This window comes from Atheta coriaria, unplaced genomic scaffold (genome assembly GCF_025399875.1).
Source record: "Atheta coriaria isolate IRGN ID8LTWV9N9 unplaced genomic scaffold, Caltech_Dcor_3.1 hic_scaffold_4_pilon, whole genome shotgun sequence".
Classification (NCBI taxonomy): Eukaryota; Metazoa; Arthropoda; class Insecta; order Coleoptera; family Staphylinidae; genus Dalotia; species Dalotia coriaria.
Window position 1 is genome coordinate 7,130,823 of NW_027045446.1, and position 144,179 is coordinate 7,275,001.

At 39.7% G+C, this 144,179-nt stretch overlaps 3 protein-coding genes across 3 annotated transcripts; all 3 read right to left on the reverse strand.

Annotated features, from left to right (window-relative positions):
* Positions 1-2,966: 2,966 nt before the first annotated feature.
* LOC135790366 (forkhead box protein O-like) lies at positions 2,967-57,837 on the reverse strand. Its single transcript, XM_065300573.1, is given in 7 exon segments — positions 2,967-5,199; positions 11,381-11,831; positions 11,893-12,073; positions 12,340-12,550; positions 12,553-12,572; positions 12,652-12,932; positions 56,851-57,837. Coding segments are annotated over 6 exon segments (1,539 nt in total). The 5' UTR covers positions 57,271-57,837; the 3' UTR covers positions 2,967-5,199; positions 11,381-11,405.
* A 4,607-nt stretch (positions 57,838-62,444) lies between these two features.
* Positions 62,445-63,586, reverse strand: LOC135790917 (large ribosomal subunit protein uL2m-like). The gene is made up of 2 exons (XM_065301201.1): positions 63,013-63,586; positions 62,445-62,939 (listed from the first exon to the last, which is right to left on the reverse strand). Exons 1-2 carry the CDS (start codon positions 63,470-63,472, stop codon positions 62,503-62,505), a joined length of 897 nt encoding a protein of 298 aa, XP_065157273.1. The 5' UTR covers positions 63,473-63,586; the 3' UTR covers positions 62,445-62,502.
* A 1,588-nt stretch (positions 63,587-65,174) lies between these two features.
* Positions 65,175-82,909, reverse strand: LOC135791265 (oocyte zinc finger protein XlCOF8.4-like). Its single transcript, XM_065301614.1, has 5 exons — positions 82,173-82,909; positions 80,524-81,014; positions 79,938-80,252; positions 78,678-78,797; positions 65,175-71,297 (listed from the first exon to the last, which is right to left on the reverse strand). Exons 2-5 carry the CDS (start codon positions 80,995-80,997, stop codon positions 70,158-70,160), a joined length of 2,049 nt encoding a protein of 682 aa, XP_065157686.1. The 5' UTR covers positions 80,998-81,014; positions 82,173-82,909; the 3' UTR covers positions 65,175-70,157.
* Between the last annotated feature and the right edge of the window lie 61,270 nt (positions 82,910-144,179).

Below are 144,179 nucleotides of genomic sequence, written 5' to 3' on the forward strand. Positions count from 1 at the left end.
TACGCGCATACGTTAGCCGTCCGCCTCGACGAGCATAGAAAACATAGAAAAGTTGAGATATTCGGCAGATGGATGGATTGCTGCCGCTGTGCGAATAGATGGATAGCGGCAAGATGAGATGGATCTTCGATGGGGTTGTGAAGTTGTAAATGAGCTTGCTTCTAAAAAGAGAATTCGGCAATGCATAAAAAAGAAATTTTAAAATTAAAAGATTGTATTCCTGATTTTATTGCCTTTCAGATGTTTAACATCAATTTTTAGATTTCTATAATTTGCGTATGTGGTGTGTAATAAAATATAGGATTAATAACCCAGCGAAAAATGACTCGGCGCGCATTTTCCATACTCGAATCTGTTGATGAAACAGATTAAAGACAATAAAATTTCATTTGTAATAACAGAAATTCCGCAAAGCATGTTCCATGATTTTTATCTGGACTATAAATCGGAGCAAACGGATGCGCTTTGCCACGCGCTGATCCTGGTTTTCTCCTATCCGCACCACACCTCCGCTTGCCATCCATAAAGTTCTTACGACTTCGGACGGTTTACAGTTGTGTGGTCCTCTTCCAGGACCCCGCGTAATAGAAATATAGTAATAGATGTGAGTGGCCGCATATACCGCACCATGAGGGTAGAAGTGAGCAATTTGTGTTGCCTGTCGACTTCTGCCGAAGTAGTTTTCATTTCTTACATATGATAAAATGCACTTAAAACGCAAGCAATATTTCCAACTTTCTGCTGTTACCAAAGTTTAGAGGCGACCGCTTTACCTATTTGTTTTACAATCGTTAACAAGTTTCATTGCGTCCGTAGCTGGTCAATAAAATTTCTTCTGAATTTTTCATTCACATCTTGTAAGTAAAAAAAATCTGTAAAATTGTTCAATTGAAAGTTAAAATAAACTAATAACACTATAGAATAGAAAAGCTTTTATTAATGCTCTTTTAAAATTATTTTTCACTAAGTTGCACCAAATATTCCCAGCAGAAGGCTTTAAGTGAAATGTGTTCTTCCAGGGCTACTTAATATTCAATTACCTTGGTCGTTAATGGAGATAAATAAATACCGAATACATTATTATGCTCAGTATCCAATTCTTAATTAAATAATATTTTAAAAATTTCAAATAGAACATGTGCTTAAAACATTTTCCGACACGACTTTTTTCGGAAACTAATAGTTAAAGAAGAACTTTCATTTTGTTCATGCCGTGATAAGTATCTCTAAAAGGGCAATTTTTTTTAAATTTTTGAGATCAATTAAAAACCACTCGAAATCAGTCAAGGAGTTACAATTGACTATTTTTTCAGTCCAAAATTATTTTTTACGCTAGGAGAAAATGAAAAACGAGAATCGATATAGTACTTTTCAATAGCTTCGGAAAGTAGGTGGTAAAATAAAAACGGATCAAGTAAAACCACATCTAGGATTTTCACTAAACTTTCTAAACTGATTTAAAACAATGCCTGGCATTCAGTAAACCAAATTTGATTGCAATATCTTAATTTGATTTCAAGATATTGACCCTTTTCATTTATTACATAATTGTTAAAAACTGAAATTTTTAAAGTGCTATATAATGTATAATTCTACCCTAAATACAAACCTGAAAACCATTTTCTTCTATTTTTAATCGTTTGTAAGAAAAGTGCTAAAAAACTGTATTGTAGGTTTTCTCCATCAATTCATGGACAATAAATTAAAATTTGAAATTTGTACTTTTTCTTGTAGAAGAAGGGAGATAATGTAATAACCTTAGTAATTTTTTGCTTTAACTTCACATATATGAGCCCAATTGACAATTTAAATCAGCTTAACCAATAGTTCTCATCTGGCTACATACGAGTATTGTTATTACACTTTTCAAACCCGCAATAACAGGCGCCCACACCTAAAAGAATTATCGTAATAAGCCATATAAAAACTAACTCCAATATCAAATAATTCTTGAACAATTTTAATGAATTCTTGGTATTGTGCAGTTGGCATTGTCACCTGAACTTTCTAAAGCAACTTTATTTTGAACTCGTAGACAGTGGGTAAAAAAGTAATTTTTAATTTGCACGTTGAAAAGTTTGCATTTCAAGACACGAAGAGGAAAAGTTTTCTCATCATTCGCGTGCTTATGAAATGTGTGCGGTTGAATATTAAAGTTTGACTTGGACTCTTCATAATACCTGAGAATCTAATATTTCTATTTGACAAGAGCAGAAAAAATAAATGTAGTTGTTAATTAAGTCACAGAAATAATAATTAGATGGCATTCGTCAAATTTCTAAAAAAAAAATTAGCATGGGATGTTGAAGGGTCAAGAAAACCCGAAATATAGATAGACCAGCGGCTATTTGTTTATTTTACTCAAAAATCACATTTCATCGCTTGTGTTGCATATATATTTATACATTATACATAATATCGTACATTAATTTATATGTACACATAAGGATCGTAAATAAATAATGCAACGCTGTTAACAACAATACGCAACAGCAGAAAAAACCATGCGAGAAGAAGCACACGTCCATTTTATTTATACAGGTAAACATACATTTTCCAAGATTCGCATTTCCCCTTCACTTTCGTTATTTTCGATTTTTTAAAGTATTAGAAAGAAATTTATGGCAATGCATTCAAAAATATTCGCCCACAACAACTTCCAATTTCAACGTATATTCCTGAGTAATTATATTCATGGACGATTTTCATTGACTTAAAATCGAAATAAAATTGAAACCATTTAAAATTCGCATTAACAACGTAACCGAGTACATTTTCGGTTTGGTTTCCCATTGGATTACATCATTATATCATAACAATTGACATGTAGCGGGTTTTCACATCATTTTCTAGTAACATGATAACAATCATTATTAGCGATAAAGTGGTACGATTTCCAAAACAAAATTTCAAACTAAGGAATACACTATGTCACACAAAGGATCAAAGAAATAAAAAAACGAAACTAAATAGACAATGGTTCATTATTTCAATCATTAACAAAAAAATCATCAATTACATAATTACAATATTAATTAATAGAGCTATACATTCTATACATATCGTTAATGTGCATTACGTCGTTTTACCCGTCGTTTTTTTAATCGACCAGGTAACAAAAATGAAAACCAATCGATCAGCTCTGCACAAAGAAGTCGCTAGCTTAATTACTTAATCATACGCGTAATTACAATCGCCATCGATTGTCGACAACATTATTAAAAATATAAAAACAACATAAATAAAAATCGGGAAGAGACGTTTCGCCGCCCCCGTGCACGCAGAGGTAATCGCAATCAATTGCCAATTGGCTTAATTAATAATTCAACATGTTTATTTCTTTACAGGTGTACATTCATCCTAAAATTTTCCAGCATCATATATAATATATAATTTACATTTAAAGTTATAGTGTACAGTTAATTTCTTGCGCATGTGTGTTTTGTGTGTGAGTGTGTGGGTATGTACTGAGTTGCATGTGCGTATGTTGCAGTTTTGACTTACAAAGAAACATGTAAACAATTCAGAAGTCAAAGGTCGTAAATCACATGCGGTTTTAGGTACGTATCCATTGTTTGCTCAGCTACATCGTCGTAATAATGTTTATAATGTTCTATTATTTTTACAAATACAACTAGGCGGTCCACATACCAAATGACGCTGGTTGCGCCATCTGTCGTGCAATAGACGTGAAATAACTTGATGACCAGTACCGTAATGACAAGAATGTTTGTTTTCTTCAACATAATCATATAAAATGAAATAAACGAAAATTTGTATCAACTAAAAAACGAAATTAATAAAAAAACAAAAACATTCTTAGGCAAAATGAAGTTATGACGAATTAAGAACTAAATTCTACGTATTGTATTTTCATACAAGTAAAAACTTAAACTAATTTAAATCTTAATATGGTACAACAATTTTTACAAGTTACTTATTCAAAGAAAAATTAAGTGAATTTATAAATATGTTTTAAATTATGTATGCAACTATAGAAAAATGAACTTATCGCTTTCGCAGCACGTTTATTAACTAAATTATAATTGAAAATTAACAAAATATGGTCGAAGCACCCGAAATTCATGACTAAAACCCTCTCCTTACCATGTTTCGCATTACGCATAAATATTACTTCTATTTGTCTATTTACAATAAATTTTCAATAAATCTTTGCAAGTTTAAACTTACTTTCATTCTTGTCGGTTCATAATTGTTTTGTTTCAGGTCAAACTAAATTTTAAATTGACTTCCTATTCGGTAAATTTGAGTAACTTTAATAAATTGACACGTTTTGAGCTTTTGTTTTCATTAATGGTTCCAAAATCGTGAATTGAGAAATTTATTAAATAAATGGCACCGTATCTCCTGCTGAACGTAAATTTACAATTATTTATAGTTTATGTACAGTCGTCGACTTCACAACAATAGAATTGTTTCATTATCTACTCTTAAAAAATTTAAAATTAATTTCAATATACGTTACACGTAATCTCATCGTCATCGTTCAAACTTAAGAATGCAAAACCACATAGAAAAAAAAAATCCAAATTTCTTTTAGGATACATTTTCGCAGACTTTGCAACCGTTTGAACGCAAATTCATTCATAAACATCGATTTGAAAACATCACAGCACATACAAAGCAATATGTGAATATTGTGTTCAACTTCTGTTTTCTGATTTAGTTTTTCCTTCCAATCGAAACGTATTGGTAATAAAAGCCGGATGGCAAACATCCGTAAAATTGACACTCTATAGGTTAATTAGTTTACGTGGGACGTAGCAGTATAATTGTAGATAGTTTTAATATATCTGTACAAACAATTAATTAATGAGCGTAGTTTTTTTAGTTTGTAGTTATAGTATCTTCTCTTTTACATATTTTACTTCAACTTTTTAAACACGAGATCATTGTTTTAATCTATCTTTACTATATTGTTATAGTGTGCAATGTTTTTCATGTTTGCGCATACGCATGCTGGATTCTGGTATTCCGTGTGCAGTGAGACTGGCACGCATTTGTAAACATATCAAAACTTTGCAATTTGCTTAAATTTCACAAAAGTCCGCACATTTTTCCTGCAGGATTCACTGACTGATCATGACGACAATTAGAAGAACACGCTGTGTATGTGTGTAAATAAATACCCGATAGACGTGTTGCTATTTCAAAATGGCCATTTGTTGAGGAACCAATCTGGAACAAGAAAGAAATTTAATACAATTATATCATACAAAAACAATATCAAAGTTTGAAATAAAATAAAAGTCTCGTACTAAAATACCGTAACAAAAGGTTCCTATTTTCTAAAAGCAATGAAGCGGCATTCAAAAATTTGTCTTAAACAACCTTGCAAAGTCAAAACTAATCTACTAAAATCCGAATCACAAGAAAGCGAAGCATTTCTTATCCCCTTTTCATGTTATTACATGGGCGGGTGACATAACTACTTAGGTAACTTTTCGGGGGTGGCAACAAGGGGGCGGTAGAAAACTATCCGACCTCACCGTTAGCCGAGAGTTTTACGATGTCGGACTCTAAATGCCTGCTTAAAACTTGGCGATGCCTCGCGCGGTGATCGAAGGACGCGCCACCCTTCGACGCCGCCATCGCCTCCGCCGCCGCCGTCGGTGATGCTCATATATAAAACTTTTCATATTCGCGGATTCGCATAAAAGCTTTCCTGCTAGACTAAGCATATTATCTTAATCGATTGGCGTCCTGCAGGACGACCGGTATATGACACAGAAAGACACACACTGAGGGCAGCGACGGTGGTAGCGCGCAGTTACGTACGCATACGTAACGAAACTATTTTCCCTCAGCGAGTGGAAGACGGCAAAAAACGGCAGCAGGGAAAAAAGCGACCGTTTGCGTTAACGTCGTCGTTTGCAGCCCCCGAACGTCTTCGCGTCCCGACGTGATCGTGTATCGTCGTTTTGACATCAGAAAAGAGCAATGCGGGAGAAAGCTATTTGTGGCCTACATAAATATTGGACACCGGAGTCGGTTACATTTTTAATCTCGGTAGTAGTTCGTCGAGGCAGTGCGCCCACCCCCGGCGCCTGCCGTTCCCACTTCTTCTGGCTAACATGTGTGACGACATGCACGACTTACGTATTTCTGCAATTTTTTGCCTCGTATCTGTATTTGTCTTGCCGAAACTCGAAGAAACCTTCCGCAAATTTTCATACGAATGTTCTGGCAAGGAAACAGGTAACTGAAAGTTATAATATCGCCTTGTTCCACCAACATTATGAACCCGTTTTTATTGCATGTCCTGCGACTTGTATACCTTAACCAATTTGAGGGAATTTCAAAAATATGAACATTATTTCGTATTTTTAAGAAAAAAAATTAAAAAGTTTATAATTAACACAGGAAATATTTCGGCAATATCGTAGGATATGACCAGTTTTTTCTCTGTCCAGAAGGTATATAAAAGTGTACTTTTCGGAGGGATAGAAAAGAGGAAAGCGACGCTAACGGCGGTCTGGCCGATTGCCCGAAGAGCTTTCACTTACGCTGCGTTTTCCCCCTCACCCCCCTCGCGCCCTCCTCGCCCTTTGCACGGCGCCACCGAGCCGGTTGGCGCCACACCGACACGACGCCCCCCGCGCGCCCGCCGCCACCGCTCCGCTCGGCAGCAAGCAGCCAGGAGCCGTCGGAAGGCAGGATGCGCGCCGCGCTAACAGTAACCGCCCGTGCTTTTTACAGCTAGACGTCGAGACTGACTGACTGTTACTTTACTCGGCGGCGGTGGCAGCGGCGGCCACCCCGGACCGGACCATTATTGCCTACAGTTATCTTAAGAAGCCACAATAAAACTGTCGTTTAAAAAGTAAGGCTCGTCATTAATACGAATCGAGCGAGTGTATCAATTTACGAGCGCGCCGCACTGCCACCGCCCTATCTTCCAACATGCAGAATTAGGTAGATGAGTGGCCGCTGATAAAACCAGAGCGAGCCAAGGAAGCAATTCAGGACAGATCGAAGAAATAAAGGCAATCAAGTCTTGAACGTCTTGTAACATGACTTGCAGGCAAAGGAAAACTTTTAATCTACTTTCACATCAGAAATCGGGTTTCCTTTCAAATTTCTCAACACAACTTTGACCAAAGGTTTAATAGGCCAACGTTTTCTCAAAAGGATCAATTATTAATTTGTCCTGAGTACTACGCTACACCCGCACGTGTTTTTCAAAACAACTCATTAATGGCTAATTTTCACTCTCGTTTGCGTTTACGTTTTCACTTTTCAGTTTAGTCAAAACATCCGATCGGTCCTCATTATACTTCCAACTTTTCGTGTTTGGGGATTTTCAGTACAAGGTGAAAGTTCGTCGTCCCTTAGTCCTTAGACCTTTAACAAGCCATCCCCAAGAGGCACAAAAGCATGTGAAAACGCGAAAAGTTATAATTACATTTATATAAAAGTAGGTATAGTTATTCGATGAATGTAATAAGTTGAATTAAAATTTTTGATTTGAACATTTCACCATATTAGGTTACAGGAAAATTCATTTGAAATGTAAGTCCTAAAACACTTAGCATTGAATGAAATTATGAGTGATGACCATGTCGACCAGCGTCGAGCTGGTCGGGGGTGCGATGTTGGCTCGTCATGCCCCCGATATATCTCAATCAACGGTGTACGCCCGCACACAGCACGCACGTCTCTATATATCAATTTATCTGTCTTTCCTGTCTTTCCGCGTTTCCGATCCCGATCTGGCCGGCGTTACTCCATTCCCGCGCGCCGCCTCCTCGCACCACCTCGCATAGGTTTTTACAGCCCTCCGACATTAATCTCTGTGAGTGCTCGGCAACGACCTTCGCGCTTTATAAACTTTTCCGAATATTTCCTACCCCGCGAGTTCGATAACGTGCATTATGTAAATTATATTACACACGCCCGCCCCAACTTGCCGCCCCCGAGATATGAAGACGTCGCGATATGAAGTCGAGATAGCCGCGAACGAGTTGCGACTGCCGCGCCACTATATTCAAATTTCGGCAACGAGACTATCTTTGTCACCCCGACGCCGACCGCCGCCAACCTACGCTTCCCCCCCCATCCACGATATATTCAAATTTCTCGTGGACCGCCTGCTCTTGCACTGCTTTAAACCGCCCGGATCGAACAAAAAGCAGTAAAAAAACGCAATAGTTTGCGAAAGTACGCCGGCAGAATAAATCTCCCTCTGCGCGCATTAATATTTTCATGTTGAACGAATACGAGTTTAGATTTTTATTCGAGTGCGCGCAATAAATTGAAAACGAGCGGAGATTTCCACCACTCCGTCCGTCACATCTCATCATATTTCATTTCTTCGTACGCTCGCTGAGCGTACCTCCTCAATGCGAATGAAAACTTATCGAAGGTCGATAAAATTCGTCTCCACATCCGGCAATCGCATCGCATTTGTATTATGTCTTCATTTGTCTCAAGAGCCAATCTTTCCCGAATTACACATAAGTCATAACTTTCTAAGCGTATTTGCAATATGTGCGCGCCGAAATACAGCAGCAAGTTTTCAGTTCGTGAGCTTTTCAAGCCAGAACGTTGAACTCTTTTTTGGTCGGGTTGGTTTTAAATCTTGTTAACTTTTTTCTGTTTTGCGCATCGGGGTGGAACGCAATAAAGTGGCAGCGCCCAAATCCGTCTAATGCCTGGCGCGTAATTAATGAACGGCCAATAAAGAGTTTGACAATAAAGAGCGCTCTGGAAAAGTGCAAGTAATGAATTGTGCAGCGGAAAAAACTGCACTAGCGAGTTAGGAGCGCAAAGGGACATCAACCAGCAAGCTTCAAACGGCTCTAGAGGAACAAATCCAGGCAATAAATTGCCGATTTAACGATTTAAATGTTGTCAAAATCGCCAGCTTGCAAACTTCAATTTTGAAAGTATTGACACAAAAAGTAAAATAAATAATTATATGAGAAAAAACGCTGCGAAAAAGTACTGTAAATTAATATAAGCTGAATACAAATCTGAAACAATAATTCTTGCATATACCAAAAGGAAACACATAACGAGACGTGATGTAAGATTGCGTATCGAATAACTAACAACTTCCCCGGCATTTGCCCTCTTGATTTTCTTTTCCGTTCATTCTACTCGTACTTTTTAATACACCTCGAGGCGGATGAAAATCGAAGAAATGAAATGATTTTAACACCTTGCTTGCGCTTGAGAGCGAATAAAGCCGTCAGGAGTGAATCACAACTTGGTAGTCGAAATTCCTTTCATTCCACAGCGCGCCTCGCCGCACGTTTTCACCCCATCGAATTTCCCGACACGGAGTGGAGCGCACGTTGCCCCAGAGTTGTACACGATACAACGTTCGCCGAACGTGTACAACTGTCGGGGTTGCTCAGAAGCAACAAGTTTCAGTTTCGGAGGGTCGACGCGCAGGGTTGAGGGTTGTCTCGAGCGCGCCCGCCGTCCGACCGCAATCCGCACGAAAACCGACGCTGTGTTAAACATTGTTTACCCGCAGGAGTAAAACTGAGCTTAATTTTTTGGCAAACGCGAAAAAGAAAGTGGAAACTCAATGTACGAAATTCAATTTGGTGATGATTTGCATCTACTTGTATCTGCGAATCAAAAATTGTAATTTTTTCCTTTGAATGATAAGAAATTATGTAAATTCGTTATGAAATAATGTTATTTACTACTTCAGATTGAATTTAAAATCATTATTTCGTTTTATTTTAGTATCTACAGATGAGATAACATTTTTACACAAGATATTGATTTTTTTGCAAGGAAAACATTTTAAAAATACTCCATTATCTTCGTCCTCTGCGTTGGTAAATCCCTGTGAAGCAGCAAAGATGCACGCATTATTTCTCATCCGCGCGCATAAAAACTTTTAATATAAATGATGCAGCAGCTCTCGTTGGGGAAGCGGAAGGGCTGTAACAATACAGCACAGCTCCTTGCATCCTTTCTGAGAAGGCTGCTTATTTTTCCGTCCGGCGTTTCTGCCCAGTCATTATCGGCAAAGCCATAAGTATCGGAAGCATATGAAATGTGCTTTCCGCTCCCCCAACCCTACGGCTGTTGAAAGATGCTTTGCGTTTTGTAAAATCTTAATCGATCGAACACTCCTTCATCTCGGGATGAGGGTGCATTGAGGCCGAAAACGTAACGCTAACGCCATCAGACGCAACCGCGTGGGCGGCGTTCATTCATTTTGCGGTCGGCTCATGTTTAATTTATAATCGTTTGACATCGCTTTTGAGTGATTATGCGCCGCGGCAGACGCAAGCCAAATGTGCGCCATTTTCCGGTGTAACCGAGTGTAAAAATGAAAATTAACAACCTGTTTACACTTGCCAGTGTAAGAATATAATTAATTCATGCCTTTACTATTAATTAATTTGTCTCAGGCTTCTTGTCAGTGTTGGAAGTTGTAGAAAATGGTTAGAGTGAAGAAAATCTTAAGTGTAAAGCGTTTTCCGTCTGTCCGATTAAGGAGAAAAAAAAAAGAAAACGCGCCCGAAGTTAAAAATGTACCGTCTTAAGTGCTGCCCAACGTACACTCATTTATTTAATTCCTCTGCCGTATAAAAACTGAGAATAGTTAGTTTGATTTCCCGATCTCCAAATGCTATAAGCACAGACATTTTTAAAAGCATTTCGTTTACCGCATTCGAAAGATAATTTAATATTCTTTTTATAAATGTACGTTTTATCAGAATCGAATTATTAGTTTCTGACTTATGATAATTTATCCCAATGCAAAAACTTTGCTGCCGCTGTTGAAAATCGAGCAAAACAAATTCGAGTCCAACTTAACGCAAGTTTTTACGAAGCGTAAAGGTGCATCCCCCCATCCACTCTTGATTTAATATGTGGCAAATTAATTCAAAAGTTTCGCCCGCTTTAATTCCGACTCTTACTTTCGTTTTCCTTTCTTCTGCGCAGCTAATAACGTCGCGCTGATGTGACAGTTGACTCGCGAACTTTTTATAACGCCGCATGTCCGTTCCGCCGCCACCCCGTCGACGACTTCTTAATGTAATCAAATTTGCCGCGGGACTACCGAGTGCGTTCAGTTTTATCTCGGCGGCGAGCGCGCGCAAATTGAATATAAAATTTAAAGAGCTGACAATTTCGGGCCGGCGCCGCGATGACGAGTTGATAAGTTGACAAGCGTCGAGGGAGGGCGCGACCCAAGACGCCGCCGCCGACGAGCGTCGAGGCGACGCATAATTGAGCCGTAAAATTGCCAGTCACCACTACTACCACCCCCGCGGGAATTATTAAATTTTGACGCGGACGATTTACGATGCATGCCCAACGAAAGAAGCACATCAAAAATTAGACAAACTTAAGGGTGACACGCTACAAGTTAACTGGGTCCTACCTTAGATCCTCCAGTGGTCCTAATGTTAGTGCACCCAGGAGGGTGTCGTCACCGTGGTGGAGTACGCCGGTGGTGCCCCCGCAGGCGGAGCGTTGTTCACCTCCTGTTGCAGCGGCATGTTTTGATGGTTGGCGTTGCTGAAGTTGAAGTCGAGCGTACCCTCCATGCGCAACTCGTGCTTGATGACCTCGTCAACGTTGCATTCGAAGCCGCCAGGCAGGGACTCAATATTGATGTTCAGATCGTCCAGTAGTTGCTGGTTGTTGAGCGCGCCCATCAGTTGGCCCATCATTGTTGATGGCATACCGCTGACCGGCTGCGGTGTAAGTGGTGGACTGCTTGAAGGTGGTCGTGGCATTGCCGTCCTACCCATCATGTATTGACCTCCAAGAGGGTCCGGAGATGGTTCCGACTGAGGGTACGATGGGGACATACCAGTCGGAGACATTTGCTAACCAAAACAAAAACATAAATCAATATCTGCCGGATTAGGAGGTCCCAAATTAACTTACCTCAACTTTACATTGGTTTGTCAAGCCACATGCGCAGTTCTGGATGCGATGGACGGGGCACTGCGGAGTTATCCCATAAGGTGTGTTCTGGTGTATGCTATTCATGTCCGCGTGACTGTACGAATCGTACGGAGCCGAATACGGCGGCGGAGGTTGTTGTGGTGTCTGGCCGTTCATGAATCTATAAGAAACATCAACCATAAAAACCTAAACTCGATCAAGTCACGTATAAACCCATAAAAGCAATCCAAATCCCAGGTTAGTGAACAGCCAACATCCAAAGACACCTCATGATATATATTAATATGAAAAATGAACAAGTAACATGAGCATGAAAAACGGTCAAGGCTGGTTGTCTGGCAGGTTGTGATGTAAACGGATCAAGACAAAACAGATCAGGTCAATGGGTGCGACAGCCGGATCAAAGTGTCCAGAGTATGTGCTCACCCCATGTAGCCGGTTTCCGCCGGATGCAATTTCATGCCCTGCTCGAAGTTGCCGGCAAGCTGGTCGGGAGAATAGTTCCCACCACTGAGCTCAGAGCTGTAGCTGGAATTCTGAAATTGCGATGCGCTCCAATCGGGTTCCATACCCAAAGCTGGGATCGGCGATAAACGTCCTACCGACGATGCGGTCGACGATGCGCGCGGTCTAAAGTCGGACTCAGTTGGAATCCAACACTAATAAAAACGTTGTATAAAAATATTTCAAATCAATTCTAGTTCTACTTTGAATCAGGAATTTCACCAGTAAACCTACCTGTGAATAGGTGAATCAGGGAAGAGATCCAATCCTTCGGATACCGAGGAACTGGGACTCGGAGTGGCATCTGCCATTCCATTTCTAAGAGCCTCCACCTTCTTCTTGACTCTCCCGCGTCTCTTCTCGAATTTACCAGCCTCCATAGAAGCGGCTCGCCGCCGCACGGATTTGCCTGGTTTCGCGTCTGGATTGATCATCCACCAGGAGGATTTGCCAGTGCCCTCGTTCTGCACGCGCATGAAACGATTGTGCAGGCTGAGATTATGCCTGATGGAATTCTGCAACCAAAGGAAAAAGATTCACTCAGCGTTCGATACGAAAATTATGCAAAGTATCAGACATTTGGAGCGGGTCCCGCGCGAGCCCAGGAAGCGTTTATGGCCCACCTGCGACCATTAGGTTGGTCGCGCGGTGATTTATGCGCCCGCTGCTAACGAGAGCGGGTGCCTATTTTAGTGGCGCCTTTGCCAGACCAACCCCAGACTAGACTACACAAGACTCTCGACTCTCAGCCCAGGAAAGGTAGGAGGTGGATCTAGCAAAGAGGTGATATATGAGCAGGAGATGTGGCGCCTTCGCCGGCGGCGCCTGCGGATCGAATCTTTTCCCTTGCCCTCGAGTGCCGAAGTGGGAGATTCAAATCGCGCGAGGCCAAAGCTATAAAACCGTAACGACCGAGACATCGACGAGTCTCGGCCGCGAGTTCGCAACTATGTCACGCCTAAATGTCCTTTGAAATTCATGGCAACTTAAAACGTCCGCGAGAATAAAGGAAACACTAAGAAAAACGAGTTTTCGGCCGAGTTTTAACGACGTTTAAGAGTTTTCCGGTCATTTGGTCCCATCTACCCACCCCTAAGCAGTTGACCACGCAGTAGATTTTTATCATTCTCAGTCGCCCATAGTCCTTTTGTGCTGCATATATCTATACACAGATACAAACTCCCACAAGTATGACGGAATGTTACAATTCTGAAGTTAGAATAGAATGGGTTTTGGCTTTGCCGAAGAAATCGTTGCGGAGGCGTCGCGACGCCAGGTAGACTACACCCGTCGCCACCAACACACTGCAACCTCCCGGCGCCGTGCGTTTCACATACGATTATGCATACGACTTCCTTGCATCCGCCCGTTCGCCTCGCACCGATGCAAAGAGGGGCAAAAGGAAGAAAACTAAAATTTCAATCTTGGTCCAAGATGCGAATTAACTTTCAACTTCGAAGCGAAATCAAACCGAAACTTGCATTTTATGAGCTCCCCACCTTCGGATCGTAATTCACCGGAACTCCTTTAGTGACACCGCGGTGGTCTAGGAGTGCAAAACTTTGCAGGAATCGGAAATATGAATTTCAGCGAAAATTTCAATCGCACGCAATAAAACGAGGTGATAATAACAATTCAACGGAAATTCCATAGGGTCCTTGCGGACTCTAAAATACCGGTTGCCTTGAGTCCTGAGAAAATCATTCAGAAGAAGAAGCCAATACGACTTGCCGAGTTTTATATTGTCGTGCGCAACGATGCAATAAATAGAAATCTCCCTGAGATGTGAGCGGTTTGATGTAGCAATCAAAAATTTATATTAGTTTAGGAACTTACTGACTTCCGACTGAATATTACGACATGCTGGATGTTAGCATATTTAGTACTGATAACTCTTTATCAACCTAGTGGCAGAAATCTCGTCGGCCCTATTAAAATTTTATTTTAACTACAAACTCGCATCAAATAACATCTGAATAGGACCAACGGGCACTATTGATAGTAATTCGATTGTAACGCAAAACATGCACCCAAAAAAATTCCAACAAAAAACGGCGAGGAGTGTAAATATTAGTGCTGTGAGCACAATAAAAATCGCATTAAACCGAGGGGCATAAAAACTATTCAAACCAAAAAAACAACAAAAAATTGCACAAAAAAATTGTGCCCCTAAGGGTGGCGCACAAAATTTAATTTGCTTCAAAAATTGAAACAAATACGATCGTATTCCTCATCAAAACCAGTCTAATGCCTTTGTTTTCGTAATAAATTTTCACAGAATTCTACGTTTACCTTTATAAATAGAATATTCATGTAATTTTGATTAAATTTAGTTAAATGCAGAACTAGGCTTATTCATTAAAACTAATTGGGAACAAAAAACACAGGAATTAAAATTGGTCGGAATTCAATGATATTCGTAGAAGCTTACTTCTAACAAAGTACTTGTTAGCAAAACGTTACGTTTCATAGAAATTTAGCAATTATATTTAATCCGAATTGTACGAAAATTACGGCAGCTTGTGAACTTGACAAAGTACTTAAACAGTTAACTTACTCGTTCACTCGCTGAGATCGCTCATTTTCAAGACTGATGTAATCGGTCTCGAGTGTACCCCACAGCGAGGACGACACGGGAAGACGCTAATAAAAGTCCTCGATCTCGTCCTCCAGCGCCCTCGCGCTGAACTGCGCTGACATAAATACGTTATTAGGCTTTTATGACGGCAGCATCGCGTTGCGTAGGTAAATGCGCTGCATGTGTCGCGCGGCACGAAACACTAAATACTAAATAGTTGATGAAATCGACTATTTTATAAAGTCGTCCTGGCGGCAAACGAAATGACTTCAAAGTAATCGTCGGGGCGAATTATTCACGCAACCGTTTGATGTTCGACGGCACATTTCACAAAAAACAGATGAAATAAATCGAGGAGGCGCGGATTGCGAGAATCCTCATGATATTTAATTTCGTACTTAGCAATTATTTCATTTCCCTACTTGTGAATTTATTTCATACAACGGAAATTCAATTTTCAGTAATTTTGACATAAAAAATACCTGATAAACTGATGTAATATTCGCTAAAAATGAATGCAGAATGTAATACCGAATGGCTTTTGACACTACAATGTAATCGTTATCGTGATCCGGGAAATCAAAACTCCTCACAAATCCAACGAACGCACATAGGAGTGGTCACGAAAGATCCGTGGCTCAAAGCACGGGAACAGGTAATCGCTCACCTGTAATCTACATAAATATTCTCATTCGGCTGCGAGCGTCGCGAGCGCTTTATCTATAATTCAAGATGTTTGCATCGACTCGACGCGGCTTACTCAATGATCCGATCACGACGGCTTGAGCTGGGCGAAAAAGCGACCAACAAGGCGTTGTTAATTTTTAATTTATTCAGAGGGGCGGAATGATGGCGCGTGCCGTACAGCCAAACTAGGTAATCATAAATGATAAAACTAACTCTTTTCAAATCTTATTTGTGATTCATACTATTTATTAAATTACGAATTTATCAATATGCGAGAAATTTTTATTGAGTGCTAGTTAGGCACTTTGCGCATCATGTATTTTCCACATTTTGGTTCAAATTCGCGGCGTTCACGTTAGTTGGCTCGCCGGTCGACAATTCCCCGCTCGTAATGCACTTCGAAGGGCGGCAGCAATTCCATAATGACAATACGGCTTTCAGATAATAGGATTAATCCATTAGATTGATAATAGGGGTTGTTTAGCGACGCCGACGCAGCCGACGAGCACGAGCAGCGCACCATTTGAATGTGGGCTCGGTTCTTTTCACGTCGACAGGAGGCAACACACGAGGAAACACAATAGAGAGTCCTTCACAGGCAGGATCAACCAACTGAAGATATCCTTCTAGATTTGTTTTTTATTTTTAATCAAATCAATGCTTACGTTTTATATTCGTATCAAAGCGTAGGTCGACAATTTTCGAATAAAAATGCATACATTCCGGGTGCAACGATCGTTTAGTTCTTTTTTTATTAGTTACAATTAAATCGTGCGACGGGTACCTAAGTTTTGAGCGCAAATGCGCGTCACTTACACTTTTACTATTTAACCCTGCCCAATTGAACTCAATTGTACGCTGCAGCGAGTGCAATGTATGACGCGCTCTGCGAGTGCATAAGTTTATTATATATGCGCCCGATTATATATTCAGTTATTACGCATGCATTACGCATTTACTACGCAGTTGGAATTCTCGCATCTCGTTGCCAGCGATCAAATTAAACGAGTTAGCGATGTGGAAACGACGTGAAATGTTTTGAAACGCGTTTGTTTTAAACGATGATTGAGGCTAAATTATTTGGGATACGTTCACACTCTTTACGATATATCCAAAAATTTATGAATAAACTTAGTATTTTTTACCAATATCATATACTAAAACAATTTATGATATATTGGTATGAAATATGTGCGTTTTATATGTATAAAAAAGGTTCTCCTAACCCTAAAAGTCACACGTACCTCAAGATGTAGTATCTATATTTGTTTTGACTTTTACGACTTTTTTGTAATATCCTTATTATTCACTTACTATACAAGAATGAATGTACCTGGGTATTACCTGTTCCTTCGGGAATTTCCTTGAATGATATAAAAATATAAAATGTCAATAAAAAATATAGGTAGAAATAGCGTTATAAGTATTTTGAACAGTAATTGAAGATTGATAAACGTAGATATGATAAAAATAACCTCGAAATAATATCCAAATAGCTCCAAATTTTACATATTATCACTAAAAACTCAATCAAATTATGTTTTTAAAGGATAATCAGAATTAGTTGCTACCTGTCAATATTTTCCAGTAGCATATAAGCTCTTTTGCGGCCCGTATCAATTGCAAACAGCTTCAAATCTCGTTTCATCCGGGAGTGCTCAGCAAGGACAATAATTTATAATTTCAACGAGGACGTTAGCGACTCGCGACATCCACGCCCGGCCTGCTTCCGCCATAAATCATGCGGTCGCGACGAAAAAAATCCCCACTCGCATAAATGTATAATATTCGGTTAAATGGTGCGTTATCGAATGCCCCCGCCGCGAGAAGCAACGCGAAAAAGTCGCTAACGTCCTCCGGAGTAGTTTTCCTCGCAGATTTTTCCCATTTTTTCACCCTCCTCGTTGGATAATAATGTGTATTCTTTATTCGACGCAATAAATTTAAGATATAGCATTATAAACTTGCAATTATGATCGAAAAAAGACATTCGGATGAGTATCTCTCTAGAAACGGACTGTAACTCACCTTGGTTGTCCTAATTTTCCTCAAAATTCAAACAAAACTATAGTATAGAAAAATGCAAAATAGTTTTATTTGGTCTGGAAACTTCTGATGAGTTTGCCTTGTTGATTTTAAATTAAAATTGAATATTTAATTTTCCATATTGGAATGCAAAGTAGAGAGTATAAAAAATGCACTTCAATAATTTTTTTTAGTGTTAATAAGGTTTTGTAACATTTGGAATATATTTTCCGCTCTTAGTGTGAGTATTAAAATTTCAATGTTGCAATTTAATTTTAATTAATTATTTGCAAATTTCCATGTCAGGTTGCAAGCAGTGGTAAATTTTAATCATGCGCCTGATAAGTGGCTGAAATTATGTAATATAGATTAATGAATAATTCGGTTTTTGACGTTTCTTGGTTCGAGGAGTCGTCGACTTCTTGAGCGCCCGGTGATTAATTTCCACACGCGCGCGCGGGATTAAGAGAGATCAAGCCGCCGCAGCAGCACGACGGGTGCTGGCGGTCGGGGGCAGGCGCCCGCCCCGACTCGCAGGCGCCGCCGCCGCCACCGTCGCCGACGCTCGCACCTACGCCCCCGCCTGCCTGCCGCCACGCCGTCGCACCTTTTTGGCATGTGTGCGGCCGCCGCGAATCCTGCGGGCGCCAAACCGCCCCCAACCGCCTCCCAGCGCCTCCACCTCCGTCGGCGCGCGCTTTGTAACTATCAATCGTGTCGGAAATTTATCGCCGCTTTTTCCTCCCTTCTTCACCCCACATACCTACATCTTGAACATGCGTGATTCACATCGAGGTTACCTCATGGCTACATTTTTTTGGGACAAATCCAAAATTTTCATGTTACGAAAAAGCTTTGCGTACCAATTATAGATAAAACCGGTAATATAATATATTTATGTGCTAGAATTCCAAGAAAATAGTAGACTACGCATTTTCTGCCAGTCTGATATTACCTACTATGTTACGCGAATGCTAGACTATCGAGCGTCTCCTCTGAAATGAATGAATTCCCTTCATCCCCTGGTAGTGTGCTTCAAGTGGGGAGAATGCAAGAAATGCAAGAAACTGAAAGCGAAGTGAATTAATTCTATCCAGCGCACAACCACCCTCATAGTAGTTTTCCCTGCGTCATGTCTGCCATGTTTCAATTTCATCCCTTACAGATTAAAATTCCGGCACAATTTTGTGGATTTGCGTTGTGGAAATTTAGAAATGAGTGAATATGTTGCTTCTTGAAGGCCCGATTAGTGCCATTAGGGATTAATTGCGAGACGCAAGTCGGTCGTAAAAATAATGAACGATAAAAAGCCCGAGCAGATAGCGATCATTTATATCGCTTTAATCTCTCGTCACGACGTCGGGCGCGTCGTTTCGCAGCGTCACGACGCCCGCCGCTTCCGACAAGCGTCATTAGTGCCTTGTAAAAACCACCGAACACAACTAGCAAATCTATCAAAACCCAAAACTGCGACATATGAACACACAGCTTAGCAATACACTCGACATAATAATAAAGCCGCAACTTATTAGACCTGGTAATATTAATTATTTTTAAATTTAAACTTTATCGCCGAGTTGTAAAAATTGTTATCGAATAGGTACCTACTTCACATCGATTTTTTTTCTAGTGTCTTTGTAGGACAAGTGTATTGTATGAGTGATGAGGTCGTATCGTATCGGTCGGCACTTGACAGTTGCCACCAGAGAACAGGCCGCACCCCCGCGCATTCACCACATCCGCAGCGATGTCCACTGCGCTCACCACCACATTAACCGAAACATTAATGTAACGACGATCAATTACGAACTGCTGCGCATACCGCACCGCCACTACCGATTATTACATTTATTACAGAAATGACAACTAATAGATCAGAGTGAATGATTACCTTCAATGCGCATTATTAAATAAAATTTTACATAAAATTATAGGCAAGGCAGGCTTATTTTATAACTGATAATATAAAAAACCATTGTTAATTAAAAAAAAAACTTAGAATAACGTATTGGGTTAAGAAATTTCAGTGTTAAATTATATTTTCAGGGATCTGATATGATTAAAGGTTTACTTACAAATTGTGAATCAATAAAAAAAATTAAAACATCCAATACGTCTAATTTCATATGGCATTGATAAATGCAATAAAGAGATAACTTTTATCGTTTGAAATATTAAATATTAAAATAATTTTTTCAAGTTATGATGCTAAATATGTCATTAACAGACTGCCAACGAATAAACTAAAATACCCTGTTGGAAGATACAATGCCAGCGGGTTAATTGAATTATGTTCAAACGAGCGTAAAATTACATTTTTTGTCCTTCACCAGAAGTTCAAAGGACAGGCAAAGTATGTACCTGTCTTATACGGCTCCTCATTATCATAAATGTCTATTGCATGGCTTTTAAGGAATCCACTTGTAATATCAGTGGACTAGTTCATAACGTTGGTTAGTCTTTGCATGAATTGTCCTTGCTATCCTTAAAGATATGGACTTTGCCGGACTAAGCAGGACATCACTTCGAACGTTTTGGTAATTCGTAGATATTCGTAGATACACTTGGCTGTTCCTAGATATTCCGGAATGTTTATTGGCCAATCGGGGCGATTGCAATATCGATAGCCATGGCGATCGCAAGTGGCGTGCATGTGCGTTGAAGTGCTCGGCGGCAATAAGACAAAGCGACGACTGCGAGTCGATTTACGGAGACCTCCCGAATGGTCCTGCAAAAGTCCGTAACGACCGGCCATACGCATAAACCATATCGGAATCGGTCGCGATATGGAGAAAAGTTTCGCCTAATGTCGAAGGGCGATCTAATCGCGAGTGCCGCTTTTATTTTATTTCTGTTATTCGAAAGAGTATGCGATAAATGACTGACCAACGCAGGACCAAGCAAAAAGAGCCAATCATCACAAAAATCACAAATTTAATTACAAACATATTCTAGAAAAGATTAAAATTTTATTGAGAATGTCGGCGCTAAAGTCTAATTAACTTGTAAAATTTACTTATGAAAATATTAAATTCCAATTAGAACATTCATTGCTAATCGTCGCAATCAACGTTATTACTTAATGAAAAGCAAAGGAAAAGGAAACTTTTCCCTCGTAACATTGTATAATGGAAGGCAGCGAGAGTAATAGGAGCATTATTCTTCGCTGAACGTTTCTTCGACGCAAGACTCAGTAACAAACTTGTTTCGTTTCGCAGCTCGTCTTCGCGGCACTAATAAAATCAAAAGTTTCCCATTTACATAAATCCTTCGTGCGCTCTCGCTTGCGCGTTGTAATTTCTAATTCTCACCCTTTGGCGTGTATTCTTTTGCCCTGTCGCGGCAAGGCTTCGACGAGGCGAAAGTTTATTTGCTTTCGGGGGAGTCTTCCGTGCAACTTAACACGCGTAACGCGTGTTCCGAGTTTTATTAATCTCATAATTGTTTTAATCGTTTTATGTGTTTGCAATTTTGAAATGACTTCTAGAAGTTGGCCTTTGGAACTTTTTGAACAAGCGCGTAACAAACTGTATTTAATTGCTAGTGGAATAGTCGTGTTGGAGTAAAACTAAAACTAAAAACGGAAATTTAATTTTTAAGATGTAAGTTTTGACGGTTTGACTAAGAAATTCTCAATTAATTCGTCGCAACTTTCTCTTATGGCGCCTGTTTTGGTATAATATATTCAAAGAAAGTTCCGCTTAAGAGTACGAACGACTTAAGCAATCAATACATTTGAATTTATTTTCCAATCAAAAATCACATTCTAATTGCATCATACCGAGATATGTATGAACTTCATAATTGTTGAAATTTATCGTATACATTATATTTTATCCAAAAATTCTAAATATAAATTATTGTAAATAATTTCGATATATATTGTTAAAATTCAAAACTCAGAGCTTCACGATATAATTATTATTAAACGTTATGAAACATTTATGATCGCTTGCGATTTAAAAGAGTAAAATTAAATATGATTATTGAAATGTGTGCATTAAAGTTTGAAACACAAGTAATTATGTCAATTAAAATGCTTGCAATAAAAGCGGAATGCAAATCGCGCGCTAGTGGTGTAATTAAAAGTGCGTAATCGTCATAATTATCGCAGTTTATGTGCTCATCACTGACCGAATCGCAACGACGTACACGCGCACGTTCAGGAGGGCATAATTGCACAAAAATCGACTGCATGCGCGCTGCGAATTAATGAGGCTACAATTAATTAATAGAAAACATAAAAATATTAATTAAAAGATATGTATCATTTTTTCAATTTCTAGAACTGTCTGTATGGCGTCGATGGAAGTATTGAATCGACTTCACTTTATTAAGTGGCTCGTCAATGGGCATTAGTTATCTACGCGTATATGCCGTTAAGTGTATTGACTGATAAAGATATAGGAAGATATGGAAGTGGCCTGCTTCGGGCTGTACGATAATTAGAATTATTCGACAGACGTCCCGGCTGATAATGATAACCGAGTGCAAAGTAACGTTAATAATATATAAGCCAAATGGTGAATATTAATGCACGAACACTGTTCATCGGCTACCGCATCAAATATGTATGAAAATCATTACGTAATTGTCTGAATACAGCCGTCTACAAAACTTTGTCATTTTTTTAGAAACATGCAACCTGGCAAATAGGACAAAGTGATATTAATTAAAATATTTATATTATTTTTTAATAAACAATTAATTATTAAAGAATAATTTCGTAAAATATTTTTTTTGTTGATTTAGTAACCAAAATATTATTCAAAACCGCGAATATTTCGAATGTAAATTGAATATTTAAATAAGATTAATGTAATTTAATAAACTTATTAGAAATATTAATTTAATGTCAACAATTAAGTGAAATCGCTTCATGATTTTAGATAGAAAGTTAGACGGAACTAACTTATATACAAACATATTGATTTCAACAATATTCAAAATATAACATTATTGCCTGTTACCAACATTCCTTCCCTTCCTTAAGTTTTTTTTTCTTTTGAAAAGTTGCAATATGTATATAGGTATATTCACAGTATGAAAGTTTAAAATAAATTGCTATGCTTTTATATCTTCACGAACAAAGTTGGAATAAATCTTCCTCAATCATTATCTTCTCAAGTAGGTTTACAACAAGAAGAACATGTATATTTTCTTCTATACATATGTTTGACATGTTTATCCTCTCAGAAATATAAATTTTCACGCTTTGTCGAAGGAGCGCAGGAGCGCAAAGGTGAAAACTTTTAGGTCGACACGACGGAATGATCCATTAAGGAGCGCCGAAACTATCCAAAAGCCGGTAAGATATTGCCGGGAGGTGGCCACCCGCCTGGCGCCGCGCTAACGGTGCCGCCGTCGCCACCGCCACGAACGCAGGACCTGGCGGGATCGGCAAGAGCCCCCTTACTGCATGTGGAGGCGCCGGGCTTTTATTGGCGCCTCCCAAAAAACACTTACAAAATTTGATCCAATGAACACACTCGCATCGGAAAAAAAAGTTTTATAAAACGTATTCATTATAAAAATGTAATAAAAAAATAAGTAGGTAGAAGAATTTCCAAGAATAGGTTTTTATTAGTATTAATACGAGCGCATAATAAGTAAGTTGTATAATTTTGTAATTTAATTGAAATTACAGTACTCGTGTCGCGTATTCTGTTCAGTTCTTGCGGCCGGAGAAAATGAAAAGAAAAAAATTACGATACGTGTCCAGAATACGTAACCAACCCAGCGCAGCTCATTTCTATGCTGCGTCATATCGCATATTATTGCATACTGTTGCTGCATATTGCATTACGCGCCGCCGGTGACAAACCGCAATTCGTACTAAATTCTGATTGCGCAGGAGCGCAGGTGAACCACTGAACTTGTTCCGAGTGTACCGACACAAACCACGAAACATGCACTGCGATAACCAAAAAAGTCAACAAACTATTTCATACACAATCTTTGCAAGAATTATGCAAATCAAATAGAAAAATTAATATTTGTTTAAATTGTAATTATTCGCAAAGCAAAGATAAGATTTATTCAGGCACGAGAGATATGGAACATTGTGGAGATGATAATTCAAGCGTCACATTTGCACGTGACGGGAACGCCGTTGAAGACATTCGCGAGGCTGGATGATGAGTTGATGTGGTCGAACGCGTCTTACGCAATCGTCAACCCCCGCTGCCGGTATGCTAATATCGGCGCGATTTTCAGATGAGTAATCCGCAGTTTAGCGGGCTGACAAGTCAAAGAGCTTCGTGTACTTTGTGAGCGCATCTTTATCACGTGTAGTTGGCGCGTGGATAATTTACGATCACCGCAGAATAATCAGGATAATTCATTCATGTGTTAAACAGTTACGACGTCTACTTTTGATTCAATTTTAATACTTTTAATCGCACATCCTTAGAAAATAAAACGTTTGTAGGATTAGTTAATTTAGTTCGGTAAATAGTTCTAATTAAGTAATAGTTTGAATAAAAAAAAAAATAAAAATTTAAGTTTTTAACTTGAATATTAGATTCCATGTATTCTTTCAGGATATAAAAATACTATTGAGTTTCCTGGCGAACCACGACTATGATTGCTTGATTTAATTACGATTTTATTCCTGCTAACATTGCTAAACAATTGGGTGTCACGACAGCAGCCTCAGCTCTGATCAAACGCTCAACGTTTTTGTGTAATTGCGTTTTTTGTGTCGTTTATTGCCGAGTTTCGTACGATCGGCACGTCGCGGCAGGTGGTTCAAGGCCGGTCGGTTCGTGCGTGACCTACGTCAAGGAGAAGGACCTAGCGTTTTCGTCGTGTTCATCATTTTCATCCTGGCTCACGTCCCACGTCATATTAAAGCAACATGATTGTTTAAACACGTTTCAAAACAAAGCAATTTTATTCAATCTGATTTGAATATTTCGCCGCTGAATATATTTCAACTCCACCTTTATAAGAGATGAGAGATATTGAAAGGCAAATGTTAGGTTTTTAGAAGAATAAAATTATTTAAAATTACATTTTTGAAACGCGTTTTTTTTTGTTAACGTCAAGAATAGTTATGCTTCACGAGGATGGATCCTTGTGGATCTGGAGGATCCTCACGGATCCTTATGGCTTTTCTCCTCGTTTCTTCTCGTGGCAGATTGTACGCTCGTCATGTCCGTCATTAATCACCGGGCGGCCAGCCATCGCCCCCGATTGTGCGAAGATCAATTAGGCGGACGCTGCCGCCACCCAAGTTATTAATTATTTTCCGAGCGCTGCCTTCCACTCGGCTCGCCCGAAAATCAGCCTCTTAAGACGAGCGGGCGGACGGAAAGAGTAAGTAAGCATCCTGCGATGCTTCGTGGAAAAAAATGAAAAGAACTATTATTTCCCGTTTGCCCGCCGCCCCCGCACCTCTCAGACTGCACGAGAAAGACTTTACGCTTGTTACTTGCGCTGGGGAGGGCAAAAAGGACGAGGTGTAAATTACAATACGATGGTGATGATGAGAGGAAAGAATGATGGAAATCAATTTTCGCTGTGCATTCTTTTCCGCTTCGCTTTTCGTGGGGAAAAGATGAAAAGCATACAATATCCACGCTTCGTGCTACACAATCACCGCTTTTCCCCAGGAACCAGCGCAGAGGGCGCATTATTGTTATTACATTGCAAATTTCCGCGAGCTTTTGTGAATTTATGAATTACTTGCTGGTGGAGAATAAAATTGCAAAAAATGTAAGTAGCTGGAGAGGAATCAATCCGAACCAAAGACGCCGTGACACGCCGATTAATTAATGATTTTTAAGAGAAGCAATATAAAAATTGTCGCGGAAGACTTATGAGGAAAAAAAAGATTGATGTTCAAAATATGATTATGAAGCAACGTTCAAAATTTAATTTAAGTCAACGTGTGGGATTTATTCGCAAACTGCGTCGTGGATTTTTAGCTTTAACCCGACCCAAACGTAATAACATTTGGGAATGGTCAAGGTTAAACGACTGTTAAATTTACAGACATTTCGCTACTAACACACTTGAGTCCAGCCAGACCGAAATCAACTTGAATTCGCCATATCGCTGTCAAGTCCACATTAGTCGACATTAACGCGCATCAACTCCAAACAACTAGAGTTAAGTCGCACTGCGCAGGATAGGTCCGGGTCGAGATCGAAATTGCGCGCGCGCGCTCGCATCATGGTTATTAACACCGACGGCCGAAAGCAAAAGCAACGCGAGGGCGGCTCCCAAAAAAAATCCGACCAGCATTCGTCACTCGATAGCCTTGACACTGGCGTGCAATACAATATGATAATTAGTCGACTCTCGACTGGCGCATTCCGAAATGCAACATTTTCTTAGCTTAAATCATCATTGCTTAAAGTTGCACGATCGTATCGCAATAGATAAGTTTAATTCAGCGTAATTTCTGCTTATAATTGACTGTATCGCCCAGTGAGTAGTACTATAATGAAATATTTTTATCGTCGCCAATTAAGGAGACCCCGATTTCGTCAGTCATCAGACGGGATGTCTGTTCAGCTCGCCGGCGAGACGCAAACGAGACTTTTATTGCGTTTCGCCACTCGTTTGCTTTCCTGTCCGCTATCCGATTACCAAACTCGCTTTTCTGCATTTTCATGCTCCACATTCAAATGTTTCATATCATTCCTATCTAAGTAGCTACGTGCAACATCTAATCCATCTAATTCTGTTTACTAAATCTGTTGAATATTAATTCTAAATGCCCAAAAGAGGAACCAACACTTACCTACCTCTACTTAAAAGTTGGCTTATAAATAAAAATAAAAAAATAAAACTCGCCAAAACCGCCTCGCATCGAAACGCAAGATTAGATAAGTTAGTGCGCATTTACGGATTGGGACAGGTTTATACGATGGATCGCTTTTTTCGTTTTACGGCCACGACGGGTCCACCTTTTCGGGGCCTCGCAGCGAAATTCGGCAGGCGGCGGGCGTGCGGCACAGCCGTTTCGCGAATTGCGCGCGACGAGGAGCGCGCCGTCACGAGCGGTCACTTTCATTCAAGGTCGAAATTGTTTGGTTTATTTTACCCTCTGCGACTAGACTGGCGCGCCGACGCCCGACCTACGACAACCGAAAATCTCGTGCTCCAGCCGGCAGTTTTTGAGGCGCAATAAAAGGTGACTTAAGTATCAACAGTGCGGTGATAAACAGAGCTAATGATAAAATTCATTTGATTTTCTGCGTGCATTTCGCCCATTTGAAAATTAACTATTTATTATTATCTCTCATTATTAGTCAGATAAAAAAAAATGCAATTAAGAGCGGATATCACCATCGCAGTGACATGATATGACGAAAACAGAGAATTGTTCGACGTCTAGCCGTCGAAAACGTGGAGAGTATGTGGTTTGAATGGCATTGCACATCTGTTAACATGTCTACCTGTTGGGAGGAGTCTACAGTCTAGCCGAAATGGGCGCGATTTGTTTACCATCCAACATACGCCAACTCACCTGAAACAATGAATATTAATAATTAATAATATAATGAAAATTGTTACATATTACACTATTAATCATGTATTTTACATTTTAAGTTCAACAAAAAAAAAAACAATTCTAATTTTAAATTGTTTATTAATAGACTGGAAAAATCAATGAAGAAAAATGTGGAAAATTAGTTGAATTTGTATAGGAACGGTTTAAAACTACGTAGGCAAATAAACAATTTCGTGACAAGCAAATTTACACAACTCGACGCCATTACCAGCGTTCGAGCCCTTGAGCCTCGCATTATCAACATTATCACCGGTATCGCCCGGATAGATCAGTTGACTCTCCGCAGGGAACATGCATGTTCGCCGGACGGCGCCTCGTGTTGATAATTAACAGCGCACAATCGAGTTTGAGTTTCGAGGTAAATCATGCACACAATGCCGTAGCACGCCACGTGCCAGCGGATTATCCATGTCGTTGTTAATTATTTATAATAATCACTGAATTGTGTGATATGAATAATATTACTCTACTTTTCAATACATTTTATAACCTAGTATTTGTCAATCATTTGGCATCAAAGAGAATGTTAAAAATAAATGCGTGTTAATTTTGACACTTTGCTAACAAGCAAAATTTTGACACAGTCGCAACAAATGTTGAGTTACTTGGCTCGGCTATCAAAAATAACAAATTTACACTCCTTACGCGCTTGTCTCATCAGATATATATTGATCATGAATAAATGATGCGATACATTGAAATCGCGCGATATTTATAAACAAATACAAACAGACGAAGAGGCCAAATTGAAACACTACCGATGCACATCATCTTTCGTATTTAAATACGCGTAAAGGAAGAGTAAACTAAACAAAGCAGACGTAGACGTCGCCGGAAGGCGTCAAGCAACGAATTTACATAAGAAAACTCAAAATATAAAGAGAGAAGCTGGAAACAAATTCAGCACATTCTGCAAATTCAACAAGCCCACGGAAATTGGCAAACGAGCCACTGGGAAAACCCCGCTTGCAAAAGAACCAAACAAACGCCTTGCTCGTTTCTACTCGGATATATAAATAACATTATTTATTAATTTGTTTTATAATTACGTTCAATTTTGCAGCGCGTAGTATTTAGCAACGCGCATAAAGAAACATATTTACAAAATCCTGCGAACTGCACATGCGCAGCATTAGTACAAACTTATACCTATTTAATTTCTCGCATGCGTAGTTTAACGGTAGTCGTGACATTTATTAAATTAACAACAATTTCTTCATTTTTATGAAACATTCCAGGCAGACATGTGTATATTCGTACTTGAAATACCTTCATAAGGCCTCACTAAGGTCACAATTGCAGAATATGTTAATAAAATATGAAATAAAATATCATAATGCGTATATGCAGGTATCTAATTGTTTACAAACTGCAAAACTTGTAATTGTACATTGTTCCACGCAAAATTTAGTCAGCTCAGGGAAATTTCAGGACTTGTCAGTTCCGCGATGAGTTAATTCGTACTAATCGCAAAACTAATTAAACTATCACGCAGTGATATCACATTCTGAAATGCTGTGTCAAGTACGCTGAAAACAATGAAAGCTAAACATACGAATATCAACCAATGTTACCAATTTATACGAAAATTGTTTTAAGGGTATAAAAATACTTGATAACTCAGCAAATTTCATAATAAATCAATTAAAATTAATATTTTATTAGATAATTATAATTATATATTATTAATACGTATTCATAAATGTGACTCCAATTTCCGCTACCGGAGTGTCTCATTCCTTTGATTTTGTCGATTATAAATTAGACTTCCACTTTTTTGAGAACACATTAACTCATGATCGATTTATATAGGTATACGGCTTTATTGTATACCTGCGAAAGAAACTCCCGATGTTTGGCTCTTGAGGCCGGCAGTTACGTCAGCAATGCGAGCGCAATAAATCAAAATCGGAGTGTAATAAATTTATAGAATTATGTTGCATGCGTAGTGAATATGTAACACATGTCTGCGTTGCGATTGCGACGTTTATGGACATGTGTTTTCATAGTTTTTCTAATTTTTCTATAGTTCTCAGGGTTTTTGTAGTGTGTTCACGTTTTCCAACCAGCGTGGACACATTTTCGTCATTGTTTATCCTCCGAGTATTATAAATAAATTCATTTTATGACCCAAAATTTAAAAAAACTTATCGAATAAGACGTGATTTCTCATGATAAAAGCTAATTTTTTTTGCAAAATTATTTCTATACTTTATTGTATATGCAACAACATTATATTTTTAATTATGAAAAACCTATTATTAAGCCACTTAGTTAGGAAGTTGCGATAATGAAAAATAAAATTTTGTTAAAATTATCCACATTCCAAACATAATTCATACCAACTAGAACACCAAAGAACTTTTTTTTTCAATACGATGACGTGTATATTGCAAAATATCCGTTAAAATATAAGATAGACTGTCGTCTAATATTTGGATATTTCGCAGGCACGTGTGAATAATCTGCCAACTTGCGTGACATCAAATAATTAATAGAACGCATTTCGCGCACACCCGTAGCACCTATTTTCATATTAGCGTAATACGTTTTGATTAACACCCTACTGATTGATTGATTCGTGTTTGCAACACATTGTATATACGACACATCCCCCGAAGGTATTTTAATTGGACTACAATATGACTATAATTAAATCATGAACTAATATAAATTAAAACCAACCGAAATAATGGCTTTAATTCACGTTTAAATAAGTGTAGACATTACAAATCCATACCTGCACATTGAACTTCTTCAATACACATGATAACACATTAATTACCGACGTGCAGGTATTTATTACGAATTTATTAATGAACGAGCGTTGTTTCACAGTTCGTCGAGCCAATAATTCAAATCGACTTAACTAAGTGAACAATTTATATTGCGACGAGTTGCGAGCTGCGTTCGTGCGTCGATACGCCAAATTTAAATGTCAGCGTAATTTTATTAACAATCCGCACACGAAACTAGAATAATTCATGTGCGTTGTCGATGATGGATGCACATAGGTTCTGATTATTCACCAGCGACGCTTTGTTTCAATCCGTCGTTCGCCGTTCACATTCGATAGCATTAATAGGAATTCATTAAGATTTACACCTGGAAATTTATCATGCGGCGCGTGAAAAGTTGATCTCCGGATTTTGTTCGTCACTCAGTGGAAATTTACGACTGAATACGTCTCGTAATTTAATCTGGTCCGAAATTTTGTCGAAAACTCGAAATTCATTTCGTTGTAGCGTTTCCATAGAACACAGTAATAAAAATGATTGTCAATCACAAATCAGTTTACAGTCGACAAAATTGAACTCGTAGAAAATTTCTGACTTTCATGTCGAAATTTCCGGTTAAAACTAATTGGCACATCGCATAAAATGCCGCTTTTCAAAAGCTGCTTTGGCGGCTTCTTCGAAATGATTGGTACCTTTAGCACGGACAAAAGACAGCCGAAATGTATTACTGGGGCACAAAGTCACATACGCAACAATATCTGCCAACAACCGAAGACGAACTTGAGACCAACATTCAGAATGATTCCCTCCAGAAAACCTCATCAAATATGCTATAGCAACTACATATGCGTGCTGCCCTTATTTAAATTAATTTGGTAATTTTGTGAATAAATATATACTTATTCAAATGATGATATAAATCTCTTAAATGCGCATGCGTGCTAGCGCAGACATAATGTTCACCTTCGATTTGAATTAGTGTTCTGCAAGTGGGCGCTTAATTGCCCGAAAAAATTACGGCCTTTCCTTCTCATTATAGACGATTATGTGCGAGCCTAGCGCGCCATTGCTTCATAATTAAGTGAATATAATGCGTGCACAAAGTGAATTTTAAGATGAATAAAAAAACGCTTAAAATGCTTGGAGCGTGAAAAAAGTATAAGTAATGTGACGAGTCGATGTGAAACGACGGGGCCATGACCAGAAAATTTAAATTAAATTCAAGATTATGCGGTTCTTGCTAAATTTTGATAATTTTGGAATTTTTCAGCGTGCAGTCACATTCAACAGGTTCCCCTCTAGCTCACGAGCACGTAGCACATCAAACAACCACACTCGTAATTGACTATAACTATGTTCGAGGCGGTTCGAGAGTAAGAGGGCGGCTGCCGGTGGCGGCGCGTGTACGAAGGACCTGAAGGAGAGAACTCGAGAAGCGAGAACATGGAAAGCTCACTTTAAGCCGGACGGATCGCGTGCTAACGGTCCGTAGCGAGACGGCGCACGTGCGATGTGATACAGTTAGTTGTCGAGGGAAGTTCGTGAAGGTGTTATACTACCTGGTTTACGACACTATTCTTACAGGGTATTAAAAAAAGTTCCCTTTTAGATCAAAGTATAACATTTTTATAAAAAAGAAAAATTTAAAAAAGGTAACTTCTTTACTTTTATATATTTTTAATCATCTTTGAACTTGGATATCTAGTAATAAATTAACAAAATATGATGACAACAGGTATTAATTAAAATATTCTAGTGGTGTTTGGGGACGCAGGTGCGCAAGGACGCACGCCGTCTGCGGCATGCACATTCCACGCAAGAATCGAATGATAGAGAGCGATAAATAATCCGCGAAGCGGAATCGCGCCGGCAATCGATTGCGCCACAGCGCGCCGCCGATGCCACCGCCAATGCCGCCGCTAAACGTTCGCAAAAAGCGCAGCAGTGCCGCGCGCAACAAGTCGGTCGCGAGCGCACTTGTGCAATTGCAATGCCGCCGCAATCGGTATTCGCATAAACTCGCATGAATTTCATTATCATATTAAAATGCGCGTGCAGGCGAGGTGGAACATAGCAAGCATTGTTGCGGCTAACAATTTCATTTAAATTTAATACATTTTAAACTGCAACGTAATAATAACGTAGGTAATAATAATATATTTGCTTATTTAGTATTATATAAATATCTTTAATACTTGACATGATACATGACGTAATAATACCTGTACGAGTCCAAAATGCAAGCGAAAGATAAATCTTGTTCATCCTTCAATGCGGCCGATTAAAATTCAACATCTTCGCATTTTCGCGGCGATTCCGTGCTGATCTCTTAAGCGTATTACGCGATTACGTCGGAGTCTTTGTTCCGCCTGTCGCGTCGCGCCTTCGATGCCGATCTCCCTCGCCGCACCATAATTGGAACATGCCTTGATTAATATAATTACGCGCCTTCGCTCCGAGCTCACCCGCGAACTAATAATGTCGTCAACCGGATTACGCACTCGCGCAGACGACGGCAGACATCCATCCATACAAAATGTGAAGTAATTTGTAATAACAGTCATCAGATTCTGGCACCGATGGAAAAATTAGGCAACAAGCAAGGCAACGCATATACGAGACGAACGTGCGTCCTTAGAGTGGGCCAAAGGTCACGCAACCACACATACACGCTCACTTTACCAACTAACTATTCAAGCGCGTTTTCGACGAGATCAAGGCGACTTGAATCAACCATCCAAAACAAATTCGAATTCATACGCGTATGTACTTCGTTTAAATAAGGCGACAAGAGACGTGGACACGTTGAGTATACTCTATTTTGTAATTTTGATATTACCACGCACTTTTACTTAAACATTGCTCGCGATATTAACCATCAAACGCAATAGTATTGTTGTGTAGAGATCAATGCGTGCGATAAGTCGTTGATCAAACCAAATCAAGGCTTCATGCTGGCTTTGCTATTAACTATCAAAACTATTAGTGATGAAAAGAATGAAAGGCAAAAGTGTGTGTGGCGTTTAAACGAGGATTGAGCAATCGAATAACTCAGTGCTAATTAAACGATAGATTATCATCGATTACAGGTGTATGAATTTGAATCGTAAATTAAATTTTTAATAGCTATAAATGATAAATATATCTCGCTAGGTAGCGCTATTTATTTTTATATAACTGAATTTATCATTCTCGGTGATGTGGTATTAATATGCATCCAACTCCGACTCAGCCCAGATGCCGCATAATGTCCATTTGAAACTAATTTCAATGCATCGAATTTCTATCACTGTGTCGCTAGACTGCGCTTAGCATTATGAATTAATTCTGACGAAACGCATGAAGCAGACCAATGCAAAACCGACTGAAGCCGCAGATGCGTCGCATAGCTAAACAACTAAATAACCGAAACGCATTGATAGGATTTACAATTAGCAAGTTGGAACGCATTGTCAGCGTCGGTGCGTTCGGCTGAAACGCATCCCCGAAAGCGAAGGGTTGCCAGCCGCTAACTCGATGCCTCCTTTGTGCTGCTTTCTGCATAATTCCCAAGCGCATGCATTTCTGATTTTTCGTGCAGCGTTTGCACGTTTTTGGGTAGTTTTCTGAATTTTTACGGAGCGCATTTGAATGGCGAGTGGGAATAATGTGAATTATGTGAATAATGGATTAGGACATGTGCTGGCCGCATGCCTGACCTGGGGTTGCAGCAGCAAAGAGGTAAAGTTGGGCGAGCGTGGGAGTCGAGTGCGAAACACCGCAAAAGGGCGCAAAAGAGCGCAAAGGGTACGGCTTTTGTTGGCCATTGTCCGGGCGCACAACCACGCCCGCGGAGTAGATTACGCACGATATGCCGCTGTATGAGTGTGAAGTAAAAAGGAATGCTCGTCACAATCGCAGATGCGTGTCGGATATGCCTGATGGACTTGGACCTACGATGCGAGTGCGCTTACAGCGTACTTTTCTCACTAAGCTAAGTGCCCAGATTTTAAAAGGAATCACATTTGCATTGTACTTTCCACGTTTTTTCCATGTTTTACCTGAAATAAAGCGCAAGAGAATTAAACGCAGAGGCGAAATTTAATAATGAATTAAATCGATGCAGATAATTATTGATATTTATGAATAGACAAATCTGTTAATATTCAAAATTAAATTAATTTTCTAGGAATTCTTAAAAAATGCGGAAATAATTCGTCACACTCGTACCGCTTTTTTTCTGATTTCCAGGAAGTAGAAAGATGTAACTATACAACAATTTCATATATTATTCAATCGATTCAAAGTCAGTCCGGTGGTAGTCAAGTTCAATGAGAACAAAATCATACTCGTTGATGGTTTAATACTTGTCGTAACACACTCCTAATTGTAGTTTCTCATTTACCACACGTGCGCACATTCCGCGCTCTCTCACAACAGAACAGCTATGTATATCTCATTTACCACACGTGCGCACATCATCGCTGAATGGCAAATTGCACACAATGCGAAATCTCCGATTCCGCGCTCTCTCACAGCAGACAGCTATGTATACATATTATATACATACACACACAGACAAATATGGTGTGAGTTTGTACCAAGCGACGATGTAGAATAATGTAATCGCAATAGTCACATGCCGACCAACACGCGAGCGCGCCGTCCGCCTCAAGGTTGGCTGGCTTCCTAGCTTCCTATAATCACGCCGAAGCGATTATGATCATAATTAAAAGCGAGTACCAGCACACATAACTCCCAATACATCACCGTATTCACGCGCGTTCACACGGTAGCCAGTCGGAGTGATTATCAACCGATAGGAACACTCATGGTTCGTCATAACGCGCACAGGAAAATCATGTCAGCCACGTAATATGTAAATCAATTTTAATATTTTCCTGTCCAAGTTGAATCAAAATCGACTTGTCGGCCGGATGTGATTCGAATAAGTTGCGGCCTGTTTGCAAAAAGTGTTCGTAATCACGAAATTATGTAATAAATTGTATTAAAAAATTATGCCAAAGTGTGGCGTTGAAAAATTATGCAAAATTAAAAATACATTTCGTTCACGTAATTACGCCGCAGATAATGACAAGCCGTGTGTATTATAATGTGTGGCGTGTCTCGTTCGCTATCAATGAGTTTATTATTAATAATAAATGAAAGAATTCGAATTATTGCCGGCGTGTGCAAAGTGAAATTGGCATAATTGACACTGCAAAGTCATTTATCATCGCAGCGACATTACTATCTATCTATAAATTACAATTTATAATTTCGCAATCATCAATAGCTACTAATAATCATCATAAAAACTCAAAACTTCAACAAAATCACTCACCTAAATTAATTTATATTATAATAGAATATACCGCGCATTGTCGACATTTTTTTTGTTAGATCACCTATTTATAAGGAATTCTATTTATATTGATAGACATAAATCAAATACCAACGCGTCAGGCGATAACAAAAAAAATGAAAAGCCTTAGAATGTATTAAAACATGAACGCAGAGCGTTTACAACGAATTATTGCTAACAAATGTCGAGTATGTCGCCGTCAAGAGTTAAGTAAGCGTAACTCGACTTATTACCTTTAATCACAATCCATCATGCATTTTATTAGCGGTGTTAGATCGAATAATAAATTATCGGACAGAAATTTATGACGATTTTTTCTACGCTTCGATATTACTTATATAAACTGCATTCAAATAAAGTGGAGTGATATTAAGTGGAGTTAAGTCATTTGCAATCCGATAAGATAATAAACATTAAGTTTTACGGCTCTTGTGATTGAATTACAATCAGCAATTAATTTTGCGCCATTCGATTTCTGTCACAAAGGAATTTTAGAAGTAACATTGCAACGTTTTTAGCTTAAGTCAACTACGATACCCGAATTTTGGAATAATTAAAGATTGTAAATGTAGATGTAGATGTCAGCCGAAGAAGACGTCCTTGTCGATCTTTTTAAAACTTTGTTTCACGTCTACATTTTAAACAAGTAGTTTGTTTAGTTAAAATTGTGGTTGGACTCTTGAAATCTTGAATAATGTCCACATTGTTATTTTCCGTCATTATATTTAGCACATAGTGCACATTTTCCGTTTTTGAATGTTGATTGTGTATGAAATAATTGAGTCGAGCCGTAGTTTCGATATCATTTAAATATTCACCATCGCAAGCAATAACAAAAATTTTAGAATTCCAAATATTTCAAACTATGAGTTATATTCCACCCATCATAAATATGGTATTTAAACTCTAACTCTAGTCATTAATTGGGGTTTATTGTAAAACTTTTGTTTGTGAATTAGTAGAACTATAGTTTTGCACTATGTTAATGCATTCTCAAAGACAGAAATGGTACCTAATAGTAGTCGTGTAGAAGGAGCAATAAACTTTCATTAAGCTGATTTACTACTAATCATAAATTACTCACCGAAAACGAAGAAAAAACAAAAAAATAAATTATAAAGTACAAATAATGCAGAGAAATATTTTTAAACGTTCAAAACAGATCCTACGTAACGGAATACTAAAATACTGCAAATACAAGCAGAAATTTCTCGAATAAAAATCCGTATAAATTCACAAATGGATTATCGAGCATTTCACAAATTCTAAATAATTAACCACACCAATGCACAAAGGGCTATACTAAATTTAACAGTTATAGTTTCAACCATCGATTATTAAAATTTGCTGTGCTCGAAAATCTTTTTTGTTTTGAGGTTTTAAAGTAATTGAATTGGTCTTACCAACTGATTGAATTGTGAAAAATCAAAACCGCAACTGTTTCCGAACTATTGATAATCATAAGTAATCGAATCAATAAAAATGACAATAAATTTAAATTGGAGCATTGATTTCATTTCGTCTCTCCCGAATAAAACGATACAAGTATAATGTAGGTCACACACAGAACCAATAAAACACAAATAAAATCGTAAGTGTGTCGCCAATGAACACGAGCAACAAGCCAGGCATTGTACTTAACCGAATTCGTCACTGCAATATTCCCCGCTTGATAATTGTCGGCCCACCGCCGCACGGAGAGTTGATAACGAGGCAAATCGAATGCTGTAACAAATCTGATTGGGACCGCTGCATGTGAGCAAGCGTGCGTCGCGAATGCAAAAATAGGCGAACAAGAGAAGCACGCCGTGCACTCGAATTTAGGTCAGCGTTGCGCACATAGTCCTTCGATTTGGGTTATAATCGACTCGCGCGAATTTAAACCACGCACTTTTCTTTATTGTTCATAACGGCCGCATCATAACATCACGAAACACAAAGAAATAAAAGCAAAAAATTGAACTTGCGTCGAAATTAAAAGGCCTCCTTTTATGCTGCTCGACCGCGCAAAATCAAATGCGCAATTTCAAGCAGCGTATTCAGTACGAGAACATATTCTCCGAGCATTGCACAATATTACTAACTTCTTAGAATGATGACACAACAGGTGAAACAACGATTCAAGCGGAAATTCACCTTCCTTCGTGAATGCAGAACAAAAAAAAACAGGATCAAAGGACGATCATTACAAAACAACCCCCGAGAGACACCGAAAATCTGAACAATGAAAAACACGTGCAATACTTCGAGGTATTAATAACACCTCTCAGCTTTCGACGTTGGAAAATTGGAAGATTAGAAAATGGAAGTATTGAAAATTTGCAAAATTGCTTTCCTCCTTTTTATCATCGCGGGAGGTTCAAAGTTTGAATGGAAACAGTCTACAGCACGGGCATCCATGTCAAGAGTAACTTAATTACCCTCCAACGAAGCTGGCCTTTTTGGGGGGTGAAACTCAGACGCCAGGCGGAGATTTGTGCACACATGCAGAGTGCGTGTGTCGGTGATGTTTCATTCTGTGAACTCTCCCCAAAGGGGCCAACGTAGTACGCGCACAGTAGAGCAACAAGTGTCACGGTTGTAAGCGAGGGCAGAGACAGGACAAAATTTTATCCTTGGGACACCGCACAATATATGTCCAGTATAAAGGGTTTTTTGATACTACTTTAAAATCGGGCTAATACATTTATCATATCAATTGACTGCACAAAAAAAGTAAATATCAAAATCTTTTTTTCTCTTGAAGGTTATTTTAATATCAAAATATTTTAAGATAATATTCAGAAAAAAATGAGTTCATGTGAAGCTTTGCAGGACAAAATCGTAGCGTATGGTTGCCATGCAACCGGACGACGCGCCGGGCGGCATCTCCAAGGATACCTGGCGCCAGCGCCCGCCGACGTCGGAAGCAATTTGCCAGATGCGGGGCCTTCGCATACGCACAATGACGACGCTGCTCCTGCCGCCGCCAATGCTGCGCGCTCCCCTCGACAGTACACCAACGCCGCCACATCGAAGTGAAAATGCGAAATTAATACATTAGCTCAAAAACGCCCGCCGAGCACTCAGGCCGAAAGACTAAACACGAAGATGATATTAAATCACGAACGCAACGATTAATTAAGCACCACTTGGTTTCAGCTTCGAATCAAAATAAATTACGAAGAAATTAGAAAAGGTTTTTTTCCGTAAGCCTGGTTAATTTCAACTTTTAAATAAAGTCAATTTAAGCACATTAAAAATGGTTTTCGTATACGTACTTTGTAAGCACTTTGTAAGTACTTAATAGATCTTGATACGTTTGAAGTTCCACTGGGAAAGAAACATGAAAAAAGGATTATAAAAAACATTCTCAAAGCCGTGTAAACAGGTGAAAAATCCGCCTCAAACATAAAAGAAACTCAAAAAGATAAAGTTAATAAAATTATAACAGAAAAAAATACCGATCCAAAACTGGCGCAACTACAAAAATATTAACATTACAAGATGTAAATCGCACTCGCATGAAGAGCACAAGTCACCGCCAGCGAGTAAAATTGTGCAGCAGAAGGAAGAGGAAAGAGAAACTCGGTAAAAGATTGGCGTAACATATCGTCGCGACATTCGAATCTGTGTGTCTTCGCATGAGTTTTCCGTGTTTTCCACGCACACATATTGCCCCAGCTTCAGATCGCGAAGACGACTCGGAATGAAAAGATTTGTAAGACAGGTAGAAAGTGGGAGAGCGCGAGCGAATGCTTATCGCATCGGACGGAGATTTCCGGCCCGGACGCCGGCGCCAGCCCGACGTAATGGATCGTCCCGGAGCAACCCCCAGAAGCACATAATCCGATTTCACCATCTCCGCGCACACGCGAAAAAGAAACACCGAGGGAGCGCGCATCGAGTTCGTTGCTTTTTGAGAAAACTTTTAGAATCACACGACGCAAAAAAGTTTAATGCGTTCTTAAAACACCCTCAAACAACGAACAAAGGCGAAATGTATGTATTTCAAAATGATGAATAAATAACACGGGGGGGAGCTATTTATATATAGGTTCCAAGTAGTACCTACTAAATAGAATCTGGTTTGGGACGGCAATCGGTGGAAATCCGATCGCGTTAATTAACTACTGAACGTGCCTGGGATTAACAGCAGCAGTTGGGGGCGAGGACGCGCTTAAGCCCCGCAAATGCGAGCACATTGTAACGCCATTAGTATTACATTATCGCAATCGGCGCACTCTGGAATTCGACAAAGTCGACAAGGCGTTGTGTAATCCTCCGACGAGTCGTTCTAATCCAGCGAATCGCCCTGATCGGATTACCAGTGCATCTTGTTAAAGACAATTAACTTTCAAATTCGGACACGCTGATAATTTAACAGAAATTTCAACCGGAGAGATTAGTTTTAGACGTAGAAATTGGATAATATTACCTCAATAATTTTGATTTTAAAAAAATGCTCAATTATTAATGAATACGTAATAGCTCCTAACTGTTAATAACATAAATGAATATGCATAAATTATAATTATTTGACTGTAGTCTTCGCGCTGCGGTCGACAGGCTACGTCTCCGACCTTGCCGGCCTAGCAGACCGAATCGGCGGCACGGCTGAGCGCACGACCTCACTTTACCACCTTACTCAGTCACCTTTCTGAATCCGAATTCCGAATGAGAGTCAGAGTGCTCGTTCAAGTCTCGCTCATTTTCACTCGCGGCGCTACCTAAAAACCTCATAAATTTCGTAACATTTCGACTCGGACCGAGCAAAATCGATGTTTTAATGTCAGAACATATAAAAATACAACAAAACACCCAAAAAGTAAGTTTCTTTAAGTTGAATTGAGACCGAGCCAAAATCTACTGCTAATAATATTATTATCATCATCGACTGTACAATGAATTATGCCCCATTTTAGTGGTGCAGTTGGAACAGGATGTACGAATAGACAAGCAGTTGATATTTGTGTGATAGCACTTTCCGATTGCTTTTTTCGCTTTGCGGCGCGGACAAAACTGGATTCCTATGACTTATCGCAGTTGGTAGAAAAAAAAACGAAGCGTTTAGAAAGTGTTCCTCTGATGGCCACGGCAAACGACGACTTCTTCCGTTCGCGCAAGTTTGGAAACAAACTTTTATTTCTTCATTTTCATTATTTGGCTTTGCACTCCGGGTTATACGCGAGGAATGATGAATCGCTCCATGAGAGAGCCTAGTAGTACTAAAACTTGACTTAATAATACTTATTTAATTAAGTGAGTTGCGAGTTGTTTTCTGCAGGGTGGCCAGCAAAAATACCCCCGGCTTTTTTTCAAGTTTACGTAAAAAATATGACTTGCAAAACATTTGGTCACCCTGTTGAACACTAAAAAAGTAGCACAAGAGCTGAGCCGGAAAGAAATGAACTCCAGAATTCTTTTGTGATGCATTTCTGTGTCAATAAACAGAGCCGCTCGAAGGGGAAGTCTAATGCGCAAATTTAATATTTTCCAGTTTCAAATTGCAATGAACAAATTATTTACATCGTAATATACAGAAAAATGCTCCAAATATAGATATGTACATATTCATTATAGTTTAATAACTTGTGTTGTAATGTCACAAATTATAACTTCTATCAAAAATATAGTAAAGTTATAGTTTGTAACATTTGATAACGTTTATTTCTGCAACACAATAAAATATCATCGCAATGGAGTCTTACGACGTGTGTGTGACATGCAATCCAAGATTTAAGTCGACACATCACAAATTGAAAACGATTCCGCAGCGTACTCGGGGCTTTTCGTGAGGGCGCTTGAATTTCAAGGAAAGATGATGCTTTCATGCTTCGGAACAATCTCTACGTGTACATGAAGAAAATTGAAAAAAAGATCAATGTGTCAACGACCTCCGTAAATAATTTCTAATAATAATAATCTACATAAATAAAAATTAAGCATAATTAGATATTGATTTAATTGAATAAATTATCATGTCAGTTTTGAAGCATGTGGAATTAAAAAGTTCTAAATTCAATCAAGTTTGACATGCAGCGCGGAATTTAGTAGATGAGGATGACATTTCTCATCGGCTCGCATCGAAGCCGAATTAGCACTAATGCCATTTGATGCGTGCGCGTCCCAAACTACGAATTATTATTTCAGTTTCGAGTCGCGTACTTCAACTACAGATTTTACGCACGATCGACTGTGGATGCATTCGTTGGTTCGTTCGGGCGCGAGCACGAATGAATGGCACGCATTTTGTCAGCTTCGACCGAAGTTAGATAATGATCCGCGCGCGTCCGATTTCCATCAATGCCGCCGCCGCCGTCCGTCGGGGATGGCGGGAGCGGCCGGGACGCACTTTGTGGTCGCGTCGCGTCGCGCTGACAGCGCCGATAACGGACTGTTGCCACACATGCAAAGTATGTGAAGAGTAGAGGGAATCCACGCTGCGCTGACCATCGCTGATGATTCAGGGGGCGGGCGGGTGGTCAGCACGTCCGAGTCCGGGAAAAGCGCCTCTCGACGAAAGGACTAATTAAACGCGCGCGTTAACCACCCTCTCCCGATCGACTAGTCGCGCGGAGCGAAGACCTAATTGACAGTTTGATTACATCCCTCGTTTCAAAAGCCACTGAGCATCATCTATCAATATTGGTGGACCGCATGCTGATTTTTATTCGCATCCAAAATACTCGTATACCAACAGAAAACGTTAATCCAAAAACAGAAAACTTTTTCGGCAACTTATGTAAATCACAATATGCGGTATTTAAAGCAAATACCAAATAGAAATCCATTTGTCTCGTGCCTGATTTTTCACAGTTAGAATACAAGGGCCGTTCTAATTGCACTTAATTTTATTTGTTCAACAAAGCTCGAAGCGACGGTCGCCGGTGGAGTTGGACACAGTAAATATTTAAACGGCTTGATTTACGACGTATTAATCAATTGGTAGTGTCTGCAACCTGCTTAGCTATGCTCGAGCAATCGACATAAGTAGTTCTGCGGGGACGAGCCACTTTATTTCGTGTTAGACAACACTAAACCGCCCTAAAAAGATTTAAGGGTGAAATTTACTCGCGTGTTTACCGTTGTTGACAAAGTGCCCCGAGAGGATTAATAATAAATGCGCATTGTGTATTCACCGCAGACGAAAACCAGCACGTAAGAAATTACACGAATTAATCGTACTTAGGACATTTCTAACCAGAAGAAATCGTTTACGTGTCGGATTATTGTGAATTGTAAACTTTGAATGTTGCTAAAGCAGTTGGAAAGCAATAAAAGTCAATGTTAGGCAATGCCACACATAAAAGTGCAGTCAATGTCCGCGACTTGCGGGCCGGTTGTTTGGCGCAGATAGACAGGCGCGCAATTTTTAATATTTGTTATTGACATTATTCGTTATTGTATAGTCTGCGTCTGGGCGCGCGGGCGAACGACACCGAAACACCGCAGACAAGCAGCGAGGGTTTCGCAATGCACCGTCTACGATTTTTCAGTCAAAGTTTTTTCAACTTTTTCTATGAGGCAACTGTCCGAACGACACAACAACTTAATCCACAATTTGCATCTCAGAACACAAGATTTTTGACGGGTCACGTAGCTTATTAAGACATATTTAATATATTTATCGCCTACATATTAAATTGAAACCAGTTTATGAAATGTTCAACACTACCCTAACCAATGTTAAGTTAAAAATATAATACCTATAGCTATACAATGATGAAAACAAAAACATAGTGCCAAGATAATACACGCAGTTATTAATATATGTTGTTGTTTAATACGTATTATTAATTCTGTAATATAACTGATAGATAAAAGAAGTACGAGTGGTGCTCACACAGACCACTTTTTTATTGTTGTTATTTTGTTGCTAGCAATCACTGTACGCGCCGAAAAACGAGAGCGTAGACGAGTCGAGGTCGCGCGCACGTTTTCGCACGAGCCGTGAAATTCGCGCGTATTGCACTAGGTCAGTATCGCAAAATAAACAAACAAAAACAAACCAGCACGCAGTAATAACAACGCTCCGTGTGCCAAAACTATCTCATATTACCAGTAAGTACAATTTGACATACACACATCACAAAGTTCAAAATCTAAGTCATGGACTCAACACGTGGCATTTGATTCAGAGTATTTTCTCCAAGCTACTTAAACCCAGACACAAAATGTTAGAGAAACGCTGCGGCATGTCTAGAACAGTTAATTTCCGATCTGATTATGCAAATGATAACATGTTCGTTCGTCGGCACATGCCTAACCATACGCTGGCTGTGAGTCTTGAGCTCGTTAAATTGCATTTTTTACACTTGTCATCTTGATGAGCGCGCAAAGGTACAGGTTGGACGAGTTTGGTGCGTTTTGCTCGTTGGCGTAATTAGATGCGCATCGGCAATTAGGCAAGTGCACTTAAGATATCATTATTATCGCGCAGAAATCTGGGAGATTATTGGAATATTTCACGTTTTATGTTTGACATAAAACTTTCAGTCTTTAATGTCAAAGGAAATTACGGATAAATTGACTGATAATCAATTAATAATAATTTGACGTTTTTAAATGCAAAAAAAAACAACACGTTTTGTTAATTTTCATTCTTAGAATCTGATCGCAAAATGTACCTAACGATCATGATAGATAATCCTGCGGGTGGCTCAGTAGGTCTGTAGGCCATGTCGCGTGTGCCGCGGGTTGGTCGCAGGCAAATATTATTTGTTTACGTCTCGCAGGATGAGAGCAGGCTGGGCGGTTTCGTAAACAATCTCCAGTGCGGCGGAGACACGTTCACGCAAACAGCGCGCCGCGATAACGACGCAAAACATTGCGGAACGTGGAAAAGACGACCGGCGGCGGCGCTAAAAATACCATGCGGTTCGCCGCCACACTAGCCTGTCGTCCGTGGCGATGTGTAGGTGGTGAGATAATATGCAAGCGCGGTAAAAATACATTCACATGATGACCATAAATTTAGCAAGTGTATTGTCATCAACAAAACTCCAATTAAGAATCAAAAAATAGATTTTTTATTTACTTTCATAAAAAATTAGATCAAATTTATTAATTTGAACATATAAATTGAATAACAACCCGCAAAATTAAATATTTCTTGAATTAATTTTAGAGGAAGTTTGCAACGCGTAATTTTAAACATCTTCCTCCGATTTGGCACGCGTCGTGAACTGCTATTGATACGTCCAGAATCCAGCATCCAGCAGCAAAAGCAGTGCACTTAGTTGAGTTAAGTGTTTACACACCTAGGCCGGAATTTATTAATAGCAGAATGAAAATAAACGCCGACATCAGAAATGTCTGGAATTTCGAAACTCCAAAGATCACATAATTAAAGAACTTTAGCTACAGCAACATCCACAGTTTAAACGTATACCATCAAGGCATTATAGAAATATCGTAAAATAACAGTGGTGTAACATAAATGTCAACTAAAAATATTGATTAAACGTTAATTTCGAATTTCTACGCGATTCGTCTTTCGTTTCATTCGTCATGGAAACACCGTGCGCCCCTTTACAAATGCTCGCAAGTTCTAACGAGTCTTTTACCGGAAAATAACGGCCACTGTCACATCGGTTTGTTGACGACCAGTGAATCACGTCTAGAAACATAAGACTCGCGTGCGAAAAGTAATGTTTTGATGGTTTTGCACGCGTTCGCGCTCGTCGCGTTCAGCGGCGGCGACGAGGGGTGGCGTTGTCAGGTCCACCCACCTGTTGCCCGGGGCCTTATAAATGACCTTCTGTTTTCCCACGACGTAGAACGCCCAAGCACTCACACGCCTGCACCCTCGACACGCTTTCCTCGTGTCCGACAGTAAGCGAACACGCGTGAGACCCACGTCCTCCGCACTTACCGTTTTGTCCTAAGATTATGATTGTGGTGGTTCATTATTGTTACTTGGTACATACCTGAAACACAACAAAAGAAAAAAATAATTAATATTGTCGAACCATTTTTGGGCCGCGAATTAATATATTTGGCAGGCGCGTGAGCTGCGAGCAAGGCCGGGAAAGACCGGGTGGGTTTCCATTAATTTAATGAGAAAATGGCCCGCAGGGCGTCGCGCTGAAAAGTGGAAATCACACCGTGTTATATTTTTTGGCGTAGATATATCATTTAAAACCAGTGCCCGCTCAAAAACGTAATTAAAATCAAAGCTCAAATTACATGCATTGTTTTATACCTGAATTTATACTTCAGTCATAGAATGTATCTTGCAACATTTCTAGTTATTCGAATCTGGTCATAATTTCCGATCACATGTTAAAGCGCTAAATAAAATCGCAAGTTCGTGTGATTCATGTTCGTAAGAATGTTTTTGACACCAGTCCAAAATGCGTTTCATTCTACGATTTTACAACGACGTAATAAGCATGATAAAACTGCGCGTGATTCTCGGAAATCCGTACCATTTATCCATTCACCCAGTTGAGATTCAGTAAGTATATACGCAAAATTTCTCATAACCAGTTCGTCCTTGAATGTTTAATTCGTTACCCACAGCAACAATATAAACAAAAATATGCTGTTATCAAGTGCTGCTGACAAACTTCATATTTTAATATCGTAAATCCGCCCTGAAATGCACTATTTCTCGCCGCTGTCGCAGTAAAATGTATTTTCTCCAAGGTTTCGTTTCTTTTTCCGAAGCCCGACGCGGCCGGAACGTGCGCAACGTCAGTTTTGCGAGCAAACATTGCACACTGTTATTGTCACATCGCTGATTTTTCCTATTTTCGCGCTGCCAGCCTCACGATCGGGCGGATTTTATTCATCAATTCATTCATTCCTGGCTCGTACGCTACGCGTCGATTTTTCTACGGCCGCGTGCGCCAACGATAGGCATTATGCATTAATAACCGATCAAATTATGCATGGCGTCGGATTTTAATTTATTCACGAACGCGCGCGTTTTTCCGCGTACGTTTCATTACGCGCCGAGATAAATATGCGCCGCGTATGTGAACCGCGAGTGATGAAAGAGCGCTGCGATGCTAGCGGTGGCGCGCCGCGGTTTCGAATTTATTTGAATAAATAATTAAGCAAAATGGTGGATACCACGTGAAACTGGTTTCGCGCTCGACCATCGTCAGCAAGCGTTTTTTCGATGGAATTTATCACCGTTCCATACATCTACTTGAGTATGTCAAAAATGACTTAGATTTATTTTAATATTTTAAATCAAATTCTTTATGAGACTAAATTTAGTTTCACTTTTGTAACACTTTATTGTATACTATACTTTATCCACAGAATGATAAAAGCATCAATAATCTGCAAATGATGGACATTATTTTGCTGTACTGAACAAAATGATTGGTAACTTATAATAATCATAAAATCGAAATGCAACCAATTGATTTGAATATGCTCGCATGAAACAAAACTTTGTTTTATGCATAAAGTAGTTTTAAACTAATCTAGAGTGCCTAGTCAGCTACCATAAAGTAATTTTCAATAAGTGCCACTTCTTAATCTTCATTTGTCTTCTTTTTAGCGCTGTGTCCCTTATACACCCCCAAAGTATAATTTAATAACAATTCCCGTGATCGATTGTGCTTAAACGCCACATTGTTGTTGCGTTTTTTTGTGCGCGAGCATAAAATGCACTCGGGTCGCGTTTGATTGACGGCGAAAGACACGTTTGTGACTCGCCTGTTTGAATTAATAAATAGCGAAATGTCGTGTCGGACGGACACCGATAAGTCCTTGGCAGCGCGCTTTTCACACTTTCCACACATTTTCCGCGTTGCAACACGCGGCGCGTGCAAGTGTTTACAGCGTTTAGAACGTTGTGCGTTTACGGTAATTGTGCATACGTTAATAGTAAATGAATGTAGGCATTACAATGTGCATTGTCCAGCAGCGTAGTAAAATATGAAAACCTAATTGACGCTACAATAAAAATGCATTTCGACCAGATTCGTGTCGTGTTCGAAAAAAAGGTACAACCAACACTACGCGATGGGAAATCGTATAATGCTGAAGCAAGGCAAAAAATAGCGACGCAGAAAAGTTTCCGTTTGTGAAGATGGAAGCGAGGTGGTCATGACAACCCCCGTGTTATAGGGCTACTCAGAATTTCACAGCGCACACATAACGTGGGAATAATATACATATCTAACTTTATCATAACTAGAAAAGATAAAAATACGTATCTGCTATTCCGATAAATGTGTGCGGTTATGAAATCTAAGCGATTAACTAAAACCAGGTTTGAAGACCTTAGAATTAGCGTGAGATTGCAATTGTTTTGCCATTGTCCGACCGGAAGTTCGGTTTCACGTTCGGCCGCAAATTTGATGTCCGTCCACCTTATCTCTCAGAGAGACATACCTACATTTGATAAAGATAAGTTCCGACTGGCGAAACCGCAACTAATGTTTACGCCAAACCACCACCACTATTTCGGGCAGTGTCGAAAAACATGCGCTGAAAAATCTCATGACTGTTCCATGATTCGGCAGCAAGTGGCTGATGAAATCTTGAAATTTCTTAATAATAATTTTTCCACTCGTGCCCCGATTTCGTTCGAATTTCGATAGCGTTATTTATGCCCGTTTCTCCTTCGATAAGCTATCGAAGCCGTTGGGTAGCTCCGACCGCCACGGGGTTATCGAGGATCTCCGAGTGTCAATTGTGTAATTCGATGCGTCGTGTTTGCGTCTCTCGCGGCGCGGCATAAACAAACACTACACACGCGACTCGCGATGCAGTCGAAATAAGTTGTAAGGACCGAAATGTCTAACGAGAGCTTCCTAGGTTACTGACTTTATATAAAAAATATTTGATAAACGCTCCTCTCACAACTGCATATTTTCCGGACAAAGTAAAGTCCCTGGAGTTTATTACAAGCTGAAATTTTTCGCATTCCACTCTGTCATCATTTTACACGTTTTATAAAGCGGGATTATTAGAAAATTGTTTTCATATTAATAAAAATAAAAATGTCCACATGTGAGATCTCATTCATCAAGGGCGAGGAGGAAAAAATTAATAAATTCCAGGTGTTGTTTTTAGCGTGGGATCAAAATTGAAAAAAATCCCAAGAATGTCGTGTAACTTTATTGAAGAAATTTATGGACACACATTTTGCATACAAATTTCAAAATTCTTCAATTTCGTGCGCTATTTGTGTGAAAATGCTGACGCGGCAGCTGCAGAGTTGCATCCACAAAAACAAATCACCAAAGTAAACATTTGTAAAAAGTTGTCATCGCATAGCCGGGTTGTATCGATGTGAATTAGTTAATTGAATGAAAATATGTATTTTAATTTCGGCCACGAAAAAAAGTGCCGATGAACATGCGCGCAGCAGGCAGTATGAGAGCACCGCTCAAGTTCGGTTCTCTGCAGGCCGGCAGGCTTTTTATCCTTGACATAATTCCGGGAGCGCCATATGTGTACGCATGAATGCACACGACGCACGTCGCACGCACCGAATTTTATTTTCAATGTTTCAATTCCAATGCAGTCGCAACAAAACGCGCGCCGCATGCAATCACTAAACTAATAATATTTTCAATAACTTAAATAATTAACTACGGCACTAATATAGAAATGTCATGTTGTATGTTAGCATATTTTATTTTATGAAATGCATTTCGCTCCAATTGTGAAAATGATCAATTTGTTTCTGTTTGCGCAGAAAGCACGTGGACGTGATGTTTTTAAGGTCACGCGGCCGCATCGAGAAAAAAATCGTGTTTCAATTCGAACATCTTCTTCATCAACTTGGTCACAGTTTAAAGAGTAGAGACGCATCGATGGACTTCTTTTTCTTACATTCTCAGATTTGGATTCTCAGATACCGCTACGACAAAGATTCGATCCGCCGATCCGCATTGACCATTGACATAATTCTCGGCCGACGCGAGAGAAATACCACTTCTTCGGCGCGGAGAAACGCAGGCGGTGAAACGACCTTGCAACGTATCTCGCGCGCAACTAATGACGTCACGCTTGAGGTGAATTCCATCCAGTAACAACAACATTGAACTCAAAAACGTTTTAGGGTTATACAATCGTTAGAAATATTTTAAACGTAATTTTATATTAATTAAACCGTTTTGCCATGTTCCTGGTCTTAAGAAACGAAAATCTACAAGGAATACAGAATCTAAATTTGATTAGAATACTTGTGATAATAAACAAACGGACGCGTAGCTTACTAAGGCGTAGCAAGGACGACTCGCGTAAATCCTAACAATCCGGGTTTATTTTCACATCCGATATCGATGCAGTTCTATTTCTCAAATGCTCAAGGATTTTCGCACAAAAATTCCATGACTCTCCATCAAAGCCGCAATAAATAGCCAACATTTTACGAGCGGCCAATTAATATAACTCGCCAGTTTATGTGGAAATTAATATTATGATTAGCTTGCTAGTTGAAATTCCAATTTCATTCAGACATAAATCCCAGCATGTAAATTGAAATATCATTCATGTTTGCATGTCCGACGCAGCTTGACGTGCCACTTGCATGCGCACTCTACACCTGAGAACGCATAACCTAAGTTGAGTCTGATTTATGTTTGACGAAAGTGCGCGTGCGCATTAGACTTAGCTTAGCGCGGCGCGCAATTTGAGCGGAAAGGTTAAACACGACGTCCCTGAATGCCGCGCCGAAGAAAAATCAGCACGTGGAGCGCGAATATTCGATTCGCAGGAATTTAACTCGCTGCCAGAGACTTTTATGTCTAACTGCAATGTTATTATACGATAAATTTGTATGCGAATGGTGTAATTGTCGTAAACGTTCTCTCGCTATTAATAACTGTAATTATTGTAAAACGATAGAGAAAAAAAAGAAGTAAAGATGAATTTTTAAAATATTGATTTAATTAAAATCGATAAAAATTTAAAGAAAACCCAGCAAAATACGGATGTTCTCACTGTGAACTTTATTTATCATGTAAAAGTGTCAACTTACATATGCTTAAATTAATTGATAAATAATCAGTACTATTAAGATTACATATTCGATGTGATGTTTAAATTTTAAGCTAAATTCCCAATCGAAAATCCTTCACGCGACGTGGCCAAACCAAACACCGCGTGCTAAAATATACACAGAGATGACCTTGCGCGAAAACGTTACCGTGCGCGCGCACTTATATCTAAGTCTAAATATTACTTCCTCATCCTTGAAAGTTCGACGGCGTGAATTCGAATGAGAAACCGAATAAAAGTCAAAAATTGAATATGCACATATTTAAAGCAGAAGAAAACCAGAAAATAGTGATAACAGTTTTCAATATTTATGGATATTTTGTTGAATTGCGATGCGGCAAGCTTTGTTTACAAACAAACATGACTACGAAAGTCCACTGACCAAAAAACCACAATCATCTCAGGCTAAATCTGGATATTTCGCATACAAGGTGTTCGTGGTTGTGGCGCTCTATTAATCAACCACAAACAAGACTCGACCTGACTTAAGTCAAATCAAGTTTATCTGATTGGCACGTATGAGCTTGGTACACATGGCACATCCACGCGAATTCATTTATTAAACTTTGTACGATTCGCTAATGTCGGCGAGTTGAAATTACGAGCGAGCCCGCATGCGTGCGGTGTGCTGAGCTATGTGGTAGACGACATTGAAGTTACTTAATAATAGATAGTGCGCGCCGCGTGCGAATACGCTCGAGTACGTTTATAAACCGGTTGCGTAATGTGCGCAAACTTATTTCCTACTTCTTGCCCGCCGCGCACGCGGCGTTTATTTACTAATATCGCGTATGCGGCGAAATTTCCGCGAGTCGCAAGTCTACCATTTTAAAAACAACGATGTGCAAATATCACAAACCATCATTTAAATATCAAATTACTATCAAATTTAACTTTATTAATATTTGTGAATATTTTAACAAAAATATAAACAAAAATAAAATGCCATTACCTTCCCCAATAATTCATCTTTACTTTATCTTGATAATAAATTATTAATAATAACTGATGATCTAAATTTGATACATTGTTAGCAATAACGAAATTATGCTATAGCTTGCACTCTGCAGGCGTGTATCTTTCTCACAATTACCTCTCTCATAAATTATCGCGCCCGCTTAGTGTGCCGACACAAATGCATACACACATGCGCAGTATTAGCGTGCGATATGATATAATCATAATCATAATGCGCGCCGTTGAGGGCGTTATCAATGTGTACACTAGTGCATTTTAATTTGTCCGCACGTGTGCAAAAAAACACAACGTACGTGTGTGGCGTTCGCGCGCGTGCGCGCATTGCTTACTGCGGCGGATTTCGAGCGGTGTAAGTAAGAATAAATTGCGTCGTTGAAAGGCGCAAGTGAAATGGAGGCGTCGCGACCGAAAACCATCGACTCGATTCAATTTATTAAACATTATCGACACACTCGAAACTAAGTGTACTAACTGTGCTAACCGTGACTGTTTTAAGATTGAACGGCGTAGTCATAGACGCGCGCGCGGCAACGCGGCGCTATGCAAATATTTCGAAGGCCTCTCCGGCGCGCTGCGTAAATATACACCGCCTGATAATAATAAACGCAGTGAGTTAGCTGTGGCACATTTTGAATTTGCGCGCTTTTCACGCGCGTGGACACGATGAATGAACCGAGGTGCAACGCGTGCATTATTTCAGGAGCACGTTTCGGTGACAAGTTGGGGCCACACATTGCTAATGCTCATTAGGTACGTGCAATGCGCTAAGTAAAGGAAATTTCAAGGTGGGTAATTTTCCGAGTGATTTTTAAACTTGTAAAAGTTAAAACATCATATTTTAAAATAAATAATAGAACAAAAAGTTTCTTGAGGTAGTAAATAATGTTTACCCTCTTATTTTCATTACTTTCAGTGCAATCATCGTCCAAAGTGTGTCCATATTGTATTTCACAGCAGCCGGATTAGTATTCCACGTTTGGGCAAGAACTATGCGCGATTTGCGTTTCTATCACGCTCGTCGAGCATCGAATATTTCGAATAATTCATGGCTAGATTACGTAAAGCGTATGTGCACGCGCGTACGCGCCGCCACCGCTCTCGGCGCGCGTTTTATTCACTCGTTCGGTTCGTCGGTTCGCCGAGTGCATTAATATCACAACGCGGCACACACGCACACATCGCCAACGATATTATAAGACCTTGAAGCGCCTCGTGGTTTTATATTATAATTTTTTTATTTCGTGTGCTGCGATTTTTTAGAGCGCGCCCGCCGCGCAATTAACACGCGATCCCGACGACTGCGAGTGTCACTTTGCGGCCTGCCAAAAACTTCAACAGTGACAATTTAGTTATCAAAAACGTTTTGATATCTCTTTGACTCGGGTAAGTCAATGATCGAAGCATAAAGGTGCAAAAAATCACGCGCGGAAGAACCTTGAAGCGTGGAGCGGGCTCGACGTAGACTTAAGTCGAAATTACGAAACTCGTGCGTACACACTTTGCCCGGCTCAGTAAACTTTGGCAAGGCAACAAAATTGCCGATAATTACATGCACTCACGCAATTAACATTAATTTATGCTGGACACAATCATACGAAGCAGATACGCACTTTGTACAGGAGCATAAAATTCTTTCATATTTTCAAATGAATAGTGTAAATGTTAAGTATAAGTATACTTAGGTAAGTTGTGTGTTAAAAATCGCTTCGTTTTGTAGCTTATTATTTCGAAGGAATCGTGAATCGGCGGCGGGCGGCGGCGTTGTCTAAGTGTGGTGGCGTTAAAAGTGAAACGCGTCACCGTGCCCTCAATCCGGCCCGCGGCCCGCCTAATTATAAACGCGGCGCTCGCGATGCATTCCGCATTCACGCCGGCCGTGTGGCAATCGGTAATTTTGCGGCGCAGTTGCAACGCGAGCATTAAATTCTCGCCTTAGGAATGGTCCAAAATGCATCTGAACTTAAATTTTTCAGAAATAGCACTAAATTACACCATACTCGTAAGTAGTTTAATTAGTAAGTATCTACGCTTAAATAAATAGCTCTACACACCTAACCTGAAACCAAAACTTAATCGCAGACAATACTAACTTTAACTTTAAAGTCCTTTAAAGCCAGATTCTGATGAGATTCGCCAGATATATATCAATAATATTATGAAAATTTAATAAATATTAATCATCTAAACATTCCTCAAAAAATACACGATTACTACACGCGACAATAAACCACCGACACTTTTAAAAATTGCGATCAATCAAAAAAGATTGTGTTATTGCGATATGATACTCAAATCGTAAATTGATAATAATTAATACGCAATACTATTTATTATTAATATCACTCACATGAAAATCATGACCTGATGCATTCGCATTCATTTTGCAACGTCCTTTACCTTGAGAACAACGTTAAAACGAAAAAATGTGCCATGCTAACAATAGAACTGATCAAAATCAATTGGAAAATACCGGTTCGATATAGCAATTCGCTATAATTTTATTGTGCATTTACTATCGATAAGCCAGCCATGAGCATCGTTGAGATAGCGCGATTTTCATAATCCGCCGGAAATTTTACTTTAACACACTTTTTTATTTCATTTTATTATGGCACCTCGCATACGCGCGCTGTCAATGAGTGCTAATGTTCTCAAACCAAAACGAACGTAATCTAATCGCAACCTACACGGGTCGTACCTGCTCTTATACATACTTATCATGTGAGGGCGTGTGTTATCATCATAATATTTTAGTATTTATATCTGTAAGTTGTGTAAAGGCTAGACTTTTCATAAAATCTTAAATTCAGTTATCAATTGTAGCATATTGAATTGAAAACTCATATTAATTAATGCGTATATAAGTTTATATGCTCGTAATGAATGAAAAATGTTTGAATTTCAATAAAGCGCTATCGGCTTCGATTAATAGCGATTACGAGCGATGCCGGAGAGGGATATTATAAATGAAGGTCGTATCGATATTGCGTTTTAATTTGCCATACTGACACTAGGCGTACGTGCACACCACATCATCTGTGCAACAATAAATATAAGTAATTTTTAAAGCAGATGATAACAATGATAAAATTCCACAATCATAGGTTCAAAGATAACTATGTTCTAAAAATTAAAACCAACTAATAAACTGTTGTTTACCTTTATAAACAATCAATTATTAAAATAATTCATTTAATATTTCTAAGTGTGATTAAAAAATATTGAATATAGATGAACTAATTTAAGCGCTTATTTATTGACACACTATTCCCATCCATTCGGTATATTCCTACGTGTGAATGTTTATCAAAAACACGCACGGAATATTTCTCGATACGGTCGCGTCGCACTCATTGATAACACTGTTTACCAATTGCGTCATCGAGAAGGTTGCGCCGCGCTGTTTACTGATCAAATTCGACGCGCGCGCTGCATTCGGATGCGGTGCGTGCAAGACGATTTTCGGAAATTTTGAATAATTGCTAATCAAGCATTTCAATTTCCTCACGGCGCAAAGGTGGTGACTAAACGCAATGACAGTGTGTGCAGCGTCAGTGCGTCGTCTTGCGATTACATGTATTACAGGCGCGCACCGAGCACGTAACGAGCCTCGCGCCTTGTTAATTAATTGACGTTGAACTCGACGGCAGCGAACAATGGCGCGATGTCTTCGAAAGTGCGCGACGGTCAAGTTTCAAGGATAAATGGTGTTGCATAAGATGCACTCAAGATTTGTTGAACACTTTTTATTTACTCAAATCGCTAAAACAAGAATAGACTATAGATCCTAAATTAGTTGAATCAAAAGCAGAGGAAAATAGTTCTCATTTATTAAGTGAATATAAATGGAGCGATTACAGGTGGAGGTAATAGTATGTAATTAGAACTGTCTCTTTAGTTCAGAATATAAAAAGAATCGAAACAATAACATATGGTAAAAGAGTCTAAAATAGTCTTACAGTCACCAATAATAAGTTTAAATACTAATTCTATAAAAATGGGAAATCCTGCAAGATAATTGACTAAACATGTAAAATCTATCAATTTGTGGTTCTCAGGTGGTATAACATATAGTTTTAGTAATTTCTGCAAATTTAACACTTCTTACTATAATAAAACACAACATTTTTATGTGTTTCTCAAACATTGTCACTATTCTTGCTAATATTGAAGCAAAAACTATATTTTGTTCATCAATAACTTTAAATTTTAACTAATTACTCCGCTCTAAACAACAGGGAAGTACAAAAGAGGATATGCATGTCAAAATACATATTTTACATTGATAACACGTGAAAAATATGCAGTCTGGAACAAACACATATCAAAGAAATGATTTACACAAAAATAATAACTAATTTAATAGTCTTGTTATGAACCAAATGTGCATATAACAATAGTCTAGCAAATTGTTTGTTTATACAACAAAATATTGACAGTTTTAACCTCATATATAACCTTTTTTCATTTCTACTTGAAATATTTTAAATAGATTGATTTTAAAAGCTAATAAATCAATACAAATATATGAAAAGTATTAAACTTTTATTTTAAACTTATAAACTAAGTATTTAATTAATAAAACGTGTTGTTTACACTTCTAACTCAAAAATCATAAAACTTTGCACACTTTTTTAAAATAATTGAGTCTGATTAAATGTTACGTTTCCCGATTGGCTTAAATCATAATTATGTCCCTCGTGCACTTAATTTGTATGCTTGTAGCTACTTAGTAACAATGGTATCAAGTCGGTCAGGAATCGTACTTAGATGCGTGCGCAACCATGACCTATGAATGCGACGCGCCAAAATGTTCAAGTGCGACCATAGTCCGACCCGAATGTGACTCATTGCCTATATGCAATTGCGCAATCAAACCGAATGAAAAAATAATAATTTTGATCGAAAAAAAATCCTGATTCTCCCTGCGAAATAATATGTGCAAAACACTTTTAATTTTTATATTGCGTCGTATACCGTGAGTGCGCAAAGGCTGACGCAGTTGCTGTAGAAAGTAATAAACAAGTCGGTTAGTAATTGCAACATTTTAATACGGTTTTCATTCAGTGTCGTCGAGTTCACGCACAATAACAACTAGCGTACATGAAAAAAAAAACATAATAAATTCCATATTACTGAATGAAACACGTGTTTCAATTTTTGCAAAGCGAAAAACTTGATGGAATGTTCTTGTCATTATAAAATCCACTAGAACTTGTTTTTTTACGCGGTAACAATGCGTTTTGAATTTTAATGACAACAAGCAAATCGTTAAGGGTGTGTATTTTTCTTGTTTTAATTGTGTACCACAAACAAATCGAAATATTTTCGCCGAATTTTTGTTGTTTGATAAGCGCGCAAGTGACAAAAAACGTAAACACTAATACAATTGTGGCGTAGTAGCTGCGGTATTTCCAACTCCCAAAACAGCACGTTTGTTTATTTACATCTCGGTGTCGTTTTCGCACCTCCTCCTCGGCCGAATCTAGCCACTAGGAAGTCCAATTTTATACGCTCATCTATATATGCGCACCGTGATATCCAACGGCGTAATACCGCAGCACAAATGAATTTAACCAAAATTTTAACTAGTACGTACCTTCCATCCAGCTGAGCTGTTACTATCACCCTTATCCTTGAAGTAAGGAACATTCTGCACCATCCACTCATAGATCTGCGAGAGGGTGAGCCGCTTGTCTGGCGAGGAAGTGATCGCCTGTGTGATGAGGTCCGCATAGCTCAGATTGCCCCATGCGTTCCGACGACTCGAGTTCTTCTTAGCGGCGGCAGCGGCGGCCGCCGACGTGGGCGCGCCGCACGGGCCCGCAATCGGCAACCCGCCGGCGCACTTGTTGCCCGCCTCGCCGTCCGGCTCCACGTAATTCTCGGGTCGCGGCTGTGGCCACGTGTTCGAACGCGCGCGCGCTTGCGGCTCGAAACCGCCGTCCAATTCCGCGAGCGGTTCCATGATCGACATGTTCATCTTCTGCACCGACCACTCTTCGTATCCGCTATCCATGGATACCACGCTTGAGTCACTGTTCGCACACAGCACGCGCAAATTAGCACCAAATATCACCGGGGGCGGCGGCGTGTACGAATTCACATCCAATAATAAGTTTCACTTTTGCGCAAAGTTTCAATTCAAAAGTTGTTGCAGTTCAAAAGTCATCGTATCCGTCTCGCGTTGCACACATGCGGTTCCTGGCAGTCGGCAGAGTCCACTCGCTCTGCTGTCGTCGACGTCAGTTCGGTTCGACGGTGATAAGACGGCAAAGTTCAGACGATAGCGCGGACGCGCGACTTGCGGCTGTGATCGCTGATGTTTTCGATGCTCGGCGAGCGCATATCACGCTCATCACTAAGTATACATACACTTGATGCGCGCACTAAATATCGTCAGCTATAGAAAAAGTGTCCAAATCCTTTTTGTTCAGAGCACACAGCGCGAATTTTAACTTCGTTGACAGCGCTAGAGAAACACGTCGAAATGAGTTTGATAACACGCGTTCGACTTCTGCGACGTTTGCGACGTGCGCTCGCGTTACGTGAGTAGCTCGCTGCGAGTTCTCGCTGTGCGGACGGCAGCGCGCTGACTATTGCGAGGCAGCGCGCGGCGAGTGCGTTGGAGGACGCGCGCGAGAGTGGTGGCCCCTGCGCGCCCCGCCCGCACCGCACGGATCCTATCCGCGCGTATTACTTATCGCGGCCGAGTCTCGGTGCGATGTTGCTACTTGGCGCCACGCATTCACTGGTGGCTTCGTAATTGTAGCACGCATCGCACGCACGTGACAGCGCCGGCCATGCGAGGCGCGTTAATTACTACCACCTATTAATTCTATCAGGTCGTCCGAAAAATGGACGCGAGCGGACGAACCAACATATAATCCTAATGCAGAACAAGTTAATTTGAATATTATCACAGAATCATAGTAAGTATAGTGTCACCTTGAAATATATTCAAATATTTAATTCCCAAAGTAACATTTAGGATTAAATATTGTAATAATTATAATTACTTGAGTCTAAAACTAGTTTTTAAATAGTCATTTTTGAAAAAAATTAAAATTGCAACTCTTTGAAAGTTTTGGTCATTGTGTTGAGTTTACAAATGTGTTCGGCCCATTTCATCTTGGTAAGACGTTTTGCATGTAACATTGTGTCGCCGTAGAGCCCCGCCTGCTTGAGTCCGCCACCCGCTGCGCGTACTTCCACCCCGGCTACCTGCCAGCATCCGCGCTACACATAAATACTGCCAAAAAGTAGGTAACAAACGCGGTAGTTTCGCCATAAAAGAGGTAAAAAGATGCAAAAGTTAATCTAACGCTCCGCACATATTCCCATCTTTGCGACGCCACGTCGGCGGCAGCAGCGGCGGCTATTTAGATAAAATACTTGAAACAAGCGCGCGAAGAAGCGCGCGCGTTGCGAATTCCGGTAATGGGTTCGCCCGCAATACGTCTTCATTTATGTCCGAAATTGAAATAAAGTTATAGAGCAAGTTCGGGATAGTCGACCTGCTAGGGGTGCGAATGGGAGGCGGCGGATGCTAGCGCTGGCGTTTTCGAACTTTCTTTATGTACTCGCCACCGCCGCCGCCAGAAAGATGCCATAACTGCCGACGACGGTGCGTCGCTCTGCCTCGGTGTCGTTACAGGAACGGAAAACGACTTAGGGGTGGGTCTTATTGGATTATCGCGATCTGTCGAAATTGAACGGTTATCTAATCCAACTACAATCAATTCATAAACTCAATCAAATATTTTAGAAATATTTTTGCCACTTTTGTACGTATTTTCTAGATTCACGCTTTTTTAATGCAATATCCTAACTCATTTCAACCCTAATCAAAAATACATTGGTGTATTATTCTATTCTATGCTAGTGTGGTGCGTGGCCTTCGAAGACAAGGGCCTTTTCTCTTTCCTTTAGCCGTGGTGCAAGATTTATCGTCCGAAAATTAACCGCGCAGATCTCGCGTGCTTCGCGGGGGCGGCATGAAAAACCAGGCGGTCAGTAAGTCAGCAAGCACCTAATTGCATATGATATATCGTCCGGTCCACTCCGCCGGCGACTACAACTCCAATCCGAAGATATCCCCGAAAGAAGTGAGGGCGAAGAAAGTAAGTGGCTTTTAGTCCATCGCTCGACAATGAAACGTGTCGGAGATTTATGAGGAGAATCCCTGTTATTGTTTTATTTATCGTCGGCCTAGGAATGTGGACTTTCCGTCGTTATGTGTCGCGTGATTTATTTGCGAAACTGCTGATTATTCTGTGAACTATGATTAGTGCGACTGAAAAAAATTGAACAGACAAAAATAAATTTTAGATATTTTGTAATACTTCGATGTAACATGAAACATCGCAATACTTACAGGAGTTGGAGGGGCAGCAAAAAAAGAACGCTTGCGTAACGATGGCGCGCCGACGATAAACTGCCGAACAAATCGCTTAATTCATTAGCACAAAAACCTAATCCATAAAATAAATCCACTTAAGCATAACTCACACTAACATACGCGAGAAAACGCGGGGGCGGCGAGCGTGTTGTGCGCCGTGCGCCGGACCGGCCGACGTGGCGCTGATTTATCGCCGCCGGTATTCAATTTACGGGCCAATTTGTGTCGAGTAGATTTAGCGATCGGATCCGCGCGCCGCATCTCCGAAAGAGTTCGCAGTTCGCGCGCGTTTCGGGGGTGGCGGCGCTAATAGCTTTCACGACCGTGCTAAGGGGGTTAACACATCGTGTGAAGCCGAGCACTTGAAGCCGACCAATCTTGCCGATTGCCTCGGACGACACGGCGGGTCGTTCTTTGCCGCCGCCAGCCGCCGCCAACACGGCCAGTAACGTTTACGCTACACTTTTAATTCGATTTAGTGTTTTGCAGCGCAACGACTCTGTTGAGCGGCTGGTAATGAACGGCTTCCAACGGTGGAAACGGAAAAAGGACCTATAAGTGAACCATCGGAAGCGGCAATTAATTCAAGCTGTTAATAGGTGTTAGGCTGTAAAAAAAGAATTCCAGTCAAAATACAAATGAATGTGTTGACAACGTATTCTATTTTTTTTTTAAATTTTATTGAAGAGTTTTAATAAAAAATGAAAACGTGTTAATGATTTTTTCTTAATCAACATGCGGAAACTTATTTTCCATGCCATCGTCGAATAAAATATTAACCACCAATACATTATCCTGTTTTTCATTATCATTAGTATCCTCATTTTCACTTTGCTCGAACCACCGAAAACTTTCCAGAACATAAAAACACATTCAATTCTATTACCTTTATTATTTCTTTTCAAGTTACTTTCCCTAATTCACATTGCTTCCCTGCTTTCATACTTCGCTAGTTTAGTTTGCCTTTTAAGCAACAGTATCATTAACACTGACTAACTTTTAGGGCGTCCATTCAACATCAAATCAATCCCGGCAGAATTATGACTACTTTTAGTCGCGTTCCTTAACTTGCTTTAGTTTCAGGATAGTTTGAAAGCAGTAAATTACGAATTCATATCAAATGAAACGCATAACTGGCATACAATGTGCTACAATTATATTTTATTGATATGATACTATGACTTCTTGATTTTACTACAATGATATAATCAATAAAAACAACTATAAACTCCAAAGCGTGTGGAGAAGTGTAATAAAAATTCGACGCGGTAAATTATTAAGTATACGGCAATTATACCAGTAGAACTCGCAAAAATGCAGCATATAATCGTGCAATATACCTACTACTTTTGAGAAGTTTACGGAGGTAATTTTATAGTTTTTATCGCCAGACGAAATTTTGAAATGAAATCGGTAACATACAATATCATTTTATAAAGTTTGTGTCATTGTTGCAAATGCTATTAAAATTTCAATAATATATCTTAAAACAAAATTTTATTGTGATTCATTAATATTCATATAAGTAAACCGAATCAAAGGAATCATTTTAGTAGGATTTGACCTTACAGCGCCATCTAACAAAACAGGATAAACATTCAACATCCCGACACAGTTTTCTCTTCTTGAGAAATTGATCAATGTTAAATTTCGATTCTTGCTTTTTATCAACGACGTAATAATGTAATTAAACTAGCACCAACAAAGATAACAAAGAACAAGACCTGAATAAAGAACAACTTGTCAGTGAACCACGTTTTCCTGTCTCGAATCCGAAAGCATTTCATCTTAGCCAGATATAAAAATGCCACCCCAAACTGAGACAAATCCGAAATCAGAAAACCTAAATCTCGCAATACCTGAAAGTTTTTTGTAACAGCAAATTAGATTTAAGTTGTAGATAAAATACTTACCCTGTGCAAACTTCCTTTAGCCAAAATTACGTTCACGAAAAAATTATCTACCCCGGAAACACATATGTGTACTACGCTAATTGCCATTATCAATAGTAATTTAAACGGTCGTAATTGCTTATTCCTATTTATAAGATTCAGCACAATTGAAGTGGAAATAATCTCTGTGATAGTGAAGTAAAGCTGATGGTCCCATTGTTCGTAAAAGTGATCGTTGATGTAATTTATATACACCCACAAGGAATAATAGTGTGGGTATAAAGATGTAAAAAATAAAAGGAGCATAGAAAATCGGACACGGCCCGTCACGATCATTTCCGTGATGTACTTCATGCATTCATACAAGACGATAACACCGGTGAGCAGAAGAAGCCATATTTTCATCATATCAAAGGTGGAATTGAAATAAAACGTTTTGTATTTGCTGATACTGTTTTCGTACGGACCTAATAAATACAAAACAAATTATTACAATGCGAATAAGCATATTTATGCTTTATATTACCTTTAAAAACGGTATCCCAGCATTCGCAAGTACAACTAGCCTTATCCACTGGAAAGTGGTATTTTCCCCATAATTTCCACATAAGGAATATGTGAACCACTGGTATGGCAAACGCCACTAGGTAAGCGACTAATGAGGTGAATATTTGTAATCTCATTTTGTCTTTTAATTAATCTATCACAGGAATTAACTTAAACCATACTAGAAACTAAACGATTTGCTTCGAAACTGTTGCTAGACGCTCTGGCGAACACCTAGGAAATGCAACTTTTGCTAGTATTAATAGAAAATAGTAATTTTAGATGGCTAGGAGTTTTAAATACATCCAAGCCCAGTAATGCTAATGTGGTTTTCATGTAGGCAACCCAAATTACTTGCGTATGAACATCATATTTAATATAATAGCTTTACAATTAAACTACAAACTTATGTTTAAGTTCTCAACATAAATTGGCCTAGAGTTAATTGAATAGACTCAGGCTCCTTTGCACTGGAACCTTTAATAACCTTCACAGGTGGTAATTTTCGCAGTTTACGTCCATGTCTCCCACCCTTTCGTTGCCATAAACCCGATCGGGGCCTATTTCCCAATTCCCTATTTTTCTGTGCAGACCCAATAGGTGTGGAACCATGCTCTACATTTCCAATCCTACCCACAGTGCACATGCACTCTTGTGGCAAGGAAAATTCCTTTTTACTAGGCATTTTGATGACCACGTGATTATTTGGCGCTTTCCTCAAAATGGTGGCAAATGTTCCAGCTGCATGCACCAAGAATCCACCTAAACCTACATATTTCTCAATATTGTGTATTTTGGTACCAAGAGGAAGAGCTCCCAAGGGGTATGCATCACCTTCATTTGGCCTTACTAAAATATAAAAATATAGAATAAAGAGACAAATAAAACAGACATATTGTTAACAATGATATAAAAAATTTACCTGGAATTCTAGGTATGTGCATGGATGTTTTGATAATATCACCAGCTTTCATGTTTTCAGTTGCTAAAATATATTTGAGTTGATCTCCAACTGCAACTAAGGCAACATTTGCAGTACGATTGCCATCCTTGATGATTTTTATCACTCTCTCATCCTGTGGTGGACCTTCTTTTGGACCTTCTCTCTTCCATTGAATCCAATGATATTTGTGTTTAATGCCACCACCAATTCCTTTCACTGCTAATCGGCCTGTCACTGGATCTCTACCAGCCAAATTGGTAGTGTCCAAGGGCTTAACTGTATAATCTTCAGGAAAGTGAATGATTCGACGATATGCAATACCTGTACCAATTTCTGGTTTCACTACATACTTGTAGTTTCTGTATGAATTTGTAAAAACTGGTGTAACTGATGAGCTTCTAATGCATAAGCGTGATAACGCTGTTGATAAAGATGCCATTCTTATTACTTAAGGTGTAAGAATTAAAGAATTAAATCACTCGCGTAAAACATTACTTTCAGGTTATGTCAGCTGCGTTTGTGAACGCGCGCACGGCACGATGTAGGTATACCAAGTGTATATTTAGGAACGATGTTTTAATTTTGAGATTTAGTGCGGAACTGGTTTTATTCTGTAGATATATTGTACAACTTGTTATTGTCAATTTAATGTGTGTTATTATTCGATTCTGCAAAGCTATATTGCAGTTAATGTTGAATAATGTTACATATGAAAGCTTGTTCATTCTGCCCTTCATCGCAATGGCAATATAATGTAACTTTGCAAATGCTATACAATTTGATTGTAACATTTAATGTAAGGGCTACACTGACTTCTAAAAGAATTAAATTGAAAGTTATCATTTTGTTAAGTATTTGACATACTAAATATTAAAGATAATGCCTGTGATGAATACGATTATTAAACAGTTTTAAATTATAAGTAATTACATTTTCAAGTGTGTGACACAATTAAACCTTAAATACAAGACCTGCCACCAGTTTTGAACTAATTGATGAAATCTTAATAAGCGTTGCGTGCAATTAGCCATGAAATTGTAGACTTGCTAGTTTATTTCAAGTCAATTGAATAATTCGAATATAAAATTTGACCAAGTACTTGTGGTAATTAAATTAAAAATCTTAGTGTGGCGGCCTTCCTTGGATACATTACATTTTCAGCAAAGCCGTCATTTTATTATACAAATACACCATAAGGTGGACAAAGCAAATAGTAAAATTCGTGGATTTTGATGCTGGCGCCAAATCTTCAATAGGTCTCGCAAAAAGTTAAACCTAGGACAGTGTTAAAAACCAATTGGGTATTCCAAAAATAAAATATTACATTACATAAATTTGGCAGAACCCCGAGAACACCCCGAGATCCTGAAGATGTTTTTTCTTATGGCTTGTGAAATCTTCTGTAGAATCCTCTGCTAAGTAACCATTTCTTCAGACACCGTAATCCAAATAAAAACCACGATTAATGCAATGTTGTAAAGTTTAATTGTGGAATTTTCGGAAAATACTTAATTTAGAAGGTGGATTTTCATCGCTAGATGGAAAACGATAGGAAATTTGAAAGAACTATTGAAATCGCAAAATCGGTTCCCGAGATAAAGCCGAATTTTCACAGAAATTATGAAAAAAAATCATAAAATTAACAGTAATCAAATTGTATTATATATATCACTTTACTTAGGGTAAGTGAAACATGGAATTTAGTAAAAGTTAATACACATATTCACACATACTAAAACGTGTAGTGTGCAACAACCCGCGTACAGTGCAAGATCTGAACGCCATAACTTGTAACATTGATATTGATAAACGCGTAGAGACAAAAACGACAACAATTCTATTGTGTGTACCTAGTAATTTCACAATATTGAAATCTCCTCAAATGCGTACATACAAAAGACTATAAAATCCGATTACGAGACCCTTATATGGAAATAATGAATTATGAAAAATAAATTAGTAGTATTAATTCAATGCTAAACTTACCAGTGGAACGATGACGAACTGCAACTGATGTTTCATGCAGTTTTCAGCAAACACATGGCATACATTGTAATGACTGAACAAATTCAATTTTTCAAAAAAAACTTACATTATCCTTAAAAAATACATGAGGTACAAATTCAAATAATTAAACAAAGTAGTGTAGATATTTCGATGTATATTTTTTTGTACACTGACTTACAAACATTGTGTATGTGTATTACATATTAATTTCTTGTTCAACATTGAAAATGATCACACATTTATTAATATTAATATTATTTTTTGTTATTTTTAATATATCATAATATAATATAATCAATAAACAATAACGTCCCGCTATGAGATAAGTGAGAACACCATCATCATACTGACCGTTTACAAATCCAAAGTAAAACGAACGTAATCTTTGCCTTCTAACTTTACTCTTCTTGCTTGCTTTTTTGATCTTTTACATTGAGTTAAAATTATGTACATAGGACATTGTATAATGACCCATACAGATATTATCCTTCAAGGTTTTTCGTATTCTTTCTTATCATTGCTCTCATTCCGCGAACCTATCAATATAATGTAATCGTTAATTATTATAAAAACACACACAAAAATGTTACCATTATCACAATATCGTTTCCTGAACAGCACCAATGTTCATTTCATTATCAGTTTCAGTGTTAAGTTATAGTAATTTATTAGTTCTGCTGAGCAAGTTAATGCTGATTACCCATTCCAATTAATCATGTTCCGAACTATTCAAAAGGGTAATGTAAAATGAGTAAAGTCAAACTTATTGTCACTAGCGGAAAAATTGAATTTAATTATGGTTTTCGTTCACAACAGTGAGTAAGAAGTCGGACACCTAATACGATTACTATTACAGTACAGAGTAGATTAACATTTTTTTTCTTTGGGAAAAGTTTCGTCAAAACCGCTAGAGTGTATATTTGAAAAACACAAATCTAGTGCGTCCAACATTTCGCTTGAAAACTACTTTCTTAAATCGTTACACATTCACATTAATATCAAAAATTATCAAAATATCATTAATATCACAATTGCATTGAAAATCTGAAGTATTTACAAAGAAAACAAAGAAAATTTCAATCAAACGCTTAATAATATTACAACAGACCGTAACAAATCATAAAATTATTATAAACATGTGTACAATTCAAAACAAATATAAAATAAATAACACAGATGAACAGATAATAATTATACCTCAAATGTTAGAGCTTATAACAATATTTGTTGGTAGAAATAGAATAATACATATTCTTGTCAATCTAATTTAAAATAAACAGAATAATTACTTTCTGTTTTGTCTTTGTGTCAACATAAGAAGCTCACACATTTAGGGCACAACAAAAGTTTGAAATTGTTAATTGTGTCATGTCATCATCAATATTAAACTACAACGGTATTTAGATCCAGAAACAAATCGAAAAAGTGCTTACATTTATAGTTCTTAGATATTATATTAATAATAAGAGACACCGAAGAACGACACTTAGACATTTTGTTCGCATAAAATATTATAGGTTGAATTTTGTTCGAGAATTTCAACAGACAAAAAGCACCCTCATGTGCTTCGAAGGTGTAAATAATCTGTGTAAGTTTGATTAAGTCTATGCCCCTCCTATCTCATTAATTTACAGACGATACAATCATATTATTTCTTTGAAAATGTTTAAACCACAATTAATTGACAACATTGACCAAACTGCCAAGTTAAATAGACATTAAGTGAAATACTTTTAAAGTTTTACACAAATTTTACACCGTCAAATCAATCAGAAAACGCAAAATTTACAAGATTATTGAGAAATGATTATTATGCCTTAATAATTCGTTTCAGTCCCACAGTTTCCAACTACAAACATGTAAATTGCATAACATTTCATTAACCATTATTTCATTATTTGCACAATTTTTACTACTCGCATAACTTCTCTGTAACAGCACAACAATATCACCACGCATTGCATTTCGCGTTATTTTCACCGCAATCGTTTGCCATCTTCCTCATCTGCTTACATAACTACGTGTAGAGTTATTCAAAATCGAATCAATGTTTATTAATAATCGAATTACATACAATTAACTCTGGGCAAAATATATATTCTCTCCATTTGACTCCGCTTTACATTCAATAGTTTTCATTATTATTTTCTCGGTAATAAATATATTATTATCATAGTAATTTCCCTTACAGCATAAATTTCATTGCGCCTATACGTGTACGATTTCGTTTGTTTTTTCGTGTCGTTTTAAGTGTCTACAACACGTTTCGTTCGAACACCTTTTCGCAATGTTAATGTTAAATCTGGTTTAGCATGTATATCAATTTGTTAAATAGTAGGAACATGAATCCATAAATATATCTGTTTAAAATATGTACACGTTTAATAATCATAGATTTTAAAATGGATCGAATGTTGTCTCGGGGCCTTCGCATGGATGGATGATCCCATAATATTTCTCATTATAGATATATCGTAATGCATATCGAATAGTTTACGGAGAGAACAATTTGAACAACAATACACCTATGTCGTCTTTACTTGTTTATACATTAATAATTGGACAATTTCTTGTGTGTTTTAAAATTTGTTTTGAGTTTAGTTGAACGTTCTGGAAGGAATTAATGTTATCCGCAGGGAATTTTCATTTTGTTGGACTCGCTTGTCGATCGTTTATTTGTGTTAATGTTCATGAATGTGTGTATCACTAAAAAGGCACGTCATATGAAGAAGAATTACAATTATATAAAAACTATCCGTTCGTTTTATGACTCATCGTCTAGATGTCACCCATTTTGTATTCGGTTCTCACTTTAACATTCCTTAATCCTAGCTTGTTTAGACGAAGAAAAATATAAACTGTGTGATATTATGCTTATCTCTTATCTCTACTACAAACTGGCAATCAATCGAAGGTTAAATCAATATAAAAACCCAGCACTCTCGAAGAAGAAGTTCCTACTGTAAAATCAGTCTTTGTATGCCCCGTTTCAAATATATTTGAGAAAATATCACACGTCGTTAATCTAAATTCGCTCCTGGCCATCACAATGCGCGTCACTGACCTAATCTAACAATATGTAAATCAGTCTCACTCACAACCGCACCGTTTTCGTTTGCTTTAACTAAAATCAGTCCGTGAAAAGCAATCTTATCTCGCGCTATCGTATAATATCACACAGTAGAATTAAAAGTCGCTCCCTACAAACACTGTGAGCGAGTGGTACTAATTTAATAAAAAAATATGCAAAACTATAATATTGTTAGTCGGTAATCTCAAACGCCTAATCCTAAACACTTATATAATGAATTACCAAATTGCTCTTTTCGAAATGTGTGAATATTTCTGAATTGACTCCCATTTTATTCGAGGGTCGAGCGATTGCATCCGAAACATGAATTGTTTTGTATTGTTTTCAGTGTTTTTTGCTTGCATAAATTAAACTATGTAATAACTAAAAAGATTGATAACAATAGTTTGATTTTACGTTTAAAACTTGTTCTATGGCAAATATTGAGGTACATATGATTGTTGGAGCCTTGAGGCTAGCTTTAGTGTTAAAATTAAGAAGATTCATCCTCTTGATTTAGTCAAAACTCAATTATCTTCAACATTTCTTTGTTTTTCTTTTGACTAAATCAAGACGACAATATCCCTTAAGTTTTGTATAATATATAAATTTGTTCTTGCGTTACTGTAATTATTACTATTTCAACGGTTGTATAATATGCTGTATTTTTATAAATCAACAATAACAAATCCTGCTGTTAAACTATTGTTAGTTGGTTAGTCTGGTAGAAGTCTGGTTAGTATTCTGTACATAAAAATTCTGTATAAAAAATAATTCAATCCTATGTTTAATGTTAATATTTCTATTGCGCCCGATTAAAATTAATTCCTGTCGCGGCAGCAACGCAGTTCGATGTCGCTTAGCATTGATCAGTTTATTGCAGGTGTAATTGAGGTGTAATTCAAAGCGCCATAAACTTAGATTCATGACAGTTGAGTTTGTTTGTGTTGAGGTAAAAGTACGTTTGGCACGGCATTGAATCATAATAAATATTGTTTGATTTGAGTTAAACGTTAATCATTAATAATTTAATTAATTATTTGTTCGATGGTTCGGAATATCGACGGCGTAATTATTCGGACGCTCATTTTCTTCCTGTGTTCGTTTTTTTTGTTATCAATCGCTCAAGAAGGCATCGAGTATGCTTACACTTACACTTAGAAAATATATTCGATATTTAATAAGCTGACAATTTCGACGTATTTTTTGTCGACGACTCGTTGTAAGTACGTATCACATGCCTCGTTTCATTTCAATTGTCTTCATGTTTTACGGTTGCTCGTGAAATGACTAGCAGGAATATTAATTGTCACTGGTTTTTACATCTCTGAATTAATATTGTTTACAGCGAAAACATTTACGTCTGATGGATGTAATTATAATAAGTTAGTGGGCTTGCATGCCTGGATGCGTATTGTTTTCTCTTGTGTATTCGTTTTAATTTCGTCAATTTGTTCGTTTTGTTAAAATTGTATTGCTTGGTAACTCACTATGCAATATCAGTTTCACATTAGTAAAATATCAAAACTAAATACGTAATAATATGTATCTACTTCGTAATGTATAAGTATACTCGTCTTATATCGATAAAAAATTTCTGGCACATTTATGGTACCAAAAATATTAATAAAATTAATCGTACGTGTATAACAGAAGTCGTTAAAAAAAGTCTTGACTGAGATTCAAATATGTGAAACAGATATTTATAATATTTTCTGTTTGATTACATTTCTTGTTCGTTTTTGTTTTGTTTACTGTTTCTTGTTACATTGTTTACTTGTGTTTTTATTAATCACAGCCGAAATTAGTTTTTAATTGCGTTAAATTTCCCAATTTTGCCAACCCCAATTAGTTTTTGTTAGTTATTAATTCGAAAAAGGACGGAAACAAGTAGAATATTTATACTCAACATACAAACCGTCCCCAAAACGTGTTTATAAATTTTCGGCGGATTTGCGTTCTGGAAAAATCCTTGATGAATTAATCAAATGGCATCAAATGAATGGTAGTCGTTTCGGGGCCCTTTATTCACTTAAAGGGCCCTATATCAGCGAGGCGTGTTGATGTGCGTCGTCAGATGCTTGGACAGATAATCAGCCCTGGCAAAGCATTTGCCACACATGTCGCAATGATAGGGACGCTCGCCAGTGTGAATGCGCAGGTGGCGAGTAAGGTCGGACTTGCCTCCGAAAGCTCTCCCACAGAAGAGACACACAAAGGGACGTTCGCCGGTGTGTTTACGCACATGGAGTTTGAGATTCTCCTTGGAGCGTACGCACTTACCGCAGAAAGGGCAAGCGAAACGACGCTCTCGTTGACGTTCGGCCGCATCGGCGCGGAGGAAGCTCAAAATGGACGCTTCTTGAGCAGAGCGGAAGGCTTCCGAAGAGCTGGCGGGCAGAGTTGAAAGAGAGAACGAGTCGATGGTATCATCCTGTTCAGCTTCCCCTTCTGCATCAGCTTCATTCTCAGCTGGTTCAGAAGGTTCGGCAATTTCATCAGACATGGTCTCCTGCTTGATGACCACCTCTACATCTACGTCCACTTCATGGGCGGTATCTTGATCTTCGACGGGAAGAGTTTCGTTGGACGATGACACCTGGTCACTGCTGTTTTCTACCATGGGCGGCATGATATCTCGTATAATCGTTGAATCCAACACATTGGTTCTCTCCCTGTGGGTATTCTCCCTCTCCCTTTCTAAAGCACCCATAGCTTCAGAACTTTTTCCATGAAGACGTTCCAAAGCGTGATTCAAACGATGCTTCTTGAATGACTTCAAGTACCGGAATTGCATGCCGCAGACATCGCAAGAAAACAATTTATCTGCAGGGAGCCTAGCACGATGATTTTGTTCGCGGTGCTTAACGTAAGCTGAGCGGTACCGATAGCTTTGTCCACACTGTTCGCAGACGAAGGGTTTGTCAATCGAGGTCAGGGAGCCAATGTGTTGGAGGGCGGTGTGCTGCTCGAGAAGCCAGATTGACGGAAAAGCCGCCATGCAAGCGGTGCAGCGAAACATCTCTTCGCCGATCAGTGCAGGATGCATTAGGCCTACTTCAAGCAGGGAGGTAGCCAAAGAAGCGTATGGCAGACCAAATGGGGTTGAGGAGCGCGAAGAATGAGCCGAAGCCGGACGATCCAAACATGGAGAACTGAAACACCTTTCAACTTCGACTACCGACATCTGAAACATGAAATTTAAAAATTAGTTCAATCGGTGCCACATTTCCTACGAAAATAAGTTAAGGTCATTCGTAAAATATAATTAGTATAATTTTTCATCAGGTTTTATTTGTCAAAATCTTATTTTTATACAACTATGATATGCATTTTGTTTAAAACAATAAGCATAATGTTTTGCAGTTTCTCGTCGTTACAAATTCAGGGTTTCAGTAATCCATGGCAAACAATAAATACAACAAATATTCATAGAATCTCGTCTACTTCTCCGCACACATCCTCAATTCTCTATAAACATGTAACATTTCCTCCAGACAAAACTTAATCATTTGAACATAAATTTACAACACCGTGCCAGTGAATCATTGATTATAAATTATTATTTTCTTTTCAATTACAGCTTCAACTAATGATACAAGCGACGAACTCGAAAGGGATCTCCATTATACATGCGTGTATTCAATAATTGTATTCTCATTCGTGAGAGCAGAACCATAACGAAAATTAGTTTCTTGCAACAATTGAATATGAAAAGTTCTCGTGCAATAAACGTTAATATTGTTAATAGAGGGTAACTATGCATCTGATCTCCAACATCTTCACTAACAGCAGGAATCCTAATCGAGCGTCCTCTCCGTAATCCTGCACTGAAAGCTACTACAAGATTGCCTACGTTTTCGCTCAACTAAGTAAGATCATAATCGTTTTTTTATAATCATTGCAGACTTAAACTTAATCTGTTTAATCAGCTTTTATGTTTAATGTCCTTATGTTCAGAGTCGGTACTTATCATTTAGCTTTATTGGTTTATTAATACATTTATATTGCTATCGTTTGCTTGTTTGTTGCTTGATTTGTGTCAATCATCGTGTGGTAAGATATCGTCGTTATATTACCGGTTTAATTCAATAATTAACAGGAACTGTAGATGAATAAATATATCGCTTGCTTGAAAGAAGGACTTGACATCTACAACCAAACTATCAGTTAAATTAATGAGAATCTTTATTGTTATGTAACCTCTAGAAAACATAAATTCGTATAAACAAAACAAACGTATACTTTGTATGCAGGTAATAAAAGTGTTGTCGCGTATCATTAAACAAATTCATAGTATCAATTAAACATAACCTCGATCGAGTGCTAGAACTTCACCTTTGAATTACTTTAACTTAGTTGATGATGCGTCGTAAAATACTACAGGAACATGGGAGTTTAAACTTAATCGTTAACGATACTAGTTCATCAAGTCGTCCTTTCACAAAACATCAGCCGGCTTAAATCGCAACGAATGTTTAGTCAAAATCGGTAGTTGGCACTCAATCATATCGTAATTAATAGATCATTAATCGATCGTTAGATCATTACAGACGTAATTAATTGCTACACGTACGTGCTGCGCCTGTAAATCATACATTTCCGCGTTCCCGCTTTATTCGCTATTGTAACATGGAAAACATAAAAATTACCGGTTTCTCGGTCGCTCTGCGTCTCGGCGTGTGTTTGCTAATTGCATTATGCATCATGCGTTACCAGTTCTATAGGTCAGATCAAATCAAAGAACGCAACCGTTTTGAGTGATTAAACCATTGAGGCGATTGAAATACGTCGTGTGCACGTTACTTAATGGCGTTTTCATAAAAAAAGGATGCAGGTAAATGTCGTCGGCATATCAAAGGCGATTAATTCATGCAAGTATACGTGTGTGTATACAAAACGGTAATCGTAACATTCGACATTTGTTTCTATATTCTTATTTGTATATAAGTATTGTATCAATTATTGCATTATTGTTACCCGGTTCGGTTTCTGTGGAATTATGTGTGAGTGCATTTGCAGGTAGAAAAACTTTATATCGGCGGCGCTACTAGAATATATTCGTCAGTATACTATTATCACGTTGAGTCTGCTTAACAATACTGTATCTATCGAGTCGGTGTGAGCAAATCGGTTTGGTATTATTGTATTACTTACATGTAAGGAGTTACTGTTTTAATCATCAGGGGGTTTTCATAAGCAACGTGCGCACGACATAAATCCGAACACCTCAAAGTGACTTTATAAACATTTTATCCATCAATTGATCTTGCAAAACAAAACGTATTATTGTATTTAAAAATTCTGGATTTCTATTGAATATATGTATTGATATTGGAAGTGAGTGGCCCTGAGCTACCATGTCCGTTTACTACTAATCAACACTGATAACAAAAAATACAACAATTTCCTTTGATACTAAACACAAATTCATTCGCAAAAAGTACTATTATGTGCAATATTAAATCATGCTTTGTTTCATTTTTTTAAATTTTGTCGTGGTTATTTATATTTCGAATCAATTTTGTTCATTTGCAAGAGAACACGAGTCATCATCGGTCCTTTGGCACAAAATAAATTTTTCCTAACGCAATTTTGAGCAAACAATAGATTATATTTTTCCAATTGGTAATTTGAAACACGTTCGTGTTCATCACAGACTTATACAGACTTCATCTGCATCTTTTATTTATGTCTAATTGAGAAAATCTACAATGCCAATTTTAAATTGTTCACAGTTTTTGTATCGCCTAATGTAAATTTTAGTTAACAAATATCAAATAGCCAATTGGTTTAATAATTCGAATTCGAAAGGCAGCTTTTTCAGTCAAATAGTTCTTAAAATCCATAGTATCATTATACATCTCTATGAGATATAATATTTTCTGCTCCTTAAAGTGTTTTAAAAATATGTACAATTGCGCAAACATTATTCGCTCCGCTAAACATCCTTCATTTTCTCCATTCTCACTAACACTGCCTTTGCACATTTTGGAATTTTACACGCGAATTAAATTTTAGAGTAACTCGCAATTACTTGATACGACTGCGTCGCAATTATTTTAAAATTTCACAATAAATTTGACAGGTTCAGCACCTTTTCATCGTTTTTGTAGTCTGTGAGAGATAGAACTTTATCGCCAATTATTTTCGCTAGTGTGATGACTCGTAATGTTTAGTGTTTTAACACTAATCTTAATATTTCTCAGATGACAATCGTCCATACATGTGTTTTGGTAGTCTTGTAAAACAGACTTGTTCCTCAAATTATAAAAGTCTTATCGAGAGGCACTCCGGTTGCTGCATTTAATATTCAGTAAGTAATATTTTCTCATATTTTACTTACAGGTAGAGCTATGTGATTCCAATTCTTAGTATTTTTACAAACGAAAAAGCAACTTATTACTTTCGCAAACTAATTGATGCATTGATCTATGTGAACCTTTAAAATTTACGATTTCTATTTCATATCATCGAGTGTTCTTCGACTTTACAATATGTACACAATTATTTTTCATCGTTTCGTTCTGCATTTGTTGTGTGATTGACAATATTTTGTTTTTCGATTATTTTTTTACACCTCGTTTGAAAATTGTCAATTGCCATTTGTTATTGGGCGCGCATTTATTTACTTCACTCGTCATCTTCTCATATGTATTAATAGTTGTATATAATATATAATATAATAATATATTCTCTCTATTAAAAATATTATAAATATACTCTCTCACGTATATATTAAGTATAGGAAACAAAAAGTATAGTTATCGAATATATAATATATAATTCTTACACGACTACCAAGTGGTGGTGGTGGTGATGGTGGATTTAGTGTGTGTGTGTCTTGTATTTCCGAATAACATTCGTTTATCTCAACAGATGAACATTTACGTTTTAAATTTATTCTTGACCGGCGGATGTGTAAACGTGTTTATTACAAGTCTATGGTGCTGATAATAGATATCATCATTATTATATATTAATATATATCACTAGCGTTTAATTAGTAAATAATTATTCATCTTAATATGTAGTAATATGTATATGTTTGTTATCAGTATCGGTTCGAGAATGACGCGCGTGTGATTTCAAAGATTTACTAGAAGATTTGCTTTGCTCTGCAGTGATTTCATCGTGATATATGCATTATGTAATATTCTAGATACGCTTGCTTTTTTGTGTGGTAGGTATAAACTTTTATAAGAACTTTATAATCTCTCGCCTCGCAGTTCGCTTCATTTCTTTATTATTAATTATTGCTATAATTTGCTTTGTCGTGGGATTTATATTAGTATGCAGACGATAAAAAAACAAACAAGTCGTACTTAAAAATTCTCTCTAATCATAGACAATTAAACATAAAAACTTAAGAAAAACATAAACAGAAACAAGAACAAAAGAACAAGAAACAAGATATATATCAACTCGACGGATTCGCATCAAATGATTACATGTGTGTCAACCTGCTGTGAATAATACTGCCCGACATGTTGTTTGACGCGCGTTAAATTAAGAACTGAAATCTACCCTCCAATTGGAATGCATAGATGCGCTCGAATCTAAAGATATTGTGAACATATATTAAACTACCGGCGTGTGTAATCAGCTATCATCAGGTGAGTTGAATTAGTACTCATAGTCATAGTCAAAGAGTGCACGTATTTAGAGTCGCGTCGTCTGCTAAACAAATCGAATCGAATCAAATCAATCAGCCTCGCGAAGACTTCTCAAGCATCGAAAATCGACTGAAAACTTCTTCTCTCACTTCATTCGCACCATCGTTTGCCATCGCAATTTTCTGCCTAAATAAAACACTTACTTAACATCTCTGTCTCTCTGTTAACATCTTACGGCATTATCAATTATTACTATAGTTCATTAATGTTTATAATATTCAATAAGTTAATTAAGGTTCTATCACAGCTCTTACAAATGTTTCTCTTAAATATTTGTGTTTGCTTCATCAATTTAACTCTTCTGCACTGAATTCTATAACGTTTTTTTTTTCTTACTTGTTGTTTACTTGTTTATACATGTTTATTCTGCGTGTTGGGGGTGAGTGGGTGTGTGTTTTGCCTACTGGTTACATATTCATACATACGCAGCGTGTGTGATTGTGTTGAGATTATTTTCAAACTCGGGCTAATCGAGTCTTGAGTGTTGCACGTTTATTAATTCATAGCTGCCGCAAAGAGGGTAATACACATAAGTGTAGTGTAACGATCAAAACCGCTCAGAAGCCAAATTATGTATAAAGTACTAATTAATTATTTAAAAAACAGAAAGCGGAATAATGATTTAATACGAAGTCGATTATGTATTTGAATGCTGATTATTATTTTGCGGAAGAAGACATGAAAATAAAAATGTCGCAATTTTAAAACAATGGTTAAGAATTCAAATTTAACGCCGGGTTGTTTTGATATCTATACTACACTTATGTTTGTGATTGCTAACGCGATTTATGTCTAATTATTTATTTGTGAGCAGAAAAATCATCAAAACGCATCTTCCATCAATCAACTATAATTTACTACTCAATTTTTTACCACTTCAAGATCAATTTTCATGATTTTTCTTCATATGATTTCATTCATTACTCTTCCCTATCATGAACACTATAAAAATGTATTTATTGTTTGTTGTGGAATAAAATTAACCGGTGTGTATGCTTTCTCAGTTTTCCGTATGTATAATTAGCTAATATTTTACACAAAGCCCTCAAAACTACGTTTCAAAGCGTCATTATAATTCAATTTATGTCAACGTGTTTGTCCCGCCGGCGCAGCGCTAGGCGCGTGCTCCCATCCATTGTATTGATAACGAAAACGAAGCTCCGTAATCATCATTGTTTTATATATAATATATAATAACATTATATGTATATTATCATCACGATCATCAGTCTAAGGAACTATAAATGTGTTGTATAATTAAATATCTTCTCGCCGGGCGCGTCGACCGCGCGTCCGCACAATCGCAAATATTTACAAATAGCATTTCAGTATGAAGTAATAATCGTTTATTATTACTAAATCAATTAGTGATCATGTCAGCAACGATTCGTCGCACCAGCAGGTTTAAAAGTCTGATTCAGAGTTTGCGGGATTCACTGCCTGAGCCACCAGAAGAGGTCCGCAGGGCGGAGGTGGGCGCTGTGCTAGTGCGGACTCTCCTCTTCGGTGTCTAGCGGGCTGGGGGAGAGGAACTTGCGCACATACTTCGGGTAGTGCGTCTTCTCGTGCGCCTTGAGGATGGTGGAACGCGAGAACGTCTTGCCACAGAGTGTACACCGAAAGGGCCGTTCACCAGTATGCACCCGGCAATGGTCCTTCATGTGATGGCGCAGCTTGAAAGCCTTGCCGCAGAACTCGCACTTGAACGGCCGGTCGCCAGTGTGCACCGGCAGATGAGTAATGAGCGACGACACGTCCGGAAACGATTTGCCGCAGAATTTACACAGCACCACACCAGGTCCATCGGCGCTTAACTCTAGGTCCATGGGTGTAGGATGGCCTCCGTCACCAAGCCCCAGCCCATCGGGTGGGTCATGATGAAGGCCGATGGTAGGACGCGGCACACCGCCGCTGAAGTCTAACAGGGACGATTCAGCCATCAGCGCACAATGTGGCAACTGGTGTTGTTGCTCCCGGTATTTGAGGCTCTCCAGCGAGTGGGAGAGGATGTGCCGGGTGAGCTTGCTCTGATGCTGGAACGTCGTGCCGCAGTACATGCACGAATACACACGCGGCGAGCCGGCTGCCTCCCTGCCATCCAGATCCTGCAACCAAACAACAGCGACATCAACTTCTTGTGCATTTTGTTTTGCCTTTATTTCTGACTAATTGCTTTCTTTTTTGCAAAATTTGCGACTTTCGTGGCTTCGCGCTACTACCCTGTAACACTACAAGAAGTTGACGCTCATTTGTTTGGCTGGAGAAAAAGGATGTCTGCAGTAGTGCTGCGCCCTAGTGACTTTTACAACGTTTCTTTTTTGCACGTAACGAGACAAACACGTTCCGCGGTAATTTTGAGTAAAGTAAGATCGAAAAATAAACATCCTAAGCCAAAATATGATTGTCAACTTCTTGACAGCGCGCACATCTTTAACATCACCGCTGACGCCAATATCAATCTACGTTTCCACTCAGATCGATTGCCCATTCCAAATCAACCAGCAATGTTTACAGAAAAATAATAAATTGCAGCCTACAGGAAATCATATAAAAATATAGAAGCAAGTTGATTGCTAGAATCGTGATTAAACGTGTTTGATGTGTTTGTTGTTTGCAGCGTTGGTAACAAATGGTTTAATTAGCAATAAATTGTGCGCGTGATATGTATCCAGACGGGTGTTTCAACGAAAATGGAAATGGAACAATTAGAATACTTCCAATTGAAGAGTTCTTGGGTAGCACTTGATTTAATTGTTACACTTTACGTGGCATTCATTCTCTCCACATAAATAAAACTAAACTACATTAAATTATGTGTTGCGTATGTGTCTACTACTTTTCTTAGTTTCAAATCAAATTTGTTTACGGTTGATATCAAAAGTGTTACTTACAGGATCGTGCGAATGCCTGGGATAATCCGATGAGCTTTCGCCTGTGCTTTTATCATCTGCAAGCCCGCCGCCTCCACCACCTGAACCACCGCCGCCCCAGTCCACTTCCTTTTTCAGCGACTGAAACAAATTGAAAAAATACTAATTATCGCATGACTTGTTTCCTTAGCTTGGCCTATTAAAGAACATAATTTACAAATTAAATATTTTTACAGTAATTATAGAAAAAAAGAATCATAAATTGTCTTAAAATTAGTTTTAAAGTCGGGAGTACAAATTTCCCATCGGAATAATGGCAATGAAATCACGAAATTGTCAATCACGTGTTGATTTGTTCATTAATGGCTTTATTTCCGTAGTAAAAAATGATCGGTAGGTTGAAAAAGCCGAAAATTCGGACAAAAACCCGTCGAATCGGAATTTATTAATGCAGTTATGCGAAACGCGCAGCCTCGGCACGCGCCGCGTGGGAATGTGCGAAAATTTGCCGGTATTTTTAGCGCTCGATGAATTCAACACGTGTCGGATTGCGCGCCCGCACGCAGTTTTCAATTCGGCGCGATTAATAAACCAAATATACGCGTTTTTCCATTTCGAAATCCAGCCGAACAAAAAGTGAAGCGCGCAAAAAAATTGACGACCAAACACACCAATTATTATTTTCAATTCAATTTCCCCCGTTTTAGTTTGCGCGCCAACCGGAATTGCAATAATGGACGACGTGAGACGCTCAAAGAGAAAAGTAATGTCATCATCATCATGATCAAAATGACTCCGAACTACAAACTACAAACGGCGAAGAATCGTGAAATGTAAAAGGCAATGGCGGCGCAGGAAACGTCGCATGAAATCTCCGTCGCAATTTTCTGCTCTGCTTCGGCGCGCGATTATCGTTCACGCACAAATCGAGACGAGAAATGATAGTGCATTCTCTGGCTGCAGCGAGTAGCAGCGGCGGCGAGCGCATTTCAATCGCTCGCATGGAATGAGGAGTGAGGAATACAAAAGCGCGCAGAGTATAGAATCAGGCAGAACCGAGTGGTCACGTCGAAAATTGAATTTGCAGCCTGCATCTGTTCGCGACTCAGAATAGATGTGAATGTCGAATGCACGGGCGGCGGAACAATTTGCTAATGTCTTAATGACTGCTTCGACATTGACCGTCAGTATACAACTCAATGTATCGCTTTCAAACACATGCGGATACAATGCATCCTTTGAATTGGTAATCTAAGTATAAATGACAGATTAAATACTTACGAGAGGCACTTTTTGTACGGGAGGCATGTTGGAGGGTCCAGGCAGCGGCTCGCTGAGAATGGGCGAAGGAAGCCGATTGCACCCTGTGCTCAACATGGTGGAGCATGCAACGGCGGTGCCGTTGTTGTGCAGCGTCATGTCACTGGGCCGACACTGCTCCTCCAAAGTGAGCGGTGTGCCCGATGAGCTGCGGGTACGTTCGGGTGGCGGGCTACCTCCAGCACCTCCACCTCTATCTGGTGGCGTGTGGCATAACTTGGGCGGTGTGGGCACGTGTTCTCGAAGCTCTCGCTCCCGATTCCGATCACGCTCACGCTCTCGTTCCCGCTCCCGTTCAGCCCTTCTTTCAGCCCTGTCTCTATCTCGATCCCTATCACGATCTCTGTCTTTATCACGGTGGGATTCGCGGTGAGATTCACGATCACGCTCTCGATCCCTATCTCTATCCCGATCACGATCTCTCCCTGTGTTCCCGCTCACATCTTGCTTCCCGTTCTCTGTCCCTGGTCGTTATGTCCTCTGCTGGTGCCGCACTCGCCGATGTCGACGGTGAGGTTGTAGTGCTGCTGGTGGTAGTGGCAGTCGCCGGCAGCGGACTGCACGCCGACGGTTTGCTCACCAACTCGGTGGGCTCGGTTTGTTCCGGCTCTTGCTCCGGATCATCTCGTGGCTCCTGCTTGGCGCCGTTGCCGCCTCCCAGGTTGGTCATCTCCGCCAGTCCCTTCACTTTGAGACTTTCGGCCGTCTTCAGCAGTGCCGACAACTGGCAGTACTCGACGTTCACCTCGCCTTTGTACATGAACTCCACAAGGGTGCGCAGTTCGGCGAAACGCACGTCCTTCAGGATGACAATCGGGTGGCGGCTGGGATGATCGACGAACAGCGTCTGGAAGTACGAGGAGCACGCCGACAACACCACCTTGTGGGCGCGTATCGAATGGCCCTCCGAGCAGGCCAGCGTCACGTCCACCAGACTCTCGTCGCGCAGCAGCTGACTGAACACGCCCAGCAGGTTACTCTGATGATTGTTCCACCTGAGGCAATAGTGCTCACTTCCCATGTCTAAGACAGACCACACTGCAAAACAAATCAATAATTACACGATTAGAATATTTAATTTTAATTGGTTCATCAATTTAGATATAAATCATCTCAAAGCGCCTTTGCGCACAAATAAATAATTTTAATCTTTTATGTGACATTGATAAATAATTTATTTGAAATTCTGATGGTAAATTTTCATGTTTCATAATCATCTGAATGACATTCCTGTGTCAATTAGTTCCTCACATCCTTTCTATCCAACTGTGAACGCAGTGTGTCGCTAATAAATAACATTCGGAAATCCTTGAAATTGAAAAACGCACGCGTTGTCGCAATAAATCGCGTGCGGCTGCAGGGCCCTCGAGTGTGTCTCACACTGCGCGCTGAGTGCTGAATGTGCGTCGTCGGTTCGTCAATCCAGTTATAAATAAAAACATTGCGAAATCGCGCGTCGCGCAAATTTATGGTCAAGGCAATCGATTACGCGATATTCGCGATACGCGCGTCTCTCGCGAACGCGTCGCCGCACTTTTCTAAGCTGACCTACATTAGAAAATTTGCGCGCCTCGGCCCGGCCCCAAAAAAATCCATCTACACCATACCAGTAAACGAAATAGTCACCTTACGCAACTTACACAATCGAATGCAAATCTAAAACAACGACCATCGCACAATTTGCGAATATAAATCGACGCATTAAAAACTTTTTTGCATCACCATTTAATGCCCAGGCTGAACGAATATAAAGAAAAGTTTTGTTTTGGAATATTCGGCGTCTAATATGATTAGTTATTACAGTAATGTGAGTTATTAGTAGTTTTGTGTTTTATTCCGTTCGTGGAAATGTGTTCGAAAAATGCGTGAGCGGCTTGCGTTTTGTTTTCCGCACGCAGGCCTGGTGGAAAATAAAGCGGCATCGACACGAACCGCGCGTGAGAGAGGACGAAAAACGCAACTACGCAATTGAGACGCACGCGAAAAAATCGTCAGCGCGTTTTTCGCAGCGCGCGCGCGTCACGTCCACATAATTGTGAACATTTGTCCCTTGTAAAAATAACTTTGGCAAAGAAGCTAAACAAACCAAAAACAAATGCCATCAATTTTGCGTACATTTTTCGGGCATGATGACTAATTAGAACGAAGTAAGTGTATGCGGAAACAAATTGTAAGTTTAAAAAGAGTTGTAGGCACCTTTCTGACATTGATTATGCAATGTGGCGTTGTTGGTAACGCACTGGACGACTGGCCGGCGGCAGCGTGGTGGCGGTCGGCGGCGGCGACGCCGGCGGCGTGAACGACGTGACGGGCGCGTGTCGTCGAAAGCAGCGGCGCACCGTGCCGAAAACACTCATGCGTGGGAAGTGCGTGCGAATTTGTGTCCTGTGTCCGTTTGTTTTCAAAATAACTCTTCAACGCGCGATAAATGATCACTTCTTCACCACCTCCTCCTCATGATAAGGTCGAGTGTTGTTTTATTGCTTGGTTTTCTTCTTTATTGTGGTGACGATATAATGAGATGTTACCACGCGCGGTCGGTGATGGCTCGAGTACGGAATCATCTTGGTTCGCGCGCGCGGTTGCAGGAAAATAATCTGGCCGCCGCCGCCTGCCGCCGCCTGCACAAAGGCGGAAAATCTTTGCACTGCACTTTGCTTGCACTCGAATAGTAAATCACCGCGAAACGCACTTCTTTGTTCATCAGCCGGCAAAGTTTTCGATTTTTGACATCGATTTAGAGTGATTTTCGGGGAGCAGCACTTTTTTGTGTTCGCGTCTGCAGCGAGTCGGTTTTATTAATTATCGCGTTTTTTGTTGTCGTCTTGTGTTTCCTCGAGGGAGAGAGGACGACACCTCCGTCGGTGGTGGCGCTCGGAAAACTCACGGCTGACCCGGCCTGCAGTGACGTCGCCGGCCAACTGTCTGAGCGCGCCGTCCGCCGCCAACTCGGGCCGGCTCGCGGCCGACCGCGCGCCCCGCACCCCACCCTACGTCAGGCGCACCGCGACGCGATCGCGGAACTCTCACGCGCGCGCCAACGCACCGCGGTCTTTTATTCGCGTGCATTCGCAACTCGACCTGCAGCGTGCAATAACGCATCTTGCATGCAACGCCGGCAAACTTATAATAACACAAAACATAAGAAAACAACACTCTAAACCACAATAGAATCTTCCACAGAAAGTTTATCAAATCATAAGATTAATCGGAAATTTCATGTCACAATCTAATTATTTTCTTAGGCAAGAATAAAAATTGGTGGAGACGCCATTATAATTTTTTGTACAAATTACAAATTATGTAAAAAATGATAACTTTCAATAATAATTACTAAATATACAAACATGATATAAGTATTTCCAAACAAGGAAACACAATTTTTTTTCCTATTTGTTAGTTTTTGGGCTTTTAAAGAGCTCATGTGTAAAGATACGAGTATGAATGCAAACGAAAAACAGGTTTGCTGACCTGGGACAATCGAAAATGCACAAACCCTTTTTCTACCTCAAGTTTTAACCCACAGCCCAAAGTTCCCTAACAAAAGACATCTTAAACTAACTTAATTTTAACATTTATCCTACACAATTCACACCAGAAACTTGAATAACAAAAAAATTCCAATTTAAAGTAATTTATAAATGTTTATTTTGCTTTAATCATCAAAAAACAGTTTTGTTTGTGTCTGGCGAATCTTGAGATAGGTTAGTCATGCGCCCACAAAAAACCTCACTCCTGCAACGTGCAACGCGCGGGTGTCCTTTGTTTTTCACCTTTTTCAACACGGTTTTTTTGCGTCGGGAGTGCGAGCCGACACGGAGCCGACCATCGTCGCGCACGCAACGATGCGTGAAGAGCGCGCAGCGAACGCACGAAGGAGTCAAAGGACGTTACACTTAGACAAGACGAAAGAAGCGCCAACAACCAACAAATTTAACTACGTCTAGCGCAATTGCAACAACACGACACACTTAAATTAAACTTGCATCGCATCTAAATCTCGAATGTTTCTTTGCAGTCCGATAAGAACCGCTAAATTACTCGCATACCTCAATTATATTTCTCCGACTGTTCAAAGTCAAAGTCACAGCTCGTGATTTACAATGATGAATCATTTAATCATTTAACAAACGAACATACGTAACAACGCGTGTGCGTGCGCGCGTGTATGTGAGTGCACACGCGTTGCGATCGTTTATTTTTATTTATATTTGTTGCTAGGAACGCATCGTGCGCGGAGATGCGATTATCGGCGCGCTACGCAATCCGCCGCCCGTCCCCCGCACCGCCTCCTTCTCTAAGTGCGCTCACGCAGATTCGCAACTCCAATTTGCAATTCGCAACCGACCGCGAGTCAGTTCGAGCGAACCCAAGAGGGGCCCGTTGCGCTGCGCGGCGTGCAATTTTTTTTTGCAAGCGTCGACGCGTCGCGCTTGCGATTTTGCCGCACAATTTTCGGCGAGATGCGTTCCGAGGTCACGACCCTCGCGCGCAAACACCCAAACATCGCACAGACACATTCCCCCCATTTAATCCATCTAACTAAAACTCTTTTTATACCATTCTCAGTCTTAATTATTCTGTCGAAACTCTAGTTCACTAATGAATCAGACTGCTTCGCGTTTTTATCACCACACACTTATCAAATTACTTTTTGACCGGAAATTTTTGTTTTTTCCGTGCGCGATTTTATGTGACTTCTGCGACCAGACGAAAGTGTATTTTATTAGGGTAGTCACCCCTCGTTTTGGGGGTCGTTGCGACGCTGCACGCTTTTTTTGTTGTTGTGGTGGATTGCCCATCGACACGTCTGCGTTTCAGCTAAAACGCGCCGGCGGAAACAATTGCGCTTCGGGTTTATTCATCCGAACACGCGTCTTTCTTTCGTGCTGCTCCTCGTAGCGGTCGTGGCGACGTAAAGACCAGTTTGCATTGTTTTTATGCTCAGCTGTTCCGCGGCCCCATAACAATATTCTTTATGAAGTAACAAAGCTGAGCGAACGACGGCGAGCGCACGATCGTAAGCGATGCAATAATATTTACGGGACGAGCGAGCGTCAGGACATGTGTTCCTGCATCCTTGAATCGTTAACAGGATAACTGAATTAAAAAACATTTCCACTTGTTTAATTTTTATCAACTTGTTAAGTAATTAATAAATTATCTACTTTTTAATATTTTATTTAGAACGATTTTATTTTGATTGAAAAAGATTTAAAAGAAGTCAATTTCTAGTATTACAAATTGTTGTCAGTTAATGATAGTATGTAGTGCACTTGTTGCCTTGGTTGGCGTTGTTTATAAATACAAACTCCGGTTAAAAATATCACCAACCTATCGTAAATGTCAATTAATTGATAAGAATAGATAAGTAGCGAAAAAGTAGCCGCACCAAAAATGTTACGTCAGCGATAACCGGCTTGGGATGTTCTCGCAAATTACAATTGCAAAGTTTCGTGAAAATTTATCACGGCGCATTATTATTCCAAACATTCGGTATCGGTGCACACAGCGCTGTTGGGAAGTGAGTGTAATCGCGCGACACAACAATATTTTGATTAGAATGTGGCATATTGTCAGTCGCGGGGTCGCAAATGTGCAAACGCGCTGGTTTCATACGCCAATTAATACTTGCGAAAAGTTTAAAACGTCTGACACATTTGACCCACTTTTCACTGCAATAATAATGTATAATGAGGGTCAAATTCGGACACGAGATAATGGAACATTTACGATGAATACTGCAAATCTAAAACGTAAAAATGTCAAAAAAACAAAAAAATCATAATATTATCTTGTATTTTTGTTCAGAATATAGATAAAACGTCTTTATAGTTTTGTAATATTAACGTTGTTATTACTATCCATATGTCGATATTGGTAAATATCTACTTACATATTCATTGAATGGAACCTTTTATATATATTATTTTTTACTGAAAATTGTTTCATTCATTTCTTTCGTATTTTTTAAAACCTATTATCACGGCGCAAAAAAATCGAAATTTTGCTTTTTTGGCGAAAATTGCTAAGATTTGCATAATATAATCAAAATAAAATTTGCATTCAAAAATCCAATGAACTTCTTCTTTTAACATGATGCAAAATTATGACTTTTGAAGATTTATGTCGCGAGCTGTAACTTTCGAGTAGCATCGCAATTCGCAATGTCAATTCAGATTTCGAGTAGCGACGGTTTTGAAGTGCTATTAGCGCTTGGAGCGCGGCCCGTCCAAATTTTATCTAAACGACCTTCGACTGCTTTTTCGCACACGCATACACAAGCGCGGCGCGAGCGGCGAGGATAAGAATTCGCGATTTGCATGACCAAACCGAACGATACACCAAGTTTGCAATTTTTTTCCACCGCAGAGTCGGATCTGCGTCGAAACCAGCTGCAATTTATCGTTTATTACACGCCGAATCAAAACGCTCCAAGTAGGTACTTTCCTATAGGTAAAACATGCAGTAATATTTTTTACGCAATTCGTGACTTGTTTGATTGTTTCTCGCGTTCTTGCGGTTCGAAGAATATCGATAAAAATTTAATTATTTGACATGCAATTATTGGAGGTAAAACTTACTTTTTACCGGATTATCTTAAAGTTCAAACGGTAATGGAACAGCTAATTTGCTATTATTAGACGTTAGTTAATCGGGAAAGTTAAATCTACCACTTTTTGCATAAATGCAACATCGTAACAAACATAATCAAGTTCATCAAAATTATAATCTCTTATAAAATTAATATTAATAATAATTTTCTTGTTGTGTCTGCTCAAAGTTTACTCTTTATGAGTGTTTATCTAAGTTTTACTTGCAAATATGTTTTCTAGTGCGCTAACTCCTTATCTAACGATTGCACCTTAATCAGATTTTGTACAGTGTATCACAATAAGGTAATACATGTGCATGATTTTTTTGCATAATTTTTGCGTGATCACTCGATGAGTTACATCGCATCCAACACCACGCCACCAATTAGCCTGTCCGAACACAGGATTCGTGACTGGATGTTCTCTTCATCAGCGCGGCGCGCACATGAAAAACACATTAAACAATTATCATATCTGCATTCGGTGGATTCAGACGATGCAAAAAAAAAATCGGCAAGGACTGCGGTTTTTACAGCGCGCTGCTCGTAATTGAATGGCAAACATGATTTCATTGCGCGTTCGCGCGCGGTGTTGCGGGACGGCGCGACGTTTTCATGTGTGCACGCAACAAGCTAATTCGGGCGCGCTAAGCCACCGCTCGGCGTGTGTGCATCGCATTGTTATAATAAACCCATTGCCGCCTCGCTAATGGCGGCCGAAAGCGGTCCGACGGAGACAGAGCGCGCCCGCGCCCGCCAATATATAGAATTAACCTTGACCGACTGGAAATAAAAATGCCAGCGGCTAGAATATCTATTAGAATGAAACCCAAGCGAGCGAGAACCCGCAGCGCAGACCGCGGGAGCAGCAATAGAAATCGAATTTTTTATGCTTCATTTAATCACATGCTAGCGAAAATAAAAGTAAAAGCTGTATGATCATTAAATAATTATTCCTGTCTAAAGCGGTTGCAAATATACCTGGATGCAATCAACAAATAAAAATATGTTTCAAAACAATTTATTCTAAGCTAGAGATCTGAAAATTTAAGAACCAAAAGAATCTAATATAAGTCAATATCAAAAACATTGATAAAACATAGTTTCGCGTGGATAAATTTTCGATTATTTCCTTCCTAAACTTTGGTCCACTTATTTAAAAGTACTGAATGTTTGAGTTAAGCTCTCGTTTTCACTTTTCCGTGCAAATGTTGAAACAATTATTTGTTTTAAACTTGCCAACTTCCGATCGCAGAACGTTACGTAATTGTAAGTGGGTTTCGCAAACTGGGTTACGAAACATGTGAGGGAGGATGGTCCACGGCGTGTGCGGCGGCGGCGGCGTTGTCGCGGCATCTCGGGCGCGCGCTAATATTATGCACTTTATGATAACAATAAGAGGATGTTTCGCTCTCTTCCATGAATTGTGGCCGCGGCTGCGGCAGTGGCAACAAACAGAAGGGGAGAATAAGCGAACGAAAAGCGGTTTGCGGTATGACTCCTGTATTTTCCATGCTCGACGCTGTGAAAGCAAACTTGCGAAAAGTTTCCGAGATGTATATATAAGTTGAGCGCTGGAGAAGGTAACGCAAAATTCGGTTTGTGTGTCACAATTTCCCTGAGCTGATTTATTTCGTCCTTTTTATTAGTAATAGGTGGGTGGAAAAAGGTTGGAAAAAGTTGGACAGCAAACAAAATTATAAATGCAAAGTCATCACGAAAAATATTGAGGTACACACGCGCGTTGTAAGTTGTAAATACTGCAAGACGACGTATCAATTGCGATGCATTATTCAGGAGGAAGCGAGCGAGTGCACGCGCGACGGGGGCGGCTAGGAAGGAAGGGGTGGCGGTGGCGCAACGTGCATGCGACGAGCGCACGAGACGTTCCTTTCGTTCGGCACGTCGACGAAAACCGTCGGAGAAGCGGCGCAGCGGTTTGGGGGGAGGCGGCTGACGGCGGTTGCATCCACTGCCCTACGTTGCCGCGCACCCCGCGCCGCATGATACCCAAACGTACATACGCCGCACGGCAAACGCAACGGCCCCTCTCCGCCCGCCCGCGACGGCATCGACGACCGACTTGAGCCGGCGGCAACGGTGGCGGCGGCGGTGGCAGGCTCGCGGGTGTGAGCGCATTCCGCACGAAACGGGCAGGCACGTTAGCCCCTCGTTTTATGCGAGACACGAGCGCGTGACGCAGCCGACGCGCGGCACGGGGCGGCGGGCGAGCGGGCGACGACTACGACGTTAGCATTAACGCTCCGGCGTGTGGGTGGACGTGGACTAGGCTAGACTAGTATTGATCTAGGCTACCTTCACCCACTAATTCGGCGTGTGCGGCGCGGGGCCAGACGGCCGGCCATCTTCACGTCTTGACTTTATATTGCGCGGCTGCCGTTGCCGCCGCCGCCCCGCACGCCACCCGCGGCTGCAACACGCACACACGCGCCCGTATTGATGCGCACACACAGCGTGTGCGAACGCCAGCTAGCGCGCTAGACAACGACCCCCTGCCCCACCGACGGCCCGCCGCCCCCTCCTCGGAAAGCCGTCGCGGGCTCGCGCCGACACGATCCGCACCAACACACACGCGCCTAGGACGGAAATTCACACGCACGTGCAACGCAACGTCAAATTCAATGAGTTAGTCCACCGTTTTCCTTCCTCCTCCTTTCGCCTGCTCCTTCCGCCCCCTAAAGGCTGGGGATAAGGTTTCGGAGGTTGAGGTAGGATTCAGACATGCGTCCCACCAGTGCGGACCCTCATTACCGCCGATGCGCGCGGCAGCGGGGAAGAAACGACCGAGGACCGAGAACCTAAACGCGAGCCCCAGAGGCGGCACAAAATCGACCTGCCCCAATATCTCTCTACACCGAACAAAGCAACGCTGGAACTTATCCCACATTCCTGGCCAGACCCCATAGTTGCCTCAAGGACCGCAAACTGCATAATTTCATCAGCCGGAAGACGGCGACGCCAGCCGACTCACACCGACGCCGCCCCCACTCTCTTCCACCCTGCGGATGCGAAGCGTCTCAAAGCTAATTGGAATCGATTAGCGGCATTTATTATTGAACCCTTGTCTCCTCCTTTCATGTCGTCCTGTCTTACGCTGTCCTTCATCCCGTTTTTATTTCCTGAAGAGAACAAGCGGAAAAAATAAGAAAACCTTAACGCTTGATAAAAAATTGATTGCCTCTGCGAGGAGGAGGATGCATGCTGTGTGGGTGGGATAAGGACTCCCGTCGTGTGCTGACCCACAGGACTTCGGCGGCAGCGTTCGCATCAGATCCTGCTGCTTCTTCGCGTGTGAGAAGACTGCATTTCGGTTAACAGCCGCCATAAAATCCACACAGGATAAGACCACGTCCTAGCAGCCCAAGCATGCACCTGACAAGGGAATCAATTCACGTCCGCCTTGCACATCGCCTGCACTATCCTCATCTATCCTTCCAAACTGTTTTTCTGCATTTAAATCAACCCATCAACATTCACAATAAATACATAAAATAAAATTATAAAAAAATCCCACATCCTTATTATTTTCATCAATTCTCAACCCATTATCCCATTTCAACAGAGTACGTCTCTGCACACGGACTTATATAGGATTGTTCTAATGTTGGATTTATTCATTACAGTCATTACGCGTGTTAATTAATTTATGACAGGATAATTATCCTGGCGAAAGCGATGCGCGATGTGGGAGGACGAAAGCTGTGCAGAAAAGGAAAATGCGGCGGCGGGGCCAATTAACTTGGCTTCCCACATAACGACAAACAACAGTAGGGTCCTCGTTTTATCATTTATATTTTAATTGTCAGGATAATCAAACAAGGACTAATTACTTCATTCGCAACATTAAACTTATCCAACTAAAAAATATTTTATAATGTATTTATGTGCATAAATACAGAAAATTGCATTTTCAGTTGTATCATAAAAGATTGTTTTCGTGCATTGCACAATAATTATCAACCATACGTACATGTAAATAGATAATAAACTAAACGATCAAGCGAACGGAACGCACACTGGAATACCGGTTTTTGGCGATAACAAATTCGATTCTTGTTCGTAACTTATGTTACCATAGCAACAATTTTCAAAAAAAACGTTTCAAAATTAATTCTTTAGAAATTTACTGACTCAAATATAATTTGAAGTGGAAATTAATTAAAATTTGTTGGTTTTTTTTTCACTTACCGATTCGGTAGATAAAAATAGTAAAATAAAATCCAAGTTGATGATTGTTCTTGTATTTGCTTGTTACACCTCATGAAAATCCATTGTTCCTCACACTGCGTCAAGTTTGCAAAAGTTTTCTCACTTCTCCTTAACTGAATTTAATCGTTTGAAACTTTTCATTTCATAGCGATAGAAATTGCACTTGGATGTTAGTATTGCAAAACGTTGATTGATTGCTTTCCCGTGATGATGATGAAGATGATGTGCGCGAAATTTGATCAGTTGGCGAAAATTGCCAGCAACTTTCACTCTCGATCGCGGCGGCAATTGTCAACCCGTCATCAGCTCGTCGAACAGTTCATCGCGTGCGTTTTTCGCATGCGGCGGGTCGGCGTGCGGACGTGGTTTGCAGTTGGTCGCGGCGCGTTTGAAACCCGACTAGAGAAGCGTCGCCGTCGCTGTCCGCTGCATAAAATTCGCACATGCACACACAACTCCGGCTCGACGGCTCGCCGGCTTCGCACACACGTCGCACGCGCGTGTGTTTCTGTGCGGCTTTGCTTAGTTTTTCGCACACGCACACGCAAACGGTCTCCGAGCGAGGTTTTTTTGTTTTGGAGGTCAAGTTGGCAAAAATTTTGGTGCACGACCTTTTTTACGTGCACGCGCGCCGCGCCACAGGCCGATGTGGTGTGCGTGCGAAATATTTGCACATTCGCTAAATTAATCGCACGGCGTGCGAGCGAGTGAGAGTGATATTGCGGTATATACGCTGTGCGTCGATTAACCAGGCAAGGCGTTTGTCGTTTGATAATTCGCACAAATATTTCTATTCGTGTGTGTGTGTATACGCTTTTTGCGTAACCGAAAGTGTGTCAGGATCACCGTGCAATAACATGCGTATAATGTAAATTCGCGAATTGCGAATTTCACTGCGGAATCAAGTTTTATTTGCGTACAAATACAAACATTGGCTTGATCTCATTTTATTACCGATATTTTTAAACAAACTACAATTTCATTCTATACATACGTTTTATCATTATTTGATAAACAATGCGTTAAAACATTCTGCCGTTTAGCAGGTTTTCACAAACACATAGAAATAAAACCGTTTGTATTGTGAACGTGAGTGCGAGAATGAATAAATAATATAATTATAATGCTTTTGTTGAAAGTGCCTGAAAAACTTTAAAATAATTTAAAATATTCATTGCAGATTTAAGAATCTATTTGTTTGCGTGATAAAATAATGTAGGTAATAAATAAGTATTTAACGCCGATTGCCAAGTTGCATAAACAATCTATAAACACTGTAGACATTATAAACATTAATGAACGTCTAATCGAAATGCAATCCGCGTCCGCTCGAACGTCTCGACCGAGCGAATAACGCCGCGAGCGCGAATGCTGTTTCAAGTTCAAGGATTTCGCGATGCAAATGTCATAAAAAGTCGGTGAGTCGACGTCAAGTTAAAAATTAAATCATACTCGATAATATGTGATCGCTATAAGCGCGATGATTTCGGTGGTGTCACAAACAACAAATCCCAAAAACAATGTCAGAATTCATCAAAATTAAACATGTTTCGTGTTGATATGTCCATGTTATGACTTAATAATGTTGTAATTAATATGCCCAAGCATTGAATTCAAAACGTTTCTTTTATTTTATAATATTTGTGTAAAAGTTTGAGTGACAAAAACATTTCTATGTGGCATTAAATGTGGAACTTTTAAAATTTAGTAATTGCAGCTACGTGCTATATTCTTTATTTGTGAATCCCATGGTAAATACGATTGCGCGCTGAAAATAGTTGGGCGACGCGAATTGTGCGACGTCGTGTCATTCATTAGTGACTAGCGAAACCGCACGAAAACACACGCATTCCCCGTTTTTCCGCTCGTTTCCTCGTCCTAATCACTGTCGTGCTTATTGCAGAAAAAATTAAAACCGTTCACGCTGCGCATAAAACTCCGCTTCGATATGCGTTAAATTGGAAAATAAAATTCCTTAGATGCATTTTAATTTTATAGCTTGCATATTGATAGTGCCTAAATTTTATCACGTATTTTTATTGTATTACATTATGGACTGGACTGGTACGTACATGATCATGTCTTTAACAAAATGCATTAATAAAATGATGATTGCGATTGTTATCACATGCGTACTGCGCGAATGCGTTTCGTGTTCCTGTTGTGTGCCATGAGTTAATAATTCAATGTCACGGCCTCGTCATTGGCAATAAGCCATCTGAGCAAAACGGTCGTGTGATAAATGCGGGCAGTGTGGTGTAAGAGAGAGTTGAATGCGACAAAACGCACTCAGCGCGAATCGCTATCAACGCAATGCGCAGTACACATTGACTATGACTTAATCTCAAACAAACAGCTTACAACATACCATGTCATGCACACAGCAGCATAATGCCAGTCAATTGTGTTTTCGATTTGAGGTCTAGAAGCCCTAATATTAGCTTAATATTGGGCATAAGGAAGAGGTATTAAGCAAGATTATTAAAGAATTCCTACAATCCTATCTAAAATTATATGCAATCAAACTAAGGCTCTTATTTCAATGAAATATAATCTCTTATTCATTTCTTAAACATCCTGTAAACTATGCCTACACTTCACTCTAAGTACAAAAATCATAACCTATAATATTCATAGGAATAAATAGGTTAGAATATGTTTGCTTTTTTAAAAATTCTTGCAAACTTATCAAAAAACGTGTTTATTCAAACTAGGGCTTTTATTTCAAAAGAATATCACTTCCTAAACATTCCTTAAACTTCCTATAAATTAATCATAACCTTTACTCTAAGTACAAACAGCATAACCAACAATTTTCATTAAAAAAAATGTGTTAATGAAACTGAAGATCTTATTTCAAAGAAATATAATCCCTTAAATATCCTAGACTTCAATTGAGATACAAAATAACATAACTTATAACATTCATAAGAAAAGTTAGGTTAGAATAAGATGTTCCTTTTTTAATTGCACGCGTTCCTTGACAAACAATAAAATGCATGTTGAAACTGATTCGTTCTGATTTTTATGCGTCAATGTGGTGTTCACTGTCGATTGCAGCGATTTCTGCGATCGTCCGATAAAATTTATTGCCTTTTTATGCAGCCATCGCACGAGCGAAGTATCCGCGAGTATTTTCGCAACATTGATTCATCCTTTATCGACAACTTTTTATTGTAAGATATCGCAATTTTTTCCGAGCTTCAAGAGTGAGTTGTAGTAAACACTGTTGGAAGCACGTAAAACTTTTCTTTTCGCAATTATTCATACGAATTCACTACATGGTACCTACTACATTTAAAAATAATCTTATTTCAAGTGTCAGTTTAAAACTTGCTGTTATTCAGAAATCGCTAAAAATGAAATAGTTATGAAGACCTAGCGATCACCTAGCACACATCAGAGGAATACGCTCCATGGTTAAACTCCCACTCGAGCTTTTGGACCCCGAACCGCTTTCCACACTAAGCTTAGCTCAAAACCTTCGGCGTGTAAGTTCGTGCCATAAGAGGGTAAGAGGCAGAGAAGCTGCAGGAAGATATATAAAAGCGGAAATTGGAAATTTTCGTATAAATCCATCGGGCGACGGATTAGGTGTCGCAGTCAGTTTGCGCATAGCTGATGGAAGTTACAACCAGCCACCAGAAACGCAGAGCTATCCTTTGGAGGAGTGTGTCACAGACACACGCGTCCAGGCGCATTAACTTGTCATATATGAGAGGGCATGTGGGGGTGGTAATGGAAAGAAAGAAGGTGGAATACGGAAGAGGCGTTGTTAAAACGGTTTTACTACCGGCGTTGCTCTTGTATGAACAAGTAGAAACCATGAATAGGAGTCGAACTGGTGAAGTGGTGATTGTAGGGTTTTACTGTTTTGGATGGACCTACCACTACCATCATTTGTGTTAACGCTTGAAGAACCATTTTCTACTTTACATCGTGTGAAATTGTCGGCATTCTTAGAACAATGGTGCACTGTGCATTCTTCGAAGGTCGGCACTATTATTTGAAGTGTTTAGTTCTTGATTTTGAAAGAACTCTTGTTAAACTGGCAGCAATGAAGAAAATGTTTTAAAAAATTTAAATAATATATTAATTTATTGCTAAATGAAAAGAAGGTGAATTTCAATCAAAGACATGATTATTAGCGGATGTGCACCCTGGCTCTGGAGTGTTTCACATTGGTGAATTCACCCCCAGTAGGGCTGGCTGTGTGTCCGTGCGACCGGGTGCGATTACGCAACACACACGCGAGGAGAGGGAGCGCACGGCCGGCGCGCACGCACAGGCGTACGAGGACGTCCAATAAGGGCAGCGCGTCGGCCGCCCTTCGCAAGGGGCGCTCCACCCCGTCGGACGCCGCAGGCAGCCGAAGCGGGAAAACCGCAAGGGCCGTAATCGCGCGATGGCGCCAAATAGCGCGCACACCGAGCGCACCCTCCCTCGGCCTGCCGCCCCCCCCGTCGCCCCGCGCCGCCGCCGGCCAGAGAAGACGGCGCGGCACGCATACGAATGCAGCACGTAGCCGCGTTAAAGTGCATCGGCGCACGGACGGACTGGGGATCTTCTTTGTTCCCGAAAGCAACGCGAACATCCCCAATGGCAGCGTCGGGAAGACGGCGAGCGTGCCGCATCGAAATGTGCGCATTAAACGTCATTATTTCTGAGTTCTACGCGAACGTGTTATCAGCACGCCAAGCGCGCGGTTAATGACGAAGGATGTAATTAATGCAACTGATAATTGAATAATATTTGTTAAATGTATACCCCTTTGGTTTTAAACGAATAACATTCTCTGCAAATTACAGAAACTTTTATGTTTTTGTTTGTTTGTTTGTTAGGTATATGTCAGATGTAATATGCTTCATAACGAATGTTTTCTATTTTAACACCGCGCATGTCTCATTCACATGAAAATGAAACCCCAGAAGGGTGTCGGTGATGGCAAGGATAAAATTATAAAACAATTGTTACTGACGCATTTACGCCTCGCTCCGAAGCCGGGCAAGTGACGGAAAAACGCTGGAGCAAAATAGGTGAAAATGTGCAATGTGCGCATCATAAATGTTAACACCATTAACTCCGGCCTGCTCGTCTCATCCCTCATCTGTGCCGACCACCCTTTATAACATTTCTATGGCTTTTGCTTTCGTTGGTACACATGCATTATCAAAAAGTTTACAGCGTGCTTCATACCTACTCACAGCGTAAATTAATAGCTCCATGTGTGCGCACCTATACAAGATGGTGGAATATATTTACCACCACGGCAAGTGGCTTAAACAAGCAACTTTTAGTTTTACTTGATAATGAGTATAATGCGGCGTAATACCGGCCGCGAATTATGCAATTATCTATTCGATCTCGTGCGCATTTCGCTTTTTAAAGAGTGCAAATGTCAATTATCCGAAAATTTTGTTCTGATTGCAGAGATAACGTGGTGAAGAAGGCAGAAGAACGGAGGCGAAACGCATGCGCATCAAGATAACACGTCGTAATTTCCTTTTCCTTTGCGTGAACCAAGCAAGAAATAATCGCGGGTTTTAAAGAACGTTTGAAACCAAATTTATTATGAGTGAAGACCTGCTATGAAGAAAAAAAATAATGAACTGCGTGTACCTACATTAAGTAAAAGTTTACTGAATGACGTATTGAAAACTTGTTATTATCTCATTACATCGAATAATTACATTTTTAAAGTACTCACACACGTCTTTATGAATTTTATACTTGGGTTTTCAATATTTACTTACTTAGCATGTGAGGAAATTTACTGAAACAAATGTATTGCCAATGGAATAAATTTCGGCGTGCATTTTATTTCGGCTGTTATTTCCTGTATTCCAGTAGGTAGAATTCTATGATCCCATGCGTCGGCACATGTCTGCGAATTGCGGATTTTTTGCAACAACCTTGAGACGAACGGATGGCGGGCCCCAAACGGGCGGACGAACGGACGGCCGCGGCCGAAATGCGTGCATAATGAGTAGTTGTTATGCGCCAGTGACCAAACACACGAGCCGGCAAAAAACGCACGAGACGCATCAACATATCAAGCCCGCGTTCGTGGCCCGCCAGACACCACCGGGCCCGGGCATGTGCGCACGCCAAACCGCCACCCAAAAAAGAAACAATTAAAAAAGCACCCAGCCAACGGATTGAAGTGCAAAACTTGAGTTTTGCTGTTTAGGGAGGCAGAACAATTCGAAAAAGGGGCAAACATGTTCAGGAAGTAAACGTTGCGATAATTCAGCCGTTAGAAACCCAAAGAAGAAAAAAGAACTTCTTTGGCAAAGAAATTTTTAACTTTAAATTAAAAAAAAACATGATTTCTAATAACAGAGTGTCGACAATAAAAATCAAACACATCGAAATGTGTGAGCGAGATTTGTCAAGGTTGCACCTCCGCACGCTCAGTCGAGTTGTGCGCGACTCGTACACTCAGAATGATCAACGCGCCACTCGCAATTAGAAACGAATTAATCGATTTGCGAGTTGAAAAATGCGCGCCGCAAACCCGTTTTAAATGTCTCAGATCGAATAGGTGTAGATCGGTTCCGGCTGATCTCCTTAATCGTAAGCGCATTCGCGGACGCCGACTATTGTTCATTTATCATCGAGATAATCGTGTAATAAATTCAATAAATACTGTTACTTGTACAGAACACCAACAATCATTTAATCGAAATGGGCTATATTGGTGTAATAATTATTGAAAAGTGATTCAGTGATTCAGTCTGAAATGACTTCCTGTACCTAATTTCTAAGATGATTATTGCGGTAGATAAAAATTAAATTTAGGCAGGTGGTCGAATTCGGCGAAAAACGTTGTTTTCCAGTCGCTTTGACCGACTTTTAAAATTTTGCTTCGATTCGTTTATTTTCAGGCGTTCAAAGTGCGTTTCCTAGAATCGTAATTTCGGTAAAAACGCACCCGGTCCCCAGGTTTCAGTCAGTAAGTCCAGACACTTGGGCTATTAAATTCAAACATCCTGCGCTTCTAATCCATCCAAACGAACCGAATGCCAATGCAAAACGTGTTTCTTGTTTCGAATTCGCTGTGTTTGGTGTTTGTTTCGCAAACATGCGGCGTGCGACGTCTGGCCAAAAGCTACACAGCTACCAGACATGACGGAACACTTCCTTGAGTTTTATTTATTTCTGTTTGGTTGGGCCTCTTGTTTTGTGTGGCGTTTTGTTTCGGCCAGACGACACGTAAAGTGGGCTATATTTTGCGTGCGATGTTTTTTGGGGGACCGTTAATTTTCGAGTGGGTTAATTTGAGTCGGAAAGGGGTAACGTGCTCACGAGTCGGCATCGGTTGCCATCCGACGAATTACGTTTTGATCGGTGAGCGACTGAATAATTATTATTCACGTTTTAAAATCAACGAAATTATAATCATACGAGTTTAAAAGTGCTCAATAAATTATACTCTATTTTATTTTCTAAATCTATATTATTTCAAAGCAAAGTTTGCAAAGTGACTTAAGTAATTTGCGCATGCAATTCGACTTGCACAGTTTCGCACGTCAGGGTGAATTGCCATTTCACGCTTGAGAGATGCCATGCGGATGCCGATGCCATGCCACTTTTCTAGTGCGCAAGTGTGACGCGCACGAACTGCAGCAACCTAACCAAACATCAACTCCAACTAGACCCGATATGCAACGTGCGTGCTCTTCGACGAGATTTGCACGATTTATCTTAAAATCAAAGTCGTATCAAACCTGATCAAGCAGATCAAGTTGATTATCATTATTATCAACAATTCAGCGTCCACACCAACACGAAATCAGCCTATATGCTACGTATTTATTATTTCAACAGCGTATATATTTAATTTTAGTGGATTTCTTTGCATTTTTATCATTTTTCTATCTTTAGCGATGACATACGAGAATCAAAAACCCATAACGATCGTCAATAAAAACGGTTTAACGACGTGCGGCTTTCGAGTAGCTCAACGCGTATTATGCAATCGCGTTCATCCAGACTTTTTCCTCTTAGTTTTACGTTTTCATTTAATTTTCAGCGAATCGCACTAACGATCTGATCAACTATCAAAATCATATCAGTCGGACGAGTTATTAAACTGTTTTCCTTACACAAACCATAATGAAAATATATATTTCCCTTCTTGATTACGCTCGTCTGGTTTGAGTGAACTTTAAATAATTTTTTATATGGATAATCATCAAAGAATGCTGAAATCTAGCGGCATGAAGCACGAAACATCAAATTGCATCCGCGACGCTGCACGCAAACGTGTTGATTTATTGCTAATTAAGTAATGTACGCAATTAACTCAATTTCGCAATATGTAAAGACATTTAAAAGAGTATTCATTAGAATAATACAATCTGTAATTATAAAAGAGGAGTTTAATTTTTAATATTACCCTGTGTGGATTTGCCTGCGTTTTTTAAATAACTTTTTTAAATCATTGCAATTGCATACGTGTGGTGCGTTTCCTTTTCGACTTGAGAACCGCAAGTCGTTGGTACTTAATTATTACTTAATAGCACTCGTGAAGTGTTCTCGTTAGCGGTTATTAATTAGCGTGGCAATAAATCACGACGGTCAGGGCGGGTAGGTGGATGGATGTTTTTCGCACTTTTGCACTTTTTAGGAAGCGCATCTTTTACACTCAACTTCTTTCGGGCGCGGAGGCGGCGCGAGAATGCGAACGTGCTTCGTGTTTGAGCTAGTGGTGCGTAACGTCATTTAGCACTGTCAATAGAATTACCAGTCTTGGATGGAGCGCATACTAAAGAGATGCCCATTTGCTATTCACGCGGACTCACCAAAAACTAGAAAAACAAGTATATCGTTTTCTCACAACATGAAGAAAAGATGGATAAATATGTTATAAAAAATAATTTTGCTTCCCGTTAAGCTCTTCTTTTGATAATGGGTTAATTACCATTCTTTTGCCTTGGTAATCCACTATTTCTATTCGAATGAGCTAATCGTTTTGAGTTTGTAATTTTTAAATAATAAAAAAAAAGATTTAATTGTTCTACAATAGGTCAGAAAGATATGACATAATTTTATAATTACTCTTTATAGTTGATTTCCCAAAAACCCATGACTGTAGGTAACTTCTTAAAATCGTTTCCGATTAGGTGCGAGACGTATTTTCATCGCCTTTTTGCAACTTAATTTCGCGGTACACTTGATTATGTGTTCCCGGGGTTCTCTAGGCAAAAGTTTGCTCAACGCGCGATGCAAAGCAAAGACTCGCCGAAGGAGCGAAACACTTTGTTCGGCGCTCGGTACCGTTGCGAGCGGCCGAGCAACACGAAAAAATCCGGATTGCATTTCACGGTCGAGCGCCGACGATCGACACTAATTACCGGTGTGCCGGAGCCAGAGCAAACGCAGCGCGCCGTTTCGCACAGAGGGGAGAAAAAATGCGAAACGCACGTCCTCTGGGCATCCCGCGTAGAGATCACCGCATGTTGTACTACAAACTAACAACAATTTAAACCGAAGCACAATATTCCAATTGTTAAAATTAATTTCGAAAAAACAGCAATATTTAATGTTCGTATGTTTAGTTTGAGGTTTAGTTTTAGAATGTTATGTTATTTGTTTGTTTCTGGGAAAATCCAAGATCGATGTGAACCTGCCTGAAAGTAAACCGTAGTTTATAGATAAGTGATGCGTTGCGTTTCGTGCGTTTGCGTTTCTGACGCGAAAAGCGCCGCGACTCCGTCACGCTCTGCACGCTCTCAGCAATCATCGATTTTTGCGCATACCTTCCGACTCGCCAAACGAGCGATAAAGTGATCTTCAATTTCGATCACTTTGCGCTCTCGTCAAGCCCAACAAACGCAAACAGAAAATCAAATTCAACGTTAACATGACTTTTTTCGCATGGCTCAGGTGCAGTCCTCCCACATAAATTGCAAAGTTTATAATATAAGTACCTAAAATAATTATTTCTGTTTTATCGGCAAAATCCGTAGGTGCGAATTTTTCCACTGCGACTTATATAGTCATAGCCGTAATGAAAGCGTCGAAAAAACTACCAGCAATCAAACAAAATCTCGAAGATCATGAAACTTTCTCAAGGATCGGCGCATTTCGGCGGATTGGTCGGCGTTTTCACACGTTTCCAGGGAGCGGAAGAAGAAAACGCCAAAGATGAGTGTGCGGCACGAACGCATTGGGCAATAAAATAAATTCATTTCGTCAAGTCGCAGCCCATCAAGTATGGAAAAGGAGCGCGAGTCGAGTCGCACATAAAATGTCTTCGCCGGCGAAGACCTCAAGCCATGAGCAAAAGCGCCGCCGTCGCACGACGATGCAGATGTCAACTTCCTACTTCCAATTCTTACGGATTATACCAAGTGATAGTAATAAATAACTAAATAATTAATTACGTTTAAAATTTTCATTCATTTTTTAATGAATAAAGTTTTATCTTATACCTATAATTTCATAAATATTAAGCTAAAATAATTTACGTAAATTGTGATTTTTCTGTCGTTATGATTAATATTTTTGCGTACACCCTGTTTAATTGGATTTTAAACTAAACACGCAGGCATAATATGCACGTAATAATAATGGGGCGAACGCGTTCGACTCGTTTGGCATTTTATCGAGTTAACGAACCGCGCAGAGAGCGCTTTTCTATTACACGGCTAATTATCGGACATAAATCCGGCGATTTCCATGCGCTTTCCATTTTTCAGCAACGACGCACACAAATCGCCCGACACTTTAAAGACAATTTGTTTGTAATCCGTAATATGTTGATTGCGCGCCCAGAGTAAAAAAATCATAGAATTACCTGCGAAGAAGTTCCACACGACGTTGCGATTTATGCCAGCCTTCCATTCATGAATTTCCGAGCTAATTCAAGTTGAAAGCACCTGAAAAAATAATTTCCAAGTTAGTTTCCGCCAGTAGTACTGCTGCTACTAGTAGTATTGAGTATTGATTATTGACTAAAATTAAAAACGCTTCTTTTGTTTGTTTCCGTTTGTTTTCGTAGAGTTTGCGCGAGGTCGGTTGTGTTGCAGTGTGTTAAAAATTGAATAGTCTCATGCGTGCGAGACTATCGCGGCGTTTCCAGCCGCCCGAATTCCGAATTCGGAACTCGAATGAAAAATGAAAAGCTCGCGCGCAATTTTTTGCGAGCGCCCGTGCTCGGAGAGAGAGCTTTTCCATCGTGCACGGCGAGTGTGTTTTGTTTTCTATCGTCGCGAGCGAACGGCTAGAGGAATGGACGCAGCCGAATGTTGTTTACCGCTCCGCAGCGGGGCTGGCAATTTTTTCTTTTCGTTTTTTTTTAGGTTTTGTCCAGTGCGTTCCGTGTGTCCGCGTTTGTCCGTTTGGCTGCAGTCGAGCGTGGCCGCGCGCTGCCGACGCTCGTAAATCAATAGTCTGTTACTCTAAATAGAATCGCGAAAATCGCTCGCGAAAATCCGACAGGGGACAAAAAGTTGCAAAAATTTGATGCGGATGCAAAGGGGAGAGTGAATGAATATAAACATGCAACAAGCAACTTTTTGAGTTGGTTATTTTTACATAAATGCAGTTAGAGCGTGGAGTAGCATTTAAAATTCTTAAAATGAATCAATATTTACTGATAAAGGGAAGTGAATGTCTAAAATTGTATTTATTGTATAACACAACCATTCAACTGTATATTTGCCAAAAAGTAGAAAAGTTATAAACTTTTTTAATGGTAAACCGCTGAATTTTTATATATGGCATGCATCAGCAGCACTAATTATGACATTGCCAAAAATCACATTTTACGCATGGCTAAATTTAATTCGCAAACGTTTGTTTCAATGTCACTCGGTTCGACGCTCAGCACAACCTCGACTCGACACAATAAACAAACGCATCCTGCAAGTTCGCACTCGGCATTCACTAGTTTATTAATACAATCAATATAATAATTCAACAACATTTCATGCAAAAATGTGCCTTCTAAACACGGCGCGTTTCAATTGTATAAGCGCGATATTTTTGCGTTAAATATGCGTCGGCTTTTTAAAATTTATTTCTGTGCAAAAATAAATTGCGAAATGTTAATTTCAAGGTCCTCGGCGTGTCTTTTGTCGATGGACGGATACTTTATAGTCTACGGCTAGACCAAAAAAGGTTTCGCACAAAAAGCGGACCTTGAATCAATCCGTTTGCAAAATAAAATTCAAACGCGTTGCGAAGTTCGAAGCGAGGCCTTGATTTGTATGTACGAAAATCTAACAGACGCGAATATTTGCGAATCGGACGCACCACGTTGAGAGCGCTGTGTGTGCTGCGGATTGCGCAAGTCGAGTAGGCTTGCCGGCATTTGCTCGTGCCGTGACCTTTGCCGAAATTTCGCACAAAGAATAACCGTGCGTTTGTGCGAATTTCGCGAACGCACAGTTTTGCATGGCAGGCGCGTTCAAGGTGTCCAACGAGCGCGTCCATGACCACGAGTGCGCGACGCACGTTTCGCAAGTTTTACAATACACACTTGAGCATTTCGCACAATGCCCACCGATTGAAACTTTATGGCGGTTTATAGTTACAGTAATGCGCCGTAACCGGCGTTTTATTAGTCGCTTGGTTTTTGTTTTATTGCCCGGAGAATATCGAGGGAAAATTGTGACGTCGTCGGCGATAATAGCGAATTTGTTGCTATCAAAAATACATTTTAACATCATATATTCAAGCTTCTTTCAGTTAATACAACACTATAATCTATTTAAAAAAGAATTCTTAAGTATTGTTTAATTTATCACCGTGAAAATTGCCATCAAGTGTGTACGAGTGCATGAAAATGTTTGAAAATCATAAGGAAAGTAATAAAATTAAATGTGCACACTTTTGCATTAGTATCAAGTAACGGCGATGGCAATGGCGATCCTCGCGGTCGTAACGAGCGGTGCTCCGCAACATCGCCATAATGTTGCCAAGTTATTATAAACCGACTAATTACGAACACATTCAACAATTGAAATAAATCATTCTAATCTCTGTGATCACGCTGAGCAACCAATAAAAACATTTTACACGCAAAAAATCAAATGTCAAGAGAGTCAACTTAGTAAATGCACCAAGGAAACAACTTAACTAAATCATTATTAGCTTTATTGTATAATAAATTATAATTTTTCCTGTTGTACCGATTTTAATTTCGATTGTTATAATCATTGCGATTGTGCAGCGTGGCGCTTTCGCGTATGTGCGTTACATGGTGTGTTGCAATAAATTTTTATTTTTGTGTGCGAGTACGCGCATGATTTCCAAGGTCGGTCGGTGTTATGCTGGCTGTTGTGCACAATTTTTAAATGTTATTAACTATAAACAATTTACACACGATATGAGTACCAACATAAGCAAAATTTTTTTTCCAAAATTTCGTATGAAACATTCTGAGAATTGGTTGCAAATATAAAAAAAAGTGATTGAATCAAATTGTTTAAATTTAATTTCTATTTATACTTCGAAAGAACTAATAAAATTAAAGTTTCGTGCTTTGTTTGCTTTTTTCTAGTTCTGTTCTAGCCCATCGGGCAGATGTGACCTTAGTCTATTATCCATTGACGTTTCTTTATTCTCGTTTTCATTTTTTTTTGTGTTCACTCGCGAAATTAATATGTGCTGCTCGCATGCCCAGATTACGTAAGCGCGACGTGCCAATTTCGGCGATTCTTTTTTGTGCCGCAGCCGATTTACACACTCAACGTGTTCGACACATTCAGCACGGCCGGCACGACAAAAACTAATAAACTTTATCGCCGCCGAGGTTCCAGGCGCATTTTAAGCGCTGTAAACTTAAATTATTTTACTTGTTAGCTAATTAGATAACTACCTATATACGTACGCAAAAAGTATGTGCATTGGCAATGCAATGCCATCAAGAATTAGATTAATAATTTTTATTCGATATTTTATTTGATTTCGTTACTAATTAAAGCAATAAATCAAAAAAATACTAATTGGGTCAGCAAGAAAAAAGTTAAAAATCCAAGTGTAAGAAGGTCAAGTACCAAATCAACTATATTTACTTGTTTAGAATCGCTTATCAATCGAGTTTAACGTACGAAAAAATATTCAGTGTTTGATAAATCTCGTTCCAGACGAATATTATTGATTTGTTGTTCTCAATCTACGATAGCCCCAAAACTTTTGACACAACTATTATAATTACACCGTGCATGGCAAAGCGTTGGTAGCGTGCGCGAAAAATAATTACGACGCGAATGCATCGTCAGATCATGGATGGCATTAATGCACGGAACAACACAAACATTAATTTTTCATCTCGTGTTCGACGCGCACGTCTAGTTAAATTGCAATTACTTCGAGATTTTTACGACGTACCGCACAAAACATTAGAGTGTGGGTAACGTACGTCGTTATCTCCTTCAAAATGCTAAAACGCACTGGAATTCCCCGGCTGATATCATAGTCACAGTCACTGTCAAGGGCAAAATTAATTTACAAATTATCATAGAAAAATGCACGCGTGCTGCGTGCAAAATGCTCACTCTAATTAATTTTATTATGACTCGACTAGGATGTTTTCGAAAATTGAAAATAGCACTCATGTTATTCTCGCCAAACATGTGGGAAAACAACAACCGCTCAAACATGATGTTTTTCAGTCCTACAAGCGAGTATTACTTCACACAAATAAATTAAATCGCATCGGCCGTGTGCACAGCGCAATTGCATTGACATTGAACTTGAACTTTTATCATTCGCCGCGCGGCGGCTTTTTATTTTTGGGCGCGGGCGCGTATGCAATGCAACGCGACGAGTCGAGCCGTCGGCCAAAAAATGCTAGTCGCAATGAGGTAGAGGTAGATAACAGTCGAGTGTAACGAGTGCGAGTATTTGTTTAGTAAAAACAAAGCAAAGCGTAATTAAATTTATTGATATTGTTGACAGGAAGAGAGATGTACAAAGATATACCACAGAGTATTAATAGCTCGTCACTTGAGGGCGCCACTAAGAGACCTACACTAGATTATCACGAAAACATGATCGCAACAATAAAATTTTGATTGTTATTGCTCGATTAAACGTTTTATGTGATTGTATATCAGTTAATTGCAGTGGAGCTATTGATTAATTTAAATGTTTCATTTCGCAGCAATTTATCACCTCATGAATATGCAAATATGTTGTAGTATTAGCCGATTAAGTGGGCAATCAAATGGTTATAATAACCATGCCAACAGTATGCATTTCAATTAGTTTTTTTTTTTATAAAACTTTCAAATAAATTGATCTGTCATCATTTTTACATCGTAAATAACAGATACATACTTATTTCTACTTAAAATAATAATTTTTAAAATTGATTTAATTTATTGATTCTACTCAAGCATTCTTTTGCTTATTACTTAAAATCTCGTTATTGTTTCTAAGTGATGTCGACATGCGCAGTGCAAACTTGAACAGTACGTGCGGTGCGATTGCGTAACTTCCACTCGCACATAATTCCAGTAATCGCACACACATCACACGACGTGCATAATAACTCACTTATACTGGGTAGGTAAGTACTGGCAATATCACAATTACGATGCATACATACGAGTAAAGTGATGCGTTCACAATACGTTTGCATGGCATTAATAAAGTCGAACAGAATTAACTCTGCAATAAGTCTTCAAAGCTTTTACTTTACAAATGTTATTGTCGTTTGTATTCAGCGACGTGATGAAGTAATAACGTTATAGAGCCGGAAAGCAATCAGTTTTTTTTAATCAAGTGATTGATGAATTACTTCGATAGGAGTATATATATTAATTGTTTACCTTATGTGCTTTATACATCCTGAAAAAGTATTATGGAGTCTTTACAAACCGAGTTTTAATTGAGATGTTACAATAGGTTGTTTGATAAAGAAGTAAAGAAATAAAGTTCATGGGAAGCAAATAAAACTTGCAATTGGATACTTGCGTACTTGTGAATGTTGTCTTAACATAAATTAATACCAATAACACGCAACTTGTGGAATTATGCAAAGTTCACTAAGTCGATCTATAATTGACCTTAGCAATAACAATGATTATGAAATGAAAGAAATGTTATATTGTGGGGATTGAAAAAAAAACATGGAAAAAACGATTGTAAATTAACAACAAAATATTTTACGTTATTGTCGTGTCGAGCGAACGAAACAATGCGTGAGCAAGCGTCGGGAAAGGCGAAAAACATGTCAGACAAGAAAAACAAACGATAATGAATATTTTTGCGAGAAATATAAAATTTTAAATGTGCTTGAATTTTATTAGTGTATAATTATAGAATTATATAGTAATACACGAAAAACTTTTTTTTAATCCATTATAAAAGTTTTGTATATTTTATTACACATATTTGTACCTTATACAAGATTTTAATATGTCTGCGATAGTAAATCAAGACTTTTTGCGAATGATTTCGATTTGGTTTCGTGTTGATTGTGACATTTATCCGTTGATATTTTGGGTGCGCTTTTTATCGCGAGAACTTCGAACGTTTGCACTGGATCGGCGTTGAAGCTGTACGAAAATAAAGCCAATAAAATGCGCCCGACCGATAGCCGGGGCGATAGGAGGCGGCGGAACGTAGGCGTGCGGCGTGCGGCAATATTCGAGGCGGTTTAGCGGCACGAACTCCCGAATGCGTGATGTATTCGCATGCATTGTGTGCACTCGTTTTCGGTGCGTGTTTTCGACTTTTCGATAAAACCACATTAACGCTTTTTTGTTTTGTGTTCCTGTTTTTTTCTAACCAAATATACCATGCGAATAACCAAAGTCGAGGTTTTAACTGAACAACCGTGAAGGTAAATGTTTGCAAATTACAATTAAACATGCAAATGGCAAGAACTATTTTCTAACTTAAAATTACCAATATGACATAGTTTTATATAATTTAATAATAATTATGTGACGTAAGGGGGTTAAAAAACAAGTAATTTAATTTCCACTTTAAACATACTTCAATTTAAGGCTTTTCTTTACTGTTTTAATACCGAATGTTTTGTTTTTCATAAAGAAGAAAATTAATAAGTTTGTCAAACCTAATATTTAGTAATAATATCAGTGATATAGATATAAAGCGTTTTAAATTAAGTAATTCCCCTCGTTTCATCTTCTTAATAAATAATTTTCCAACAGTTTAGCGCAAAACTTATTACAACTTCTGCTGTTCTACGCTGGTTTTGTGTTGCTACAGTTGGCAAGCAATAGTTTGTCAATTATTAACACCGCTATAAATTTTTCTCGACGTTTTCTCTGCTTTCCAACTAAACTGGTCTATAATGCAACCCGCGCCATTTCCGTGTATGCAAATGTAAAGTGCACTTATCGACGCCCCGTCGGTCGAGTTTGTCTCCCGCGACCGATTGTCGATCGTCCACTACAGCTAATCATAGTCGGGCTTGTCGATTGTCTTTCTCATAATCGCGTCCACCATTCACTATTCGACATACTAGGTTGCAATCGACGGGGCCATTTAGCCATGCCGCGAATGGTACATTTTCTCATGTTCTATTATTTACATAAACAAAATTTGCACGTGCAATAAGTAAGGTACTTGTCTATACAATCATACATAGATTTCAAATAACCGTTATGACGCAAATTTTTTACGCAGTTTTCAACTTTTTATTATAGTTCTGTGTATTCTTTGCGCACGTGAACAAATAAATGCGTGGACGCATTCTTAAATAATGTATGTGAACGCAATAAATGCAGTCATTATACAATCATGCAAATATTGCAGGGAATAGCAAAAAATTGAAATAGAATTATTTGCGTACTGATGTTGCGTATTGATATTTTCAGTGGTTTTGGCCGTTAATAAACGGTTAGTAATAGAAAAATAGGTAGCTATATTTTATTATCACGAATTTGATCACCATTGCAACGCAACGTGACGCAGTGCACGTGCTCGTGCGAGGAAACCAACTTTTCCGAAACACGCGCGCCTCAGCATGTAAAAAAATAAAATAAAACTGCGACACATTCCTATTGATCAGTAAATTCGAATATTGCGTGGTCAGACGTGCACGCAATGCGTGCCAACACACATTTTGACTATTCAAAAACTACACAATACTAAAACAATTTAAAATATTTGCAATTAATCAGAAAAGCAAAAAAAAAATCAAAAAATCATTGAACTTATACAAAAAACACGTTGTTAACGTTAACTTGTATAAATAAGCTCAAAAAGCTAATGTGTACTTAATTTTCATTGCAGTAAAAAATATTTGTGTCAAATGGGTCAAAAAAGAAAAAAAATTAAAAAGGTACACAATTTGCTGAAAAACATATTGCCTTTATTAATAAACTACAAACTTGTGTAAAAATGTACCTACACGCGTGTTTAGCTAAAAAAAGCTCATACATTTATACAATATGTACTTAATTTTAATTGCACCCATTGGCAGGACCGTGCCTTGATAAACAACGTTTATTATGCATCGCGAATTCACTCTTGCTTGCCCTAAGTGAAAAAGTGATAAGTCCGGTGTACCACACGTAGCACACAGCGAAAGAACCGGCTAGCATGCGCTCGAGAAGTAATTATTAATTTCAGTTAATTTTATAATACGTTATTAAATGCATTTATTACGTATTATTAACGAGCAGCGTGCGCCGACGACTCGTGGGGTCTTTAATTAAAACACACTAAATTTGTGCGCTCGCACCTTATTGGCGCTTGCAAACCTGTCTCGGCAGTTTTTCACGTTCTACGTTTACGAGCATCTTAATCCTTCTAGCGTTTCATCCTTACATCATCCCAATTCCAATATCTCTCGCCTAGTAACCATGCACGTTAATTAATATTATTTGCTCTTTGTAAATATACGCAGTTTATTGTAGGTATACTGATGCAGTTTACAAACTCGCATGTTTTTTCTTCTCTTGCACGTTTTGCGTCCTATTGTTCGCAGCTTAGGAATAAATTCTTGTTCGTTGGGCGTTGCTACGAAACGCGAGCACGACTAGCGCCGCAAAAATGTTATACGCAAATTTCCAGGAAGATGTTACAGTACAACAATATTATGGTTATAATTGCATTACGCCACCGTGCAGAACTGAACGCGCCGAGGCGACGAGCCAGCGGAGAAGTATCGCGATTAGCAAAAATGCGAACGACGAGTGCTTGCACTTTTTAGTTTCTTCACATCGCAGGATTTAAATTCTATTCATCATACAGCCTGGATCGTAAAGTATGAAACCGACGTGTGCATTTAATATTTAACATGTGCTTTTAATTATTTTGAAACAATCAGTTTCAAAGCAGTTATTTATATCTGTAGATAATTCATTTTTTCTAAGAGCTTTAGCGACGTAAACATGTATTGTAATTTTATAACTTTACGTAAATACAATACGAGCTTTTTTTTTTACTTAGGATGTGTTTTTATATAGATGTAGGATGATGTATAAGAATTTTACTCTAAAGTCGGATGACGGATATCTTTCATATGATTGTTTTTCTGAGACCGATGCAACATGCGCGTTGATAAAGTTTAAAACACGTGAATTATAATGGCTGTAGAGTACCTACAGTACTCGTAGTAACACTGATATCGAATTACTTTGTAGGTTGAGATTCTTGTAAATAGACCACACGTTTATTAATTCTAGGAGATCGCATTTTTCCGACGATTTGAAGGTGATATTGACTTGGTTATAAACGACAAACAAACATAACTTCTACTACTACGGTATTCAATGTTATGGTTAATAAATATTCGTAGTATGGGGCAATATTGTAATAGTAAAGTTAAAAAATGCTTTCGTACGTAATATTTTGATTATTAGTTTGTATACACTGAAATGTTTTCGTTAAATATGAATGAAAAGTGAAAATATGAAAGCTATGTGGTAAGACATAACCGCGAATAAAGCCGGGACAAAACAATGGAATATGAATACGCATTTCGACCATAATTACCGAGTGCGCTGTGAACTAATTACTTACGAATTAAATATGAAGTTTATCAGTTTGTGACTTCTACTGCATTTTTTATTGCTTGTATCAAATTGTTTATTGGAAAATATATTGGGCTTGTTGGTGCCATATATTTTTCCCACCAAATTTCACCGTGATAAAAACCGGAGGATAATTGAAAACGCACGTTATTTGTTGTTTCGATTTTGGGCCAGCACGTGCGCAATATTAAATTTCCAGCGGAAAAAAGCACTATTCAAACGCACTTTTTTTAAATGCACTCGGAAAGAACATAAAATGTTACACCAATTTGAAGCTGAATCGATAGAGAAAAATACAAAATACACAATAGTAAAGCAATATGTTAACAGATTCATTCAATCATTTTATATCTGTGCAATTATTAAAATGCAACGTTTACTTTCATACATTTTTCCTCAAAAATGCGAAAAAAATTATTTTTTTTTATATAAAAACGATTTTATTCAATGGTGTCTACCTGTAGTTCTAAGCTTAATCTCGTACTGATAACATTACTTTTGTATTTTGCACTAATATAAATCAATTTTTTTTATTTAGACAAAAAAATAAAAACCTTTGATGGTTGTTTGTAGGTACAATATGAACTTTAAACTTGAGTGACTTCAAGTCTCAAGTTACTTTTACACGAGTATACTTCAGTCCTTCGTTTCTGCAGCTTATTTTCGTTTGTCGCCGGCGATAGTCACACTAGCTGGTCATTGCGCTTGCATAAAGAGTAAAATAATACGGCAATAGACAAACGCGCGTCGCTCTTTGTGCGCGCGGGCGCGTTAATAAACGCAAACGCAAACGCAGCGTCCTGAAGAATATAGTGTGTGTATGTGTCGTGCGGCTCTGCAAACGCTTGTTACTCAGCCACACGTAATGAGATAATTATCGGGAATGGCGCAATTGAATTAAAACTTAATTAAGATAATTCTAATTTATACGCCGCGCGCCCGTGCAAATTATATCACTTTTCAACTTTACTGCATGCCTCCGCGCTCGCGAATCGCTTTTATTAGATGACGTAGAAGGCAATACCCATCGCAATTGCGATCGTTGATTGTGGCCAGACCTGCTCGGTTCTCATGTTACAGATACCTATGATGTACCTGTCAGTCTCTACCTAGCAGAGAATGAAAGAAAACGCAGTGGCACATTAAAATAACTCCAGAGAATGAAGAAATCTAGTTGGGAAATCACTTGATGTGGCAGGACATGACGCGGTATAACTCTAACAAGCATTATTCTTTTATTATTAACTAACAAACAAATTAAGCTCATTATTATTAAGTCACTGTTGCGTACAATCAAACAACTGAATTATTAATTTATAATTTTTTTTAAATTTTTTTATTTACTCAAGCGCTTATCAATAAACTTTATAAATAACCGTTGCATAATAGTTGATACGCGTCGTTATGCTATGTTATCTCAAGATGATTTTAAATTTGTTTGAATTTTTGATGTTCACGTGAAAATTATTTGCCATGCATTTCAACAAGACCATCCTGTCAGATTGTATGGGCTGGTAGAGCAAGGTAAAAGGTAGACATGCCCCAATGTTGTTCTCATTGCGCCTGGTCACGAATTTCGTTCCTTTCGTTCGTTCGTTTCGTTGTTCGTTCTGCACGGGCGGAGTATTTCAGCTACTGTCAAGTCTCTTCACTCTTTTATACCGAATCAAACAAAATTTTTGGTATTTCAATTCAAAAACACTAATTATATTGTATTTGAAAACGAATTCGTTAATAAAGTTTACTTTTTAATTTTATTCTATTAAAAATATCAGTTTTGATGAATTTAATTATGAATTGATAGTAGAAAATGAATTTTTTTAGCCTGTATATATCCGATTACAGTGTCTGCATGCGAAAAACCGGAAGAAAACCGCTAAAACCGCTAAAAAGGAAGCGAAAATGTGACGTGTCCTATGGGGGACTTCCAGGCCAAACATCACACGAAACATTTTTCACATCGGGCGCTCAGCGGCGAGGGCGGCGTGAATTATGGCGGACGGCGGGTTCCGCGCACGAATTTCGAACGCGAAAAATTTCCTCAGCCGCCGCCGTCGTCCCGAAGACGTATGTCTGCCGGGGTGGGCGTAAATTCCGCAAAATGCGCACGAATTATGACCCACCGTATCGAGCACTCGGTTTAATAAATAAACAATGAGTTATCTCAATTATACGCGAGTTTCTTCAGTTATTTATTTCATCTTGATTTCGTACATTCAACGTTTCGCTATTTCAGTGTTCCAAAAATACTTCAAGTATGAAATTCTCTGATGTAATTATTGTGCACATCACAGACATCTGGGTAATATTTTATGATAAAAGAAAAACAATTCGAATTTAATTTGATTTCGAAAAGTCAATTTGTGTTCCACGTGTGCTGATGGGCTGTTCAGTCGTTGTTGATGCTTACGTTTACCAGACGGTAGTTGTCCCATGTCTCTTCTGTCATTCGCATTGCGGGAAAAATGCATTTATGCATTTCGTGCATGCGTTTCGATCCCGTGCACTCGCTTCCTGTTGTTCGGCGGGCTGAGAGCTCACAGTCTCGATTCGTTTCACGATCGTGCTCTCGACTCTTCTTCGCTCTTTTCGCGAGCGCGCTCGTGTGCGGGTGCATTTCGTGCACCGTCACGTGATGCGCACTGCTCGCGCAACGGGATTGTCACACTCCGAGACATCTTGACGCGCAATTAAACATTACGAGTGGTAATTACTAATTACAACGGAGGCATTACGCTCGCGACGCGGGCGCACACCTGCGAGTATAAACGCGCATAAGTGCGCGACGAATCGCTGCATGCGGCTGTGCGTTTGCAAGACGCAAACGAAAAAAGAAAACATAATATGATATCACCAATGCACAACCATCAGGAATATTTTCTAGAGTCTGTTTTTACTAAATATCTACGCTATATTTCATATTACATTGACCTGCCATTTAATTTGGTCAAATACGTGGTTTTTGCGTGTATTACATTTTTTTTTGTAGAATGGTGGAAGTGTTAAAGCATATAATTCGATTTCTACGCTAGAAGGTGTCACTGAATAAAGCGCAGCTTAGCCTACATATTTTTATTACCCTTTGTTCGTCCCTGGGTCGAACACGAATTGCAAACGCGTTTCATGCGCTACCATGCGTGCGATATAAGTTTCAAAATACAAAATGTTACATAAATATTAAAAAAAAAAATCAATTACGAGACTATTTTTCTAAATATTCGATTTTTTAAATTCTGTTTAAATTGGTGGAACATATTGGTGCGTTCTTTTCGGTTGTTTTTCGGCGGATTCGTTGACCTGTTGTTGGTCGATCGCGGCGCGCCACTCCAGACGAACACGCAGACTGCGTGCGAGACGGTTTCCACGTCGGCTGCGTGCCGCACGCACTCGTCTACGCATTGACCGTGGTTCTGTCTGTCTGGCTGTCTGTCCCTGCGTCGCAGACTGAAGATAGGCCAAGGCTGAACGCGTTGCGCACCGTTCGTCTCGCGCACGCATCGACCAAACGACGGACCGACGACCTCCGAAATTTCGCCGCGGCACGTATTACGCAAAGTGCGTGCGCCGAACACAGTTCAGACCTTGAACTAAGATGCGAGTAGTGTTAAATTTTAGGCATTATTATATCTACTACTACTAAACCGCTAAATGTGCGTTAAGAACTAACCTAGCGTAATTTTTTAAAGAAATATTGAATTATTTAGAATCAATGTAATGTTTCTTAATGTTGTTTTAGGTTTGGTTGTTTGTTCGGTTGAATTTCTCGATTTCCGTTCATGTCGCACTTTTCTACGCGCCAGAGTGCGTCTGACGTCACGAGGACAACGACCAGACTATGGTATCGATTCCGAAATGCTTGAGGGTGGCGTAAAGGGCGGCAGGACGCCCGGTTGAGGCGTGCGGGGGCAGCATGGGGCGACGCGTGTGCATGCCGCGTGTGTGCGTGCGTCGGCTGCGACGGCGGCGGCGAGTTCGTGCGCCTCTTTCGTTTCCCGTCACCACTCGTCCTGTAGGAAGCGCGCAAACCGAGTTAAGTTCAGGCACGCAACGCAGTCATAGAAAAATACCAAGATAAAATAAACAAAAAATAAATAAAACTATAACTGAAACGTTTTGTCTTCCAAATAAGTACGAATGCATTTTTACCGTTCCGATGCAGATTCCTAATTAGAAGGTTTAATGTGCAGCGCAAGCGCACTATTAGAATTAAACATCCGTAATTACACGTGCAGTAAATTACAATTTTTCGTGAGATGCGTTTCGACTAGATAAGGAGCCTCTGAGCGACACAGGTGTGCATACAGGACGGCTTCGTAAGAGGATTGAGCATCCGAGTGTCTCGTTTTCTTCGGTCTCTGGGTGGCCTGGTCGCCGCGCCGCGTTTAATTGCGCATCAAAATCCAGCGTGACCGATGGCTAGCAGTCGAAGATGCTTGACTGCTGCTCGCTTGGGCTTCATTCAGACCCATTCCATTCGCATCGAATGCGTATGTGAGAATGACATCAAAGGACAAAGCATCCGGTCAGTGACTACCAAAAGACCATTCAGTGGAAAGCTTGTATCACCAACTTCTCAGATGATAAAATTAATGTCGTTTTAATGCAAAAACATCGTCAACATAAATAATAAATCATCTTTTTTCTACCTACAGATTTTCGAAAACTAACTTTTATTCTCCGACATCTTGTTTTATTTAAGCTGCGAATGTAACGGTTCCCTTGTCGATAAGTTGGAATTCTAGGGTGACATGTGTGTTTGATAAATGTGTCCCGTTTGTCCCTAGCTTCTCCAATTTTTCAGTATCGATCTGTTATCATCGCCATCGTGAAATACGTAATCGTAACTCATTGGCAACGTCTTCCAATGACGTCTAATTGTTGCTACTACCACGGAAAAGCGTAAAGAGGAAAGAAATTATTACGATATAATTAGAGGGCACGGTGTTTCGTTATCGCGCCTCGATGCGACTCTCGGCGAGTTCCGAAAGTCATTAAATTCGCAATTAATCGACTCGCTTGCGCCCGAACATGCCGCAGAGGCGGAAAGTCGATTCTCAGATGCATCTACTGCCTTCAAAAGCTGAAGTTTATGAGTGTTACAGGAAATACGCCAATGGTAAAACAAATCAATTTTACAACATGATAGGTATTACCTACCAATATATTGATACTTGCATAAATAAGTCGCTTTAATTCAACTATTGTTGAATTTTAATATTTTAAGTTCTGGTTTGCAAGACGACTGAGAGATGCAGGTGGTTTTAACGATAGTTTTGCTAGCGGCTGGCGGCTGGTTTCCTGAAACGGTCAAAATTACTTTGGACCTAACAACCCTTTGTGCCAGAAGGCGACGCGGCATAGCTGGGCGAGTCGAACGATGTCGATAGGTTAAAGTTGACGACGCTTTAGCCGCACCAGCGCACCCACCTCCGCTCGAATTTCCAGGCACGCAGTAAAGCACACTTTGAACTACGACCCAACCCGGCCAGAATTAATGAATCCTACTGGATATTACGAAAACTCATCCAGTAACATCAATTTAAATTATTAGCTAAGTATTTCATCATCAAAAAAGTGTCCTCCTCAGGTGTGTTATGCATTTCTTGATTTTATGCGCGGTTTGAGAGTGTGCTGCGTGCGTGTGTGTTCGTGTGCTCATTAATGAAACACGATAACTTCGAGACATCGAGCGTCATCCCGGCAAGATGGCGGACCGGTGGGTCTATCCTTTTCGGAGCCTTTGGGGATCGATACCATCTATCATTCATCCTTATTACCTTACTGTCACTTAACCGAGCTGGCTGCGACGCACGGACGCGCTGGATGATCGAGAAACACGGCACCGTGATGCATTTATTATAAGCGGGACTCATCCATAGATAAAGTACCTACCTGGGAACGTGTTAGATAACAGCCAACAAGAAAGCATAATAAAACAAAAAGGAAAACATACAAGAAAAAGAAAAAAGAGTAAAAATTGGAAGATCTGAATACATTGTTAAATTTTTTATAAATATAAAAATATTTATTGATTAAAATTACAACGTTAAGAGTAAGAGTTTATGAAGATGCCCTCTGGGCGAAACATGTTAAACTCAACAAAAAAACCTGTAAATCCAAAAAATCACGTTGTAATTTTAATCAATAAATATTTTTATATTTATAAAAAATAACATGGATTACGTATTCACCAAAGAAAGTAATACATTGTTAAAATTAATGAAGCCTGAAACTTTGTAAATTTTTGTAATTTGACCAAAGATGAAAATTACTATTGTTGCCTAACTGCGAACGGAGACTGCAGACTGCTGGGCTTCTCTGCCGTGTTCGATTATGATGTTCGCCGGGCGCCGGATTATTATTAGCAATTATTTATGGAGGCGCAATCAATGCGGCCGTAAAGTATGTGCGAAAACGCTCGCGGGCCTGTTTGCCGCAACACGCCGACGAAGACATGCGAGCCGCACAAGTGAAGAGTTAAGGTTCATAAGTTCTCATCATCGCGATGCACATCACTGCCTTGTCGAACTGATTACAAATATTTTATTTTACGTTCTACGTGCATCCAGGTTGATTTTGCCGTGGGGTAAAGTCGTAATTTTTAACAAGAAATTTACGAGTTTCAGCTTTTCAGATTTTCAAGAAGCGAGCATTTCCTGGTTTAAACACCTGAGACATCTTAATTTTAAAACAATTTTACTGTCTCTATTATGCACCAAATATTGTAGATTATCTTGTAAACTTTGTTTGTTTTTACAGAAATTAAATAACATTGTTAAACATCAATTTAGTTTTTTTATTGGTGTGTTTGGCGAGTTATCAAAGATCAGTGCATGTCAGACTCTTCTGCGTCGTTCGATCATTAATATTTATTAACGTGCATCGCGTTATCGATCATAGCCTCGTATGCAGAGTTCCGGCGACACTAAGTACCCGCCCGATGGCATTTTTAGGCGGTTAGGCGGCGGTTTCTTCTATTGCCCGCCGCGGTCGGACTGTTTGTTCGCGATGGCGGAGCGCGCGCGGCCGAAGTGATTTATAGCGACGCGGAGAGATTAATGGACACCAGGAAATACGCACACGAGACTTGTATCACTCCAGAATGCCAGCAAGAACAACAACTGCGCGGGCTACAAGACGCGCAACAAGGCACCACAACACCAATAAGAAAACAGATCAACTACATTCAATTTCGATAAAAACAAATCCAACATAATGCAGAATCTTAAGTTGGGACATTTTTCTTGCAAGCAATTTAGAATTTAAAGCATTTTGTTTGTTCTGGATGATAAGCTCCACGTATGACAACGTAGCGGTTTTCCAGGCTACATTTTATTTTACTTTTCAAGTTAGCCTTTTGTGCAATTGCCAGGCAGGACGATTTAATCGTCTCGTCTGATCGCACTCGAAGTAGCGTCCCGTCAGCGCGCGCCGAGCGCAATCGACACTCGAATGGAAGCGCGGGACGTTAATGAATCGCTTTCATTAGATGCACACGTACGCACCGCGTCGACATTGTCGAAGGCACGTCGTCGTCGTCGGCGGCGGCAGCGGCAGAGGCAGAGGCAATAATGCCGAAAGCCAATAAACGCGTCGTCACCGCGCGACGACATCATCGCCAATGCACTCGCATTACTCAAGCCCGACTTCCAGTGTTCCAGTCAGAGTAGCAACGCGCCCCGCCATGCAATTCCTTCATGTGCTGGCACGCAAAGCGTTTAAAATTTCTAGTGCGACTCTGTCGCGAGTCATCCGCGTGCCATTGTGCAGTAAGTTTTATCGCTTGACGATTAAATCGCGAGATATTTATGCGCTGACTTGTCGATGCGCCGCGAAGAGAGGCAGGCCATCAGGAAGCGATTTAATTAATTTCCCATTGTGCAAATCGGCTGGCCGAGGCGGCCATCAAGTTTTTGCGTTTGTTGCCGATCGAGTTGGCGGACAACATGCGTTTGACGCTTTAATCGACAATGTTTAGATTTGCGACCGACGACTGCGAGCGAGATTTAAGTCGGTTTCGATTGTGAATGGACAAGTTTTTATTGCCTATCTTGTTTGAATGTCAACATGTCAGTAGATTTCTCATTAAGTAATTAATTTCAGTTAATTCCTGTAAACTAGTTTATTAATTATTTATGAACGTTCGTTAATATCTCTTGCTAACGATATTAAAATATCAATAAACTTGTTGATACAGCGCCATCTGTTTAAATAATGTCTTGAGACTGTATTCAGCAGTGTACAGGCGTTTTTTTTATTTGTCTGTTTTAATTTTCGTGCAGCACGCGTTGGTGGTAAAGATAATGAAACGGACTAATGAAGAATTATTATGATTGCGCAGCATGTGCATCAATCTCACGTGCGCGTACCTTCGGCGGGCGTAAGAAAGGGGAAAACGATCGGAGTCGGCCCAGCCCAGGCGCACTTCGGCACCGGAAGATTGATGTCGGAATTGTTGTTCGCGCGCGCCCGACTGGAATCAACACCATTCGGCAAACGCTATAATTACCTCGCAAACAAATTACCGGCCGGCTCGCTAACCCAGCAACACTGCCGACAATTCCAACCAGCTTCGACCGCGCGCGCCAACGTTTTGCGCTCGTTCTATTTAACCCAAGTACACGAAACAGGACCAAAAAGACCCGACGGGCACTAATGTTACAACACACAACGTGCAAACACAAAAAAATTGCAAATGCAGGTTGCAGAGAAGAAGAAAGAGTTTAACTTTCTTGTACGATGAGGATGAGATGGTTTTAGTAGTTTTATGAACCTGAGGTGCCTATGTGACGCGTTTTGCGTCAGCTTTGTCACACGCCGGCGAAGAAACGCGTCACGATCATCTTGCTACGCATTCGATACGTGGCCGGAACGCACGTTGGCAAGAAACGGACGCGAGATGCACCGTGAAGCGAATGCATCTCGCTGTTATGCGGCGCGGATTAAAACGAATGCCCTCCGTGATGCCGTGATTTGCGAACGCATTGTCGACCACGTCCAACATGATGACCCCAGAATCACCACCGCTCGTGATATACATCCAGTCTTCAGAATCACCTGCAAGTCGACTCAAAGTTTGCTTCAAGTTGGGATTTTCGTGAAACGTTTTGATTTGGCGCGAACGGTGTGTATGTTATGATGAGCGAGTTTCGCACCGAAGCTGCATGGTGCGGCGCTTTACGATAATAGCAATTTAATGGAAAGTTAACGCAAAACGTCCGTCAATGATTGCATCCGCGGTGCATCCGCGAGATGAAAAAGACGCGAGCGCGCGTGATATCTGGTCGGACGCGGCGAAACTGTCGCTTCGTTATGGGAAGCGCGCAAAATTGCGTATCCAGAATGTCAACCGTGCCGAATTGACAATACAGAAATATGCTTGCAAACGCGCATTTACTCGCTGCGCGCACATTCAACGCGTCAGATCATTGAAATGTTTACTCAGTGAATTTCTCTCACATTCTTCATCTGATTCAGGTGACTTGGTGATTCAACTTAAATAATGCACAGGAAACTCTTTAAACTCTTAAGTGACGCATTTCGCATTTTACGACAAGAAAATTGATGTCTGTAGGTAGACAAGGCGAAAAAGGGTGAAAAGTAACGGAAATCGATAGAAATTGGTTTTCAATACAAAAATATCAACGACCAAATATTTAATATTTAATTTAAATATTTGATGTGGATTGGCGCCTTTTCTAGATTTCGGAACTTTTCGATTTTTTAAGACCCTTAAGAAAAATAAAATAAAATAAAATAATAAAATTAAAATAACAATCAAAAACAACTTTTCTTTCAAATTGGCAAAAGTTGGTGAAGAAACGACGTTGTATGGTAGGTAGTTATAAAGAAATTTAAGATATCTTCTTAATAATATCTTTCAGAAGATCTTCTTCACTATATATCACTTCTACACTTTTTGCGCACTCTAAAAAGCCAATAAAATTCCGGAAAATACCTGACAAATCCAAATATTTCTGTTAGTTTTAATTCCATTTATATAATAATTATTATTATTTTGGGTGATGCTGTTGTGCCAGAAAATTTCCCGCACAATACTATAGAATATACAATTGTCTCCAATCCTCATTCGGTGAGTGGAAGGATAACGATGACGACGATTCGGGCATTGGCGAGTTTACTGCTGCACTGGGTCGCAATTCCCGGACGATTTCAATTCTCTTACGGCGTCATAAATTCAAATAAGGATTTATGCCCTTTTAACATTTTCGCAGAGCAGGCATTGCACATGCATGCACTGTTTGGGATATAACGCCGCCCCGCCCGCCATGGCCATCATCGACATAAAATATAAATGGAATTTATGTTGAGTAAAATCAAAAATCGCGGCCTGCATATGTTTTGTAAACGTAATAAATCTTAGCAACAATGAACTACCAAATTAAATCGGATAATATACAGTCACAAGTTATAAAATTGATATTGTTTTCATTGTTTATATGTGTATAGTTGTTGTGCATATAGAGAGGTTTTCAGAGATCATTTCATTTCCTTGCGTTGATATTATCAAAGCAATTTTATGCATAATTTAGCAATTGGTGCGTTATCGACGACCGCAGACTCTATTTCCACTCTCGACTTTTCGGATTCACGCGCAGTGCACGCCGTAAATATGATAAAACATAAATTTCTTCAGCCGCCAGCACGCCAACCTAAAATCTGCACAAAGTTAAACATGCCATGCACATTTCCCACCCGGCAAACCCGCCACTCGAAACATTTGTTGTGTCTTGCCTCGATTCCTGTGCATCTCCGCTGTTTTGTACAATTTCCAGGACTTGTAGAATTTCCAGTGTGTGTCGGCTTGCGCTTGCTTATGTTCATGTATGCGTTTTTGCGTTTTTCGCCGACGTCGTTGGTGAAAATGTGCGTCGTTGAGCAAACGGCGAACGAGCGCGACACTCTTTTACGATTCTTGCGGCGTGCGACGCGCGACTGCGAGACGTCGTTGCAACATTTCATCCAACCGCAGATTTGTCTAAGTCGCGATTCGTATGCATGGCACACGCGATGCGCTCGCGACAACGACGATTCGACGCTTTGTGGGAGGTGGGAATTCCGGAATGGGGAAAATGCAGGATAACGTCAAACTCGAGACCAAATTTTTTTATTATGGAAATTTTCAAAATCTCAAAATACACCGAATAACAACACAACAACAAAAAAAACTTTTTCGTTGTTATTCTTTGACATTCGACTTGTTTTTAACTGAAATATAAAACCAGAAAATACGCAAACCTTAAAATTGTTATCGTCCTGCTGGCAAACGTAAACACGAATAACAAATGCGAGTTTTTCTCTTAGCGCGCGAGCGAGCAATTCAATGTCGGCAATAAAAATCGGCATAAATCTTTCACGTGCATGCGACTCCGATGCAGTCGCATCCACGCCGCCGGCCCCATACACGTACACACACACACCACCTCCACACGCGTATGATCATGTAAGGACATAAGTATTATAAATAAAGTTACTTTCTTTGCGCGGCGCACGGGCACGCTTGGAAATGAACTGAATAAAACCGTGGGCGAGTGGGTGAAAAGGATGGTGAAGCCGCCTTCGAGCCGCCACCACTACCGACGCGTGTTGCAGAACCGACGCACGCACGCAGTCTCGCGTCTCGTGTCGCTTTTCGAAAGGAACAAAGGACGCGCCATCGGTGCATTTAATGATTAAATTGAAGAGCGCCCCGACGGTGGGTGGGGGCGGGGGAGATGGAGCAGGATGAAAACGCATCACGCGATGCACTACTGCAGAAAACCGAATTTTGGTAAGGAGTGAACAAAAGTATCAAACAACTTCCACAAATACCGAAGGGATCAAAATTAAATCAGTAATAACAAATATTTTGTTGTTAAAATATTTTAGATTTAGTATGATCCTGTATAAAGCAAGTTTTGCCGCAATATAGCCAAACGCAAGGATGGTGAAGCGAGAGATGCAGGGGGTGAGGATGATAAAATTGAGCAGCGTACATGTGCGCGTTATCCTTGCACAATTTCGTGCGGAGGATGAATTGATGCGTTTTTGTCCTCGCGTGCACTTCGACGGCAATGAAGCGTCGCCCGTCGAGCCAAGACGTCCCAAACGCGTTTGCAAGACGCATCATCGATCAATGTCCTGTTTTTTACCCTTCAGCCTATACACCAGACTTCAAGGATCTTTGTGAGCAAACAACAAGACCATAACGCGCTAATACAGGCTTTAGAAATAATTTAAAAGACATTTAAAAAAATATTTTGGTAAAATTTTGGAATTTTTTGAATATTTCTTTTAAGAAGAAAAACAGAGGATAAATTAATGTTAGTTTTGTTAAGCTTGCATAAAACGCATTTTATTCTGCGTTCCTTGGCGGCGGCGTCAACGAATCGATAGTGTTTTGTCTGCCCTGCTTCCGATGTACTTTTGGCGTTGCGTGTGTGCGGACAGGATGAACAGGACGAAACGAACGAAGGTTTTCGCACACGTCTGCGCCCCCACTCTGTGCGCCTCTTCCTTTCTCTTTCTACTGCACATTCCCTTCCGTCTGGAGCGTCCCTTACCATCCTCAACTTGCATCCTCGCAGACTCTCAACCACGACGCATTTCTACTGCGTTTCTCCCCCCCTCAGATTTCAATCCCTCGGACGCATCCGATCGAACTGTATCCCTACCCCAAAAGTTGACAAGAAAAGCATAGTGCGTCAGATAAAGATGGACAGTCGTGTCTTGGAAGACTCCAGCATCCCTTCCACTGTCGGTAATCGGCGTTGGAGTAGGACGGGACTAGGAGGAAACTAGTAACTGGGAAGTTACAGGACGAGGTAAGCGACGGCGTGCTCCTGCTCCAGTGTCGGGGATGTCGGTCGGTTGCGCTATATGTGGGTCGCCCGCTGACCCAATTCCAACGCCAGACGCTTTATGACCCGCTTTAGGAATCCCATTAAACCAGCCTGCACGAAAACACCATCATCAACCTCATCTTTAGGAAAAGTATGCATGCTACCTCAGTGCGCTATGACTAGGTTTTTAGGAAGCTTTCCCTTTGGATTTGATATTTGGATGTCTGATACGCAGTGCAGCTTTACGATCCTTTGAGTCTGCCTGGCGAAGCACCTTTGGGATTTTGGCACTGGTGTCGTGTCGCAGCGGGAAACGTGCGATGCGGAGGTGGCAAGAATGCACCGTTGAAATGCGTTCTCCAAATGTGCGCTTTTTGCCGCCGCGTACGTGACTATTATAAGCGATGTCGTGAAGTCGTAATGGCGGTAAGGGTCGTAAACCGTCGCATCGCCATCGTGGCGAATGGCTCAGAAATCTAAATTTATTTTTATGTTTGAGAAAACTAGAAAACCATCAAATAGAAAAAAAAAGCGCATACGCTAAAAACTATAAGATTTTTTTGCAAGTTTTATTGTGGTCATTTCTTTCTTTTTTATACGGTTTTAATTTGATATTTGGTCCGCAAAACATGACCGATTTCAGCGTTGACTTATTTAAAGCTTCAATCAAACTTGACAAAACGTCAAGCACGTCAAGTTTCTCACTCGAAATCGTAAAAGCAAATTTCGGTCACAAACTCGTTGCAGCGAGTCACCTCCTGACCTCCCATTCTCGATGGACCTGCTGAACTAGCCACCACATTTGGCATTCCGCGAGCTAATGCCCGAACCGTAAAATAGCCACCATCAGGTTTATAATTTATCGAAATTCGGGCGATGTGACGATGACGCCTCGCATGCATAATGTCTGTGCGCGAGCTCGACCTGCAGTTGGTCAGTAACGACAAAACGACAGAATGCCCTAGCGATGAAGCGATAGACCGAACGATGGAAAATTAGTACGACCAGGGAGGTCGCATGCGAGTTGCATGTGAAAACTTTATGCGGCACGAAAACGCCACACACGTCAAACATTCAAGAGTCGAAGAGTCGCCGGTGTCGTAAAACCGAGCAGCGAATATATGTGTGTTATCGATTCGATTCAACGATACGAATTTCATTTGTCGGTGCTTACAATTTCAATTGGACTTTTACCATGAAAGGAAAAAATTACAATACAAACAATACTAATAATTTAATAGTTAGCATGCAAATTTTTACCTTAGTATCTCATGCATCTAGCCCAGTTACCTGAAACAAACAAAAAAAGATTCTTTAGTTAAAATATTAACAAAAAAACATGTGCAATTAAATTGAATCCCGGCGCCTTCACCATCACTTTTTACGTGCGCATCTTGGGATGCCCATTTCTTCTTTTTCGCGGTTATTTTGCGGACCTCACGTAACACGTTCAACTCGGGCGCAGTTTATGACCGTGCGCGGCAGCAAAATGTGAAATGCGCTTGGCACGTTTTTTCGCGGCACGCATTCGCCGTTCGCCGCCACGCTCCGGAGGACATTAACGTCGGTGGTGGTTCGCGACACACGGCGACACAATGCATCCTCGCTTGCACGTGCACAGTACACACGACTACCAGATATGATGCCACTGCGTGACTCGGCCACAGACAAGATGAGACGACCTAAGACAAGAAGTGCAAGACAAGACACACTCGTGTGTATCAAACTGGCCAAGCGTTCCAGAGTTGGCATACAAAACCTGCTTAAATTCTACGCGAATCTACAACTCAAACGCAGATCCTGGTTCATAAATACATAAATAGATCAATATAGAATACTCAGGATATACACAAGTTGGTCCTTTGAAGGACTTGAAATAATTTGAATATTTTCAACAAGATCAATGAATAATACGCGGTTTTTGCAAACAAAACTTTTGACATGTTGTGTACAGTTCTACAAGAGTCGTATCCTTGAATTATACATGCGCTGAAGATGATAAACTTTAACTACCAGCGCGTTTTATTGATGGCCGTATAAAACCTAGTTATGTGTCCATAAAGGCATAAAATTATGTACCTTAATTGGTTTGAACGTTTCTTCTGGTTTTGCAGCACGTTAAAATCATTGGCAATGGAGTGCCAACGAGTTAATTCGATTATCCCTAATAGAACAAGTAATACGGATTTAAAAATCATATTACAATTGCAAATATAGCATGGATTGCACTAGTTTTGCTTGAATAGCAACAAATTGTGCGTTGTATTTGCCGTGTGAGTTTTCCTTAAGATGCTAGAAGGTTGATGTAAAGCGGAGTAGCCAAGTTCGTGACGGAGCAAAACAAATTTCGCCTCGTTGATTAAAAAACGTGCACGGGTCGTGTGCGGGTTGGTCTTCGCCGTGCGCGATATATAAGGGCGATAAATCTCGCGCGCGGCCGATACGTTTTTACTGACACCGCGCGAGCACTTTGGCCAGCACGATATTTTCACGAGCGCACCGAGAGTTTGAGCGTCTCGCGCAACGGCGCACAATAATAGCCTGAAGGCGCAAGGCGCTCGGGTCCAATGATTTGCAATCATATTTAACATTTCCAGCGACGCACTCTCCGCCAGAAGAAGCGTTATCAGCAGAATGCACTAGAAACTATCGCGTAAAGTAGAGCAAGATTTGTGAGGTGCGTGAATCTAACACATAAATACCATAAAAAGCAATCTGAAAGAATGAAACGAAGGTACAATATACAAGTAAAACCGTTGGTTCAAAAATCGTAAATATAAGAATTGTGCATGGATTTTTTCATGCCCGAGTTGTGTGGATTTTCAATCACGACCAACACGAGTTCTGCGTGCCGTTTTCGTGTATAATACCATAACCCCATCGACCTATCTCAAGCGCGCAGCAAAGCAAAAGCAGTGCAACTTGCAAGAATGGAAACCCCGAGGAGAGCAAAACTGTCCAGCCGCGAAACGCAACAACAACCGCCGGCACACATTGCATCGGATGCATATTCTCACATATTTCAATTTTATTAATATTAGTTGCAACTTACATCCTTACTACATATATTGGCAAAGTACGAATAAAGGACTACCAACATTCAAATTTCTGACATTTGTTTTTTATGCTGTAAAATTGCCAAAATTATATTACTATGAATTTTTGCTTGTCCAAATAAGGCGCGTAAAATAATAGCATCATAATTTCTTTCCAGCTACACGAGCACAATTTTTTCTCGCTAACATTGCACGAGTTTCCTGATTATTGTTCGGTTCCCGGGTGTTTAGTACCTTACTTATCTGATGATGCCAGCCGCAAGGCAACGCGAGCGCAACACTGTAGTCCAAACTTCTACCACATCTTCAGTTGCCTTTGTTGCTTACTTTTCTTAACTTTTTTTTACCTTTTTGTTTGTTTTGTGTGTCTTGTTTACCTGATTCGTTAGTTTCACCGCAGAAAAATCGGGTGGCTAATCCGATGCATTACTTCGATGGGAAAACAATGCGATGCGTCCCAATAGCGCACCGAGGCACCGCGCAGTGCACTTGGGCTATCGCAATCATAGCGCAACGAGCGTAATTAAGTTAAGATTGCGCATCGCTCCGACGTTATTCTCGCCGCAAGAACAAGCAGAAATTAGAAAACAGTAAGGCAACCGAGCTTCATGCGAAGCGTAAGCGTGCGCAGTACGAGTTCCATAAGCAGCGCACTATCTTCGATTTCTGTTTGCTCGAGAAGAAGCGCGAGTCGTGTTTGGAAACTGTGCTCTCGTTTATTACCGCCGCAATCCGAAGATGCGTGTCTGATAGCGCGGCGTGTACACGTGTAACTACACGCCGTACGCCAGCCATTTTCATGCGCACTTAGAATTCCAGTCTTTTATCCAAACTCCCCGAGTTTCAGAGACCCCCAGACGAAATGCCGCGGCGTATGCAGCGTCTCCGCTACATTTGCCAATGCAAGATCGCATGCGGAACGACGATATCGCTCAGAGTCTCTGAGACGCGCTCCATCCCGCAGGAATAACATCCAGGCATCAAACCACCAAAGGCACTACAGCAGCCATTACCTCCCAGTCTTCCTAGTGATCCTAGTCTTCTCACTCTTTCCTGTGTATTTCTGCTAAAACTCCAAGATGCAGACATCGTACGTTCTGAGCGTTTGCTGCGACCGAAATTGCATAAGTGGTCGTTTTCCTGGGGGTTCCGAGGGATTTTAGGGGGTTGCTTGTGGCTGCTTGTCCAAAGCTAAGCCTTGGGTGGTCTCGTGTTTTTCTAGGTTTGGGGAATCGGGGGATATTTCGCGCCATTGATTTTAACTGCTGATAGCTTTCGAAGCTTCGAAGCGTCTTCCAGACTCACAGGCCCCCAGTCTTCAAACGTTCCCGTTCTATCTCCACGGCAGAGTGCAACTTTCGGTCGATGCACACGCGTTCACGTTCTTATTTGGTGTATTAGTCGCCTCCTTCTGCATACGTACGATTTCTTTATCTCAGCTAGACGCGAAACTACTTCTTTCTATTTTTCTTCCCCAGATACATTCTATCAGGATAGGACAATATTATATTGGAGGAATATTTTTCTAAGGATATTTCAGCCGGATTAACACCATGCTTTCGTTTTAAATATAAAGTATATTTATTTCCCCTCGATGAACTTTTCTTGCGACCGCAAATAAATGCATACAGAAAAAATAGAAAAAAAGACTTTTTTCGTTCAGCGTAAGAAAGGCGAGTAGTTGGGAATATCTTCCCGTAGTTTATGAAGAAATTAAACGCTTTAGCGTGCCCATAATTTCGACGTTGGATGCGGTAAAGAGATTAGGTTCGAGTTAATTTGCGTGGGGCATGTGAAACGAGCCTCTCTCTTCTCTCGCGTTCAGCGCTTTGTAAACACGCGCAAACTCGCTCGAAACTCGGTTTCAAACCGGCACACAATGCGCTACGCATATTCAGAAAATAAAACATTTTGCGATCATATTCTGCAAAATAAATTTTATCTAAAAGAAAAAAAAAACCTTGCAACTTCTTTGTATTTTTGCGTACTTTCAATGTAAAATGACTAACAATATCAAAATAATAGTTGGAGATAAGATGAACTAACTGTGCGCCTCCACAAAATAAAATACCTTATAGCGTTTCACGAAAACAGTAAATATTCACGGAAAGCCGATTTGCCTAAGTGCCGATGGTTGAAATATCACCAGCTTCCTGGACGCTATTGCAAAATGTGCAGCTCCAGCGTGTCCCAAACGAGGCCATACAACGACGAGTAGACTAAAGTCCTCGTTGCCGTTGGAACCGAAGTCACCACGCCACCAAGAACAGAAATGTTCAGCAAGAGTGTTAGTCACGTTACGAGCAACTCTCCCAGTATGAGCTCCAGTGCGAATATATACAATTACTACTAGAAGCCTGAATCTAGTATCTGAAGTCTAGTGGTAGTCACAGGAATAGTGCAAGGATGTTCGTAGTCCCGTGTCGCTAGTTCGTACTAGCCGCTAGACTGCAGATGCCGTAACTCTAAACTATCTAGCTCTTCTCGTCCGTAACCGCCTCAGCAACACACATCCACACGAAGGATATTCTGGCCTGTGTGGGGTTAGCGCGCTAAGAAGCGAAAGCACAAGCGGTGCGAAGAGATGGTGATTGGGCCCAGGCTCAAAGCTAGCTGGATGGCGGGATTACCGGGCGGCTGCATGCACCGCGATGGAATTAGGCTATGATGCACTCCTCTCGAGCCGTAAGGTTGAAGCCCTCTGTGTTCAACCCGCAACTTGAACGCTCAACTTTAGATCCACTGGCCGGGGCTAGTTCAGAAGGGTTAAGATCGTCATAGCGATTGGACTCGAGCTATGCCCGTCAGGCTCAAATTAAGTTGACGATAGTCTATCTAGTCTATCTGCAAGCATGGCAGCGTGTGTGAGAGTGTCAGGATGGACCTTCTAGATGGACCGTAACTCCTGTGGACGAGTCAAGGAGGCAGAAGAGAGGAGTGCAATTTATCTCCTCAATTTGCGAGCGTGGAGGAGAGGTCGACATCGACCCGGACTTGGGTAATGTCCTGCTACTCTTGCAGCAAAAGCATAGAACGTAGTCTACGCAGGGATGAAGGAAAATTACCCGAATTGGGTTAAGTAGATAATCCTCTGCTCCTGCTCACCCATGCGATATCAGTGAACAAACACTTTTTTTGCCGGAAATTTAAAACTTCTTGGGTGGATTTAATTAAAGCACAAGTGAGTTATTCCCAAATTCCTGGAATATTGGATAATATATGCGCGCCAGTTACATCGGCGGCGGTCGCGCAAACAAACACGAAGGTGGGTGATCGAAGGATGTGCGATGCGCCGAGTCCTCGTGTTTTCGGGATAGTTAGACAGTTGGAGCGATGATACGAGTTTAGTTACGAGTTACGATGCCGCACCGCACCGCATTCGGGAATAGCGTCGCGCCGGATCGCCTTGCTACCCCACCCCCAGCACCCACCTCCGGCGGGCCCGAAATGCGCGTGCAAACGCGCGCGCGGACGTAAATCGCGTTCGAAATCTCGCACAGCAATGCGGCAAATATGCGGGCAGCGCAGAGATGCGCCGCGGCGAGATGCACGCAAACATTGCGAGCAAACAATTTCCGCATCGACAGCGACGGATTAGACGAGATGCGGCACATGCTCGGAAAAAACTTCATTGCCGGATACGATACGGTCCTGGTTACGCTATATCTTGGATTCGGGTGCCGCAGAATTGTCGAAACTGTTAATTACGACCTCGTCGGATGGCCTCTTATTTCAGTGTAGCATCCGGACCAAACGATACTAACGCTCTCCAATGAACCGACATTTGAATGAATCCTTCATCGGTACGCTTCGAGCAGAGGATATTATTGACGAGTTATAATTGGCGTAGCTATTCTCACAAACACACATTTAGAGGGATTGCCGCCATTGGTGCATACGCAACAATAAATACATATAGAAAATATCAACTATTCTTTGTATACAATAATTTACCTATATTTTGTATGCAATGCACAAACATTTTTTCCGCATACCCAATTAATTAATAAAAAATATTTGTGAGTTTTTTTCATGTTGTTGGCATATTTATTTAATTCGCATTGCTTGGCTGTTTGTGCACGCGCTCGCATTGCGGATTTCCCAATTGCATAATAACGATTAAGCGTGTTTTTTTTTCTACCAGTCGCCAACGCGTCGTAATATTGTCGAATGTGTTGGCTTCATGCGCTTTTGTGTGATAGTTGGTTGGCAATGCCGAAACGCACCGAATGCATTTCTTTTATTCGCACCTTGCGCGATCCTCACTCGAAGCGTTGCATATTAATTACGAACGTGTTTATTTTTTATGCTTTTTTTATTGCGTTCAACGCAACTAGGAAAATTGTTTTTTTCTTCGTTAAGAGATCAGATCAATAAATAATTAAAATACTAGTTTAATGCGCACTGGCGTCACTCCGGTAATAAACGTACTTCAAACAACCAACAACTATCCAAGACTAGGATTAGGTAAGCGACAAGAAAAGAAAAATATACAACGTGTTTTGTGCAAATAAAAATAAAATTAATTTTTAATTAAGAAAAACAGTTTAAAATACCTGCTTTTAATTTATTTTTATGTTCCTGATATTACTGTTACCTTTGAAGCAGAATACAAAAGGTCAGAAGGAATGTTAAAGTGGCGTCCACGATTTTTATTTCGGATTCCATTCACACCTCTCACAGCACTCTCGCGGTGCGCGGCGTGCGGTTCAAGTTTAATTAATTAATAAATGCAATTTAATACCAACATACGCGTGCACACGTCGCCGTGTGCGCGTTTTGTGTGCATCGGCCATGAATTATTCATTGCCGGTGAACTTGAACTTGAATCGCTCGCAGGAGCGCGTTATCTAATGTTATTTAATTTATCGAGACGGGCTGCGCATAGGTAATAAAATTAAAACACGAGATGAGACGCGAAACACTCATGGAAATAAAATCGAGTGGATGCAGAAAGTTTTACGAGTTGATGGCGAATGAAATAAGGCGAAATAAAATGGAATTTATCGCCGATATGAAATGTCGACTAGTCATTAATTAACAATGTTGATATGCGTTCATTTTTATACAGGAATATGTTGGGTTTTAAATAATTATCGGCAAGAAAAATTGTGGGTATTCATTATTTCGTCCAGTTTGAGTTCGTGTTCCGCTCCTGAAAGCGTTGCGCATTTGCATTCGCCAAATTTGCATATTAACATTTAGCATTCACCATTTAACATTTGCATTTAACGCTAATGCCTTCCATTCTCAGTACTCTTTGGCGCTCGTTACACGCGTCTGAAATATTTGCCTTCCTTTGAAGTCGAAGATGGCTAGCTGTTCTTTTGTCCGACCGGGACGTCCATCGGACGTGTCGGGACGCATCGAAACATAACTTTTTGTTGTTAATTAAGAGCCGGTGCGATGCGTGAGCGAGTGCATTACGGTCTGATTGAGTTGTGCGCGCATGTCGCCATTGTGCTTAAGTCGGTTCCTCCTGTCGGCAGCCGGCGTAAATCTGGTCCTGGGCGGTGACCGACGCGCCGAGGCGAGCTGACTTAAGTCTGCGAGGATAAATTTCGTCGGCTGTTGATATTGATAGCGTTGTGCGGTGTTGTTTACGCGACGCGTAAATCAACTCGGGAGGCGCAGTTCGAAGAGGCGCGGTAATCGGCGCAGGATCGCCGCCAAAGTGCGGCTCAGGACACCCGCTGTTCGAGACTGGCTTCCTGCTGGTACACCGGCTTTTTTTGCATGATATTATGAGGTCTTCATTTCAACTCTGAGTCAGTTAAACATTTTAAACAAAAATTTCGAAATTGCGAAATGCAAATTATTGTTTTTTAAAGAAAACAAACGCGTTACATTAAGGATATTCTAAAATATTCAAAAATATCCTTAATTAGGCCCAAAGATAAATCAATGCTACCATCCAATAGGTATTTTTCTTTTCCTGTACATTTATGACATAGTAAAACCGCAATTGTAACCACAAACTGTTACACGTGCCAAACGAGGATCTCTTAACAATTGCATTTAATAAACAAGGCATATTGCCAACAAACTTCCTAATAATCCGTTCATATCATCTTTAAAACAAAATAAATAAATTCTGCTCGATTTTATATTCGATATACCTATCATCAAAACCAATGAATTCTCAATATTTTTTAATTGGCATTGCTCCCCAATTACTGATAACAAATGGTTTAGTAATAAATAAATAGCGATAAGGATATTGATCTAAATGTTAATTACCTTGCACTGTGTGAAAATAAAAGAGTTCTTCCGCCTCGCGTGAAACACAAAATTGAACGTTTTTTGCTTCCCTCTTGTGCCAACCATTTTTGTTTTGTTTTGTTTCTTTTATTCGGCAACATGTGATGCATTCCCAAGCATGTTTCATTCTTCTCGCCCTAGGGAGGCCGAAAACCCATAATAACGGCACCTCAACGTCGTTCACGTCGAGCAGTTTCGTGCAGCCGGCGCCGTAAATAGCGGAAGCGCAACGACGAAATTCGCCAAAAACCGAAGAACAACAGCGTGCGTTAATTTCTCATCGGCTGCTTGCTATACGATCGCAATCGCTTCGTATCGGACCGAGACATCGACCACTTGCCAAAAAGATAAAATAAATGCAACAAACTTAACTGAAATACTCTTCACTCCTGTGCGCGCTTCCTTAAATTGTTTCCGTCTTAACTTCCTGCTTTTTTCATAAATTCATCATTTTAAATAGAAGGTAAGTGACTTTTAGTGGCAAAAAGCTCATTTTTATCGAAAATACTAAATACCTTACTGTTTACTATCAGAAAAACTGCTCACGTATTTCCGGCTTAATTTTTTTTTATTCAAAGCCCATGAAACGCAAAATTTACATTAAATTTGTTATCGGATTGAATCTCACTGTTTGCCACTTGTTCGCCCAAGAAGCCTGCGAGAATGCGAGTTAACTACACGTAATAAAATCATCTAACCATGAAACGTATTTCAAGTTTTACAACTCTAAGCTTTTATAATCAGTTATTAATTGATTAAAGTTTATGGTATGCACGTGGAAATTATTGTCAAATTTTTAACCAAGCAATTGCGCAACAATGGCATTTGCATTTGGTCGTTACATAGTTACGACGTGGTAATGGGTGATAAATTAAATATGCAATCTGATATGGGTGCGAATACAAAAGAGTGGCGAATGTAGTAACTACAAATCCTTTGCGCATAAAAACACGGATCAACGCAAGAGATTTCAATTTCATTCATTTTTACATTAGTTAATCCTTTTTTTTAGTTTTTTTATATTTATATTTTTTGTAAAAAAAAATTACATCCACAAGTAAAATTTACGTAGAAAATTTTCTAATCAACTCAGGAACAAATTATATGCATTTCACAGTGTCTGAGCAATTGGTTAAATTAAACAAATTAAACATGTCGATTTCGTCGGCGCTGCAGCGGAACAAAGAAATTTCGGACATTTCCATGTTGCATTTCCTGCCATTTGCCTGCAGACTCGCGCAATGCGCCAAGCATCTTCATCTGCCGTTCACAGTCCAAACAGGACACACAACAAGGCAATGTGCTCGCACGTTTCGCACAGTCCTGTCGTGCCGGGCGGCATTCGTCGAAAATGTTTATGAAACGCTGGTCGAGGCGGAGCTGCGATGCGAAATACAATTTAGATAGGAATTGTGTTATGGGCGAGCGGGAGCCCCTCTCGGAATGCGAGCAATTCCAACGAACGCGGCGTTTATTGGAGAGTTGCGAGCTGGCGCGATTCCTTATCCGCGATGCCGGCGAAAACGTGATGAGATCATTTAAATCCGGACGAAAAGTAGCGCGACGAGGAGCAGGACGAATGAGCGGATGTGTCGATGTCACGACGCCGCACGAAATATTCCCGCGACAATGCAAGCGCAATCCTCGAGACAAAAATAAAATAAAAACCGATAAAACAATGCATTCTTTCAGCGCGTACACATCGACGTATTTTTTCGTGCACGTACTTGTATATTGCTTTCGGGCAACACTTTGTATAGGTTTATTTTCGCCAAATTTCCTAGTCGAGTGGTTTCCTCGTCTGTGTGCTTCATTGCAGCATTGGAACGTTTCTATTTTTGCATTTTGTTATTTGCCAGGCGAGTCATCATCAAGTTGGCGCGATTACCGCCATCTTCGTCCTGCGTCCTGCGCGCCATCCTCGTCCGCTTCCAGCCGCCGAAGGCTTTAATTAAATTAATAAACATACCAGCGCCTTAACAAGAGCTGCTTTTTGGAGTTGGCGAAAATGGCGCACATCACAGGCGGATGTTGCAGAATGAAGGATGTATCCTTTAAGGAACAGCATATCCAAAGAAATTTGTAATTTTTTTTGCAAAATTTTCAAAAAAATTTAATTGTTTTAATTCTTTATTTTCTAATTAATTGTTTTGACGTTTGTATGCACAAACATAAACTACAGATTCCATCCGTATCGAAACACACCAGGTAATAAATATCACCATTACATTCTATATCATTTAGCGAGTCCATATTATTTAAAAGCAAACGATTCAAGCGCGTAATGCATGTACTCGTAGTTTGTGCGCTAGTACTCTTTTTGAGAAGCTGGCGGGACAAGCAGGACGCGCAGGACGGACGTAATACGAACGCTGCGCGCGAGGTACATGCATAATAAATAAAATTGATTTACCGACCGACTGGTGCTCGCATCATCGCAATAGTATAATATGTATTATGTGCGAATGTAAATAACGTCCGACGTTTCTACAACAGGAACTATTCGGTTCACGTTGGCATTGTCCGAACGCCTCTCGGAGAATTATGTAATTTTAATTGCCGCCCAAGAATTCTCCAACGTCTCCGATGCAATGTTAAACGACAAACGATACATGTGCAAGAATCTTAGTTAATTAATAAGCACATAATTACCGAATGTACGTCATAAATCAATTGCCGAGCGGGAAATTCTCAACATTGCCAGGTTACAAAACTAAAATACGTAGAATAATTGTGAATCATTATTTTTCATAAAATAATCTACATAGTGTTTTTATACGGTTGCGTGGAATTGAACTGCATCGTGTTTTTTGAGAATTAATTTCGCACCTGATTTTATTTTCCAGCAGCGCAGAGTTAAACACTTCTCATTTCCAGCAACGCAATCGCTCGGCGTGCATGTAGCGGACGCATTACAACTTTGTTACTTGACGCTCTTTTTCGACATCACGCCGCGCGCGGGCATCGCATTCCGCGCATGAAATATGCTTCGCGCATAAAATCGATGAGGTCCTTAATGCGCCGGCGGAATTGATTAAGATGAAGAAAAACATGCCGAACGACGTGCTGCGCACGACATTCGTTTCAATGCGCGCGTCCCGAATGATTCGACCACTGCGAAATCGCATCAAGCTATGCAAAATGATGCTGCTTGCCTGTATATTCCCTAGGTGTTCCTCGATAATCTGCCTCAACACGCAACACAGGAGAAGAAAACATTTTATATTGAATTTCAATCGAATACAACGCATTTATCTTTTATTCTATAAACTTCTCTGCTGAACCAGTTACATTTTTTAAATTTTATTTGTTTTAATCTAATTTGAATATCAAGTGGAGGTCAGCGCAGGCGGCAAGTTGAATCGATGATACCACCGGTGGTTGACGCGTGGCGCCGCGGCAAAATGATTTTCCATGTACGAATGACAATTAAATCGGCGCGCCGATTGACAGCCAGCGCGTACATTAACCGAATTTCGGTGTTGCGCTTGTGTTGTTGCCGCGGCAGCTCGTTATCATAACGCTGTAGGTTGTAAATTCGCGTGGGCGGCCGAAATTCGCAGATGAAACAAGCGCACGTCATACATTTGTTTATTATTTTTGGCGTTGTGCACATCGACGCAGGTGAGCTGACAAAACGTGAACATTTCAAAATTCAACGTTGAAATGAACTAATTCGCGACGCGATCATACCAAATGCCATATTACACTTTTATTAACTTATCATGATGATATCTACAAAGTTGTGAAAAAGTCAACGTTGAATACAAATTAATGAAGTGTCGACGCAGTAATCCAATCGTTCAATTATTAAATCAACTTTGTATCACGTATCAATAACATCATCGATTTGGTATTCCGATGATGGCAGCTTGTAGATTGGAGAATTAGCGTGGTCATCATAATAACCATCAACGGATTATTCAATACATTCACTTTTATGTCCTCGTAAAATGCTAATTATGAAATTATAATTAAAATTAAATTCTATTACTGAAGTTCTTTGGTTTACTTGCGTGGAAGTTGTGTACAGTTATAAATTCGACATTGTATCAGAGCAAACGATCACCTAGGGCATTCACAATTTTCTCCTCTGCTTTCCAGCTACGCAAAACGCACAAAATCGAGAGCATGAACACAATATCTCTCCGAAGGCATCGCCGAGTCGATGCATCGGTTTCGTCCGTCCGTTAATTCTTCGGTTTGCTCGTTGCTTCGTTCCGCATTGCGTCCTGTAAAACGTGCGAGTCACGACGGAATGACAGCTGCGCTTTGATGCCGCACGACAAAGTGCATCGCATGGCACCAACCAGCGAGCACGAAGAAACGCAAATTAGAAATGAGCCACTCACTATCACAAGAACCACTAGGTTCTTCGCGCGCAGACGATGCGTGTTGAAGCGTAGATTTTACACTTTGTATATTTTTGTGGTTTGCCTGCGCCTTTGGATAGTGTCTTTAAGACGCCGAGCGCAGAAATGCAAAGGTGAGATGGAGAGCGAGCTTAATACGTTCTTAATGAACTGACCCGGCTACCCAATAAACCAACACACTACGATGATCATGCATTAAGATTCGTTAAGTGTTCATTGATTGTCGGCACCCGAGAAAACCAACTTCAAGAATAATTCGCTTAAGAAAAGGACGAAAAAGCAGAATGATGTTACAATGCGGAAGAGTATTCAAGGATATATTACAAATATATAGCAAAAAGTATTATACATTAAAATAAATATTTGAAAATAATTAAAACAAACGTTTTTGTTAAATTTAAACAAACTTTAGTGCACGTGCCAAATAATATAATCATTTCCGACATTTATATCTTCAATTTAAGCATTAATTACCCCAATATTAATAGTTTATAGTACAACTCATTGATACCTACACAAAATGGCTTAAACTTACAAATGTAAACTTTAATACCCACTATAAATGTAGCCATATATGTAGAGAATATGTTCACTACTAAATTATCGCGCACAAAAATAAAGTTATAAATAAAGTCGGTAGCGTAAGAATGGTCGAATCCATTAACACGTCCGTCCACATATTCAACAAGACTGCATAAATTCCGACTTCTGGTCGCGCGCTTAATCCGCTCTTTTATTGGCAACACCTTGGCGGCGATGTGCCTGAATGCAACTCGCCCTCGCGGGTATTGCATATTTCATCTACGCTCTCAATAAATACTTGAGCAGCCGCAGTGTCGAGCCCTTGTGTCGATGGCGGCTGGGACGCACTTTGCATGCGCCCGCATGCCGTATCCGCGATGGTTCAATGGGGAAGCGAGCGCAATAAGGTGTAACGCAATGTCTACACGTGTAAATCGCGCGCACCTTGCTATTTATTGTGCGCCCATAATTGAATATGGTCGCTGTGCGTCGCGCCTCTTTTCAGCCAAAGTACAAGAAACACCGACTGCATTGGTTTCAATGTAAACGGATATAAATATTATTGTACTTTGAATAAAATAGAAAATATATGAAAAAGCCAATAAAAATAGTCAATTTAAGCAGATTTTATAATAAATAAATAATACTATCCAATTATCGATATTTGCTGATAAGTAGCTTAATGAAAGTTTTTAAGCTTTGTCAATGTTTGAAAGAATAAGTTTCTTAAAATTTAAAAAAGTTTAAACAGTTTATATTGTAATGAGATAATTTTTTTTTCTTTTGCCTGATCTTATTCTTTTTTCGTTAAAATTTTTAGGTGTTATTAATTCCTAATGAAATGCAAACTGGTCGCCTTTACATTTCAAAGGTTTTACCCATTTGTTTTCTAAACTTTCAGTTGTTTTATTTGCTGCTGTGCTCCGTGCCGGAGGTTGTTGTTTGGTCTTGATATGATTAAAGCATGTAGTCCGCGTTTCTGCGTCGTCTTTGCGCGTGCTGGCTGTGGCAGTGCGGGCGTTTTATAGTTGCATTAAAATAATTAAATGCTGAATAAAAATACCGTGAGACTTGTGCATTTGTGCTTTTTACAAGAGTCTACTATGGCTTTTTATCCTTATTCTTCAATGTAGGCACTTTTACTTCTATTTTTGTTATTTTTTAAATAACAGAATGATGCTTAGGACTTATCTAAATAAAGTTTAATTCGGATTAAAAATGAACACCTAGTGATATGAATCCATTCATCCATTCAAAAATTGTCATCTGATCAAATTTTAGATAAATTTCGTATATTGTAATAGTAAAAATATATTACATAATTGTTTTTCTGAGTTTATGCGAATGTTACGTGCGATATTCACATTTTCCGCGTATCAGCGTATTTATTATAACATCAGTAAGAGTAATTACTCCCTGGTAACAATGAGCAACGCAGGAAATGTTCGAATAGTTGTTGGAAACGGTCGAAAAATCGACAACGACAACGAACGTGCACTTACGTGTGTTCACGCGCGGTCGCGTTAATTGCTGCATTACACGTGTCCTTAACAAGGACTAACTCATTTAAATCGACTTAACCAACCAAAGCAAACCAAAACGTAAACCATACCGAACTGGGTTTTCCAAATCAAAATATCCAAATTACAATACAACCAAAAATTACTCTAATAATAATTAAAAATTTAAAAATTAAGCATTATTGCCATTTATGACGTTCTGGTGTGTTTCAGAGAGTTGCACATCATAAAGTCGTGGTAATATGCTGACTTGAATCGCCTTGAATTTATTTTATTTTCAAAAAAATATAAAAGTGCTGCAGTGAAACACGCACAACAAGCATTATCATTAAACGCTATCGGTATCGGCACTTTTAAACAAATGTGCATCGTGCCGCGCATGTAACGTTCAACGCTAATGCCAATGCCGACACTAACGTCCGCATTTTTCAAGTTTCGAGTTATTATTAGATTATTATTGCGTTTACTTTATGTTACATAAAAATCGAATACAATTGCATGCCCGAGATAATTTAGGACCATTCAAGATAATACTAAAATTTAAAAAATAGTAATAGTTGCGTTTTAAATTATAATAATTACAATGGAAAATGAAAAACTTTCTTTTGCATAATAGACTTCCAAATTGTTTGAATTTTTTTTTTTTATTAATTTCAAGCTGCAAGTGCAGAAAGATGATTCCGCCTTGTGTTGGCTTGTTAAATAAAGTGCTAATTACTTATCTCTCGAGGAAATCACGAACGGTTTATGATTATTTATGGTCGCCGGACCGTGCAGTGCAAATTGAACGCGCCGAACGAGCGTTTATACACCGTTTTCCATCTGCGCGCTTAAAATCTAAAAATATGCATATGCATGTAAGCAATTAATTAAGCGAGCAAATCATAGTGCATTATAAGAATTATGCGGCACACACTCAAACGCATAATCGTCGCTCTATAATCATAAGTGCGTGTGCGGGTACAGGTACACGAGAGCTGTACACTTACTCAAATTTGCATGCGGCTACAAGTAAACAAGTAAACGCAGTTGGCAGTTACATTCGTTCGTTCATGACTCGCCCGCGATAAGAATAACCTGCGAGTTGTTACGCATAAAACGACGAAAACGATGGAAACGATGTGCGTGCTATTGTGACTCCTGATTGCGGGCATTTTGCACGTACATGCTCGCAAATGTGCTACGCGCGCATAAATTTTCATAATTTTACGTTCGCCACAATCATGTACTTCGAATTCGTTCATTATTCATATTGGTTCAATTGCAGGCCATAAAAATTACACTGTAACAATGTCCAGAGTCATCAGCCATAAAATCTTTAAGGATTACACTTAAAATGAACTTTATAAAGATTTATCTTATTCACTTCAGTGTTTTGTTTATTGTATTCATGATTTTACACGTCTTATTCCATTTTGTTTGTGGATGCGTGCATCATAAATAACTGCCGTGAACACGACGATGACTGATTGCTCAGCAGGGTAACTAAGTGCATCTTGCGCAATACACATGCGCAGCAACTCATTGCTACTGCTCACTTAAAAACGAAACCTAACAAGTAACCAAGCAATATTTACCGGAATGAGTAAGAGTTAAAAAAGATTTATGTATGGGGTACAAGTACACGACGTGTACTGCCTTCCTGTGTGCATGAATGTAAGTACTTGATGTAGATTTTTACGTTTACACGTTTTACACACCTTCGACAAACGAATTTGCATAATTACCATTTTTGATTGTAATTTTCTTTACGAAATGAACAAAGCAAGTTTATATTTCAATGAAATTAAGACCACATTTCGTATTGATATGATTTTTTGCTTTCATGTTGGCTAAGTTATGACACTGCGTGCAGCGTTAATGCAAAATATAAACCATCACGCGACAGGAACGATTAGCAAAAATATTGCAATGTCGTAAACATTTATGTGTTCATTAAAAATTAAACGAGGTGCAAGAAAACGTCAGAAAATAAATCTGTAAAAATAATTTTAGTATATAACTTCAACTAATTGTTTTCGTAATAAAAATTTAAATAAATTAATATTTACCATATAATTATTATGTTCTATGTTTTATCAACCCTCTGTATTTGCTCAAGTCTATTTCTTATAAATCGAATGTAGAAATGCGATAAACAAGCACGCATGCAGATGCAATATTCATATCACGGCGCATTACGTAGAAGAAGAAATTAATCTTCAATAAATTATGGCTTCGATTAATTTCTGCGTGCGTTCCGCGCCGACCAGCAACGTAATAACATAAATGCCTCCTACTATCACGACCGCTATCACTGCCACTACCAGCCACCCATACTAGCGAATGTGTATCGCGTTTCTCTACTCGTCGCATGTGTGCGAATCGTGCGCAAAATGAACAAGAAGTCGCGGAGCGCACGAACCGATTTAGATAAATCACCCCCGGGGACGCGCAACAGCCGCGCGAGAGCAGCGCGTGTGTACAAATCAAAAGTGCGTTAATTGCGCGCCGGCGCGACGATAAATTTCGCCCCGGATCGCCGCCGCCATTTGTTGCGCTCGCAGGCGAACGATGCAACAGCACGCAGAAAATAATAACGCCTTTGTTGCACCGCACACATTACACATGTTGCATGTCTTTAGACCGCATTGTGTGTGCAGAAGTCGCGGAGGAGGCGCAAACGGCGCTGGTTTTGACAAATGTTTGTTTTGATATGATTTATTGGCACAAATTGAATCTATATTTCATTATATGTACTACCATGGCGATATTATCTGAAGTCTACTTAAGTACTACTTAATGCACACAGGAGACACAAACCAAAGTTGTGAATTAAAATTTAACTTTATAATACTTTACAATTTTCCTACGCCTTGAATTGTATCAGGTTGTATCTTGCTGAGTAAACCTCGCTGGTTCTGTTGGGTGTGCGCACGCGAAAATGCTAATGAGAATTATTCTGAAAGGCGGTTTGACGATGTGTTTACAGCCGTGTCGTTCGATTTAATGTCAGCGCCAATCGGCGGCGCTATCAATTTAATGCCGCGTCCGTTTTATGGGCTACCAGAGCGACTGAGATTACGATTGTTGTTATGGTTGCACTTCAAAGGCCAGCGAAAAGAAGTACGAATTGGAAACATTAAAAGCTACTGCATTATACCTGACAAAAACAAATACGTATAATAAATTCTATTGTAATTGGAAGCCCAGAAACCGGCTTACTAATTATATCGTAATTGAAGAAAATGTAGAGACTCAGATAAGTAGGTATATCTGGGTAGAATGAGGTTGTCGTAGGGGTGGTGCATATTGCTACAATTAGCTATGTAATTAGAACGCTTCGAACGCGCCACAATTAGCTTCGGCGTAATTTAACATGAAAATTGTCAGTGAGCATCAATTATGCATTCGATACCCGGAATACCACTTACGAATTTCTTGTAAATTGTAAACATTTTGATCAATTGCACTCAAATTTAGTTTTTTCATAATAAAATCTATTATTTTTTGATATTTAGGTATCAACCCAAAAAAATTGTTAAATTATTACAATTCTAGTTGAAATTATCACTAAAAGCACATTTACAAATGTATAAAAATACGTGGCATACCGAAAAGGAGGTCATCCACATCCCACGTCCATATTCAGACGATGGATATTACGGGCCAGGCGCGTAGTCCTTAATTACGAGCACGCGAAACAATGCACCCGTCGGGGGTACATGCGCACCCACCCCCACCCTCCAACACAATCACAAACCAACCAACTGGACAACACTAAAATGTTTGTACTCACGTCCTAATTACTACCTATACCTGTTTAATTTATACAAGTTATAAATAAATCAAAATCTTTCTTACAAAAAAGATTATCCTCTAACAATATTTAAAAGCATCTGTTTTAAACAGATTTACCGCCAGTGAATAAACATGTTGAACTTTAACATAAAGCAAAACTAAACGTAAAATATGAAGCAAACTTAATATAAAGTGCAGTTGGAAAAAAATCTGTTTGAAACACTCTTCAAGTTCGTTCTAAAAGTAAAATTTTATTGAAGCTTTTGCGCAAGAGTCTAACTCTTGAAATAATTCATGTTTAGTGCATGAAACGTTGCGAACTCTCTGGTTGCATCATAAAGTGTTTACGAGATGGCCGAAGGAAGGTCTTGGACAAGGATAATCGATTGCCCTAACCGGAGATGCTACTTGAGTATTCCAGCTGCAACACTATAAAATTGATGCTGCTCTGAATCTACTTTAAAAATTTTAGAAGGAAGTGAACTGTTTTTCTCCGCGACTAAGTAAATTCGACTTTTACCCGACTCGTACTTAACTTATTAGGTTCTTGACGCCATACTACATTATTTCTTATTTGTTTAACATCGAAAATAATCTCGGATAGTTTTTCAGCGATAACTCAGTTTTAAATGCTCTATCTACGTACTCAGCGTTTTCCTGCTAACATAATCACATGAAAACGAAGGAAAAAAAAACAGTCAACCTTATTACGTGGATGTTGCTTACGCTACTCCACTTGCGTTACTTGGGTTACATACTTTCCTGCTCACGCGTCGTGTGTATCGATGCACGATACGTTGTTAGTTAGCATCATACGTCGGCAATGTACGAGTATACCTACGAGTATGTTTGTTGCTGCATGCAAGTTGCGAGCATCCTCGGCATTATTATTCCCTCGGCTAATGCAAACACAATGTAGCATGCGCACGCTCGCACGCACGGAAAATGGATTATCGAAGCGTATGCATTATAAGAATTATGAAGACCACCTGAATATAAAAGGTAATTATCTGCGTATTGTGATCGTAAATCAACCGCACGCACCGGCGCATAC

Excerpts from the sequence above, each read along its gene's own strand:
- LOC135790917 (XM_065301201.1), bottom strand. The coding sequence starts at position 63,472 with ATGGCATCTTTATCAACAGCGTTATCACGCTTATGCATTAGAAGCTCA. Across the intron at positions 62,940-63,012 it reads GCACATACCTAGAATTCCAG|TAAGGCCAAATGAAGGTGAT; the intron begins GTAAATTTTTTA and ends TTTATATTTTAG.
- LOC135791265 (XM_065301614.1), bottom strand. The coding sequence starts at position 80,997 with ATGGGAAGTGAGCACTATTGCCTCAGGTGGAACAATCATCAGAGTAAC. Across the intron at positions 78,798-79,937 it reads CCGTACAAAAAGTGCCTCTC|TCGCTGAAAAAGGAAGTGGA; the intron begins GTAAGTATTTAA and ends AATTTGTTTCAG. Across the intron at positions 71,298-78,677 it reads CCAGGCATTCGCACGATCCT|ATGTCGGTAGTCGAAGTTGA; the intron begins GTAAGTAACACT and ends TTCATGTTTCAG.